This window comes from Emys orbicularis, chromosome 2, assembly GCF_028017835.1.
Source record: "Emys orbicularis isolate rEmyOrb1 chromosome 2, rEmyOrb1.hap1, whole genome shotgun sequence".
NCBI classification, from domain to species: Eukaryota; Metazoa; Chordata; order Testudines; family Emydidae; genus Emys; species Emys orbicularis.
In genome coordinates, this window is record NC_088684.1 from 39,179,831 (window position 1) to 39,324,009 (window position 144,179).

General features: G+C 44.0%; 1 protein-coding gene across 1 annotated transcript; it reads left to right on the plus strand.

Moving 5' to 3' along the window:
- The first annotated feature begins 6,047 nt into the window (after positions 1–6,047).
- RGS22 (regulator of G protein signaling 22) lies at positions 6,048–118,228 on the plus strand. The gene is made up of 27 exons (XM_065398291.1): positions 6,048–6,072; positions 6,823–6,851; positions 14,195–14,257; positions 21,636–21,857; positions 27,062–27,147; positions 28,606–28,771; positions 29,463–29,631; positions 31,726–31,809; positions 34,414–35,113; positions 56,193–56,354; positions 57,620–57,800; positions 59,846–60,009; positions 60,690–60,798; positions 66,989–67,114; positions 68,701–68,802; positions 82,757–82,951; positions 86,825–86,917; positions 87,599–87,765; positions 90,478–90,640; positions 98,177–98,335; positions 100,318–100,386; positions 103,816–103,977; positions 109,357–109,536; positions 111,154–111,315; positions 115,608–115,706; positions 117,199–117,301; positions 118,059–118,228. The coding sequence occupies exons 1-27, from the start codon at positions 6,048–6,050 to the stop codon at positions 118,226–118,228; spliced, it is 4,110 nt and encodes a 1,369-aa protein (XP_065254363.1).
- The last annotated feature ends 25,951 nt before the right edge of the window (positions 118,229–144,179 follow it).

Here is a 144,179-nt window from a genome sequence, read left to right on the forward strand (position 1 = left end):
ATAACAATGTTTAAAAGGGGACTGGATAAATTCATGGTGGCTAAGTCCATAAATGGCTATTAGCCAGGATGGGTAAGAATGGTGTCCCTAGCCTCTGTTCGTCAGAGGATGGAGATGGATGGCAGGAGAGAGATCACTTGATCATTGCCTGTTAGGTTCACTCCCTCTGGGGCACCTGGCATTGGCCACTGTCGGTAGACAGATACTGGGCTAGATGGACCTTTGGTCTGACCCAGTATGGCCTTTCTTATGTTCTTATGTTCTTATGGACCTTTGATCTGACCCATTATGGCTGTTCTTATGTTCTTAACAGAGGAACAGTTGGGCCTGCTGTGCCTTTTATGCCCTGGGATGGGAGGGAGATCTGATGACATTTAGAGTGTAGGTGTAGCCCCAGTGGACACTGTTGGCCAAAAAAATCCAATCTCATAGGTATGGGGCACATGGAATCCATATGGACAATACAGCTCAAAGAACAACAGTTTCTGTAAGGTAAGTGTTCTTTACCTGTATAATATCATACATAAATATTCACTTGTTTCAATGGGACTTGTGTTCCTCAGTCACTTAGTGCTTTTGAAAATCCTCTCCTACAGGTATTATGAATTTTGGCAGCCTACATATGGACACCATGATCTCCAGCAGGATCAAACTTGCTTTAACACCAAAAGTACAACCAGATTTCATTTGAGCTAACAGAATAACCCAAGAACCAGCTCTTATCTTCACTGAGGCTAGCCACTAGAGGGAGACATGCTCACCCATCAAGTCAGTGTATTCTGTAGACCTGTTTCTATGTGCAATGAACTACTTTTACAGTTCTAATCTGATCTGGATAAGAGTGGGGTATTTTGAATCACCTTTTCCTGTAGCTGTCCAGATACCAATTTTTTTTTAAACTTCTGGAAGAAGAAGAAGAAGATAAGAGGAAGGATAGAAAACAAAGACAAGGGGGTGGGAGGTTATTACAAATCCACCACTCAAGAATAGCTCTTCCTAGGGCAACAGTGGTGGAGGGGGATGTCGGAAGGGATGATGATGGGGAGAGGAGGTGTTACCTCAACCTACTCACCTTTGAAGCAGTTTAATCACACCTCCACCTACATTTTTATTACACATCCTCCTACTCCCCCTGACTCAAGTTCTATGTTCCTCCCAAGTCCTCTTGCTTTACTCCTCCCTTTGTCTCTTGGATTTGTGCCTTATATCAAGCTGCCCCTCTGGCTGGAGCAGCCTCCTATCACTTGTCTGCTGGGCATCCTGTCTTTCCCCCTTCAAACCCCTTCTTAAGACCTACTTCCTCCAATTATTCCTCCTATCACCTTCTCCCCAATAACCTCTCCACTACCTTCCCTTCCTGTTCTATATCTCTTATTGTGCTTATCTTGTTTAACAGGTGTCAGACCATATCTAACCTATGCTTATCAAACACTCTTTAGATTTACGCTCTATCTAAATATTTAATCATCATAACACTCAAAATGACAATTAATACTGGGGGAGGGAGAGAGATAGGGAAGGAGAAAAGAAGTGGGAAAAAGAGTAGGAGCTACTTCTTATGTCATAGTTCCACCCTCCGATGGTCTTTCCACAGGCAATAGAAAAGGAGAAGGCGTGAGAAAGGAGATGGGGAGGAAGGAAGTGTTAAGTTTCTCCATACACAAACCCCAAAAAGATACATTCCATCAGAATGATCTTTAGTACATTCCTAGATTAAGAGAGCAAGAGGAAATAAAAGCAAATTCTCCATGAGAGAGCACACTGTGTGTCTTCCGATGACCTGTATTCAACTGCAACTGAAATATGAGACAAAAGAGTCCTTAGAGCTTTAAAGGTGCAGTACAAGGGAAAGGCTTATAAACTTATAGACTTAAGGCTTATATAGCAAAATATACCACAGAACAAAGGGGAAAGGAGTAGAGAGAAAGTGGAAGAAAAAAGGGAAGAGAAGAGGGAATATTGATTATGTTTGTGCTGGGATAGGCAGCTAGACAGTATTTTAAAGTATATTACCTATAGATTTATGGCAGAAAAAGGAAATCAAGCAAACACTGTATTTAATGGAATAATCCAGATGCCACAAATGGCAAAAGTCACCAAAATTGTATATTTTTTTTCCAAATCAAAATAGATATAAATATAACGGTGACAATCTAGGCGCTTAGCAACAAAGAAAGCATTGGATGCTATAGTGATGGGAAGACAGTAGTATGTGATGACTTCAGAATGCATGGAATTGGTGGCATCAGAATTACAGTTCTATTGGACAGGAAGGATTCTTTTGTTTTGGTTTTCATTGATTGAGCTAGTTGTTTTTTTATTGGGATTTGTTTCTGACCTTTGGCATATTTAACCTACATACATTTTTGTTCTGTAAATAAAGACTGTATACAGTAGGATAAGTGACTTCATAAATTCTTCTTTGTAACATTCCATCAACCAATGAGATGCTATAAACACTAAATTAACTAGGGTCCTTTGTGGGCTTTTGCATTTCATATAAGTGTGGATGTCTAGTCCCAGGTTAGGGAGAATGGTGGTGGCAACAAATTCAGAGGAGCCCATGACAAACTGATAGTGAGTGGTAGGACACAAACATTACTAAGAGAGTTCAAAATCCTGACAGTCTAAACTCAAGGTGCACAGGAAAGGTTTTTTTTTTCTTGCAACTTTTATTTTGTGTGTGAAAGTTGACTCCAATCCCAGTGGAGAAATTGACCATCTGTGGGATGTGATTGAGAGATATGATACCAGTTTCTGAAGAAAAAGCAACTTATTTAGGCCTTGCAAATTAAGAAACAGGAGGAGCAGTTGGAAATTAGGCCACAGATAATAGTCAAGACTGAGCTTTTGCAAATAGAACTATTTAGCAGTGAGATGAGATCATGAAGGAACAAACCAGACAAGCAGCTGAAATTGAGTTTCAGAATGGATGATCTTTAGGGCAGGGTCTGTGTCTTCTTATGTGTTTTTTTTTAGTGATGAATACAATGAGGTCCTGATCTTGATTAGGGCTTTCAAACATTACTAAAATCCCAAATAGTAATAATTAATAATTATTATTATTCCTAATAATACACACAAGCTTATTCAGAGTTGGCCTTGAGTCCCCTTCCATGATATGCAGAAAATGGAAAGTCCCCTGCAACTCTACTTCCTAGTCCCATTGTGGGACTTCAATGTTCTGGAGGGCTTTGAGGTGCCTTACGCCAGAATGAATTTCATGCATTGAGAATATGAGAAATAAGTTATTTTCTGTTGAGTGAGCTTATTAGAGGATCCAAGTGATCAGAATGGAATCACATGGCTGCATTTTTAAAGGTACTTCACTCACAATGGAGTTGATTTGTAGCTTTCACTTTTTATTTTCAAAAAGGGTACATTAACCAGTTTCCATTTATTATTATTATTATTATTTAATTAAAAATAAACAACTGGCTGCAGATAAGGGGCTATCAGAAGCCTAGAGAAACCTAGAGAGCAGGAAAGAGAGACTGGTATACAATTTTAATAATTGATTTAACATATTTAAAATTATTTTATTAGTTGTCATTACAATGCTTATTCAATGCAGTGTAATGCTGTCAGTTAGAAAGAATTAAAATTATATTATTTAAAATATAAAAGTATTTAAATTTATATTATGTTAAAATATTGCTGCTATTTTCTCTCTTCCAAAGAACTGTGTGGGAGAATTAAAAAAAATACTTTAAATATTTAAAATGTTTTTTTTTTAAGTTATTTTATAATTACAATAAAAATGCCAAATTGTGTAGCAGTGGTGAATGATGCATTTAGATGTGCATTTTTCAGCATTAACCTTTGGTCTGCATTCCTTATAAACTACCTACATGGAACTCCACTTGCAAGTAATTAAACACTTTTTAATCAGTTGCTAGAATACTGACTATACCAATACTGTAATTATCTATAAACCACTTAATTTGAGAGGATTGAAATTATTTACATTTTGTGTTACACTTGTTTTAAATAATACAGTTCTCCAGTGTATGAGAAGCACTTGGCTTTACCTTTGTTTTCACTGTACACCTCAGCTATATTATTCAGCACTGCTGTACAGTCTATGCCTTATTGCTTAAATAGAGGGTAGTACTTTAAATGAACACCAGTTACAGCTAACAGTTTCTCATCTAGACAGTTGGATGTATTAGTATTTTAATTACCTGGCTGGCTGTAATTTCCACTTAATTTGGAGAATTTCTAACATTTTCCTTCCAGCACTAAACCAATCTCATTTATAATGCTTTATTATCACAGTTGAGATTCCACCAGCATTCTCACTCAACAGCAGTCATACCAGCAGGATTTCTCTGGCTAGTTTTCAGAACATTACTTACTCTGGGAAGGAACTTCCAGTTGGAGAGTAATAATATCCAATAAACGTATTTTATATTTGGAAAAAAACACCCAGTTCAGCTTGAGAAATAATGTCTTTGAAAACAACTGTGTTATAAAATAAATAAATAAATTAATGGAGATATTCTATCTCCTAGAACTGGAAGGGACCTTGAAAGGTCATCAAGTCCAGCCCCCTGCCTTCACTAGCAGGACCAAGTACTGATTTTGCCCCAGATCCCTAAGTGGCCCCCTCAAGGATTGAACTCACAATGCTGGGTTTAGCAGGCCAATGCTCTAACCACTGAGCTATCCCTTCCTCCCTTCTACCTTATAAAAAAGCTAAGGCTGACTTGGTACCCCACCTAAGGTAAATGTACCTACACAAAGGATCTTTGAACTGAGGAGAGAACACCAAATAGCCTTAAATGTGATTTGTTTGATTTAAAATTTCCAGGCTGAGATTTTAAAAGGAGCCAAAGGGAGTTGGGTGGCCCAAATTCCACTGATTTCACTGGGAACTGGGTGCCTAACTCCCTTAGGCCCCTTTGAAAATCTCAGCCTAGCTGGATATTTCTTTACTAATAACACATCTTAGGCTAAATTGGCTGTTTTGTACATGTAAAGCTTTTTTGATTAGTTGGATTATAACAACAGTTCTCTGTTTCTACCAGGCTTCAAGTCACCACCATGTCAATAATTTCAGGCACAAGAAAAAGATAACCAATTATTCACTTTAATGATATAGTCTATAGGGATTGGCTACTTATTTTGTTGTAGGTATAAGAAAAGATCTCTGGTATCTATTTCAAAAGGAAGGCTGTTTCCTTTCTTTTCCCAGAGTGCTCTCCTCAGGGAAGGAAAAAACTAACATCCTTAGACCAGGATCACCCCCTCTTCTGCCTCCCTTAGTCTCTTCCCTGCCCACCCAGGTTATTTATAGTGCCTCCCTTCATATGGGAAAATGCAGCTATCTTTGTGTTCCTGCTGAGTCAGGGCCCTGTGAGCATCAGCAGCTACAAGGCTCACAGGGGAAGGCTGTCACAAGGGCAGCAGCTAAAACATCACAATGGAGTCTGCTGTACTTGTTAGAGAAACACCCTGGATGTCACCTCAAACTCAGTGACACAACCCCTCCCCGCTTCCCCTTTCTGCTTTTGTGTGTTGGGAATTGCAGACACTGCCTGGGATTTCCAGTGGCTCTGTGGATATAATACTCAGCCCCTTGAATCAAGACGAGAGAGAGAGCGTGGTACCTCCAGGGAAAAACAGAATCCTCTTGGGAAGAGAGCTGTTTAGGTTTGGTTTAGGGAAGTTTGTTTGGTCTAATCTTTTTTCCTGCCCGTGCCCACCTCATATCAGTAAATAATATCTCCCCTGGAGATGAACAGTGATAATCTCACCAGCCTGTCCAATTGGTGAGTTTGTTTCAATGAGTCACGCTCAGAGAGGAGGAAAAGTATTTGCTAATGGCTCATGTTCTTTCCATGCATTGTCTGTAATTCCATAGCAACCCAGACTTGCTGTGAACCACACAAGAAAGCCAGGCCAGGTTGCTGCAGCCTGTGTGCCCTGAGCCAAGGTTCTGCTGCGCCTCTTTCCAGGTCCCCAAGCACGGATTTCCTGGCTGTCCCAGGGACAATGCAGCATTAACACAACGGGGGATCAGTCTCTGCACAAAAAGTTCCAACATGAGGGAGAAGAGGCTGACCACTGGTATGTAAAGCTCTCCCAACAGGACAAAGGGGCAGTAACCACTTAGGGCTATGTCTCAGGCTATGGGGATGACAACTCCCAGGAAGGAGATTTAAATTATATCCTTGAAATTCATACAGCAAAATTCTTTAGTCCTAAGAATGAAAGATCATAAACACTTCCCTCATATGCATCCCAAAGAAGGGAAGCTGTTTCTCAAGTGGCTGAGACTTGGAGCATATCTGTTTCACCTGGGAACATTTCCTGTGTTGCCTGTTCCCATGATTTTATCATGAGTTTCACAATATCTAGTGTGTTTAGCCCCAGCTTCTTGAGTCATGGAATTACATGGGAATCTCAGCTTTCTTTATAAAAAGAGCAAGTTTTTAGTCTTCATGATTTCAGAGTAAAGCTGGAAAATGTGACCTAAGTGCACCATAAAGGCTCAAAAGCAGAAGACAAATACCCCCAATATATGATTTTTCAAAAAAGATCTCATGATATTTAAGATAATCCCACAATTTTTTTGAGATCTGATTCATGATTTTTAAATGCTTGGGGTTGGCAATACAGCATTTCCTTAGAGTTTGTTTTATTTCCTCAGATCAGGTTATTTTATTTCAGAAAACCAAGGGAATTAGTAGAGTCCCATCACTTATTTAATTTTTCAGAGTAATCTCTAAATTATGTGTGCAGTCAAATTGACCTCAACAAACATAAATGGAAATGTGTTGGATGAATAACAAGTAGTATTTTATATCTGTGTTTCAGAGCCTCCAGATATAACAGAAGATGCATTTGTAAGTAAACTTTAAAAGGACCAATAATTATTTTCTGTTTTGGGACTACAGAGAAAATAGCAGGTCTACTACTATATGGTTTCTTATTTCTTCCATTGTAGTAGCTGAGCATTGACATGTTTTTCCCAGCAGGAATACTGCTACTTCTGACAATGTTTCTTTAAAAAAAAATGTTTCTCATTGTTTCATTTGATTAAGAAAAAAATGCTGCAGTGTTAGAAAAAGTGAAACAGAAATTTAAAGGGAATAAGATTGCAAAGATAAAGAAAAGCACAATGGTAGAGGAAGGAAGGAAGAAAATAGTTAGTTGGAAGGTCCAATTGATATGTTCTACAGATGCATTTTTCTTACCATTTTGAGAGCTGATTCATCTGTTCTCTGCTTATTGCTTCATACCAAATGACATCCCTTTCCCTGTTTGAATGCCTATGCAGTATGCATGTTTTTAAAACATATTTAGTTCTATCTCTGATGGAGACCCCCTAGGTGCTACTCTAATATAAATAATATATATTGAAATCCAGGTTAATTTCATTTAGGAATAAACAAAAATATGTATAATAACATATTAATAACCTAGCTGAACCAAAAGTTTACATTGGGTTAGGCTCTGATTCTACAATCTACTCCATGTGGGCAGACCCCTTGACTTCAGTGGAACTCAAGTAGGTGCATGGATCCACTATACAGAATTCAGCGCAGGATCAGGGTTTCTATAATCACTTTAAGGCTTTGACATTTAAAGTGAGCACTGGATTTTTATCTATGAGCACTTTTTATTTCAGTAGAAGCTGCATTAAATGTACTGTTCTATTGTCTTACCAAGTCTATCTGTGTTCAGATCCTCCTTGGGTATCTTATAACATCACTCTGTATCTGTGTTAGAACACTCACGGCAGTGATATGGCGAAAGCTAGTATATAGAATAGAGACAGTGTCATGGGATATGTTTCCCTAGAAAATGTAAACAGCATTTTTACAGGATACTACTGACAAAATGATCATGCCTTCACTGCTTTAAGACTGACAGTAATAGGACCCTTGATACCTGTATACTGTATGCAGGCAAAATTCCCAATTACTTCAATAAGTTTTGCCTGCATAAGCACTGGAAATTCAAGCCATTTGTAGTTCATCCAGACTGCCTATTGGAATCATGAGATGCTTTTAATAATTATAACTTGGATTGTACACCGTAGAACACATCAGGGAAAGAATTAAAAGAAAATGCCTATTGCCACAAACATCTAAAATGCTTTTTTGTATATAAAATTATATGGACTTTAATGGGCAAATAGTAAGTGTGTAAACATTATTTTGAAATGAGAATAAGACTGGTTGCTGAAATAAAAGTCCCATAGGAAAGTTTTATTGTTTTTTCATATTCTTTAAAAAACTTGCAGATAAGTGCAATAAGTAGCAAAGCTTGCGTTAACAGTGTAGTATGGATTAATGACCCACTTTGTTTATATTTCTTGCTGCTATATAAGACTTTAAAGAACATATTCCTGGCAAATAAAAAACACGTGTACCTGTATATTTTCATAGGACTTCTAAATCAGTGAGTAATAAATACTTTGTTTCAAATAATTCACTTAGATGAGAGAAGTATTTACACTATATATTATTGTATCTAATCATCATCAAACTAGTCTTTACCCATTTCAAATCTAATGATGTATTACTTATGCACAGCAAATGTGAAATATAGATACTTTTTATACATGCACAACCTGTTTCTAACAAAACTTTTCACATAAATAAGAAAGTCCTTATGCACTTAGGGCTCAATCCAATGTCCACTGAAGTAAATGGGCGTCTTTCACTAATTTCATTGGGCACTAGATCAGGCCCTCATGCCTTGATTCAGGAGAGATCTTAAGCATATGTTTATTTAAAGCATGTGCTTTTCATTGTCTTCAAGTTAAGCACATGCTTAAGTGCTTTGCCAAACTGGGGCCTAAGAACCTGGTTCAAAGCTTATTGAAGTCAATGGGAGTCTTTCCACTGACTTCACTGTGCTTTGGATCAAACCCTTTGATCCAAATTCTCCTGTTTAATGCTTAGTTCAAATACAGTGAAACCCCGCTATAACGCGATAATTGGGGTCCAAAAAATTCGATCGCGATAAATGCGGGGTCACTTTATAGCGGGGTTACGAAAATTTACCATTTCAAGCCGGTCAGTTTAAGTCTTGTAAAAAAAAACAACGGTTATCCCAGCGTGTTTTAAACACAAAAGTAGTAATTTAATTACATGTACATGAAAGAAACATGTTAAATCGACTATACTAATCATTGCGCAGAGTGCAAAGTCAATCTGGTTGCATGACTCCATAATTTTAAATTTCATCACTTCTTAAAAAAGCTATCTAGTGTGGTCTGTTTATTTGCCGCAAACTGTTGGCTTCTAGCAAAGTCAAGTATGCTTCTGAGTTGGAGGATTTTGACGCTGTCCACGTCTTGAGTTTCCAGCCACCTCAAACTGGCTTCTAGGTGCTTTACTGCCTCAGACACTTTTGGTGGGGGAGTTGAGGTGCCATCATCGTCGTCATCATCATTATCGCCACTGGTTTTGGGCTCTGGTGGTGCAGCTTCATTCTTCCCGCTGACATTTGCAACAATTTCATCATCTGAGATGTGTTCATATATGGGGCAGATGTCATCTGCTGAAAACCAGTTGAGGATATCATGATGACTGTTAGCTTCTTTGGCTAAACATACGTCATCTTCAATGAATCTTGTAAATTCAGGCTCGTCGTCATTACCATCATCGTGTGTAGATGATGGAAAAGCTGGACCAAGACCCTTTATCCAGCATCGTTCAATGCAACATGCAGAGATAGCATCCCAGGCTTTCCCGCTGAGGTGACAGACTTCTTTCAAGTTGAGTGATGCCAGTGATGTGTCGACGGAGGAGTTGTTATCCGCTACCATCCGCTTGATCATTTTGCGACGATAGTTTTGCTTAAATACCGATATGATGCCTTGGTCCAGTGGCTGGATTTCTGATGTAGTGTTCTTCAGGAGATAAGAGACTTTAATCTTGCCATCACGACTGACAAGATTTTCCGCTGGGGGGTGGGCAGGGCAATTATCCAGCAGGAGGAGAGCTTTTTCCTCCTGCTTGAGTTTTTGCAAATGAGCCCGAACGGCTGGCACGAAAGTTTTATGGAACCAGTCTTTAAATATGGAGCTATTCATCCATGCATTCTTGCTGTTGGTGTATTCAAAGGGAAGGGCCTTCATATTAACATGATGAAAACATCTGGGAGACCTTGCTTTTCCGATCATCAGAGGTCTGACTTTGTGGCTGCCAGACTTGTTGACGCAAAACAAGAGAGTGACTCAGTCCTTCCTCTGCTTAAAGCCTTCTCGTTTGTGACTATCAGTCTTGGTTGCGAGGGTGCGATCTGGTAACATTTTAAAGCATAAACCAGTCTCGTCGCAGTTGTAAACTTGATCGGCTGTGTAGCAACCTTCCTCCAGCAACTTTTTAAGCTCAATTGGGTAGGAATCGACAGCCTCTTTATCAGCTGAGCAGATTTCCCCAGACACAAGAACTTGGCTTATAGTGTGCCTTTTCTTGAATCTGTCCAGCCAGCCGTTACTCGCCTTAAATTTGGATTCATTTCCATTGATAAGGTGATCAAATTTCTCTGCTTGAGCTTTCAGAATAGGGCCAGAAATGGGAACTCCTTCTGAGCGAGCCTGGACAAACCATTGATACAAGGCTGAATCTAGGCTTTCGTCATTAGCAAACTTGACCTTTTTACAGGGTAGGCTATGGAGCTTTTCTTCTTCTTTTTTCCACCCTTGCAGAGTGGACTCGCTAATTCCTAGATCTCTAGCAAGCTGAGTTTGTTGTTTGCCCTTCTTTAGTTGATCCAGGGCGTACAACTTCTCTTGGGCAGAAAACGACTTGTGTTTGCGAACTGGTGTATCCATAACGGTAAAATATTTTTAAAAATATAGGAAATTAATAACAAGTTCATAGGCAAACACCATACACGTGTACAACCCGAGAACTAAGTGCAATGGGCCTGCAATGGCCACAAGTCACTTTATCCTATAAGAATGGATAGAACGCGGTTTATTTATAAATGTAGTTAAAAAAGTACAGTATTCCAGCAAAACGCAAACAGTACAGTATTATGGCCTTAAAGGGGCGCCAACTTATGATCGCGTTATATGCAATTTTGCATTATCGCGGGGCGCGTTATTGCGAGGTTTCACTGTATCTTTGCCCTTCCCCTTCCATGCCTCTCCCAGGTCCTAAGTGCTGGTACACAGGAAGCCACTGTGGAGCTGAGCTTGACACAGTAGTTCTAGGAATGTTCATGCCCTATATGCCCCATCAAATACTGTCCCCCATGTGCATAGTTGCACTTAATCACCATGGAGGAAGCGTCAGGATTTGCCTTCTTAAGAACTTTAACAGTGCCAATAGTTAGATTTAGACTACAGACAGTTTTTATGCTCAGAAATAATAAAGTGTTTGAGAAATTGTATGCAGTGTTGTTGAAGCTGTGTCAACCCCAGGATATTAGAGAGACAAGGTGCGTGAGGTAATATCTTTTATTGGACTGACTTCTTTTGGTGAGAGAGGCAAAGCTTTTGAGCTACACAGAGCTCTTCTTCAGGTCTGGGAAAGGTACTCAGAGTATCACAGCTGAATACAAGATTGAATGGATAGTTTAACATAAATAGCACATATTGTAAGGGACCATTCAAGGTGAAGTGGCCCATTAACACCCCTGCAGTCCTAAGACAAAAAGTGAGTTACAGATTGTTGTAATAAACCATAAATCTAGTGTCTTCATTAAGATCATGATTTTTGGTCTAACAAAGTTATGAATTTAAGCTCCCAGGCTTGTCTTTTGAAAGTGTTGTGCAGGTTTCCTTTGAGGATGAGGACTAATAGATCAGCTATAGAGCCATCACTTTGTCAGAAGTGTTCACCCACAGGTGATATGTTCTTTTTCATTTTCCTGTGTGAGTTCATTCGTGAGCACAGTGAGAGTGTCTGGTTTCATCCACATAGTTGCTATTGGGGCATTTAGTGCACTGGATGAGGTACAACACATGTTGTAATAGGCATGGGTAGGACCCAGGGATCTTGAGAGGTGTGTTGGAGGCGTGTTGAGCATTGTAGCAGTGGAGTTTTGTCTGCAAGTTTTGCATCTGTTGTTTTGGTAGGGTCTGGTGCCGCTTTGAATTGGTGTCCTGGTCTGTGGGGAGCTTGCTTCTGATGATGAGCCTGGAGAGGTTGGGGGGTTGCTTGAAGGCCAGAAGAGGGGGTTCAGGAACAATTTCTTTCAGGATGGGGTACCCATTGACTATGGGTTGTAGTTGTTCGAGGATATACCCCATATGAGTTCCAGTATGTGGTATAGTTGACAAGTAGGGGTGTGTGGTTGGAGGGGGCTTATTTCTGTATTGTCGCAGGTTGTCTCAAGGTATTTGACCCATTAATAATTGACATTATTAAAAACTAGACAGGATTCTCTATCATGAAGCTGACATATTTTTAAAAAGCCAACAGAGAATATATTCTATGCTGGTTTGTTCCTTCTCCCATTGACATGAGTGGGAGTTTTGCCATTGATTTCAGCAGTTAAGATGGGGGAAATTCCCAGTTTGGGCCGGCCCCAACTATGGCATACTACTGCTTGATATGGCGGGCCAAATTCAGATCTGGTTAGCACCCTCTTATTCACCTTTGGTGGCTACCCCATTGTGGGTATCAGTTTGGGGATGGAAGCAGCTACATTCCTCTTTCTCAGGTGCAGATGGGTGGGAGGGTGTGGAATAAGTCAGGAATATATAGGCTACTTGCAGATCAATTTTTTTCAGAAGTAAATTTGCAAATTTCCCACTTTTACTAGCTTTTAGGTTTACAAGTGTTTTATCTATACGTTCTTTGGCACATGAACTGTCTTTGTATGTTTTGTATAGTATTGAGCACATCACTGGTTGACAGCAACAAGGGCCGGGTTCAGTATCTAGGGGTTCTGTTTCAATAACACAATGGAAAACCGGCTCAAGCCCCCACCCAGTGACCTGGGACAATTACATACCACCCCCCCAGGTGCCTCTAATAGGCAATACTTCCTCTCTTGCAAGCACAGAGTCTGAGTGTAGCAAAAGCCTTTTAGTAAAGGAGGGAAACAATGCAGCATTATGTTGGGGAAACACCACAAACAGGATTCATAACACAAACCATGAGCAAAAGACTCACCATCAAGTAAGTTTGGCAGTGTCCTTTTCCCCTCAGGGTCTTAAGTCCAGAAACCCAAAAGTCACCCCTCCCACAGTTTCTGTCCTTAGTCAGTGCAGCCCCCAGAGTTCAGAAGTTCATCTGCAGAGTTTACCTCCCAGCCTGGCTGGAAGTGGGGGGAGGTATGGGGGCATCTTACATGCTCCACTGCTTGGGTCGACGGCCGATTGCCATGCCTTTCCACAGGGTTTTGCTGCAGTCTTCACTGCCAGCTGTCCTGCTAGCCGCTCCTCTCTACTAGCCGTCCTGCTAGCCGTGCCTCTCCCCTCCTCTCCACTAGCCATCCTGCTAGCCACTCAACAATATGTCTTCAGCCCCCCCCCCACACACACACTTAGCACAGCTCTCAGTGATTTCAGCTGTTACTAGGGGGGCCTCAGTGCTGGCGCACTCAGAACCACTCGCCCAAAGTAGGTCTAATGCTTAGACCTAAGAATCAGCATGTAATAAGACTACTAATGGAGTCAAAATTAGCTCTATTACACAGCAGAGACAGGAGGGGTCAAAATGGTGTTTAAGGCCCTCAGAAGAGGGGGCCCACACTACTAGGTACACATACCTGTTCCCAGCCTCTCTTAGTTCACTGGGCTTTGGAACCCATGTCCCTTGCCTAGCGAGTGCTACTTAGTTGAGGGCAAGTCCCTCCATCATAAAATGCCAAGTACAGTTCTACTGTCCTTGATTCACATAACCAGGATAACAACACTTTATTACTCCTGCCACGATAACAAAGAGACTGGGGGTCCCACAGCAGCCAAAGTGACCATTTGGGCAAGCAGTCCCTTCATGCTAGGTGGGGTGGGTGTGCCCATGCAAATGAGATCAGCCCCTGAAATCCTTTTTCACAACTTACCACCAGATGTCAGAGTAGAGCTCAGTCTGACTCTGCTTACATGTACAATCAATATTAAATAACAATACAATGACACAGTGAAAAGTCTACTTTTGTGCAAAAATTCTGTTCTGCTTTAAGGCAAATCATAGTATAACAGACTATAATATATACAAATACACATCAACATAGATTACTTTAAACATTGTCTTGTGTTTTCATGTTCCCATAGGAAGATTATTTAGCGACAGATGATATGCTTGTGAACTACTTTAATGAATTCTTGAATCTTCCAGTAAGTATGTTATATTAATTTCTTCCTAAACCCAAGAAAAAACTTTATTGTGATTAGTACTAAAGCAAACTGGCTTGGAAACGCGTATTGTGTTTTTTAAATTAAAGTGTTCTGTTGGCTTTCCAATTCTTTTGAAGGGCTTCTATATTTTAATGGTAGCATCTAATGTCTTAAGATGTTATCACCAGTAAAGCTTTGCCAATATCTATAAAATACAACATAGTATCTGGACTTCTTGGGATATAATTTCTCTTGCTTCAGGTCAATCTATATATGTAACTTGCAGTTCATCAAAATATTATAGATTAGAAGTGAAGAAGACATATTTAGTGCTTATGTTAAAATACCTTTGAAAATCAGGCCACTTTTATTTAGGTGCCTAATTTAAGGCATTCAGGTTTGCAAATATTAGTCCTAGTTCATCTCTTGGTCATTGAGACTAAGGACCAAATTCAGCAGTGGTGCATCTCCACTGATTTAATTTAGAGGTGCACCTCCCCCCCCACATACACCATTATTGATTCTGTCTGAAAGTAAATTTCCCTGATTTCAGTGGGAATTTTGCCTGGGTGAAGATGGTAGAATTGGATTCTAAAAGCCAGTTTTTGATTTTTAAATAAAATTTGTGAGCATGTAAAGGAATATACCGGAGTGTGGGTATGGCCCACAGTGATGATACTGTCTTCTCACAGAAGCTCTCTCCCTATATACTGTATAGTACCTCTCACTGCAAGTTTCCTGGGAAACTCTCTCAACTAAACAACGAAGGCACTGTAAGAAGAACGTGGGAGTTCTCTCTCCAGCTGCTTTAGTATGTGTGAATCCAAACCTAAACCTGATGTTCTTTAAGCCTAGGCCATCTATTGAGAAAGCTGGACTGTTCTGTGATGTAGCAATTTTACATCTTAAATGGGTCAGATTTTCCTCATCACAAGAATGCCCCCTCCACCCCATGTTTGTTTGGAAACTGAGTTTCCATTTGAATTTCCTCCAGATCATTCCATCACAAAGGGTACGTCTATACTTACTTCCTGGTCCGGATGTAAGCGATCGATCTTCTGGGATCGATTTATCGCGTCTTGTCTAGACGCGATAAATCGATCCCGGATCAATCCTGGCAGTGCTTGCCGTCGACACCGGTACTCCAGCTCAGCGAGAGGAGTACGCGGCATCGACGGGGGAGCCTGCCTGCAGCGTCTGGACCCGCGGTAAGTTCGGACTAAGGTATTTCGAATTCAGCTACGTTATTAACGTAGCTGAATTTGCGTACCTTAGTCCGAAGTGGGGGGTTAGTGTGGACCAGGCCAAAGGATGGTGGGGATGGAGTCTGCTTCCCTAAACCCATGGATGTCCTTGGACCTACCCTGCACAAATCTCAAGACACCTAGTTCAGGGCCGGGCTGTCTGTCAGAAGTCCCTATGTTTCCACAGTGCTTAGTCCACCATCTTGCCTCCATGGCAGCACAGACCCTGAGCCATGCTTCCATGGTCTGAGCACTTGCAGCAGTCCCTGAAATCTACAGAAGACAACTCACATTGGCAATGCTGACTGAGCAAGTATTGTTTTACACAGGTAACCCCTGAGGGTTTCTGGGGGAACAATGCCACAGAGTCTCTCTTATACATTTATCCGAAGTATTTTAATGGAAACTAATATTTATTAGACCTTTTTATTAATAGTGGTCTCATCACCTTTATTTTCTCTTTGATTTCTGCTGAGGGGGTTCTCGCTTCAGGATTAAGTTCCTTTATTATCTGGAATACTGTAGCCTGAATATTTTATATTCCCAACTTCCCTCCTCTTCCAGAAGATAGTGCAACATTCCTGTTCAAAGCACTGTCTTTTTGACTTTGTTATGCTGATATAGCTGTTGCCTAGAAACATAATTACCCAGGTCTGTTAGTATTTAGGCAACTAGTTAAACTGAAGAAATATCATGTGACTTGATGCAACAAATCAGAGGCAGCATATATTTCCTTTGAGACACTCTCTCTTTTGATTTAGAATATACCATCAGTGTATGGAAAAAATATAGCACTAGTGACTCTGTATAGCGCAGAGCAATACTCTGTTGTAGTTTACAGTACATTCTTTAAACAATTTGGTTATCATACTATTATTCAGTACATTCTGACACCAAATGATGTATACTTTAATGAAGTTGTCAGAAAAAAACTTTTTGAAAGATAAAATTATACAGAATAACCAAAAGGACACTTTTCTTTTGGTCTGAGGTGCAGTGATTTGAGAAAGTGACTAATTTAAGAGCAATGGTCCTTTATAAAATACTTAAAACAGAAATATTGTAATAAGCATATTTCCATCTCCAGTTGGCCAGGTAGCTACACCTTCTTTGTTGGATATGGACCTGGGCACTGTGAACTATACATTCGTCACCTCCAGGAATATAGTTTACCAAAGCATGACAGTTAAGGACACAAGATAGATACATCTGCTTCAGTGTATACAGGCCCATCTACACAGTAATACAGCTGAATGGAAACACATTTCTCCTGCACGCTGCAAGCCACACTGGCTTCCCATTGCATTCCAGATCCCTTTTAAAGTCCTTTTCAAAGCATTCAGTGGGCTGGGTTCTGGTTATCTAAGGGACTGTCCTTTTCTTTGTGACTTACCACAATATCTGCATTAATCAGGGATGCTGGAGCTGACAATACCCAGCTTGAAACTCACAGGGAGTGGGCATTCTTGGTGGCATGCCCTTGGCTGTGGAATTCCCTTACAGCAGAAATCAGGATGATCATGGATTTTACCAACTTCAGATTTTAAGACCTGCTTCTTTTCAAAAGCCTTTCCACTATAAGTGCCTTAAAGAATGGACAATGTTACTTCTCTGGAGATAAAAACATTTCAACACTTCTATGGTATTAAAAATAGATATATTTTCCTCTCTCTTCAGTGCACACAAACACACAGAGACATATTAATGGTGTAATGTGGAGTGGAAGATGAATATAGTCCTGCAGATTGATTATTACTTTGTTACATGGTTTTATTGGCACCCAGGTACGATGGTGATGGCTGCAGAAGAAATTCCTAGACACACAGTCTAGGTAGGGATCTGGAATCTTTATGCAGGCAAAACTTCCATGGGAGTTTTGCCTGAGTAAAGAAGGACTCTAGGATTTGGCCCATTGAAATTATCCTGAAAATAAATTAAACAAAAGAAATAAAATAATGTTTAGGCTAACTGCACTTTCAGAAAATAGACACTATGGGTCTGATTGCCCTCTTACTTATACCAGTTTAAATCAGGAGTAAAGTGATTTAAAACTGATGTTACTGGAGCAAAATCAGAGCGTGGATGTGTGGGAGAGAGCAAGTCAGATGGCTGACAAAAGTTAAAGTATTCCCCATTTTTAAGACTCTAAACCCCTTTGGAAGCACCATATCATGGTCAGTAGATCCCCATAATTTCCAGGCTGCACAGAGGAAATTTGCATGTGCCTTGGCACCACTACAACCTGTCTCCAAGTGGATTTTTCACCACTGAGTACCTGCACCCTAGGTTATGTTGCCAGAAACTGCCCTAACCTAGGACTAAATCTAAATGAAAGCCTTCAAGAAGTAATTTAGACCACTGTTTCTCAAACTGGGTTCCACGGACCCCTGGGGGGTCCATGAGGGTACTCTAGGGGGGTCCACGGGCCCCACTGATCAACTCCTCCCCTTACCGCCCAGCGCCTCCTACATGCCAGGGAACAGCTGTTCCCTGGCATGTAGGAGGTGCTGGGAGGGAGGAGGAGGAGTGGGGACAGGGCACGCTTGGGGCAGGGGGCAGAAAGACCTGGGGAAGAGGAAAGGGGAGGAGTGGAGAGGGGGCAGGAAGAGGTGGGGTGGGGCCTTGGAGGAAGGGGTGGAGTGGGGGCGGAGCCTGGGGCTGAGTGGGGAGTCTTGGGGGGGCTGTGAAAATTTTTTAAATCAAAATGGAGGTCCTCGGGTTGCTAAAGTTTGAGAACAACTGATCTAGATCATCAGAAGAAGTTGTCCTTATTTCTCTCCTTACTGACACAGATTGACTGATTGACAAAAAGCTAATTTCTTCTCCATTAATTAGATCTTTACCAATTGCCCATGATTTGCTCCTTATTCAGCATTGGGAGTAAAATCCTGGCCCCACTGAAGTTAGTGGGAGTTTTGCCATTGACTTATCTTCACCTAGGATTTCATCCTGGACTCCTAAAGCTGCTTAATCACTTGTAATGGTTTGGACTTTCATTGACATTTATGTAGAGTACACATCTTAAGGGAGTTTTGGCAAAGTCAAAAAGATATTGTATGATTTATTAGGACTTACTCTGTTCATTTTCTCCCTGTTCAGATTCTGATCCTAAGAGATGCTGAGCGGTTGTCATTCATTTTCTCTTGGGTTTAGGCTATGAGACTGTGGGTGGGGTTTGGTGAACATAGTTACACATTAGGAACCTCAGCTGAAGTTAAATATTTTTGACAGCTGTAAAAGCTGAGGCATAGAGATGGATACATCTGATGTCCTGGGCGTACAGTGGTGGTTGCTGTTTTGGGAGGAATAAAGGACAGTTGCCATCAGTACAATTAATTATAAGGCTTTACAACTCAGAACTGTGCATTCAGTTTGTTCTTCAGCCAAGAACATATTCAGCTATTGTGTTTGCATTTGATATCTGAGAGGTTTATTTGCTTTCGACTGTTTGTGTATGATTGTTTGTTTATTAAAATTATCCTAAACAGCAATATGAAAACAGCTGTTTTTGGTTTTTTTGGCTTAGTGACTTTTGTGAAACTGAGTTGATGTCCCACATAGTGGATGTTTAGGATACGGCTGGCACTTATGGCTTTCAAAAGCAGGAGGGGGTGTTTTGCCACCAGGCCAAACTAAGTTGATTTTTGCCTTTCAAATTTTATCATAACATTTTTGAGGGTCCTGGATTTACTGCATATTTTATCACAGATATAAAATTATCATCATAATAATAACAAGAAATGTTTATTGTTTTTTTCTTAAGCAGTGACGTAAATGCTTCCTTCCCCATAAAGGTTTTAACAGTTCTAAGGGTGTTTCTATTTGAGGCGCTGATAATATTCTCTATCTGGTAGAGTTTTAGCTTGTGTGTGTGTGTGCACATACTAAGCCTGGTGAAAGAAAACTACATCTTTGATGCTGATTTGGTCTCATACACATTATTTGAAGTCTTACTTTTTTCATTCCATTAGTGTATATGTCTTATAAATGATTTGTTGTCAAACATCCAAAATGACAACACAATTTATATTTAAAAAGTTGTCATTGGCATCTGTTTCACTACATTAACGTTGCCAGATGTTTTCTGTTCAGTTAATTAGAATGCACAATGAAAAATCCAGCCTACGAATCAAGTACTAGAGATTGAGTAAAAGTAGATATGAGTGATAAATTAATGTTGTCCTTGGTTAGTTTTCAATTTAAATACCATAGAACTAAAATAATCCGGTGATGTCTACTCAAATAGTTCCAGATTATGGAATTTCTATGCCTCGTTTTCATTTTTCTGCAAGGGAGAACACATCAAAGCTTGGGAAATTTTGTTTTTTTTTCTCCCCCTGACCCTCTTTTTAAAAATAATAGGAAATGAAATAATAAAAAATATGTTCAGTCAGTATTAAGGTTGCACAATAACTCAAAAATCAGAAAATGCCCAAATTAAGGTTAAATATATAAGAAATTTGCAGATATTAGGTTGGGGGGAGTTCTGGACACAAACAAACAGAGACAATACAAAACAACAACAGAACCACTTTAAAATGCAGGCTAATAAATCTGGAGAAAAAGAATCGAAGCCACAAAGAAACCTGGAAAATAACAATGTCAAAAGAGATTCACGGGTGAACAGAACATTAGATGTGCCTTTGTAGAGTGATATGGCTGTGAAACGTACCACTACAGTTGTGGACAGTATGGTCCTGACCCAATAAAGCCTTTAAGCATATGCTTAACTTTAAGCATGTGAATGGTCCTACTGACATTATGGAAACTACTCACATGCTTGAAGTTAGGCATGTGTTTAAATGCTTTGCTGAATCAGGGCCTATAGGTAGAGGAATTACATGATGTGAAAGGAACGTAACAGACCATTTCTATGGTTCTGCTGTAGCCTAAGATATTGTGTTCAGATCTGGGCACCTCATTACCAGAAAGATATTGACAAATTGGAAGGAGTTCAACATGGTTACTTTGGATTTAAAACGGTGCAACAGAGAACAGAATCTGGCCTATGGTATGCATTCTCATAAAAAAACAAGAAGCTAAATGAAATGAAAAATATGCCAAGTGAAAGAAAATAATCTTATTCTCCAATATAGGTAAAACACCAATTTTACAAACTCTGTGTGAAATCCTGACCCTACTGTATGAAGCCAAAGGGAGTTTTGCCAATGAGTGGAATATGACCAGGATTTCACCTTCTAATTTTTATGAAATTCTTCTTAATGTAAAATGTTTGTTGTCCTACAATTTGATTGTGGGCTATTTGTATGTTCTGCTTTTACAGAACCTCAATTTCACAATGTTTTTGGGCATCATCCAAGATTTTTGATCGGCTCTATCTGTAATTTCCCCCAACATTTCTGCTGAATGTAAAAATTGAAAGGTAGGATTAGTTTGGGTTTATAGGAAAAATGGCAGTGGAAAATCTGGTATCCACAACACTCAGCAAACTAATGATGACCATACTCTGCTTTTGGGTATTGCTCAGACAGCCCTTGGAGTTGGCAAAAGTTGCATATGCATAGCTAAAGGTGGGATTTGGCCCATCCTATATACTACACAGTACCTGATTGAATTGGCAGTATATGGTAAGTTTCTTGGATTTGACTTTTGGTAGGCTGTTGACCTACTATATCTAAATACGAGGCATAAGCCTTTACTATATATGCCAAACACTCAGAATGATCCACCCACCAAAATAGTAGAGCAAGAAGCTTCACTGGATATGGGATTCAATAATTTATGGTATAAACAGAGAAGTGGGGACCTGATCCTGTAAGTGAGCTGCTTGCAGAACTGTTAATAAAGACAATGGGAGTTACGTGTGTGAGCAAGCACTTGCTGTATTGGGGCATATATTTGCATGGGAAGAAGGTAAATTAGGGTCTGAAATGAGTGACATAGTTTGTAATTAGATATAGTTGAGAGCTGTGGTAATAATTTATTGGAAAACCTTACAATGAGCAGGAAAAGTGGCAAGCATGCAGATTTACTATTGCAGTCCCTAGCAAAAGCCATGGAACGAAGAAGGAAAATGTTTAATGATACTATCTTGCATTCTGTAAGGTGCTTCCCTACTGCAGAAACAGGAATTTTTATATGAAAGGTTTCTCTTATTACAACTTCTTTTGCAGACCTTTGCAGAGCCAGTTAAGTTTAATCCTGATTTTGGCGTTTTTGAAGTAGTTAATGATACCCCACAATGTCTGGAAAACCAGCTGAAAAAAATTCTACATAATCAGAAACCTCCCAGTCCCATTTATGATGTTACAAGGAAGGCAAAGAATGATGGGCAGCTTTCCAAAAAGAGCAGCATTTTTCCAGACTTCAGTGTTGACCCAAATTACAGTATTATGGTAAGCACGTTATGTCCAGTGACTTTATATTTAAATCCAATTATATTGATACTGACAGCAGTTACTGTTGTGTTTGGCTTGTTATCTTGGGAAAAATGTTAGTTTGTGTGTTAGGAAAACAGTATGATGGGCCAAATTATGTCTTGAGATGCACATAGGTCTTCCGTTCAAGTGAATTGAACTACACACGTGCATCCTGTAAAGTAGAATTTGTTTCGGTGGTCTGAATGCTCACTAATATTAAGACAAAAGTTAGGCCATGTCTACAGTGGGAGCACTTTACCAGTATAAGAATACCACAGTACTCTACTGACAAGGCATTCCTGGTATAGATGCAGCTGTACTGCCAAAGCAGTATAGAAAGAAAATAACATTCAGTATACTGGGAAACTTGGTTTATTCCCATTGTTGCTTATATTGTATTGGAGTAAATTATGTGACTCTAGTTTCTTTCATTCAAGGCTGTTCTAATTAGGGCTGTTGATTAATTGCAGTTAACTCACGTGATTAATTCAAAAAAATTAACTGGGATTAAAAAATTTAATCATGATTAATCACACCATTAAACAATGGAATACCAATTTACATTTATTAAATATTTGTGGATGTTTTTCTACATTTTCAAATATATTGATTTCTATTACAACACAGAATACAAAGTGTGCAGTGCTCACTTATTTTTTATTACAAATATTTGCACTGTAAAAATGAATAAACAAAAGAAATAGTATTTTTCAATTCACCTCATACAAGTACTGTAGTGCAATCTCTTTATCGTGAAAGTGTAACTTACAAATGTAGATTTTTTTTGTTACATAACTGCACTCAAAAACAAAACAATGTAAAACTTTAGAGCCTACAAGTCCACTCAGTCCTACTTCTTGTTCTGCCAATTGCTAAGACAAGCAAGTTTGTTTACATTTACGGGAGATACCGCTGACTGCTTCTTATTTACAATGTCACCTGAAAGTGAGAACAGGCGTTCACATGGCACTTTTGTAGCTGGCGTTGCAAAGTATTTACATGCCAGATATGCTAAACATTCATATGCCTCTTCATGCTTTGGCCAGCATTCCAGAGGACATGCTTCCATGCTGATGAGGCTCTTTAAAAAAATAATGCGTTAATTAAATTTGTGACTGATCTCCTTGGGGGAGACTTGTATGTCTCCTGTTCTGTTTTACCCGAATTCTGCCATATATTTCATGTTATAGCAGTCTCGGATGATGACCCAGCACATGTTGGTTTTAAGAACACTTTCACAGCACATTTGACAAAACGCAAAGAAGGTACCAATGTGAGATTTCTAAGGATAGCTACAGCACTCGACCCAAGGTTTAAGAATCTGAAGTGCCTTCCAAAATCTGAGAGGGATGAGGTGTGGAGCATGCTTTCAGATGTCTTAAAAGAGCAACACTCGGATGCGGAAACTACGGAACCCGAACCACCAAAAAAGAAAATCAACCTTCTGCTGGTGGCATCTGACTCAGATGATGAAAATGAACATGCATCGGTCCGCTCTGCTTTGGATCGTTATCGAGCAGAACCCATCATAAGCGTTGACACATGTCTTCTGGAATGGTGGTTGAAACATGAAGGGACATATGAATCTTTAGCGCATCTGGCACGTAAATATCTTGTGATGCCGGTTACAACAGTGCCATGCGAATGCCTATTCTCACTTTCAGATTACATTGTAAACAAGACGTGGGCAGCATTATGTCCTGCAAATTATAACTAAACTTATTTGTCTGAGTGATTGGCTGAAGTAGGACTGAGTGGACTTGTAGGCTCTAAAGTTTTACATTGTTTTCTTTTTGAATGCAGTTATTTTTTGTACATAATTCTACATTTGTAAGTTCAACTTTCATTATAAAGAGATTGCACTACAGTACTTGTATCAGGTGAATTGAAAAATACTATTTTTTGTTTTTTACAGTGCAAATATTTGTAATAAAAATAAATATAAAGTGAACACTGTACACTTTGTATTCTGTGTTGTAATTGAAATCAATATATTTGAAAATGTAGAAAACATCCAAAATATTTAAATAAATGGTATTCTATTATTGTTTAACAGCGCGATTAATCGCGATCAATTTTTTAAATTGCGATTAATTTTGACAGCCCTCGTTCTAATGCCCTGTCAAAATTAGGAATGAGGCTGCTCTATCTTATGCCAGGGCTGGAGGCCAGTTAGAGAATCAGAGAGCTCTAACCGGCTGCCTCTCTGCTTTGCTGAGCATAAACTTGGTGAAGCAGAGATTCTGGCTCACAACAGAATGAGAAAAATATCTGCAGTACTGCAATATTTGGTGGCAAACTAAACAGGAAAGACAGACTAGGCTGAAGAGATGGGGCAGTAGCACTATATCGGCCTCCAGATAAGAAAACAAAATTGAATGCACAATGTTAAGAGAGGTCAAAGAGGCAGCAAAATCTAACAAAAGTATAGTACTGACCGCCTTTATCTGCTCACATATACACAAGTCCAATGGCACAATGGGACAAAGTTTGAGAAACAATTTCTTGACATTGTAAGTGACTGCTTCTTGGAACAGCAAGTTATAGTGCATACGAGAACTGAAGCTGTTCTTGACTTAGTCTTAAGTAACCCACAGGAGCAAATTCAAGAAGTGACGGTATCGGAGTCACTAAGTAATAGTGACCACAGTATAAGCAGGTTCGACATCCAAGGTCCAGATAAGGTACCAAAAATGGTTATGAACCTCTGCTCTAGGTCAAATTCAGCCTTGAAATAATCAAGTACATTGATTTCAGTGGTGTTGCATAGCGGGCATATGTTTCTTCCTAAGATCAGCAGGGTTTTTGCTGGGTTTCTCTGAATATCCTGCCTCTTCTTCACCACCACTAATGCCTCTCACATAGGTTGGGAGAGGGGGACAGTGTTGCATTGTCTCTAAGAATAATTGACCCTCCATGGGATTTTTCACATAAGGGAAATATTGTGACCTTTATAAAGAAAAATATTCTTCAGAGCATTCCTGACACTTTTTTTGGGAGGGGGGGGCATGTTGCACCTCTGTTCTTCCTTCTGGCATCCTGGATGGGTGATTTGTATGCCCCCTCAGCTTTTGTGTGGTACCTATGATTAACAGGCATGAATTCAGAAGCTGCTGGGGCATACCAGCATGCCAAAAATCAGTACAGCAGCTACACAAAGTAGAAGAAATCAGCCACAGCTGTTGTATCCTGCCAACAGCGATAATACATCTTGTGTTCTCTTTCTCAGTCCTCGTCTCCCTCTCAGCCTGTTTAGACTCATGAACAGGAAAAGGGTACATGTGTTGGTTTATTACAGATGTGGGGTATGTATGCATTGATCTGAGGTCAGTCAAGAATCAATCGGGGGTGAAATATATGAAGGAAAGGCATATGCAGTAATGGGAAGAACTAATAACAAGTAGAGAAGGAAACTGGTAGAGATTCTGCATATCTTACTTCACATAGGTTCCAGCAAAGCACTTAAATAAGACCTGAGCAGTCTATGAGACCATCCACATGCCTAAAGTTAAACACATGCTTCAAAACTATGCTGGATTGGGTCCCACAATGCCTAAAGCTGGCCCTACTTACAAAATCTACTGTATTCAATTTAGAACTCTTTTTCTTAGAACGCTTTCCTTCAGATGATAAATATAATTTTGCATATCATCCACTCACAGGAGAATTAAATATGTTATAAATAACTCAAATAAAACACCAGGATTTGATTCAACTGGTACATAAATGTTACAAATATTTTTCTTACATCCAGGGAGACTGACCAAAATAAAGAGACAACCTTCTGTATTTCCAAAAACCTTATCAGTTACCAAAAAGAGGCATACACTATAGGGATGAAAATAATTATTCTTCATCTCCACAAAGGATATGACCCACAGCCAACATAAGCCTTCCACGTTTTGATATATTTTCTTTTATTTAAAAGAAACCACCTACTTTTCAAAGTAATTTAGATATTTTAACTCCCCTGGGGATATTTATGGAGCAGAAATAACCCTTGTCCCTTATGAAATATTAGCTCACAGAAAGATAATTCAGGACCTAGCCCAGTACTGATTAATTGAGGTAGCAAACTGCTAAATATCCATCATTTTGTCCCTGCCTATACTACACCTGTGGACAAGTTGAGGATTTCATTCTTCCAGGCCATCAATTTCACCAGCAATCAAGTCACTAAAATAAAATCTAGGAACAGAGAAATACACCTGAGAGAAGTGAAAAAGCTAAACTCTTCAGGATTTATAAAGTTGTCAAAGGTGCCAGATTTTAGGTTTATTTCTTATTAGCCAATAGAGAGATACTATGAGACTGCTTCTCCAGCATGTATGCTGGTGTAAATCAGTAATAATTCCACTGATGTCAGAATTAACCCAGTATATAACTGCTTATTATGTTCATGGCATACACACAGAAAAATTAGATAAAAACATAAATACTCTTGCTGGAAGGTTGCAATGTACCAGTACTTTATTTCTTAGAATTCAAAACTATAACACCCAAGAACCTACAGGCTGCTCCCTAAGGCAGAGAGGCACAATTCATCCCACTTTGCTTTAAGATGGCTCTTTCCAGACAGATGTGGATTGCATGCTTTGCTACAGCACTCCCTAGCCTGCAAGCAGGACCAGGAAACAGCCCCTACCCCTCACACACACTTAAAATGATACCTTGCAATTCTAACACTGTCCTCAATACATCATATCAGTGTAGGTGAAAACTGTGGGTTTTTTAAAAATATCCACAGTTCTCCTGCTTTGGGGCTCTTGTTAAGACCATTTGAAAGTTTCCTCAGCCCTCAAAATATTGATGAAAACACTAACTGTGGTTATTTTTAAAATAAGTATAGTCAGCAAAGTTACCTGTTTCATATTGCAGTTGATTTGTGGGCAGCTGGTACTCTGATTTGCATTCCTCTGTCACTTGCACTAGTTTTGAACAGGGAAATTCCAATGGCTTAAGTTTCCATGTATGCAGTTTTAAGAAAGATCAAAATCAGACCCTCATATGGGTTATAGGAAGGTAAATTAATTCACTTGTCTGGTTAGACTATGTTTGAGGGGGAAAGTTGTTTACTTTGCTGGAATTACTACAAGGTAACCTATCAATTAACCATGTGGCAAATAAAACTTGATGAAGTGAAGCATTAATAGATATTTGATGTTTTTTTGTTTTAATAGCGTCTTGAGCGAGAACAGGGAATTCAGTGGATTAAGAAAGAAAGATTCCCAGCCTTTCTAAAAAGTGATTGTTACTTTGAATACAGGTATTGCCCACTCTAATGTCATATCAAGTTTTAAATTTGTTAATTTATCTCCTCTATTTAGTTTGTCTTGACATAACTCTTACAACATTTTCTCAGATCTTTTGCCCCATGTAACCCACATAATTTCAGTGATGTGGATAAATTAAAATGAGGCTGATGCTTTTTCTCCACTTCCTCTTGACTCTAATTTCCCTTGCCCATAAAATGACAAGATTGAAATAAAAGCTATTCTAGAATTAGGATAAAGCTGCTATGTCTGCTTGTGTTATGCATGAGGTCAGACTAGATAATCACAATGGTTCGTTCTGGCCTTCGAATCTATGGATCTATCTAGCCATATCTAGGTACTGTAAATGAATTATAAAAAGTAGTGGAATCTGTGTGGAAGGGACAGCCAATTCTCCATTATCCTCTTTGTTTTAATCACTGGTTTCTACCTTTGCGAATGTAGCTAGATTTTCCTCTGCCCAGGTTCTTTGAGGAATGCTATGGCAAAATGGTGAGTCTTGCAGCATGACCTGATGTACTTGTTGTACTCTTCCTGACCTCCTTTGAGAGGTTGTCCCAGAGCCTTGGACCTACTGGGGAAGGCCCTTCCTCCAGATCCCTAAAGTTCATGTCTGGGTTCTGTTGATTGTAGTATGCAGGATGATCACAGCTGTGCTGGTGAGTCCCTGAGTGGCTGCCTGGTAGCCTGGCTTACCAAGTCCCTTTTTTATTGTAGAAATTGACCAGTTCTTTGGGCACTGAGTGCTGCATAAAAATATTTTAAAATGTTTGCAGTAATTGTAACAATATTCAATATACTGAAGACTATGCTTACATTGGAGAGAAAATTGTACAAAGGATAACAAATTCTAGAGAAATGCTGTATTTTCCCTTTAGGCAATAAATGGACATGCCCAAGCCTTTTCTGTTGTGTCAAACCATTTTCTTCATTAAACAAAATAAAATTATATAAAATGAACTCTAATCATGTGCTTAATTCCCACTGAAGTTAGTATTTAAAACTAAACACATGCTTAAGGACCTTCCTGAATCAGGGCCAAAGTGAGCACAGATGGGAGGGAAAAAGAGACTGAATCTGACCCAGAACACCAGATCAGAACACTCCATTCCCCCCTCCTCCCCTCCCCCCCCCCATAACTCTGGTGAAGTTTGGATTTGGATCTGGATTCACATATAAACTCCAGGCTCAAGCCTAATGTATACCATGCCTAGCTTTTGGGGGAATTCTTCTCTGTCTCTATGAGCTGTAGAATGGCTGTCATTCTTCACATATGTAAATATGGTCAAGGGGGTAAAATAGAAGATAATTAGAACAGGAAGATCCCCTTTAGAATTTATTTTGAGAATGCTAACGTTTCTTACTGTCAGTTGTAAAGATAAATCAGATAAATGTCTTGATGAATGCTTAAACTGAACTACTCATTTGTCTCCTAATATATTTAACTGTAGGTTAGCTAAACTGCTTTCGCAGGTAGAATGGAGCAGAACTGGTATTAACTTCATTATAGATACAACGTATTATCCCTGGATTATGAAAAGAGAGCTGACACCTCCTTTTCCTGAGGAGGATGAAGAGGAATTAATTATGAGAAAGTTCTATGTTTCACTTGGCCAGGTAAAATCAGCACAACATATAGGCAATGGCAGCAGTTTTGTGCTGGACTGAGAACAATGGGCTAAGACCCTTTGTACTAATTTAGTCTGTCTGTCTTCCTCTTCATCTTTTCCCATTAACATTTGGTGTTATATGTTATTATGATATTTTACAAACTTTCACTCACTTTTCAGTTAAGTTCACAATCAGGGTAAATTGTAGGCCTATTTATCACAACACTTCCAGTTTCCTCTAAGTGCAGGGGGAGCTCTGCTGTTCCCACTCCAGCCCCTGGCCTCTCTGGAGAGTCTTTTCCTTCAGATTTCTGCCTAGCCCTGAATTCTGGGCTCCAACTTATTCTCCCTTGGGATAGAATACCCACAAGCAGCCCTCCTTCCATAAAGCTGTGTTTCACTCCTGGCTGCCTTCCCAGCTTCCAGATTCACACCACTATGGCCTCTCTGGAGAGACCTCTCCCCACGTCTCTTCCTGGCCCTGGTCTCAAACTCCTCCCCTTAGTTCAGGGGCCATACTTTAATCCTGGCAGGTTTCCCTCAATATTTCTACATCCATGATAACAAAACCTATGTGGTGAGAGAGCACAGAATAACCACAGACAATAAGATCTCTTTCTGCGAAGCCCTGCAACAAATAGATAAAATTGAATTATTGCATAAGCTATGTTGAACTTGTTTAATGTTGCTTTTCATAGGCTACAGTTACTCAGACAAAGGATTGGTTTACACTAGCCAAAAAAAGTCAGCAAACAACAACTACAGATACAGTTACTCATCCTTTAGTTTCCACTCAAATTCAAGGCGCACAGTATTGGTCTACAGGCCCTCAGAGAACTGTTGCATACAACCACAATGTCAGCCCAGGTAAGTAGTAATGGTGCAGCCATGTTATTTAGATAACAAATATGACAAGATTGAAATCAAAGCTATTCTAGAGTTTGGGCAATGCTGCTATATCTGCTTGTCATTGTTCTGTGGACTACAGTACAATACCTAGGAACTTGGATGGGGGAAGAGAATAGGTGTATTTCCTCTCTACTCCCACAATGTTAAATGCTGCTTACTATAAGTGGCCCATAATCTCTCCTCTGCTATGCAGAGTGGAGGGAAGCAAAATAGATCAGAAAAGCCCAAACACATGGGGAAGTGTAGGAACTACGTCTCTCCCCAGTCCTGTGAGAACACAGAAGCTGTTGTATTTGAGAATTGCCTCATCAGGGCCGTGTGGATCCAAAGCATGGATGGGGTGGTATGATAACTCCGCAGCACATTATTGCTATGGAACCCTACCTGTATAAAATATGCTGACTCATTCATTAATCATTAATGTACGCAGGTTGCACTAATATGTAAGTCATGACTTAATCATTACTTTAGGCAGAGCTGCAAGCAGCCAGGTCAAGATTGTACAGCACTTGCAGGATCTGTATTGCATTGGGCTGGGACTGGGATAGGAATGGGAACCAGCGGGAGGTCCACTTTGCTGTTACTTTTTTCTGCTCAGACTATAGTGGCTTCAAATGCTGGGGGAGCCACAAAGTGTTTTAGCATAATCTAAATTTGCAAGAACTTTTAACCACAACACTTCAGTGAGTCCCTTAGCAATGCACCCCCGTATTCCAACACATTCACTTTCTCCTTAGTGAGGGTTGCTAGTAGCCATGTGGATAGTCTTTCTTCTTGCTCCTCCCCTCTGTTGTCCAATAATTATAATCAGTGAGTTTTCACCTTATGGATCTATTAGCTCTCCTGCCTGAGAGCGTTATCTTCTAGTGTGGAGCTGTTTTTCATCTGCGTCTGGATATTACTCTGTCATGCAAAATCTGCTGCTCCTTCAATCTAAAAGGCATTATGCATGCACAGTACTTCCCTTCCTTAACCTCCATGCACTCGGGTCAGAGTCAAAGAATGGGCACGGGGTGAGGTATGGTTGCAGCATAGTTATCTCATGGGAACATCCCTGGAATATGAGGTGCAGGACATGGTCAGATAGCAGTGTCAGCCAACCAGGATGAGGGCAGTCTAGCCTAGTGGCCAGAATCAGAGCTGTAGTCAGTCATTGGGAGCCAAAGCCAAGGGTAAAACTGGAAGGCAAAAACTTGGTACCAGAGCCTAGGATCAAGCTGGAGTCCATAGTCAGGAGCCAGAGCTGAGGGTCAAACCAGAGGGCAGGACCTGCAAGCAGGGTGGCAGACAAGGATGGGTTCAAAGCAGGAGCAGGCACAGTGATGAGCATGAGCATTGAAAAGCCAGTGAGCTGCTGCTGGCTTAAGAGCCAATCTGCTGGTATCTGCGGGCAATCAGTTGCTTGGCTAATCAGACAGCCTGCTGCAGACCAACTGTACTGATGAGGCTGCCTAGAGACTAGCTCTGCTGCAGGCCGGGATTCCTGACACACACCTCTAGTTGGAATTTATGCCACTGGGGGATCAGGGCCAGGGGTTAGCCCGACGTTTTTTGCCACTTGTGATATTTTTAATTTGTTATGTAATAAAATAATATTTGAATTATTCCTTCATCAATGTAGATTAAGAATTAGAGTAAAGTAGATTAGATTCAGTATTATGAAAATTGGTGGATTTTAAAAATTTTAAAATATTTGTAAAATATGGAACAGTGTGAGTATGGAACATAGGAATTTCTATACCAGATCTGACCAGGGATCCATTCCGTTCAGTATTCTGCCTGTGACATTGGCCACCACTACATAATTCACAGAGAGTTACAAGAAATACTATAATGGAAAATTATGGAATAATCTGCCCATCCTAAACTCTGATTAGTAATGGATGTCTTATGCACTGAAACATGGACGCTTATATCTCTTGTTGTGCTGAATGGTTACTGGAATATGGACGGGATTCGGTTAACCCTCAAATTTAAAAAAACAAATTGAAACCAAGATGCTGTATAGCAATGGTAGAATTATGACTTTGTTTTTTCTTGCTTTTCGTTTAGATTCCGTTCCTTCTCAAGGCACATGTCGTTTTTCTGCTCAGTCTTACACAGCTGATTTATACAGCAGTAGCAGCAGTAATCTAGGTAAGCAATATTTATAGATAAATGATCACTTGTGCCAACTACCATCTGGACTGGAAAAATCCTATTGCCCAGAAGCCTGGGATATGCAGAAGGAATCTGGGCAAGTAAAAGTGTCAGGTTTCCTGCTCAGCAGCTAAGAACAACAGGGGAGGCTGGAGGCCATTTTAATAACATGAGAACATCTGCACTGAGCTGCCAATCAAAGGGAGGATGGCTAAAGGGGATGAGTGGGAGTGGAGCAAAAAGAAATGAGCTGCCTCAATGGTACGGGGAGAGAGAGGGGAGCTGGTTATTTATCTAAACACATTATTAATGAAACTCTTGTGAACAGAACTGATTCCTTTTTGGGTAAAAGATTTGATCTGTAGGAACTCAAATGTGAAATTGTAGAACTACTAACTGTGGTTTGTAACCTATCATTTAAATAAGCTTCTGTACCAGATGACTGGAGGATAGTTAATATGACACCAATTTTTAAAAAGGGTTCCAGAGGTGATCCTGGCAATTACAGGCCGATAAGCCTGACTTCAGTACCAGGCAAACTGGTTGAAACTATAGTAAACAGAATTGTCACACATATAGATGAATATAATTTATTGGGGGAAGAGTCAATATGTTTTTTGTAAAGGGAAATCATGCCTCACCAATCTACAGTAATTCTTTGAGGGGGGTCAACAAGCATGTGGACAAGGGGGATCCAGTGGATATAGAGTACTTAGATTTTCAGAAAGCCTTTGACAAGGTCCCTCATCAAAGGCTCTTAGGCAAAGTGAGCTGTCATGGGATAAGAGGGAAGGTCCTCTTATGGATCAGTAACTGGTTAAAAGATAGGAAACAAAGGGTAGAAATAAATGGTCCATTTTCAAAATGGAGAGAGGTAAATAGTAGTGTTCCCCAGGGGTCTGTACTGGGACCAGTCCTATTCAACATATTCATAAATGATCTGGAAAAAGGGGTAAACAGTCAGGTAGCAAAATTTGCAGATGATACAAAACTACTCGAGATAGTGAAGTTCAAAGCAGACTACGAAGGGATCTCACAAAACTGGGTGACTGGGCAACAAAATGGCAGATGAAATTCAGTGTTGATAAATGCAAACTAATGCACATTGGAAAACATAATCCCAACTGTACATATAAAATGGTGGGAGCTAAATTAGCTGTTCCCACTCAAGAAAGAGATCTTGGAGTATTTGTAGATAGTTCTCTGAAAACATCCACTCAACGTGCAGCGGCAGTCAAAAAAGCAAACAGAATGTTGGGAATCATTAAGAAAGGGATAGATAATAAGACAGAAAATATCATGTTGCCTCTATATAAATCCATGGTTCACCCACGTCTTGAATACTGCATGCAGATGTGGTCACCCCATCTCAAAAAAGATATATTGGAATTGGAAAAGGTTCAGAAAAGGGCAACAAAAAATATTAAGGGTATGGAACAGCTTCCATACGAGGAGAGATTAATAAGACTGGAACTTTTCAACTTGGAAAAGAGATGACTAAGAGGGGATATGATAGAGGTCTATAAAATCATGACTGTGGTGGAGAAAGTAAATAGGGAAATGAAATTGTCACCAAATGAAATTAATAGGCAGCAGATTTAAAACAAACAAAAGGAAGTATTTCTTCCCACAAAGCTCAAGACTATAACAGGGTTCAAAAAAGAATTAGATAAATTCATGGAGGATAGGTTCATCGATGGCTATTAGCCAGGATAGGTAGGGATAGTGTCCCTATCCTCTGTTTGCCAGAAGTTGGGAATGGGCGACGAGGGACGGATGACTTGATGAATACCTGTTCTGTTCATTCCCTCTGGGGCACGTGACATTGGCCACTGTCAGAGGACAGGATACGGGGCTGGATGGACCTTTGGTCTGACCCAGTATGGCCGCTCTTATGATCACAGGGTCCTAGGATGCAAGGTCCCAGAACTATTCTTGTATATTTACTCTTTCCATGTATAAAAAGATGTTATTCCATTGACAGGCGCCTGTCCAGTGCTCTGAGCACCCTGACAACAATTAAAATCAATAAGCTCATGCCATTTTCCAATATGACAAGTAATACACTTTCCATTCTGTCATAGGTAGATAAACAGCTACCATTTATTATTCCCTGTTGATCCTAAATAAAAAACGCCTCCCACCTCAAACCACCACCTCGCCACAGGCATGGGAGAAAAGATGGGCCTAGCAGCATGACCAGACATTTAATAGGTGCTCTGGGGGCGGAAATGCCTATGGGTTGGGATGCCAGTTGGTGGGGTGCTGCCTGCTGGCAAGGTAGGTTGCCTTGGAATGTGTTGGGGTCGGATGGTTGAGAATGCAGAGATCTGGTGGACCAGGGTGGGGAGTGAGTTTCACAGACTCAAGGGGCTCTCGCAGAGAACGTTATGGCAGAAGACCCCTCCTGTTTATAGCAAAATAGCTGCAGCTCAAGCACATTTGCTGATCCCAACTGTGGCAGTATGGCACTTTCCATTGCTGTCAACAATAAAATGCAAATATGTTCCAATTTTTGTAACTTGAAAACTTTTTCTGTTCGCCAGGAGAACAGTTTTGAATCTGAGAGCGTTTTCAATGATCTCTTTTGATTTAATGCAGGAGTGGATTCCCTGGCTATGGAATACAGTCAAAGGAGTCTCCCCCTACCCCAGAGGACAGGAACTGCAAAAACTAGCAATGTTAGTGGGAGATCCAAAAGTACAGAGGTTGACACTTCTGTATCCATTGCTGACACTCCTTCCCACACTATGTTAAGAGTATACCTAGACCAGAAATGGGAGAATGGTGCTGAGGAGAAAGAAAATCTGGAATACGATGGTAGACAGGAAATGTCAGCTTTTCAAACATTAGAAGAGTTTACATCAGTTTATATTCAGTATATAGTGAATGAATCAGTCTCAAAACTGACAGGACAACTGGCTGTTAAGAGCAAGACTGATATGAACTTCAGTAAACTGTCCAAAGTATTTATACATGAGTTATCAAATAATCAACTTTCTGCTACTGCTGCAGAGCCACTTACTTCTCAAAGTATCTCTCCATCCAACAAGTTAGACTCCAAAGGACATTGCATAAAACAGGAAACTGAAGAAGTGAGTTCAAGTTCAAGGTCTGAAAGTGATGTCACAGACAGTCGGGCTGCCTGGTGTACCAGTCACAGAACTTATAATATTGGCAACAGAAATGAGTTTGAAAGATTCAAGAAGTTCATAAAAGGAACTTTGGGTGAAAGGTACTGGTGGCTCTGGATGGACATTGAAAGACTAAAGGTCCTTAAGGACACTAGAAGGCAGCAAAGGTATTTCCCATTGTTTTTAATGCTTATAAAGAAGGCTAGATAAATGTTGTTTATAAGCATTTAGAATTACATGCATAATGGATATGAGTGAATAATGCAGACACAATAGTTCTAATTCTGATTATTTCACTAATACAAGGGTAATTCAGGAATAACCACTGAAGTTGGCTGAGTTATATGTTTGCAAAACTAGTGTGAGGTCAGAATCAGGGTGAAAATTAAGGCTTTATACAAAAGGTTTTTTTTTATAAAACTGAATATGAATAAATGTCTTAATGAAAACAGAATGAAAGATGCTCTATAAATGTAAGATTTTAAAGTCACAAGCAGGGCATACAGTATGACACACTTCCCTAACAATATGCTTTATTAAATTTAGGTCACCCTGTCCTAAACTAGTAGGGACATTTATTCTGTACAAAACTTGGGTTTAATTTGGTAATAGAAATGTTTTGGCTTCTGCTATTTAGAAATGTTTGAAAACGTATTTCTAAAATGACAGCTATTTGCTCAATGGGATGAATCATGCCTATTATGATTGAATGTTAATATCAATAGTTATAGCTTATTTAGGAAAGACTGAGTGGGCAAAAGGGAAAGGGGAGTGGCACTTTATGTAAAAAATAGTAGTACGTATTTCCGAGTCACTGATAACTTGAAAGAACATGATCTTGAATGCTTATAGATCAGTGTCCTAACTGATAAAGCACAAGATATGGTATTAGTTGGTATCTGCTACAGATCTCCAAATCTTACTAGGGAATGGGATAATCAGCTCATAAACTTTAAGGTCAGAAGGGACCATTGTGATCATCTAGTCCAGGGGTGGGCAAACTTTTTGGCCCGAGGGCCACATCTGGGTGCGGAAATTGTATGCAGGGCCATGAATGTAGGGCTGGGGCAGGGGGCTGGAGTGCGGGAGGGGTGCGGCAGGGGGCTCAGGGCAGGGAGTTGGGGTGCAGGAGGGGTGTGGCAGGGGGCTCAAGGCAGGGGGTTAGGGGGCTCAGGGCCAGGGCTGACTCCAGGCTCCAGCCCAGCAAGCAGGTGCTTGGGGCGGCCAAGGGGAAGGGGCGGCACGTCCAGCTCTTCGGCGGCAATTCAGCAGCGGGTCCCTCTCGGAGGGAAGCACCTGCCCCTAATTCCCGCCGAAGAAGAAAGCAGCGCGGTGGAGCTGCCACCGATCGCAATTGCGATCACGGCTCCCCCCCCCCCCCCCCCCGCTGCTTGGGGCGGCAAAAACCTGGAGCCAGTCCTGCTCAGGGAAGGCGGTTGGGGTGCAGGAGGGGTGTGGGGTGCAGGAGGGGGCTCAGGGCAGGGGATTGGGGTGCAGGAGGGGTGTGGCAGGGGGCTCAGGGCAGGAGGTTGGGGTGCAAGAGGGGGTGCAGAGTGTGGGAGGGGGCTCAGGGCAGGGGGTTGGGGGCAGGAGGGGTGCGGGGTGCAGGAGGGGCTCAGGGCAGGGGTGCAGTATGGGTGTGGGGTGCAGCAGGGGGCTCAGGGCAGGGGGTTGGGGTGCAGGAGGGGGCTCAGGGCAGGGAGTTGGGGTGCAGCACGGGGCTCAGGGCAGGAGATTGGGGGCAGGAGGCGTGCGGCAGGGGGTTCAGGGCAGGGGGTTGGGGTGCGGCAGGGGGCTCAGGGCAGGGGGTTAGGGGGCTCAGGGCAAGGGCTTGGGGTGCAGGAGGGGTGCGGCAGTGGGCTCAGGGCAGGGGGTTAGGGGGCTCAGGGCAGGGGCTTGGGGTCCAGGAGGGGGCTCAGAGCAGGGGGTTGGGGTGTGGGGCATGGCAGGGGTGCGGGGCATGGCAGGGGGCTCAGGGCAGGGGGTTGGGGTGCAGGAGGGGTGTTGTTTCAGCAATTATTTGATGAAGAAATCTGTCAGCTATTACACCCAGGAAAATCTGGGCCCTACTGTTATTAGTAGCACTTGTCCTCCAATCTACACGTGGGAAGTTAAAGTCTCCCAGAATCAGACAATTCCCAGTAGTGTTTATTTAGTTAAAAACATTAAATAGACTCATAGACTCATAGACTTTAAGGTCAGAAGGGACCATTATGATCATCTAGTCTGACCTCCCGCATGATGCAGGCCACAAAAGCTGACCCACCCACTCCTGGAATAATTCTCTCCCTTGACTCAGCAGTTGAAGTCCCCAAATCATGATTTAAAGACCTCCAGCAAGCGACCCCTGCCCCATGCTGCGGAGAAAGGCGAAAAACCTCCAGGGCCTCTGACAATCTACCCTGGAGGAAAATTCCTTCCCAACCCCAAATATGGCGATCAGCAGAACCCCGAGCATGCGGGCAAGATTCTCCAGCCAGACCCACATTGACCATTGATACTAATTACCAGCGATGGCACGTTATTGACCTATTGACTAACATCATGTTATCCCATCAAACCATCCCCTCCATAAACTTATCAAGCTTAATCTTAAAGCCAGAGAGGTCTTTCGCCCCCACTGTTTCCCTCGGAAGGCTGTTCCAGAACTTCACCTCTCTGACTGTTAGAAACCGTCGTCTAATTTCAAGCCTAAACTTCCCGACGGCCAGTTTATATCCATTTGTTCTAGTGTCCACATTAGTACTGAGCTGAAATAATTCCTCTCCCTCCCTGGTATTTATCCCTCTGATATATTTAAAGAGAGCAATCATATCCCCCCCTCAGCCTCCTTTTGGTTAGGGTAAACAAACCGAGCTCCTCGAGTCTCCTTTCATACGACAGGTTTTCCATTCCTCGGATCATCCTAGTGGCCCTTCTCTGTACCCGTTCCAGTTTGAGTTCATCCTTTTTAAACATGGGAGACCAGAACTGCACACCGTACTCCAAATGAGGTCTCACCAGTGCCTTGTATAGCGGAAGCAGCACCTCCTTATCCCTACTAGAAATACCTCGCCTAATGCGCCTAATGCGCCAAGACCGCATTAGCTTTTTTCACGGCCACGTCACATTGCCGACTCATAGTCATCCTGCGATCAACCAGGACTCTGAGGTCCTTCTCCTCCTCTGTTACTTTCAACCGATGCGTCCCCAGCATATAACTAAAATTCTTGTTAGTCATCCCTAAATGCATCACCTTACACTTCTCACTATTAAATTTCATCCTATTACTATTACTCCAGTTTACAAGGTCATCCAAGTCTCCCTGCAGGATATCCCGATCCTTCTCCGAATTGGCAATACCTCCCAATTTTGTGTCATCCGCAAACTTTATGAGCCCACTTCTACATTCGGTTCCGAGGTCAGTAATAAATAGATTAAATAAAATCGGACCTAAAACCGAACCTTGAGGAACTCCACTGGTAACCTCCCTCCAACCTGACAGTTCTCCTTTCAGTACGACCCGCTGCAGTCTCCCCTTTAACCAGTTCTTTAACCACCTCTGGATTTTCATATCGATCCCCATCTTTTCCAATTTAACCAATAATTCCTCATGCGGTACCGTATCTAACGCTTTACTGAAATCGAGGTATATTAGATCCACCGCATTTCCTTTATCTAAAAAATCTGTTACCTTCTCAAAGAAGGAGATCAGGTTGGTTTGGCACGATCTGCCTTTCGTAAAACCATGTTGTAATTTGTCCCAATTGCCATTGACCTCAAGGTCCTTAACTACTTTCTCCTTCAAAATTTTTTCCAAGACCTTGCATATTACAGATGTTAAACTAACAGGCCTGTAGTTACCCGGGTCACTTTTTTTCCCCTTCTTGAAAATAGGAACCACATTAGCTATTCTCCAGTCCAACGGTACCACCCCCGAGTTTACAGATTCATTAAAAATTATCGCTAACGGACTTGCAATTTCTCGCGCCAGTTCCTTTAATATTCTCGGATGAAGATCATCCGGTCCGCCCGATTTAGTCCCGTTAAGCTGTTCGAGTTTGGCTTCTACCTCGGATACGGTAATGTCAACCCCCCCTCCTTTATTCCCCTCTGTCACACTGCCTCTATTCCTAAACCCTTCATTAGCCTTATTAAAGACCGATGCAAAATATTCGTTTAGACATTGTGCCATGCCTAGATTATCTTTAATCTCCACTCCTTCTACACTCTTCAGTGGTCCTACTTCTTCTTTCTTTGTTTTCTTCCTATTTATATGGCTATAAAACCTCTTACTATTTGTTTTAATTCCCCTCGCAAGGTCCAACTCTACACGGCTTTTGGCCTTTCTCACTCCATCTCTACATGCTCTGACCTCGATAAGGTAGGTTCCTTTGCTGATCCCTCCCCTCTTCCACTCTTTGTATGCTTTTTGTTTTTTCTTAATCACCCCTCTGAGACGCTCGTTCATCCAGCTCGGTCTAAATCTCCTGCCTACGAACCATTTTCCCTTTCTCGGGATACAGGCCTCCGACAGCTCCTGCAACTTCAACTTGAAAAAATCCCAGGCGCGTTCCGCCTTTAGATCCATAAATATGTTAGTCCAATCCACTTCCCTAATTAGTCGCCTTAATTTATTAAAGTTAGCCCTTTTGAAATCGTAAACCCTAGTCTCTGATTTAATTCTGTTAATCCTTCCATTTAGTTTAAACCGAATTAGCTCATGATCACTCGAGCCAAGGTTGTCCCCTACAACCATTTCCTCAACGAGGTCCTCACTACTCACCAAAACCAAATCTAAAATGGCATCCCCCCTCGTCGGTTCAGCAACTACTTGATGAAGGAATTCATCAGCTATCACGTCTAGGAAAGTCTGAGCCCTATTATTGTTACTAGCATTTGTTCCCCAATCTATATCCGGGAAGTTAAAGTCTCCCATGATTACACAGTTCCTATTATTTCTAGGACCTATCCTATTCAATTTATTCATAAATGATCTGGAGAAAGGGGTAAACAGTGAGGTGGCAAAGTTTGCAGATGATACTAAACTACTCAAGATAGTTAAGACCAAAGCAGATTGTGAAGAACTTCAAAAAGATCTCACACAACTAAGTGATTGGGCAACAAAATGGCAAATGAAATTTAATGTGGATAAATGTAAAGTAATGCACATTGGAAAAAATAACCCCAACTATACATACAACATGATGGGGGCTAATTTAGCTACAACGAGTCAGGAAAAAGATCTTGGCATCATCGTGGATAGTTCTCTAAAGATGTCCACGCAGTGTGCAGAGGCGGTCAAAAAAGCAAACAGGATGTTAGGAATCATTAAAAAGGGGATAGAGAATAAGACTGAGAATATATTATTGCCCTTATATAAATCCATGGTTCGCCCACATCTCGAATACTGTGTACAGATGTGGTCTCCTCACCTCAAAAAAGATATTCTAGCACTAGAAAAGGTTCAGAAAAGAGCAACTAAAATGATTAAGGGTTTAGAGAGGGTCCCATATGAGGAAAGATTAAAGAGGCTAGGACTCTTCAGTTTGGAAAAGAGAAGACTAAGGGGGGACATGATAGAGGTATATAAAATCATGAGTGATGTTGAGAAAGTGGATAAGGAAAAGTTATTTACTTATTCCCATAATACAAGAACTAGGGGTCACCAAAAGAAATTAATAGGCAGCAGGTTTAAAACAAATAAAAGGAAGTTCTTCTTCACGCAGTGCACAGTCAACTTGTGGAACTCCTTACCTGAGGAGGTTGTGAAGGCTAGGACTATAACAATGTTTAAAAGGGGACTGGATAAATTCATGGTGGCTAAGTCCATAAATGGCTATTAGCCAGGATGGGTAAGAATGGTGTCCCTAGCCTCTGTTCGTCAGAGGATGGAGATGGATGGCAGGAGAGAGATCACTTGATCATTGCCTGTTAGGTTCACTCCCTCTGGGGCACCTGGCATTGGCCACTGTCGGTAGACAGATACTGGGCTAGATGGACCTTTGGTCTGACCCAGTACGGCCTTTCTTATGTTCTTATGTTCTTATGTTATTAGTATTTACTTCCCTAAAAACATTAAAGAGTTCTCTGTCCATATCCAGGGTAGATCCCGGCGGTCTATAACACACCCCAAGCACTATCCCAGGGGAGGCTCTAGTAGTTTTTTTACCCAATGTGAGTATTGCCCAGACAGACTCCGTCTTATCCATTCCATCACTTATTATTTCTTTACAGTTTACCTCATTATTGACATACAATGCTACTCCCCCACCTTTGCCCTTGTTCCGGTCGTTCCTAAACAGCACATACCCTTCCATACCTGTACTCCAGTCATGACTACCGTTCCACCATGTTTCGGTTATTCCTACGATATCCGGTTTCATTTCTCGGACCAGGAGCTCCAATTCCTCCATTTTGTTACCTAGGCTTCTCGCATTGGTGTATAAACATCTTAATTTATGCCGTTTAGCCTCTCTCACATTAGTTATCCAATTTGGTACGGACACCGTACCGCCAGTATGACCTATTAGTCTAGTATCCATCCCCCCCGTCTTCCTTATGTCCAATCTCTTCCCCCTGGCTATATCAGTTCTTGTCTCGTCACCCTCCTTCTCAATGTTGTAATCTGGCGTGGAGATTAACTGGACATCTCCCAACCGTCTCCCCCGAATTCCTAGTTTAAAGCTCTTTTGATGAGATGAGCCAGCCTCCCTCCCAGAAGTCTATTTCCTTCCCTACTTAGGTGAAGTCCATCCCGTGAGAACAGTTGTCTGTCCCTGAAAGCCTCCCAGTGGCCATACATCCCAAAGTCCTCCTTATAGCACCACTCCCTTAGCCAACTATTTATCATCACAATCCTGTCAGCCCTTTGCTGCCCTTCTCTAGGAACAGGCAGAATCCCACTGAAGATGATCTGAGCCTCGATTTCCTTAAGCGTCTTCCCCAGCCTGGCATAATCTCCCTTGATTCTCTCTAGCGAGAACCTAGCCGTGTCATTCGTTCCTACGTGAAGGATGATCAAGGGGTTCTTACCTGCTCCTTTTAGGATCCTTTTCAACCGCAGGTCCACATCCCGTATCTTAGCACCCGGTAGACAGCACACCCTTCTGTTCTCTGGGTCCGCCCTGGTCACAGGCCTGTCTAACCTCCTCAGTAAGGAGTCCCCAATCACATAAACCTGCCTTTGCCTGGTGACAGTGCGATCTACTAATCTATCCCCTGTTCCCTCTAGTCGCAACCCCTGTCCGTTCCTATTTTCCCTTATAGTCCCCCTTATTCCATCCTGTACCCTCCCGGGGCCCAGATTTGGTGCTGTCTCCATCAACTCCTCCCCTCTTTCTATGGGACTAGCCGCTCTTCTCTTCTTCCTCACCCTTCCCCCTTCAGTTACCACCTGCTGCACCCCTTCCTCCTTATCCAAACACCCAAACCTGTTCCTGAGCTCTATTTCTCCGTCACTGACCCTCCTTTTCCTTGGCCTGCTTCTCACGGTCACATGCTTCCACTGCCCTTGTTCTCCCCCTTACATTCCCCCCTCACAGACCTTAGCCCCTGCTTCCACCTGTACCCCTGAGCATTCCCCTTCAGCCCCTCCGTGCCTTTGCTCCATTAGCTGCTCGAACCCCCTTCTAAACTCTACCAGGGTATCTACCTGCATCTCCAAACCTCGGATCTTTTCTTCCAGCAGCTCTATTAGGCGGCACTTCATGCAGACATACCTCTGGTCAGGCACCCCCGCTAGGACCATGTACATACCGCAGCTGCCACATGCAATCATCTGCATTGTGTCCCCTGCTGCTTGGCTCATGGCTGCTGTTGTCCGGGCCCGCCCGCTCACCTGTGCCCTCCGCACCTGGGGGAACAGAGCACACGGGACACCGCGCCCTCCTGCCTCCCCTTCCACCTCCCACTCAAACTCCCCTATTAGCAGCCCTGTTTGCCGGCTCCTGTGCCGCTGCTCGCAGCTGTGCCGCTGCCTGGCTGGGCGGCCGCTTTTATAGGCCCCCTAATCAGCCAAGCTCCGCCCCCTGCTCAGGGCTCAGCTGCCCTCCCAGCACACTGCCCCTACAGGCCTCTACACACACAAGCACTACAAAGACAGATGCAAATACAGATACCTTCTCCTCCAATGAGACTCACTCCCACTCAAACTCCCCTGTTAGCAGCCCTGTTTGCCAGCTCCTGTGCCGCTGCTCGCACATAGGTCCATATCCAAATTGGATCCTGGTGGTCTGTAGCACATCCCAAGCACTATATTAGGGGAACCTCTAGTAGCTTTCTTCCTCAAAGTGATTTTGGCCCAAACAGACTGTCTTATCCTTTCCATCACTTCTAATTTCTTTACAGTCTACCTTATCATTAATATACAATGCTACTCCAACACCTTTGCCTTTATTTCTGTCTTTCCTGAACAGAAAAGACCCTTCAATACCAGTACTCCAGTCATAACTACTATTCCACCATGTTTCTGTTATCCCTATAATATCTGGTTTCACTTCCTGCACCAGTAGTTCTAGTTCCTCCATTTTGTTACCCAGGCTCCTTGCATTGGTGTACAAACATCTTAACTATTGCAGCTTGGCTTCGCCCACATTCCTCACCCAATTGGGTACAGTCATTTTACTGCCAATATCACCTACCTGACTGTTATCAGCACTATCTTTCCTCTTAATGCCCATGCTCCTACCCACTGCTGTGCCTTTCTCCATTGCTATATCCTTTCTTACTTGATTTTCCTCCCTCTGAATCTTAAAATCAGGCATGGAGATTACATGAGCATCTCCCATCGGTCTCCCCTGAATTCCTAGTTTAAAGCTCTTGTAATGAGTTGTGCCAACCTCCATCCATGAAGTCTGTTTCCCTCCCTACTCAGGATGAGTCCATCCCATGAGAACAGTCCCCTGTCCATGAATGCCTCCCAGTGATCAAACATCCAAAGCCCTCCTTGTAGCACCACTGCCTGAGCCATCTGTTTATCATCATAATCTTGTCTCGCCTTCATTCTCCTCCTCTAGGGACAGGCAAAATCCCACTGAAGATCACCCGAGCCTTCATTTCCTGAAGTGTGTTCCCCAACCTGGCATAGTCTCCATGGATACGTTCCAGCAAGAATCTAGCTGTGTCATTTGTTCCCACATGAAGGATAATCAGTGGATTCTTTCCTGCTCACATTAGGACCCTCTTCAGCCTCAGGTCCACATCCCGTATCTTAGCTCCCGGCAGACAGCACACCCTTCTGTTCTCCGAATCAGCTCTGATGACAGGCCTGTCTGTTCTTAGTAGGAGTCACCAGTCATGTAAACCTGCCTTTTCCTGGTGATGGTGTGATTCTCCAGCCTTCCTCCTGTTCTTTCTGTCTGCAAGTCCTTTTGTCTTTTATTCTCCCTTGCAATCTTCTGCAAGTCATCCTGTATCCTCCTGGGGCTCTGAACTCTGGGTATCTCTATTGACTCTTCCCCTCTTCTTATAGGACTAGCCACACTTCTATTCTTCCTTGCCCTCCCACCTTCAGTTACTGCCTGCCATGCCCTTCTTCATTTTCCAACTCAGCAAACCTGTTCCTGAACTCTATTTCTCCTTCACTAGCTGGTATTTTCCTCTCATAGTCACATGCTTCCTCTGGCCACTTTCCTCACTCAGCAGTCTCCCCTCAGAGTTCTTCAGTCCAGCTTGCATTTTCAAGTCTTGACTTTTCCCTTCAGCCTCCTCTTGCCTTTGCTCCATCATCTGCTTGAATCCCCTTCAAAACTCAACCATAGTTTCCACCTGCATCTCCAAGCCTCGGCTCTTCTCTTCCATCAGCTCTATCAGGTGGCATTTCATACAAATGAAGTTCTTTTCAGGTACCCGCTCTAGCATCATGTACATCCTGCAGCTTCCACATCTGGTCATCTTCATTGGACTATAAGGTGGATAGAAAGCTGGCTAGATCATTGGGCTCAACGGGTAGTGATCAATGGCTCCATGTCTAGTTGGCCGCCGGTATCAAGCGGAGTGCCCCGAGGGTCAGTCCTGGGGCTGGTTTTGTTCAATATCTTCATTAATGATCTGGAGAATGCCGTGGATTGCACCCTCAGAAAGTTTTCAGATGACACTAAACTGGGAGGAGCGATAGATACTCTGGAGGGTAGGGATAGGATACAGAGGGACCTAGACAAATTAGAGGATTGGGCCAAAAGAAATCTGATGAGGTTCAACAAGGACAAGTGCAGAGTCCTTGCTGAAGTTCTTTAGGATGGAAGAATCCCATGCACTGCTATAGACTAGGGACTGAGTGGCTAGGCAGCAGTTCTGCAGAAAAGGACCTAGGGGTTACAGTGGACGAGAAGCTGGATATGAGTCAACAGTGTGCCCTTGTTGCCACGAAGGCTAATGGCATTTTGGGCTGTATAAGTAGGAACATTGCCAGCAGATCGAGGGACGTGATCATTCCCCTCTATTCGACATTGATGAAGCCTCATCTGGAGTACTGTGTCCAGTTTTGAGCCCCATACCACAAGAAAGATGTGGAAAAATTGGAAAGAGGCCAGCGGAGGGCAACAAAAATGATTAGGGGGCTGGAGCACATGACTTATGAGGAGAGGCTGAGGGAACTGGAATTATTTAGTATGCAGAAGAGAAGAATGAGGGGGGATTTGATAGCTGCTTTCAACTACCTGAAAGGGGGTTCCAAAGAGGATGGATCTAGACTGTTCTCAGTGGTAACAGATGACAGGACAAGCAGTAATGGTCTCAAGTTGCAGTGGGAGAGGTTTAGGTTGGATATTAGGAAAAACTTTTTCACTAGGCGGGTGGTGAAGCACTGGAATGGGTTACCTAGGGAGGTGGTGGAATCTCCTTCCTTTGAGGTTTTTAAGGTCAGGCTTGACAAAGTCCTGGCTGGGATGATTTAGTTGGGGATTAGGTCCTGCTTTGAGCAGGGGGTTGGACTAGATGACCTCCTGAGTTCTCTTCCAACCCTGATATTCTATGATTCTATGATTCTTCCATGGCTTTGGTCATTACCACTGCTGCCGCTGTACCTTTCCCACCTAAATTCCTGTCAAGGGGAAAAACAAAAAACCAACAACACCAAAACAAAACCAGAACACTGCACCCCCATCCCAAACTCCCCTGTTTACAGCTCTGTTTGCTGCACTTGTGCCACAGCTCCTATGCCACTGGCTGACTGCTTGGTTGCTTTTATAGGCCTATTTAAGACAGAGAAGGAAACAGGAAGTTGTCTGTGGGCTGCTGGTCTGGTGTTTAGCTGCTCCAGCCCTCTGATAATGACCTCCTGAAATTCTGATTTAGCCTGACTCTTAGTAACTGCCTCCTGGTTCCTGCCTTCCGGTTTCATCGTCTGATCCTGACCTCCTGGTATCCTGACTCAGCCTGACTCTTGGTAACTGACTCTTAATCCCCGCTTTCTGGTTTCTCTCACAATTCTGATCTCCTGGCATTCCAACCTGGCCTGATTCCTGGTAACTGGCTCCTGGCCCTTGGCCCGCACTCAGCTCTAACCCCTAGGCCAGAATGCCCATGCTGCAGCCCTGACTGCTTTTACAGACCACTATAACCCACAGGAGTGGGCCCAGTGTGAGAGGAATGGATCCAGCAGCCTAGTCCCTGCCTCTGGAAGCACTGGACTCACCTGAGTGAGCCATGCACCTTCAGGTGGCTAATCAAGCCCTGCAGGATCAGGTCACAGAGCTGACACGGTGAACCAGCTACTCCAGGTACAAGTAGACCAGTTGTGTGCAGAAAATGCCACACCTCTGCACTCCTTGAAGATCCCTGCCCTTAACAGGGTCCTAAGATTCCCCTTCCAGAATGTTTTGATGGGTCCTGCCAGCAGTTCTGGAGCTTCATTAACCAATGTCGCCACTTGTTTTTGACATGTCCCCAGACCTACAACTCTGATTTGTCCAATGTGAGCCTGCCTATTAGCCTTCTAATGAGAGAAGCACTAGACTGGGCCTCCCCACTGCTGGAGAATGATAGCCTGGTTCTTTTGAATAGAAATGCTTTCCTCCAGTCCATGTCAGTAATATTGGATGATCTGCACCAAGCTTGAACAGCCAAGACTGCTCTGAGGAAATTCTGGCAGGGGAAGGATACAGCGGCTACCTACACAGTGCACTTCCACGGCAGATACTGAATAGAATGAGGCAGTGCAACTGTATCAGTTTTGGTGGGGTCTGTGGAAAGAAATAAACGATGAGATTGCCCGTGTAGAGATGCCCATGAGTTTAAATGCCTTCATGGATCTCACCATTCAGATAGATAACCAGCTGTGTGAAAGAAGGGAAGAAAAAAGGGGCTCCCTGCAACATCCCTCTCTGCGTGTTGTTCCCTTGATGTCTGCACTTTGCACCAAACAGATGCAGGTGGATATTGCCCATCGGTGGCTCACCCACGAGGACAGAATATGTCGCTGTTGGCACCACGTATGCTTCTATTGTGGAGAATCGGGCCACTCTATTTTTAACTGTCTCACGCAAGCACTGAAGGGTCTGGGAAACGAAGTGGCCCAGGCCTGCTAAGGGGGTGGGCCTGGGCACTAAAGGAAAGAAGTTCCCCCACACCTCAGTCCTGACTGGGACACATCGTGCACCATGTCAGGATGTCCCTCGCTTTCAGGTACCTGTTCAGCTGCACATTCCCAAGGTGGACCAATGGATTCCAGTCCAATGGGCTCTTGTCAATTCAGGGGCTGCTGACAACTTCATAGATGCCACAACTGCCTGGTTTCTGCAAATCGCTTTGCAATACAAGTTAGTTGCAAACCTCATAGAAACTACTGATGGGTTGCCTCTTTCTTCAGTCCCTCTGACTGAGGAAACAGTCCTTCTGAAAACAGGCATTAAGGGGTACCATAACACAATGCAATTAATTCTCCACACTTCCCCCTGATCCTTGGAATTCCCTGTCTGACCCATCATAATCCCCTAATTCACTGGCAAAAACAAGAAATCAGCTTCCCTTCTGCATTTTGTTAACAGCACTGTCAGCGGCAGGTAAATTCAGTCCCAGCATTTGGACCTGCCGGGGGAGTGGAGGCAAAGGTGATGGCCCAGGCAGGGGCACCCCCTTGAGCTACATCGGAACTTCCCCATAAATACTAGAATTATGAAAAATATGTTTGAAAAGAGGAATGTGAAAAACTTTCCCCCACATCAGGCCTACAACTGCCCCCATAGAATTACAGGTGGGGGCAAAATTGCCATTCAGGCGGATTTACACCACGCCCAAACCTGAATTGGCCACACTCCGGGAATACCTTCAGAAGAGTCTGGCCCAAGGGTTTATTGACAAATCAACATCACCAGCTGGTGCCCCAGTCCTCTTAGACAGAAAAGAAGACAGCAGTCTCCAATTCTGTGTTGACTGTCACATCGTGAATCAAATAATGACAAGGAACCAGTACCCTCTGCTCCTGATTCTTGAGTTACTGGATCGCATGTGGGCTGCCCCTATATTTACTAAGTTGGGCCTCCGGGGAGCCTATAACCTCATACGTGTTAAGGAAGGTGATAAATGGAAGACTGCCTTCCAAATGTGCTATGATCAGTTTGAATATCTGGTGATGCGGTTCAGCCTAATACCCTGGCTACCTTCCAGCACTTTATCAGGAATGTGCTGGACCAATATGTAGTGGTTTATCTAGGCAATATCCTGGTCTTCTCAGACAGCCCTGAGCAGCACACTTGTCACATTTGTGTGGTCCTGGAGCATTTACAGTAGTACAGACTCTAGACTAAGCTTCAGAAGTATGCGTTTGACCAGATTTCCACAGAATTTCTGGGATACCACAGAATATCCTGATCCTCCACAGGAATCAATATGGACCCACACAAGGTCCAGGCTGTTCATGACTGGATCACCCCCACATGACCTGTGACTTGCAGTGCTTAGGGTTTGTGAATTTTTGTCAGCTGTTCATCTCACATTTCTCAGAATAAATTGGGCCCCTCATTGCTCTGCTCTGAAAGAATGCCCAGTTCCAGTGGTTCCCCTGAAACCCAGCATGCATTCGATCAGCTGAAACTTGCCTTTACCACTGCACCCATACTGGCCCACCTGGATACAACATGAGCTTTCTAGTAGAAGCCGATGCCTCTAGTATGGCAATCAGGGCCGTACTCTCCCAAAGACACTGTGACGGGGTGTACCTACCCCACCATGGCCCAGCAAGGGTTAATTGTGCATTGCAGGCTGAGGAAGCCACACCCCTTCGCCTCTGCTGGGCATGCTCAGCCTGGAGGCAAGATATAAAAGGAAGCAGCCCAGTTCAGTCTGGGCAGGCTGCTGAAGGGAAAGGATGCAACCTGCAGGCTCTCTCCTGGGAGCTGCTACAGGTCCTGACCCCAAAGCCAAGGCACACAGAGCCCCAGACAGATTCCAGGCTGCTTGATGAACCCACAGAGGAGGCTGTGTCATCAGGAGCTACACCACCTGAGGACCCCAGAGATCCATAGGAACCATGGACCATTGCATTGGAAGGACCATCCCCAGGATAGGAAACATCCCAGGGGACTTAGACTTTGCTTCGGTGGGTGAACCGGGGAACTAGTCAGCATGTTTTGGGAGGATCCCTGCTGTCTTGGTGGTGAGTAACCCTGCCACTGCCAGGGCCCTGGGCTGGGGATTGAAGGAGCAGGGAGGGCCCGAGTCCCCCTACCCTGGGCGCCACACACCCCTGAGTGGTGCCCCACTTCCCCAATGGGCCGAACAAATACTACACCCATAAGAACATAAGAACAGCCATGCAGTGTCAGACAAAGGTCCATCTAGCCCAGTATCTTGTCTTCCGACAGTGGCCAATGCCATGTGCCCCAGAGGGAATGAACAGAACAGGTAATCATCAAGTGATCCATTCCCTGTCTCTCATTCCCAGCTTCTGGCAAACAGAGGTTAGGGACACCATCCCTGCCCATCCTGGCTAATAGCCATTGATGGACTTATCCTCCATGAATTTATCTATGAATTTAAACCCTGCTATTGTGTACCAAAGTACCTATTATTTGTGGAAGCTTACCCCCACTGAACAGAACTATTAGATCCTGGATAAGGAGCTCCTAGCCATTAAGGTGGTCTTTGAAGAGGGGCAACATTATTTGGAAGAGGCTCACCATCCACTCCGACTATACACTGACCACAAAAATCTGGAATATCTGTGCAGGGCAAAGGCATTAAACCGATGACAGCTCCGGTTTACTCAAGTGGGCTCTTTTCTTTTCATGGTTCATCTTCACCATCACGTATTGCCCCAGAACAAGAAATGGCAAGTCCGATGCCTTGTCCCAGAGCTTTGATTCTGAACCACATGGACCTAGCCAGGAACTGGCCCACATCCTCAAGCCCCACAACTTTTTGCCAGGATCTTGTCACACTGATTCATTCTGCCTCAAAAATTCCACCTCACAAGCTAGCTGCCATTGACAGGGAATCACATGACATTCCAGAGGGGGTTATGTTTATGAATAAATGCATTTACGTTCCCCCAGGTCAGATGAGAGTGGAAGCCTTACAGCTATGCCATGACTTCCCCCAGACGGGACACCTGGGTCACTTTAAAACTCAGCAACTGTTGACCCATCTTTTCTGGTGGCCCCAAATGCACCCCATACTACAGGCCTTCATAGTATCCTGCAATGTGTGTACTCAAGCCAAGATGCCGTTCCACAAACCCTGCAGTCCACTCCAACCTCTAGACTCTCCATCTGGACCCTGGGCCACTATTACATTGGATTTTGTGGTGGAGCTACCGGAGTCTAACAGGTTCATAATGATCTCTATGGTATAGACCTCTTCACCAAAATGCCCTGTATTGGGCTACCTTCTACTGAAGAGACAGGCAAACTATGGATTAGTCATGGTGTGACAGGGTGCACCTACCTCGCCCTAGCTCTTCAGGGGTTAATTGTGCATTGCAGGCTGAGGAAGCCATGCCCCTTCGCGTCTGCTGGGTGAACCAGGAACCCAGTCAGCGTGTTTCGGGAGGATCCCTGCTGACTCGGTGGTGAGTAACCAGGGCCCTGGGCTGGGGCTCAGAGCAGCAGGGAGGGCCCAAGTCCCCCTACCCAGGATGCCACACATCCCCGAGTGGTGACCCACATCCCCAGTGGGCCAATAGGCCACACAACCCCATGGAGGGGTGCGACTTTACTGACTCTGACCATTAGGCCACACTGCCCTGGCTAGAAGAGTTGCTTTATGGGCTCCAGCCATCAGGCCACGCTGCCCTGAACAGAAGGGCTGCATTATTGACGCCGACCATTAGGCCGCACTGCCCTGAGTGGAAGGGCCGCGTTATTGACTCTGGCCATTAGGCTGCATTGCCCTGAGCAGAAGGGCCATTTTATTGACACTGGCCATTAGGCCACGCTGCCCTGAGCGGAAGGGCCACTTTAGTGACTCGAGCCATTGGGCCATGCAGCCCTGTGTAGAAGGGCAACTTTATTGACGCCGGCCACTAGGCCGTATTACCCTGTTTCCTAGGAAGAGTCACTAGCACTGCACCTAATCAGCTGCAGTACAGCCCCTTTCCTTGCTGGTGACTACATGTGGCCTACTGGATCACATCACCTCTGACTGAGGATAACAATTTACAGCCCAATTCTGGTGTGAAGCCTATGTCTTCTGGAGATCCAGCCACACCTTTCTTCCCCCACCACCCTCAATCCACTGACCAGACAGAAAGAGTCAATCAGATTTTAGAGCAATAGCTATGATGTTATATTAACCGCCATCAAGATTACTGGTCCTCACTATTACCTTATGTGGAGTTTGCATACAATAACACGCTTCCACAGTAAAAAGTCCCTTTTTTGCCATCTATGAGTACCACTTCTGAGTCCACCTACAGTTACCTATGACTTCTCCTAACCCAATCACATTGGACTTGGTGCAGGAAGAAGTAAGGGGTCACCTGGAAAAGTGAAAGCTGACTAGAAGCGACATGCAGACAAACATCATCAATCAGGCCCCACTTATTCAGTGGGACAAATAGTGTGGATCTCAAGGAAGCACCTCTGCACAAATAGACTCTTATGTAAATTGGACTTTCAGTTCCTTGGCCTTGACTGAATCCATCGCCAACTTAACCTGGTCACCATTGAACTACACCTACCCCAGTCTCTCAAGGTCCACCTCGTATTTCACATATCCCTCCCGAAACCCTGTACCAAGAATTCTTTTCCACACAGGACCCAGTAGCATCCCCAACCAGTGCGCATACAAGGCCAAAAGGACTGTGTCGTGCACAAGATCTTAGTATCCTGACTTAGTCTGACTCTTGGTAACTGGTTCTGCCCTCTGGTTCCATTCACTGAGCCTGATCTCCGGGTGGCCTGACTCTTAGTAACTGATTCTTGGTCTCTGCCCTCTGGTTTGTCTCTTGATTCTGATCTCCTGACGTTCCAAACTGGTTTGATTTCTAGTAACTGGACCCTCGGCCTGCATCTTATGTGAACCCCTACACCAGGCCACCCATACTGTGGTCCTGACACTGTACAGTTAAAAACTGATCTGGTTTAGAGGGGACATGAAGAAAACTTTAAAAAATAATATATAATAAAGGGGAAGATGATAGTAATGAATATAAATCAGAATACAGGAATTGTAGAAAACTGATAAGCAAAGTGACAATAGGAGAAATCATGGCCTGCAGAGTTAAGGTCAATAAGAATGACATTTTAAAATTTTGTAGGAACAAAAAGAATCCTGATAATGATCTTGGTCCATTACTAGATGGAAATGGTGGAATTATCAATAATAATAATGTGGAAAAGGCAGAAGTGTGCAATAAATATTTCTGTATTTGGGGAAAACCAGATGATGTAGTCTCATCATATAATGATGATAACATTCTTTCTATTGCACTAGTATCTCAGGAGGATGTTAAACAGAAGTTTTTAAAGTTAGAGATTTTTAAATCAGCAGGTCTAGACAACTTGCATCCAAGGGTTTTAAAAGAGCTGGCTAAGATGTTCACTGGACCGTTAGTGTTGACTTTCAATATGTCTTGAAACATTGGGGGAGTTTCAGAAGACTGAAAGAAAGCTAGTATTGTGCCAGTATTTACAAAGAGTAAATGGGATGACCTGGGTAATTATAGGGCTGTCAGTCTGACATCAATCCCAGGCAAGATAATGGCGTGGCTGCTTTGGGTCTCAATTAATAAAGAATTAAAGGAGGGTTATTAATTAATGCCAATCAACATAGGCTTATGGAAAATAGATTCTGGCAAACTAACTTGATTTTTTTGATGAGATTATGAGTTTGGTTGATAAAGGTAATAATGTTGATGTAATATAGACTTCTGTGTGGCATTGGACTTGGTACCACATGATATTTTGATTAAAAAAATAGAAAGATATAAAATTAGTATGATACACATTAAATGGATTTAAACTGGGCAACTGAGTCAAAATTTAACTGATAATGGAAAATCATCATACAAGCTGGTGTGTTTCTAGTGGCATCCTATAGGGATTGGTTCTTGGTCCTATGCTATTTAACATTTTTATCAATGACCTGGAAGAAAACATAAAATCATCACTGATAAAGTTTGCAGATGACCCAAAAATTGGGGGAGTGGTAAATAATGAAGGGGACAGGTCACTAATACAGAGTAATCTGGATCGCTTGGTAAGCAGGCTGCAAGTAAACAATGATTTGGGGGTCGTGATGGATAATCAGCTGAACATGAGCTCCCAGTACGATGCTGTGGCCAATATGGCTAATGTACTTCTTGGTGGGGTAAACAGGAGAATCTTGAGTAAGTGTATGTGACATTACCTTGGGCTGTTGAACAGTTGTGCCCCATTAATTCTCTAGCTTGGCATCCCTTTTACACTGCTTTGGTGTCAGAACATCCACTCCTGGGCTGTTCACACAGCCTTCAGCATGCAAATTCACCCCCAGCTAAATACATGAGCATTCAGACCTGCCACTCATGAATTACATACAGGGCAATATCTGCAAATTCCTAGTCCCAGCCCTGTCCCCCCCCAAATGTGTGTCTTATACTGCTCAGCATAGGTGCCGACTCTGTGGGTGCTCCGGGGCTCAAGCATCCACAGAAAAAAGTAGGGGGTGCTCTGCACTTGCAGGACTAGATTAATCTTTTGTGGGCCCTGCTCCCACTTGGCCTCTTCCCCCATGAGGTCCCGCCCACCGTTCACACGAAGGGAAAAAGGTGGAGAGGAGCAAGCACTCACCGGCAAAAACAAAAGTCAGCGCCTGTGCTGCTCAGTACCTTCTGAACAGTACAGGCTCATAGAAAGTCTGCCATTTCATCAAAGGAAAATCATAATGCACCATCCTTGTTATCCCAAATGGAGTTTCCCACACACTTTAATCCAAAAACACTGGTTAAGATAAAACAATAAGATAAATTTATTAACTACAGGAAGATGGATTTTAAGGGATTACAAGTGGTGATGCATTAAATCAGGATTGGTTATAAAAAGAAAATAAAAGAATAAAAGGCAAGCTCATACTTAATTTAACAAGCTAAGTGAATTTAAAAGCAAATGGGTTTTGTCTCACCATATACAGCAGTCTGTACTGGCTGAAAAGTCTTCCAGCCAGGGCCCCTCTCCCAATTCAAAGATGTTTCCTTTGTCTTTCAAGCATTGTAGCTGCTGGGAGTAGAGATGGGAAGAGAGAGGGGTGATGTGGAGGCCACTGTCTCTCATTCTTATACCACTCTCCCCTCTTTGAGGATTACCCCCAGCTGAGGTGCAGATGACAAACAGTCTCATGTGGACTTGAGGTCTGAACCGTCCCTGTGATGAAATATACATTTCTTATTCACACCTTCCCCCTGCCGGAGGATGGCTGCTTAAGCAGGTGATAGCTCTTTAGCACCTGGCTGGGGTGTTGGTACTGGTTTGGGCCTACTTTTCCTAAACTTGGAGTATGTTACAGCAATGTTATATAGTAGAAACTTATGTATATCAACATTGACTATAATTATATTTTACCGTGTCAATTATGTTCAGCAGGTTATGAGTTTTCAAATGATACCTCACAAGGCATAGTTGTACAAAATTTATCACAGTCTTGTAAAAGTGATGAGTATAATAGTATAGATTGTCACAGAACAGAGAGGTTATTTTACCTCTGTATTTGGCCCTGGTGTGACCACCCCTGGAATAGTGTCCAGTTCTGGTGTCAATAATTCAAGAAGGATGTTGATAAATTGGAAAGGATTCAGAGGAGAGCCAGGAAAATTATTAATGGATTAGAAAACATGCCTTTTATTGTTACACTTGAGGAGATCAATCTATTTAGTTTAACAAAGAGAAGGTTAAGGGGTGACTTGATTATGGCAGCATGCAGAACACAGGTACTACAAGTGTGGCTACATGCCACAGTGAAAGGCAAGCTGCATCCATACTTGTCACTGTGGTGTGTAGCTACACATCCTGGAGAAAGGCTCTGGCATCAGGGAGCTGCCAGAACCTTTCGCCGGTGCTGGAGCCTTTCACGGTGGTGAGGAAAGGCTCCAGCAGCGAGTAGGCAGCAGGACACTACACTGGTAAAAATAGCAGAATAGACATGGGAGGCTCTGCTTGGGCATGTGGAGAGACGAGTAGGGTATATACTCTGGGAGTTCAGACATGTAGGGCACTCTTCTCTACTCTGCTTGCCTAAGCTATGGCTCACTGTCTACACTGCTATTTATACCCATGCAGAGGTGCTGGAACTAGGGGTGATGGGGGTGCGGTAGCACCTCCTGGCTTGAAGTGGTTTCCGTCATATACAGGGTTTACAGTTTGGTTCAATGGCTCCCAGCACCCCACTATAAAAATTGTTCCAGCACCTATGTACCTATGCTATGTGGATGTGCAATGTCTGTACTTACATGCTACTGTAAGTGTAGGTGTACTTTATAAGTACCTACATGGGGAAACAAATTTTTGATAATGGGCTCTTCAATCTAGCAGAGAAAAGTATAACATGATCCAATGGGTGGAAGTTGAAGCTAGACAAATTCAGATTGGAAATAAGGTTTAAATTTTTAACAGTGATGGTAATTAACCATTGGAAAAATTTAACAAGGATTGTGGTAAATTCTCCAATACTGACAATTTTTAAATCAAGATTCGATGTTTTTCTAACAGATGTCCTCAGGGAATCATTGTGGGGAAGTTTTATGGCCTGTCCTATACAGGAGATCAGACTAGATTATCACAATGGTCCCTTCTGGCTTTGGAATCTATTAATATATGTGCAGGATGTAATATATATATCTATTTTCTTTGACTCAAGACAGCTTGATAAAATGAAAAAACTCTATCTAGTGAGCAGTGGGGATTATTTTCTCAACTCAGAAGTCTTATTCAAACTGGACCTGCTACTTGGAGACCAGTGGAATACAAGACACTTAAAATGGATTCAGCCTGAAGTAGTGAAACCTTTACTTCTTTACTGGTAGGGATAACTGAAGATGAACTCTGAAGTCATTATTTTTGTAATGTTTACTCCCTTTACTACTGTTAAAGTTATGAGGGAAATTCTGACCTCGTTTACTCTAGTACAACCCCATGGAGCTGGTGTTAGCATAAGTGATAGCAGATCTTGGCCCTGCAAATTTTTGTTTGAGAGATCTGAGACTCAAGGTCAAACTCCATATTAAACTACATCCTGTACAGCCCATCTAAAGTCGTTGGTGTTGCACATGATATAAATCTATGCAGAGTGTGACCCTGACAATTTACTGTTGGACCTCTGTTATACAGAATATTAATAGCTGTTTTGCTGTAACTTTGAAAGCCTGCTTACTGCACTGCTGCTAAAAATTTAAATGTGGATAATTATATTTGCCTCTATTGTAAAGCACTTTGAGATTTGAGAATTAAAAGTGTTATATAGAGCTGAATACTATTATTCAGGGGCAGTAGAAGCAGGGGAGCCCCGGTCCTTTAAATAGCCCCCGGAGCCCGGGCTGCTGCTGCTATCCCGGTGGGGGAGGGGAGGAGGAGAAACTTGCGGGTTCTGAGGGGGCAGTCGGGGTCGGGAGGGTTGGGGTTGGGTGGGTGGGGGAAACAGGCACGTGGGGCTTGTACTGTACTCACCGGGCAGTTCCCTATCGGGTCTTCGGCGGCACTTCGGCGTCGGGGCCTTCATTCGCTCCGGGTGAAGGAACTGCCCCCGAAATGCCGCCGAAAACCCGGAGCGAGTGAAAACACACACACACACCCCCGCCGCCGAAGTGCCGCCGAGGACCCGGTAGGGAACCGGTTCTTAGGATTTTGGGAGCTCATCACTGTAATCAGCCATATTCTTTTTCATTTCCCCCTCCCTTCACCCCACCCCCAAAGTGAATCTCTGCACTCATGAGCTAAGGCTACCAAATTACTTCATGCTACCACAGTGCCTCTTGGGAGTTGTAGTTTGGGTGTCTCATGGCTCCATTCTCTTTTATAGACTAGGCATAGCATGCTAGATTGAATGTAAATTTCAGTCTCATAAACAAAAGCAGCTGTATTATAGTATGCTATTTAGAACCCTAACATATTTAGGCAATAGGTCACTTTTATATTTAGAGTAGTCTAAGAGGTAAATTTATCTTTTCTGTTGACTGGTCTTTAGCTCTGGTTATTAATAGAACCATACATTGATGTAGTAAATGTCACATTAGTCCAATAGTTTGTGTTTTGAATAAATTCTACTTGTATGTATTTCCCCCCCTGCAGGGGTCCCAGATTTTGTGTCACTCATACAGCTGCAGTACAAACTGCCAGTGCAAAGTTGAAGCAGTGGCACACCTCTCACGAGAGACCAAGGACGGATATTGATCCTTACCCACAAATGGTGACATTGTTACCACTGAGAGCTAAATCTTGCATTCCAAGGATAGCACCTTCCCATCCTCAGGTAGGCATGACAAGGACCCTCAGAAGTTAACGGCAAAAGTTCTATTGAATTAAAAGGGACATGGATTTGGTCCTCATTCCTTGAGTCAGTTTATAGAGTCAGATCTAGTTAATCTAAGCTTGTCTCATCCAAAATCTATGTGTAAAATGCAGTAGAATGCTACTGTGTTTTGTTCAGTAGCTCCAATACAAACTGCAGGCCAATTTCTGTTCACAGTTACACCCTGACAACTCCATTGATGTCAGTGGGCCACATGGATATACCTGAGAGCAGATTTTAGCTGAAAATTTCAAATTTCATTGAGTTACATAATAGCTAGAAGGCAAGATTCTGCCCTCTAGTATCCTGGTATAAATCTGGAGTAATTCCATTGGTTTCAATTAAGTTACTTTGGATACATGCTTACTAGTGTAACGGAGAGCAGAATCTGGGCCACTGTCTCTCAAATCATAATTGTTTAGTCAGAACAGCCAGCTGTGATATTTTTTCTAGAGATGGTCTCAAGCTACAAAACTCAGATCTAGATATGGATTTTTAATATAATAGAATTTGTACATTGCGAGATCAGGGTTCTTGACTCAGCTCATCACAAAGGGCCTGAAGATGAGAGGTCACTTCAATGGAATTTGCACATACTCAGCAACATTCAGGATCAGGTCTCAAAATAGGAGCTATTTACAAATTGTGAATCCAGATAACAGTTCAGATTTCAAATACTCCCAAGGATAAGGGATGTTCTGATTCAGGGGTTGAGTTCAAACCCATCTCTAATATTTTTATTGAAATAATTTTTAGAATGCAGTTTTAATATCTATGTGTATTAAAAGATTAAGTAATTAATGGCAATGGATGGTTCATTATGGTCTAAATTAATCTTGGTGGCCTGATGCTACTGCAAACGGCTTCAGCTGTTTAATTAAAATTTCATGAAACTTCTGGATTTCACTTTATAGGGATTTATGCAAACATTTTTCTGGTTGTTGTGTTTAATGACATGGGCTTGGATCTTTTGAGATACTCGCTGAGACTGGATTTTGAATGAACTCATAGTCTTAATGGAAACGAACACATTTTCACCTGTTTTCATTTCAAACTCATACATAGTGAAGTTTCATTGCATAGCCCTATACTGGCCCAGATTTGCTTGGGAGAGTTTTGCATTTTAGCAAAACTTTCTGTGAACCTGGCTTCAGATAACTGAGTTTATAGGAAAGCCTGAAACTAGGTGAGCTTTGTGTGGTCTCAGGTTTTGTCAGAGTTGTGCAAAACGTTCATAATTCTAAGTTATCCTCTGAACATCTCAACTGATTTGTAAACCAGAGGACATTCATCTGCTGCCATTCATCTTCATCAGTATCCTTAGAGTTCATTAAGGAACAAATCCTGGTCCTGTGAGCAAAGTTTGAGCAAAAGGGTTTTGTCCAGGAAAGTATGCAGGGGCTGATGGAAGTTTAGATGAGCAGGTGCCACCACTGGGAAAAGAAAGGACTAGTAGATTGCATCTGCACTGTGTGTATGAATCCACTGGCCATGCCCCGGGTGTGCACACATTTTCCCCTTATGGTGAATAGTATAATAATGTGCAGCTTCCCCCTACACAAGTTGTCCGCTTCCCTGTGCAAAGTCTATCTGCTATGTTTTGGAGTTTCCATGTCTTCTGGATCAAATCTGGAATCAGGAGCTACAAAGACAAAAAAGGTTACATTAAAATTGAAGGATCTTGATTGTTTAGGTGATTTGTTTCATATGGGTCATGTTAAACAAGATATGCCATATTCTCCTGTACCTTCATTCCATTTGCAGAAATCCCACAGATGTTAATTGGAATTTTATGTAAAGACGGAGGGTGAAATATTGCCCTCTGCTAGCAACTTTTAATGCTTTGTAGTTATTAAAGGATGATGGAAAAAGCTTGAATCTACTTTACATATTGTGATTGGAAAGAAAGTCCCTGATGTCAATAGAAACCTTTAATTGGAGAGCATCAGAAAGAACAAAGGTGGGAAAATTTATTTCTGAGTTGTTCTATTTTTCTATTCCTTTAGAGAAATGAAACCAGCTCACCCACAACCTTATTAAAAACAAATGTGATGAATTTATCTTCTAAGAGAGCTACAAGATTATTGTCAGCTACCCTGCCACCAAGTGGAACCATCACAAAGGATGATTTCTACAGCGTAACCAGTAAACCTGAAGTTAGTAGAAAAAGGTAGGTGCAAAAATCTCTTGTGTATCATTTATAAATCCCATACTTCTCAACTATTTAACATGGTTTTACAAAAGTCTTAAGATACTCATTGTTTTCATGGAATGCAACTTTTCCATTGCCCACTAATTTAATACAATAATCCGCTCACAAGAGCACAGTTTTGATTTAATCTGCCTGTGGTGGAAATTTCTTCCTAACCTCTAGCTGTTAGTGGTTTGCTTATGTCCAGGAGCATGAGGGCTTTGTCCAGGGAAGTATGCAGGGGCTGATAGAAGCCTAGATGAGCAGGTTTATTTAGATGAGCAACATTTATTATCCTTTTTGATGTAACTTTCAATGTTCTGACTGGGCACATACATATCTTTTTTTAAAACTTCTAAGCACTTGGCCTCCATGATAACCTGTGGGAAGGAGTTCCACAGGTTAATTATGTGATATGTAAAAAAATATTTCCTCTAACTTACTTTTAAATCTGTTGCCTTTCAGTTTCATTGAATGTCTATTTGTTCCTTCTATAAGAAGACAAACTCAATAGTAATGCTCAATTTACCTTCTCCATACCATTCACTATTTTGTTACACCTACATCATGTTCCCTCTTATTTGTTTCTTCTCTAAACTAAACATTCCTAATCTTTTCTTAAGCAGTTATCAAACATTTTTGTTTGTTTGTGGGTCCAGGCCAAAATCAGTGGGAAGCAACATGTCTCATCTCTCAGCTGTTACTGATGATACAAAATGCCTGAAGTCCCCGACAGATAGAAAATACACCTATGCTGAGCTGCTCCCAGTAAGTAGCGCTGGAAGAACCTGGCTTCCCTGAATCTATGGTTGAAGACACTTTAATCTACAGTAAAACCAATCAAAGGGGATATACCCAGTGATTTTGGAAAATGTGTCTGATTATACAGATGATATCTTTGCCTTGTGCAGTATTTTAATTAGAAAGTAGGGCTGTCGATTAATCGCAGTTAACTCACACGATTAACTCAAAAAAGTTAATCGTGATTAAAAAAATTAATCACAATTAATCGCAGTTTTAATCGCACTGTTAAACAACACAATACCAATTGAAGTTATTAAATACTTTGGATGTTTTTCTACATTTTCATATATATCTTGTATTCTGTGTTGTAATTGAAATCAAAGTGTATATTTTGATTACAAATATTTGCATTGTAAAAATGATAAACAGAAGATATAGTATTTTTCAATTCACCTCATACAAGTACTGTAGTGCAGTCTCTTTGTCCTGAAAGTGCAACTTACAAATGTAGATTTTTTTTGTTACATAACTGCTCTCAAAAACAAAACCATTTAAAATTTCAGAGCCTACAAGTCCACTCAGTCCTACTTCTTGTTCAGCCAATCGCTTAGACAAACAAGTTTGTTTACATTTACGGGAGATAATGCTGTCCTCTTCTTATTTACAATGTCACCAGAAAGTGAGAACAGGCGTTCGCATGGAACTTTTGTAGCTGGTGTTGCAAAGTATTTACATGCCAGATATGCTAAACCAGGGGTAGGCAACCTATGGCACGGGTGTCGAAGGCGGCACGCGAGCTGGTTTTCAGTGGCACTCACACTGCCCAGGTCCTGGCCACCGGTCCGGGGGGGGCTCTGCATTTTAATTTAATTTTAAATGAAGCTTCTTAAACATTTTAAAAACCTTATTTACTTTACTTACAACAATAGTTTAGTTATATATTATAGACTTATAGAAAGAGACCTTCTAAAAACATTAAAATGTATTACTGGCACGCGAAACCTTAAATTAGAGTGAATAAATGAAGACTTGGCACACCACTTCTGAAAGGTTGCCAACCCCTGTGCTAAACATTTGTATGTCCCTTCATGCTTTAGCCACCATTCCAGAGGACATGCTTCCATGCTGATGATGCTTGTTAAAAAAAGAATGCGTTAATTACATCTGTGACTGATCTCCTTGGGGGGAGAATTGTACATCCCCCTGCTCTGTTTTACGTGCATTCTGCCATATATTTCATGTTATGGCAGTCTCGGATGATTACCCAGCATATGTTGTTGTTCATTTTAAGAACACTTTCACTGCAGATTTAAAAAAATGCAAAGAAGGTACCAATGTGAGATTTGTAAAGATAGCTATAGCACTTGACCCAAGACTTAAGAATCTGAAGTGCCTTCCAAAATCTGAGAGGGACGAGGTAGGGAGCATGCTTTCAGAAGTCTTAAAAGAGCAACACTCTGATGTGGAAACTACAGAACCCGAACCACCAAAAAAGAAAATCAACCTTCTGCTGGTGGCATCTGACTCAGATGATGAAAATGAACATGTGTTGGTCCGCACTGCTTTGGATGGTTTTCAAGCAGAACCCGTCATCAGCATGGACGCATGTCCCCTGGAATGGTGGTTGAAGCATGAAGGGACATATGAATCTTTAGGGCATCTGGCACGTAAATATCTTGCGACACCAGCTACAACAATGCCATGAGAACGCCTGTTCTCACTTTCAGATGACATTGTAAACAAGAAGCGGGCAGCATTATCTTCTGCAAATGTAACCAAACTTGTTTGTCTGAGCGATTGGCTGAACAAGAAGTAGGACTGAGCAGACTTGCAAGCTCTAAAATTTTACATTGTTCTATTTTTGAATGCAGTTTTTTGTACATAATTCTATATTTGCAAGTTCAATTTTCATGATAAAGAGATTGCACTACAGTACTTGTATTAGGTGAATTGAAAAATACTATTTATTTTGTCTTTTTATAGTGCAAACACTTGTAATCAAAAATAAATATAAAGTGAGCACTGTACACTTTGTATTCTGTGTTGTAATTGAAATCAATATATTTGAAAATGTAGAAAACATCCAAAAATATTTAAATAAATGGTATTCTATTGTTTAACAGTGTGATTAATCACACAATTAATTTTTTTAATCTTGAGATTAATCTTGATTAATTTTTTAATCGCTTGACAGCCCTAATAGAAAGCCAACATTCACCCATAATTACCACACTATGGTATCCATTGGTCCATTCTATTTCTTTATTCTTAGAATAGGAAATAATGGTGGTAACTCTCATACTGTGGTATGGTAACTACTAATAAATTATTATGTTTTAATCATAATAATGTTCTTTGTGTGATAGTAAAAAGGATTATTGTGTGAGTTAATGGATAAATGCTTCAATAGAGACATTCCCACACCTTAGTACAGTTTTGGGCAATATTTTAGTGACCAGTGGAAGTGAGAGCTTGAATATGGCCCTAAAATATGTAGTGATGAAAACAGTAAAATATACAGCAGGAACATGTTCCAGTTCTAATTTTTTTCATTACTCCTACACTTTATTGTATGGCTTGTAAAATTACTGCCTCCAAAAGCAACTCCCTGAATCCAATGCACAGAAGAATGTTTCCTTAATTTTTGCTGAAATGATGGAGGCTTTGGGGGCTTCCTGCTTTTTTAAGTCCAAGAATTAAGAATAATGCCACAAGTACAACTATAAATCCCAAACTCTTCATGTTCATTGAACATTCCAAAGGTGTCCTGCTCTTTCATAGAGCTTGTTGGCACTGCTGGCCCAGTTCAGGAAATAAACTGTAATGTGCATTGAGTTCCTTAATCTGTTAATAGACTGGTTTTTTCATTAGGATAGTACTCTTGTTTATTCCTTTGCTGAAGGTATTCTTGTTTAGTTAACAGAAGGGATGGGGGAACAGGCTGATGTTTGTGGTCAAGTGAAATTTATATTGTGGAACCAAATATTCAGGAAATATTCACACCCCTTGAATATCTCTATTTGTACATCCCTGTCTTTTGTCTGGAGGAGTCTATCTCTGGCTGAGGGGAAGAGAGGCCCAGCCATTTATTCTCCACTTGGTTATCCATGGAGGCTATCAAGGGCCCTTATGGTCACTTATGCCACCACAGGACATGACGGTGGAATCTGCTTGGCGTAACGAGTGGTCTGTGATAACAGTCATTAATCACTCTCTCATCACCAACCCCACCATCTGCCCACCAGGTTTTGACCTGCCAAGGCACCTGTGGCCATCCCTGAACCAGTTTTGAACAGGACAGGGCAATTGTGTGGCCAGTCACTCTTCAAATGGGATTTCTCTAATGACCCATGATGTAGATATAGTCAACTTCAGACTAGGTTGCATATTCTTGACGAGTGCCCAATGACTTACTTCAATGATGGGTGAACTCCAGTATGCAGATGATTGTGCTGTAGTTGTACACTAAAAGTAGGATCTATAAACAGCCCTTACCTGCTTCTCTGAAGCTTACAAAAGACTAAGACTAACCCTGAACATTGGCAAAACAAAGTTCTCCACCAGCCAGCTCCTGATCAATCATCAAACCCAGCAAGGAAGTTCTAGATTGACAGAGAAGAACTGGAAAATTTAGAACACCTTGCCTACCTTGGCCACCATCTCTCACAGAGGGCAGACAGAGATGTCAAGATTCAGCACAGAATCCGCTGTGCCAGCCTTGTCTTTGGCAGACTGTCTCAACGGGTATTCAACAACCACGACATCAGAACACACACTAGACTTTTGGTTTATAAAGCGGTAGTAATCACAACTCTCCTCTATTTCGGCAAGACTTGGGTGACCTACAGAAAACACCTGGAAAGCCAGCACTAGCACGAGCACTAGCACTAGCACTAGCACTTTCTCCAGAAGATCCTCAACATAAAGTGGAAGGATCACCACACTAACGTCAGTGTCCTCACGAAGGCCAACACCTTCAGTACTGAGGCCGTGATTATCCAGCACCAGCTGAGGTGGAGCGTGCACTTTACGCGCATGCCTGACGCACGCCTACCAAAACAACTGCTGTATGCCCAACTCACCAAAAGAGAGAGGAAATGGGGAGGCCAAAAAAAATACTTCAAAGACACCCTCAAGACAAAGATTAAGAGATGTGGCATCAATACCACACACTGGTAGACAGTGGCCCAGGACAGGGCTAACTGGTGAAGACTTGTCAGAGAAGGAATGATCACTTTTGAGGAAAATTGCCTTGCCCTGGTTGCAGAAAAATGCCAGAAAAGAAAGGATAGACGACTGTCATACAGAAATCATGGCCCAACCCTGCCTTCCAGCATCACCTGCAATGTCTGCCAACAAGTTTGTGGCTCAAGGATTCAGTCACCAAAGGACCCATAAAAATTAAAATCTGTGGAAGAGATCATCCTCGACCTCAAGGGATCACTGCTGCCACCACCCGGCTCTTCACCCAGCTGATGATGATGCCATCAAATGGCTGGGCACACTGCGCATATGCTGAGTATCAAGGATTCTAACTATCCCATACCCTCAGGCTTTTCATTGTGACAGCTTTCTCACAAGACCCTCTCTCAAAAGGCCCCGCTCTTTCTTTCCTATCTGCTCTTGAGCAATCTTTGGAGAGAAACCTATTGTCCTCCCATCCCCACTCCTTCATCCACTCCCAGTGTCCTCACAGGATGTGACCAGTGTGCCACATATCTCCTCAGCTCTTCAGGGGTCAGCTCACTGGCCTGCATTTTCCTTGGGATTCTTTGCAGGAGGTGGGGCGGGAGGTGTCAAAATAGACCCCCTTAAATCTCTCCTGTCCTACTCAATACTCCTGGATACTTTGATACCTGGAAAGTTACTGGAACAAGTTAATAAAGAATCAATTTGTAAGCACCTGGAATGCCAAACCAACCTAATTTCCTTCTTTGACAGGGTTACTGGCCTGCCTAGTGGATAGGGGGAAGCAAGTGATTTTCCTTAATTTTTAGTAGGGCTTTTGACACAATCCCACATGACATTTTCATAAAGAAACTAGGGAAATGCTGTCTAGATGAAATTACTATAAGGTGGATGCACAACTTGTTGAAAGACTGTACTGAAAGTTGTTATCAATGGTTTGCTGTCAAATGGAGCAAATGGGACCCACGGGGGGTCTGTCCTCAGTCTGGAATGCTTCAACATTTTCATTAATTACTTGGATAATGGAGTGGAGAATATGCTTATAAAATTTGTGGATGTCACTAAATTGGGAGGGGTTGCAAGCAGTTTGGAGGATAGGATTAGAATTTAAAACAACCTTGATGAATTGGTCTGAAATCAACACAATGAAATTCAATAAAGACAAGTGCACAGTGCTACATTTAGGAAAGAAAAATCAAATGCACAACTACAAAATGGGGAATAACTAGCTAGATGATAGTACTGCCGAAAAACGAGATGGGGGTTGTAGTAGCTCACAAACTGAATGAGTCAAAACTGTGACGCAGTTGCAAAAAAAAAAAAAAAAAGCTAATATCATTCCGGGATGTATTAACAGGAGTGTTGTATGTAAGACAGAGGAGGTAATTGTCCCACTCTACTTGGCACTGAGGCCTCAACTGGAGTATTGTGTCCAGTTTTGGGTACTATGCTTTAAGAAAGATGAGACAAATTGGGAAGAGAGTTCAGAGGAGAGCAATAAAAATGATAAAAGATTTAGAAAACCTGACCTATGAGGAAAAATTTTAAAAACTGGGCATGTTTAGTCTTGAGAAAAGAACATGGAGGGGGATCCGATAAGACTTCAAATCTATTAAGGGCTGTTATAAAGAGGATGATCAATTGTTCTCCACATCCTTGAAGGAAGAACAAGAAGTAATCAGCTTAATCTTCAGCAAGGGAGAATTAGTTCAGATATTAGGAAATACGTTTTAACTTTAAGGATATTTAAGTACCAAGGAAGGTTGTGGACCGCCCTCATTGGAGGTTTTTAAGAACTTGTTAGACAAACACCAATCAGTGATGGCCTAGGTTTTGTGGGTCCTGCCTCAACACAGGGGGATGGACTAGATGACCTCTATGCACCAATTGTATGTATAATATAATGTAAAATCTGGTTGACTGGAGTGAAGATGTCAGCTGAACAGTCTGCGTGACACCCCATTTCAACTCACTGATATCTAAGAAAAATTAATCGCCTTTATTTCTTGCTGTTCTGTTAACCTAGGGTAAAAGTCCTACAGAAAGTGTTGTCCTAGGGGGTTCTAAAATGGAATGCATGCTGCAGTCTCTTTATGTGGAGAACAGAGCAGGCTACTTCTTCACACGCTTCTGTGAGAAGTCAGGGAATGAGGTATGAGGTATTTTCTTACCCTGTGATAATTTATTCCACAACTGACTGAACACAAAGCTACAAAGGGCAGCCAGGCTGAAAAAATAACTGGAGAAAGAAAGGGGTGGTGTTCATGCATATTTTGAAACTAAAGATGGGCCTTAACCTGACTATCCCAAACCTATATGAAGTCTGAGTGTTCCATCAGGGATGAAAGGGACTATTCATTGTGAATAACTGCCTTTTCCATCTGGCAGAAAAACAATATGAGATCCTGGCCTGCAGAAAAATTTTAAAAAGGGGAAAAAGAAGAATATCTACTAGAATATAATCTCTTTCACATGCGAGTCTTCCGCCTCCTTCCCTGTGGTGTCAGTAATGTCCAGAAGTATCCCCCAGCATTTGCATAAAGTTCTTTAGTGTTCACTGAAGCTCCATGAACTTCTGGGAAACATAATTATATTTCTTCTCTGCTGTCTGCAAAGCCACTACTTGCTGCAGCATGTAGAGGGAGAATGGGTTGGAGCTAGTCAGCCTGTGGGCTTTGTAGAAGCAGTGAATCTTCAGGAAGGATTTGAAAAAGATGAGGATGTAGGCCGTGGTCATTCCATCCATTGGCAGGGTTATAGATTTCTCACAGATGTCTAGAATGCAGCAGCAGTGGCCAGAAATGCTTTCTTCTGCCTTTGGCTCTCCAGGAGACAACAACCACAATTTTTCAAACCTGGGTGCCTTAAGTTAGAATCCTAAATTTACATTTAGCCACCTACACAAAATTGGCATGATTTTTCAAAGAGGATGAGCATCCATAAATCCCACAGAAGTAAATGGGATCTTTGGTGATCACTCCCTTCCAAAAATCAAGCCATTTGTATCAAGTGTCTTCCGCTGTGGAACTTATGTTCAGCCTGACCTCTGACTGAAACAAGTCTTGTAACCAACAGGCTATGGAGCAAAACTCCCCTCTTTGGAAGATATTCCTTTAACTGTCAATCTCATAAAGCAGCTAGCCCCAGATGTGCTTTTGGGATACTCACCAAGACCCAACCCCCATAAGTGAAGGGCTAGAACAGAGAGGTCGGGGGAGGAGGGGAAGAGCTAGCCCCTTCTTCTGAAAGATGTTTGATATTTTTGTTTGACTCAATGAAACGGAGGCCAAGATATGGTACCTTAGAAACAAATATAATAACAATGTAATATAGTCACAATAACATATGCCCAGTATAAAACATTTAATTGTCTGGGTTATTGCTGCAAAATGCTATCCCACCATGGCACAAGTTCTGCACGTACATTATCAACATTTCTTAAGTGCTGGCTTCACGCCATCAAAATGTGGTTACTCTTCAAATGTTAACTGTAACGTTAACAATTTTAATGGCCAATTATATGCAAAGGATACAATAAAAGATATAATATCGCAGTGACAATGCCATTAAACATGTTGTCCTGTTGCCAGTATGCAACAGAAGATTAAAACCATCTTAAATTGAGCTTGATTTATGATGACCCCAAGGAGCTAAACAATTACTTGGATTGGAAACCCAAGCTTTTATAAAGCCCTGATAATTGGGTAGTAATAACTTATATTCTTTTTCCATCTGTAGCTGTGGAAGAACAGTGCGTACTTTTGGTTTGACCTACAGGCTTATCATCAACTTTTCTACCAAGAAACCCTTCAGCCTTTTAAACTATGCAAGCAAGCTCAAGTAAGTTATAAATGTGTTTTCCCTTCAGTAATATCTTTGTTGTAAGACTGTTTAAAAAAGACAGAAGAACTGAAAGGGTTTCCAAGTCTCTCCAACCCCAAGCAAAGGAAATTTGAGGTTGTGGTCAATAAATCCAGCTTTAAATTGTTACCATGGAATTGCTTGACTTAAATGTTAGCCATGCATAGTTTGTTTCCTAGGATCAATTCCATTCCCAGTTTTATCTATTAATATTCAGTTTGCATAGTCTCCCCTTTGCTACTCACTGCCAGTGTTACCTCTTATTTGGAAATAGCTACTGTTAATGCTGATCATTCTTTTTGTGTGTGTATGTGTAAATCAGTTGTTACCCTCTCTCATGAGGGTTAGAATTTCAAATCCTGAAGCCTAAGCTTAGGATATTGACTTTAGTCATAGAAGTGGATCTTCCAGTTGTCAGTCTTATAGCTTTTTCTTTTCTTAATTTCAGTCCATTATTACTCCTGATTATACAATTACTCTCCCTTCTTGGTGTTAAGCTACTTCATAGATTTTTAGAGTGCTAATGAGATTGCTTACCTGTGAGAGTTCTTCACTGGCTTTACACTGTAAGTTCAGGTGCAGTGAAAAAGTTAATTATTTTCCCACTGACCAGTAGTGTCGATAACTCAGACCCATGTCGTATAAGACTGTTGGATGCTGATGGGGGAGAAAGGTACAGCCATCTTAAGTATGCCATGCAGTTTTTACTGCCATTTTGAGAAACTTGGGTCTCCTTTTCCTTTCTAAATTATCCTGTGCCTTTAAATATGTGTCTGTTGCTCCAAAGAGAGCAGACCCAAGTATCGCTTAGGGAGCACCACTTCCCATGTCCATAAAGCATATGTCTGTAGAGAGAGGAATGGAATTTTACACAACCAGGATAATTTAAATTTCAATGTAATTTGCATTTTAAGTTATTGCTGTACTGAGCAGTTGTAACTCTCCCTCCATGGCTTTTCCATAGCACTGAGTGTGCATGGGTCAGTGGCTGGTTGTGGGCATTGATTGAACTGGAAGGAAGATGGCTACTCCTTGGGATCCTTGTCAGGGGGAGGAGGAGGAGGAGGCACCTCCTACTCCATGCTCTCACACCTGCCCAGAAACACGTGGAGTCCATGTGTGGGCATGGGGAGCTGGGGAGTCTCAACCTACTTCGGTCTCCCATTGGTGGGTTCACTGGAGACAGGGACCCTCTCCTCCACCATCGCTTATGGCCCTCTTGGAGCCATCTTAGACCCACAGGTGCTGCGTTGGCTACTCCTACCCTTTGTTTGCAGTTGTCACAGCTGGGTTTCTGGGCTTGCTTTGGGGGGCTATGGAGAATTTTTTCCTGTACTTGCAGAATCCTAGAGGCCTGGTAATGTAGGAAATTAAGGAAAAGAGATCACAATTAAAACAAACAATAGAAATTAGTAAGGGGTAATAAAACAGAGTAATTATTGTCAATACTTGTGTCCAGTACACATGAGAGGCTTTAGAGGCCAGCTTCTGGGCTAAACCAAAGCCTAGGACCCAGGAGTGCTGTGGTGGAGTCCCCCTGCTGCCACCACGGCCTTGTCTGGGGAGGAGGATGCAGAAGCTATAACTGGCTGAGTCACTCCCTCAATGTCCAAAGAGGCCTGAGGGACTTCGTCCTGGGCCACAATAGCCTGTTGGGCATAGGGATGTTTTAAGGTGCATGAAGAATAAGACGCCCTTTGTCTGTACCCTCACTCTCCTTCAGAGTGGGAGAGTAGCAAGACTGAATCCTGTCTTCAGTTAGGGAGGGCTAGACTAAAGGAGTCAACCCTCACTCATTGGGATGTTAATGCTTAAGGCTGATTAATCTCATACTAGAGCCAATTAATGCCCGGTAGTCTGAAGGGGTGAGAGTGGGGTGTGGGCAGCATGTTAAAAGTTAATAAAGTTGCAGCCTGCTTCTTTAATTCCACCTCCAGTTCTGTGTCTTCATTCTTTTGTGTGTCCTGATCTAAACGTTCTTGCTCCTGGGCAATAAGGGAAACACCACAATAACTCAGGGATAACAAACACTTGAAGCAGTCACAATGTTGAGTTTTTCTCTTTTTCCTAAAATTCAGGAGGACACATTATAAATTCTTTGTGTCAGTCTCAGCCTTAAAACAAAAATGTCCAACCTGGGTGCCTAAAGTTTGACATCTAAATTCATATTTAGGCACCTAAATATGTAAGTGGCCTGACTTGAGTGCCCGCAGAACACATATATATTAAAGGGAGCTGCAGGTACATAGGATCTTTGAAAAATCAGGCAATTTTTATTTAGGTGTCTTAATATGGATTTAGGAGCCAAATTTACGTTTGAAAATTTTAGCCTTTGGGCCCAAGTCTCCATTGCGTTGCACCTGGTGCAGTAATTTGCACCGATGCAAAGTGGATATGAAATATTGCCATTTTGATTTGGTCATGTTTTATACTTACTTTGCCCTGGAGTAAAAGGCTACGTGACTGAAAAGCAAGCCTTTAGTCTTGTCTTATCTTATTTCCAGCCCCGGCCTGGTGGTGACAGCAAAACATCATACAATCAGAGTTACTAGGCAATCACAGAAAGCTACATACACATGACCATTAAAGTAAATACATCAGAACGAAATATGTGAAACTGTTCCATTAGCATCACAGCTGAAATGAAACATAACAAATCAACACATGTGCTGAAACATTTGGTATCATTCTCAAGTTTGCCTTTTAAGGCTGCACACAAATTATTCTTGTTTTCATTGGAACACAGATGAGAGTCAAGCTGTATCCAATCAAAAGGGCCTGCTTCTGGAAAAGATGCCTTCCCGAATTCTGCACTCACCTTTGAAACAATGAGATAGTTATTCCGCTACTCCTAATGTCAATCAGATTTCTAATAGCACATTGTCATATATTTTACTATTTACGACTCAGAGAGATCGAGTGTTTCATACAATTTTCTGTACATAACACAGTTAGCAGTAAGAAGAAACTTTCTTTGATCATTGTATTTTTCTGGTCAGTGTTTTATCTAAGCTTTATGATATACCCTGGCATGTGTTTCCTTAATATATCAGTGTGTATAGTAAAAGAAACTCAAGTGAGAATGAAATGTGATGCACTAGAAAAAAGATGAGTGACAGTAATAATCCAGGAATGTATGGGTTATTTCACTATGAACACACATGCTGGAGTGTAAAACGAATTGGAAAAGAAAAATAATAAAGAAACACAAGTTGCAATCTGCTATGAAAAATAGTATTTAGGGTTAGACAAATGTAATACAATTATTGGAAATATAATATTTTAATACTAGAGCCAATTTAGATGAAGAGTTATTATTATCATGGACTTGTTGGGGAACAATACTAAGCATTTTTTTTGTTTTTGCATAAACCTAAGCATTCTGAGATTACATACTGAAAATCTTTACATTTAGGGATGAGCTTAACCAAAACCCCAGATCTGAACATTCCCAAATTTGGGAGTTCATAATCCAGACCTGAATCATAATCTGATTTTCCCAGATGTTTGGTATATTTGCATTTGGTCCATTATAAATAATTTCAAGATGCAAACTCTGATCAGACTCCAGATCACAGTTTTGGTTTGGACCCATCACTAACTTTAATACTTTTATAGAAAAATATATAGCTGGAAGGTAGGAAAAATCTTTGTATGTTTTACTGAAGTTGCAAAACATTGAATAAATTAAGTCTGATGAGCCTGAGATTTTACATGCACAAAGGTCTTTATTTGAATTTTACAGCCCTATATTCATTTAATTTAAACTGAGTTTCTTGTAATACACAATATAATGCTCTATGAATTCCTTAGTGCACAGGCTCGCATAGGGGCCATTCAGTAGTTTCACAGCCCCAGTGAAAATCTGAAAGCACAGTACTTCTTATAGTTCTCTGGCATGGAGCGGAAGCAGGGCCACTGATACACCAGGGTAGTTGAGCAGGGCAGTCACCCTGGACACCAGCTTCCAGGAGGAGCCAAACTGCTGAGCAGCTCGTTTTTTTGGTCTCAGCTGCTCAAAGAATGGAGATGAGCACCGAAAATGTTTTCCACCCTGGGAGCGCTCCTGGATACACCCTTTAAGACAGGGATGGGCAAACTTTTTGGACCGAGGGCCACATCTGGGTGGGGAAATTGTATGCAGGGCCGGGGTAGGGGGTTGGGGTGCGGGAGGGAGTGCAGGGTGTGGGAGGGGGTGCGGTGTGCACAGGGCCGGCTCCAGCGTTTTTGCCACCCAAAGCGGCGGAAAAAAATAAAAAGCTGTGATCGACGGCACTTCGGCGGCAGCTCTACCCCGCCGCTTCATTCTTCAGTGGCAATTCGGCGGCAGGTCCTTTCCTCTGAGAGGGACCTAGGGACCCGCCGCCAAATTGCCGCCAAAGAGCCAGACGTGCCGCCCCTGTCCATTGGCCGTCCCAAGCACCTGCTCGCTGCGCTGGTGCCTGGAGCCGGTCCTGGGTGTGCAGGAAGGGGCTCAGGGCAAGGGATTGGGGCGGAGGAGGGGTGCAGGGCGTATGAGGGGGCTCAGGGAAGGGGTTTGGGGTGCAGGAGGGGTGGGGAGTGCAGGAGGGAGCTCAGGACAGGGGTGCAGGAGGGGTGCAGACTGCAGGAGGGGGCTCTGGGCAGGGGGTTGGGGTGCAGGAGGGGTGCGGGGTGCAGGCAGGGGGCTTAGGGCAGGGAGTTGGAGGGCGGGTGCAGGCGGGGTTCGGGCTCCGGCCTGGCGCCACTTACCTAAAGTGGCTCCGGGGTGGCAGCGGCGCATACCGGTGCCAGGGCAGGCTCTCTGCATGCCTGCCCTGGCCCCATGCTGCTCCAAGAAACTCTGCAGCCCCTGGGGGATGGGGGGCGGAGGGCACCACGTGCGCTGTCCTTGCCGCGCCTCCAGGTACCTCCTCCGAAGCTCCCATTGGAGCCCGTTCCCCGTTCGCGGCCAATGGGAGCTGCAGGGAGCGGTGCCTGGAGGCAAGGGCAACACATGGAGCCATTTGCCCACCCGCCTGGGGGCCGCAGGGAAGTGGTGCCGGCCACTTCTGAGAGTGGCGCGGGGCCCATGGCGCCACGGGGGGCAATCCCACGGGCCGGATCCAAAGCCCTGAGGGGCCGGATCCAGCCCGCGGGCCGTAGTTTGCCCACCCCTGCTTTAAGAGCATGTAATGTGTTCTTCCCTCTGAAACTGACTGGCTCCATTCGACAATTCAGAAGGAGAAAGCCATAGGCACCACTTCTCCACTTGTTTGTGATGACCAGCAAAATTTGCAGTAATATCCCATTCACTCCTTACATTCAGGCCAGGGCAAGCTGTGCAGTTGTGACTGACCCCTGTGCCGGGAACACAAGGTGGTGGAAGGTTCCTTGTCACCTCTCCCATCATGCATCAGCACAAGCACTTAGTCACAATCTGGCCCTATATTTCTACTTGGGGGCTCAGATATTACAATGATGGGCATAGTATAAAAATCTTGATAGAAAGGTAGGTTGTGGGCCAGCTCCTCAGATGTCATAAATCTGTGCATCTCCCTTGAAGTCAACAGAATTACGTCAGTTTAGAGCAGCTGAGGATCTGGCCCTTAGGGTATATGTCTATGCTGCACTGTAAACCTGAGTGTCCACACTGAATTGTAAATCTGGGTTTACAATTGCTGGACCCTGGTCTCACAGCCATGCTAACGCATCCATACTGCACTACGCAGACCTTCTGACTCAGTTCTGCGAGTTGAAGTGCATCCACATTGCAAAATGACAGGGCTTGGACCCAAGTCACAGTGGTATTCAGGCTCTGACATACCCTGTAGCAGGGTCCCAGGATCCAGGTCCTGAGTGCTTGCTGACCTGACTCAGACTGATCCGTGTGCAGATGGAAGTAACTATATATAGCCTAATGGATATAATGTCTGCCTTTATGTAGGAGCTCATTCTGTAGCATCTCCACATGTGAAATGGAAGTGGTGTCACTAGCAGTTCCACATGTGGAGCAGCTGCCGCATTAAGCCCTGATGTTGCAAAGGTAGTGAGTTCAAAGCCTGTTAATAATTTATGACATTGTCTATCAAGGTAATTATAGATTCGTTTTTCCAACTTTTCCAATTTCTAACCAAAACAAACAGCCATTTGAATGAAAACATTTTGTATATAAAAAATTCTATTTAGAGAGAGAACAGTTCCATCAAAGAAAGATGTGTTTTGTGTTTTAAAAAGCCACATTACAGTAGGGTTAGCCATTTAAATGACCAGGTTAAATCTAATACACTGGGGTCTTTGCTAATTCAGAGCTCCCACGTGTGGTTTTATGAGTGGACCAACTTAATCCTATTGCTGTCTAATTTGACTTGAATAAAATGTCTAACCCCTTTATGAGATGGTTATTTTTATAGATATCACATCTTTATATGACTGGACTGTTCTTTTTATAACTTGGCTTTTTTACATGTGAAATGTGTTGGATCAGATTAAAATATGATGTAATTGTAACTTTATTAGTTTTAAGTAACTTCCAAGGTTTGACATCACTGTGAGTCTAATTAGTGCTGTATCTGCAAAATTTCAGTTTATTTTATAATTAGCCAGGGGTGTACATTGATCTGATAAATTTGGTTGAGTTTTTCAGCTTAGCTTTACCTATGGATTTGTTAGTTTCTTAGTCTCACCCCTACACATGGGAATCTTTATCTGGGCTAACAATGTATAGACCGTGCTAAAAACAAACCCATCTTGCTTTTTAGGTGCCTACATCTATGTAGAAAATGGGTGGAATCTTGCATGGTTGTTAAAGATGCTAGTCATTAAAAATTCTAAGGATGACAGTTGCAAAGGATCCATGTGCTTTGGTGACTTGGCTTTTGCAGAGTTTAAAGAGCCACTGTCAAGTGTTTAGGCCCAAAGTGTTGGTTCTTCTTGGAGTGCTTGCACATGTCTATTCCAGTGTAAGGATGTGTGTGCAAAGTTGCTGGAATTTTCCCCCCTAGTGCAGGGGTTCTCAACTACTGCAGGAGTTCTTCCCCCTACTGCAGGGGTTGTGACCCCCTCAGGAGGTCTCAAGGTTATTACATGGGGGGGGAGTGTCATAGAATCATAGAAGATTAGGGTTGGAAGAGACCTCAGGAAGTCATCTAGTCCAACCCCCTGCTCAAAGCAGGACCAACACCAACTAAATCATCTCAGCCAGGGCTTTGTCAAGCTGGGCCTTAAAAACCTCTAAGGATGGAGATTCCACCACCTCCCTAGGTAACCCATTCCAGTGCTTCACCACCCTCCTAGTGAAACAGTGTTTCCTAATATCCATCCTAGACTTCCCCCACTGCAACCTGAGACCATCGCTCCTTGTTCTGTCATCTGCCGCCACTGAGAACAGCCTAGCTCCATCCTCTTTGGAACCCCCCTTCAGGTAGTTGAAGGCCGCTATCAAATCCCCCTGCATTCTTCTCTTCTGCAGACTAAACAAGCCCAGTTCCCTTGAACCTGGAGGTTCAAGACTTGGCACCACTGGTGCCACTGAGCAGCAGAGAGCTGTTGCTCGGACTTCGCCCAGTACCGTGTCTGCCCCTTAAAGGGAAAACTTCCTTTGGCAGCCTCCACGTGATCTTTGCTGTGACACTGATCATTGGCACTGAAGGGAATGGCATTGCCTTGTTCTCCACGCTGCAGTTCGTCGTCAGAGTCTGAAGTGGGGTCCTAGCTCCCTCCATTGACACAGCCACCTGCACTGCTCTCCAGGCCATTCCTTTTTTATTGTTGCCCCAAGTACAGGGGTGCCACCGAACACTTAGGCGCCAGTCCCCATGGACCTGGCAGCTATGCAATGACTGCTTAGGAACCGATGGGACATGCCCCCTCAGGACAGCTTCTCAAGGCAATCATACTCAGTGGCCTCGGAAAGTATGACACCCCTGGTACTGGACCGAGAGCCCTCTCACTCAGACTCCGGTACAGAACCCAACACCGAGCCTCAGGAGGAAGTCCTGCAGGCCTCTGTGGAGATTGAGGAAGTGACGGAGGCTCCTCGGCTGGTTATAGCCTCCTCATCCTTCTCTCCAGACGAGGCAGTGGTGGCAGCAGGAGTGTCTCCGCTGCAAGATGACCACAAGGAATGCCAGGACTTGTTAAAGAGGGTAACCTCAAACTTACAGGAGAGGTGGTTAAGGAGACAACACGTAGTCTCTTAGACATTTTGTCAGCAGTGAGCCCTTTTAGAGTGGCTCTACCACTCAATGAGGCCATTATGGACCCAGTCAAGGCACTGTGGCAAACTCCTGCCTCCTTCCCTCCTACAGTGAAGTGCACAGAATGCAAATACTTTGTATCAGCTAAAGGATATTCTCACACTCTCCCCCAGGGGTCCCTGGTTGTGGCGGCTGCCAATGAAAGGGATCATCAAGGTCAAGTGGGATCCATATCCAAGGGGAAAGATTCAAAGAAATTGGACCTGTTTGGCTGGTTAGTGCATAGTGAACCAGCAAGCCTTGCTAGGCTGCTATGATTTTAATATGTGGGAGTTCATGCTAAAATTTAAGGAATTGCTCCTCCAGGACTCTAGACAAGAGATCTCATCCTTAGTTGAGGAAGGGAAGACAGTGGCAAGGGCCTCCCTTTAAGTAGCTCTGGATGCTGCTGATTCCATGGCCAGATCAATGGCCGCAGCTGTAACCATGCGCAGGAGCTCGTGGCTTCAGTCCTCAGAGTTTCCACATGAGGTGCACCAAACTCTCCTTTTGAAGGGTCATCGCTCTTTTAGGAGCAAACGGACACTAGACTACATGGCCTCAAGGACTCTAAAGAGACCTTGAAATCTCTGGGTCTGTATATCCTGGCAGTATCCAGAGGGCACTACAGGTCCCAACAGACTGGCCACTACTTTGCCCAATCAGTCAGGCAAGATCAACAGAGGAGGAAGAGCAGGGGGTTCAGACATAAGCCCCCTTTGCAATCCTCCTTAGCAGGCCCTGCGCAGACTGGGCCCAGACACTCGGGGATCTCGAAGCACTCGTTTTGATGAGATGCTCGAGGTCAACATTACAATCCTCTCAACACCGGATCCAGCTACCCCTTCTTTTTCCAACCAGCTCCTCCAGTTCCTCAGTGCCTGGCTCCACATTACCTCAGATCTCTGGGTTCTAAGCATGGTAGAAGTGTATTACACCATCCAATTTTTGTCTACCCCACCTTCCTATCCCTCCCCAACCTGTCCCTCTTCAGGGACCCTTCTCATGAGCAACTGTTGGAAGAAGAAGTCCAATCCCTCCTTCAGAAGAGGCCACAGACGATTCCTAAGATTTGTTATGAACAAGTTCATTACCAGTTTGTGGTCCTTCCATTTGGCCTGTCAGCTGCTCAATAGATCTTCACCAAATGCATGGCAGTGGTGGCAGCCTTTCTCAGAAAAAAGGGAGTTCATGTATTCCCGTCCCTCGATGACTGGCTGGTAAGAGACTGGTCCAGAGCTCAAGAGGAATCTGACATCCATCTTATCCAATCGACCTTCAGGGCGCTAGGTCTACTGATAAACATCCAGAAATCCACTCTTATCCCTGCTCATCGGTGCGGTTCTCAACTCCGTGCAAGCGATAGACCTACTTCCGGACAATCGTTTTCATTCAATTACAACCCTAATAAGGTCCCTCCAGTCTCATCTGACCAAGACTGCATGAAAGTGTCTAAGCCTTCTGGGCCACATGGCTTCATGCACGTATGTAGTGCAACACACAAGGCTACATCTCAGACCTCTCCAAGCCTTGTTGGCCATGGTATACTCTCCTTTACATCATCATCTGGACTCAGTGGTCACTGTTCCCGCTCAGGTCCTCGATTCACTGACATGGTGGTTGAACCACCGCATGGAATGTGCAGGGGTATCCTTTTCAAGGCCTCAACTGTCTGTGTCTCTAGTATCTGATGCATCAGCCCTCAGCTGGGGAGCCCACCTAGGATCTCTCAGAACTCAGGGCCTCTGGTCTCAAGAAGTAGGGTTGCCAACTTTCTAATCACACACAAAACCAAACACTCCTGCCCCACCCCCTGCTTGGCTCCTTCTCCGAGGCCCACCCCCTGGCCCCTGCCCTGCTCGCTTGATCCTCCCTTCCTCTGTTGCTCACTCTTCCCCACCCTCACTCACTTTCACAGGGCTGGGGCAGGGGGTTGGGGTACAGGAGGGGGTGAGGGCTCTGGGCTGGGGGTGCAGGTTCTGGGGTGGGACTGGGGATGAGGGCTTTGGGGTGCAGGAGGGGGCTCTAGGCTGGGGCAGAGGGCTGGGGTGCAGGGGAGTGAGGGTTCTGGCTGGGGGTGTGGGCTCTGGGGTGGGGCCAGGGATGAGGGGTTTGGGGTGTGGGAGGGGGCTCCGGGCTGGGCCAGAGGGTTGGGGTACAGGAGGATGTGTGGGGTCCCAGCAGCACTTACTACGGCTCCAAGGAAGTAGCCACCAGGTCCCTGTGGCCTCTAGGTGCATGAGTGGCCAGGCGGCTCTGCGCGGTGTGTGCTGTCTTCGTGCCCGCAGGCATTGCTCCCCGCAGCTCCCACTGGTCATGGTTCCTGGCCAATGGGAGCTATGGAGCCGCCACTCGGGACGGGGTTAGTACGCTGAGCCTCCCTGGCTACCCATGTGCCTAGGGGCCACAGGGACCTGGCAGCTGCTTCCGGTAGCCGCCCAGAGCCAGGGCAGGTAGGAAGCTTGCCTTAGCCCTGGGCTCCTGCTGTGCCACCAATCAGACTTTTAATGGCCCAGTCAGTGGTGCCGACTGGAGCCGCCAGGGTCCCTTTTCGACCGGGTGTTCTGGTGGAAAACTGGACGCCTGGTAACCCTGTCAAGAAGAGCTTTCCCTTCATATCAATGTCAGGAAGCTTGGGGGGGGGCAGGGGGTGCCTAGCCCACCAGGTGTTCCTACCCCACATTACAAACAAGACTATTTCGGTTCTCACAGACAACACAATGGCCATGTTCTACATAAACAGACAGGGAAGGGCGCAATCTTCCCCCCGTGTCAGGAAGCAACCCAGCTGTAGGAGCTCTGCATTGCTCACTCAATCAGTCTAGAAGTGTCCTATCTTCTGGGAACACAGAACCAGCTGGCCGATCACCTCAGCAGGTCTTTCTCCTCTAACCATGAATGATCCCTCTGACTGGACATCATGAGGGACATCTTCCAATGGTGGGGGACTCCCCTTATAGACCTGTTTGCTACCTGCAACAACAGGAAATGCCATCAATTCTATTCCCTGTGAGGCCACTGCCCAGGGTCTCTCACAGACACATTCCTGTTGTCATGGACAAAACATCTGTATTATACATTTCCGCCTACCCCACTGAGTCACAAGGTTCTGACGAAGATCAAGCAGGACTGAGCATGGGTCATTCTCATAGCCCCGGCGTGGCCCAGGCAACATTGGTTCACCACCCTCTTAGGCCTTTCGGTGGAGATTCCATTACTGCTTCTGCTACACCCAGACCTGATCTCTTGAGACCACAGTTGGCTGCTCCACCCAAACCTCAGTTCCCTTCATCTAACAGCCTGGAAGCTCCATGGCTGACCCCTGAGGAGCAGGCTTGCTCGGAGCAGGTCAGTAGAGTCCTACTGGACAACAGAAGGCCACCTACCTTGCAAAATGGAAGCGGTTCTCCATCTAGTCCTCCCAATGGGGAATTCCACCTATGCAGTCCACTCTGCAGCTCATTTTGGAGTACCTTCTGCTGCGGAAACAACAAGGTCTGGCCCTCTCTTCAGTCAAGATCCACCTAGTGGCCATCTCAGCCTTCTATCCCAAGGTTGACAACCAAACTGTTTATTCACACAAGATCATGATCCGTTTTTTCCAAGACTTGGAGAGGGTATACCCCCAGGTTAGAGAACCCATTCCTCCCTGGGATCTAAACCTTGTCTTGTCAAAGCTCATGGGCCCACCATTTGAGCGGCTAGCAACATGCTCATTGTTATACTTTTCCTGGAAAGTGGCCTCCTAAATGGCCATGACTTCAGCCAGAAGGGTATCAGAGATCCAGGCCCTTACATCGGAGCCCCCATATACAAACTTCTTCAGCATAAGGTTCAGCTGCATCCACACCTGTCGTTCCTCCTAAAGGTGGTGTCACAATTCCACTCAATCAAGCAATCTTCCTGCTGGTATTCTACCCTAAACCCTATGCGAACAGAGAGGAGCAGCACTTGCACTCTTTAGATCTTAGACAGGATCTGGCTCTCCATATACAAAGGACCAAACCGTTCCGCAGATCAACTCAGCTGTTCATCGCAATAGCAGAGAAGAAAGTGCCTCCCCATCTCTGCCCAGAGAATTTCATCCTGGATTACTTTATGCATCCGGACGTGCTACGAACTCGTGGGCATTTTACCTCCAGCTAATCTGACTGCTCAATCCACACCTCCTCAGCCGCCTTCCTAGCGCAAGTCCCTATTCAGGACATCTGCAGAGCAACAACCTGGTCGTCAGTGCACACATTCTCAACACACTATTCCATCACCCAGCAGACTAGAGACCATGCCAACTTCGGCCATGCAGTCTTGCAGTCAGCCTGTCCTTGAACTCCGAGCCCACCTCCTGCACGACTGCTTGTGAGTCACCTACATTGGAATGGACATGTGCAAGCACTCGAAACGGTACTAATCTTTCTGTAAATGTTGTTCTTCAAGATCTCTTGCACATGTCCATTCCAAAACCCACCCTCCATCTCTTATTGGAGTCACTCAGTAAAAATAAACTGAGGGAGGCGGGGCTGGCAGGCATCAGAGGGCACTGGAACTGACCCAAGGGATACCACGAGGGGAAAAAATTCAAGCAACTGTGCTTGGGGTGCACACACACCTACATTGGAATGGACATGTGCAACACATCTCGAAGAACAACAGTTATAGAAAGGTTAGTAACCATTTTGGGTTTGTTTTTTTTATGGTTGAAGTTTGACATAACTTGATATGCTAAATAAAGAAAAGAGAAGTTATTTTTTAACTATTCAAACATTCCTCTGCTGTGCTAGACACTGAAACACAATAGTATTTTATTAGTGCATGAGAACCAGAAAGTAAAACTGACCAGCCTCACTTCACTGTCTAAGCTGAGTGAGACAAAACAAGGAAGGCTATTTTCTCAGCTGGTGTACATTAGTGTAGCTCCATTCAAGTCAGTGAGCCATGCTGATTTACCCCAGCTTAGAATCTGTCCCAAAAGTTGCATTATATCTTTCAATATTCTTACAACTTTAATGATATAAGGTGCTGATAACAACAAAAGTAAAGAATGTTTAAAACTATGTGAATTTTATCATGGACTCATAGATGTTTGCTTCGGTGAGGTTTTAGGCCCCAGCTCTCCATTGGGATATGCTGAAGTGGGCTCCTGTGCTGTGGCAGAGTCCCAGTGAAATCAATGAGGGTCTGCATAAGCACAGAAGTCCATGCTAGTGGATCCCGAAGCAGGACTGCAGTCTTCTTGGTATTTAGAATTTTCAATTTTAGGTTAAAATTCCAAAATCTTGCTTGGTTTGGTTTCTAAAAAGCAAGAAGTAACCATCTTTCACAAAATGGTTTATTGTGTTATAGAACAGTGCATCCTGTTACAGTTAAATGTTTAGAGTAATAACAGTGTGTAACTCAAAGATGAAGATTCACATTTGTTATTGTGATTGCAACTAAGGATCAGCAAAATGTCTCTGTGTAAGCATTACCATCACCATTATGCATGATTTTGGCATCAAAGAAGCTTTTAATAAGCAGAAAATGTAGGAGTAAGGAAGTCAGGGAGCTGTGGCAGAAACTGTATTTTGAAAACTTAGTAGCATCAAGGGAATAGAGGAAGGGGGGGAAAGATGATGTGACTGAGAGAGTAACTAGGATAATAAAAAACAGTTTGCTACCACACTCATCTTTAACTAACTTATTTACTGTGGCCACTAGAATGGGTGGTGGTTAAAAAACTGTTCTCTTCTCTTTTATTGTAGTTCCTTTATGCCACTTACATTGCTCCTTCTGCCAGCATGGATATTGGACTGCAACAGGATAAGAAAAATGAGATTTATCAGAAAATTGAGCCACCTTATGAGGATCTTTTTGACCCAGCAGAAGAATATATCCTCACCCTTCTGCTGGTACCATGGATGAAAATGGTGGAAGTAGACAAATCCATTTATGGAAAGGTAACTTATATAGGGCCAGCTAGTGAGGGGCCCTTACTCTGTCCCTTGATCATCCCCATTCAAGTCACTGGGCTTGAGTGAGTGCAGGTACTGCTCCCTCAGTGTTCCTCATAAGGGAAAAAATGGGGCCATAGCCGCAGTTCCCCTCTGCACTGACCCATGGGATGAGTAGGACACATTGTGGGCAGGCTACACCATTCTGAAGATGCAACCTGCACTGTTCTCTAATGAACTGGATCACTCTGCTCTGGGAGGGAATGTAACTTCCTGAGGGACAGGCTTTCACTATGGGATGGTGTGCTCTGTGCTACCTCATAATCACACCATTGACTAAAAGCCACACCTATGATTTTACTTAGCATGAGTGGCCAAGGAGTCATTTTTTTACCATAAAGAGATAATAAGCAGTGTTGTCAGAGTGTCATTATAATGACCCTAAGTCAAGACTAACTGCATCAAACATGTCTTAGTGCTTAGAATTAAGTTGTGGCTAATGCTTAGAATAAGAGGAAATATTGTACAACAGACAAGCAGTGTTTGCCTGAAACACCCTACCATGTAAGCAGGTGGTGAGCCTGCTGTGAAAGAATTAAGTGTATTCTGCAGGCTTACTGAGGCAGGTTGCCCAGTGTCCCATCCAGATATGAGGTGGGAGTGGCTCTCTAGACAGAGGATCTAAAGTAAGGGCTGAGCAATCCTGAGGGAGAAACTATAAGAGCAGCAAAGCCAGAAGAGAAAGTTGGAAATTCCAATTTTGCTTCTTACAAAAAAATCAGAACAAGAAGTAATTAGGCAAGGCTGTGTGTTCTGACTGTATTCTGTATGTGGACTTTGTTTAATAGTATGTTGGGAAATGCAACTGCTCACAAGCGGTTACAAAAATTAGGACAAAGTTCTGCTCTCAGATTCATAAAGTATATCTGTGGATTAGGTGAGGTGGGACAGAGATACGTTTAACGGGAATGGGAATCTGGAAACCTGGGTTCTGATCTTAGTAGTTTCACTATGACCTTGGGTTAAGTGGCTTTCTTTTCTTATATGTAAAGAAAAGAGAATTACATAATAACACCTCCATCGATGAGGGTATATTTGTTAATATTTGTAAAGCACTTTGAGATCTTTTATTGGAAATCACTATAGCAGTGCAAAGTATTATTAATTATTATTATTATTATATTCTCTCTACATCGGGGTGGGCAAACTTTTTGGCCTGAGGGCCACATCGGGGTTCCGAAACTGTATGGAGGGCCAGGTAGGGAAGGCTGTGCCTCCCCAAACAGCCTGGCCCCCGCCCCCTATGCGCCCCCTGACTCCCCCCCTCAGAACTCCCACCCCCATCCAACCCCGCCTGCTCCCTGTTCCCTGACTGCCCCGATCCCTATCCAGACCCCCACTCCCTGACAGGCCCCCCGGGACTCCCAAGCCTATCCAACCGCCCCCTGCTCCCTGTCCCCTGACTGCCCCCCGGAAACCCCTGCCCCTTATCCAACCCCCCCTCCCCCGCTCCCCGCCCCCTTACCATATCGCTCAGAGCACCAGGACTGACAGCCGCGCCACCCAGCCGGAGCCAGCCCCACAGCTGCGCTGCCCAGAAGGAGCTCACAGCCCCGCCACCCAGAGCGCTGGTGGCACGGCAAGCTGAGGCTGCGGGGGAGTGGGGTCAGCAGGGGAGGGGCCGGGGGCTAGCCTCCCCAGACAGGAGCTCAAGGACTGGGCAGGACGGTCCCGCGGGCCACACGGTAGTTTGCCCACCTCTGCTCTACATGCATGAACAGCTATGAGCATGCCACACATATCGGGAGACCAGGATATCAAGGTTGAGGACTGACAGGCCTGAGAACAGAATTTTGCCGTGACGTACATTTTATGCCATAATCTCTTCTCTTTCCAAGCTTTGTCACAAGAAAGATATTTCAACTACATTCTTAGTGATCTACAGAATATGCTGTCAAGTACACCTCTACCCCGATATAACGCTGTCCTCGGGAGCCAAAAAATCTTACCGTGTTGTAGGTGAAGCCGCGTTATATCAAACTTGCTTTGATCCGCCGGAGTGCGCAGCCCCGCCCCCCCGGAGCACTGCTTTACCGCGTTATATCCGAATTCGTGTTATATCGGGTCACGTTATATCGGGGTAGAGGTGTATCATAAGGGTAGCCGTGTTAGTCTGTATCCACAAAAACAACGCTGTAATGGCCAACCCATTCATTAGTATGAAATTCCATTTAGACTTTGCCAGACTAATGTTATACTAAGCATTACACCTTTTGCAAACATTAGTAACACTTCACATATACTGAGAATAGCAGCTCCTCTGACCAAGTGGTTTCACTGTAAAGCATAATTCTTAATATGTTTTATTATTAGAGGGATGACATTTTCTGAACATTCTTTTAACATATCGTTTTAATCTTGTCTAGTGACAAATCTAAAACCTTCTATGATTGCTTTATATTAATTTCATGCATGTAGCCTACAATGTCTCTGTTAGTGATATAATGAGAAACTTTTATCACCCTTTCAGCACAGGTGGTACTTTGCTTTGCTCTTGTATGGTTGTGCATAAACTTTTCAACTGACAATACTCTAATAACAGAAGAGACCTGGGCAGATGCGTAAAAAAATATAGGGCCTGAGCCTGTTGGGTCCCGCAAAAATGAGAAGACATATTCCTTAGGGTGGACAGAACAGCACATGCTCTGGAAAGCCCTGTGCTGCTCCTCTCGGACTATGCCCTCTTAATGCAATGCACTGTTCAGTAACTTAGTTCTCCTTCTAGGAAAGATCCAGCTTTGCTACTTGTTTAGGGAGAGGAGACTCCCTGTGTCCTCTTTCCCCACTTGCTTGGCAACCCAGAACAGGTACATTTATTCCATAGAAAACAAGATATTTCAACCAGCAATAAAGGAGAGGCTTAAATCATACATTTGAGGCATGGTCAAAATATCTTTTATAAAAACCCAAACACCAAATCAAACCTTTTTCATTGTGGCGTCTCATCCCACTTCTATCAATTCTCTGATTTAATCTTTGTACAAAATGGTCTGAAATTATTTTCCTGCTTGTTTTAAAAATACATATTATTTCTCAAAAAAAACCCAACAACAACGAAGAAACAAAAAAGGGTTGTGCAGCAGTAGAACAGAGTTAGATTATGGCCTGTGGACATTCAGATATACGATGCTGAGTATGATATTAGTGTCTAGATAGATGTTAATTTGGAAATATTGTCTTTTCTTTTTCATATAAGCTCTTGCATAATTAAGACCATGGTGAGGGAAGTCTGTCTGTGATGGATTACTGCACCACTACAACATGTAGGTCCAAGTTTGATAAATGTCCAATTGCCACATTTGAATATTCCAACTAATACATAGGTGCACAAAACAGTTACTTATGCACCTAATTGCTGATCTGAGCATACAAATGCAAGATTACTGTTGTTGTTAAGCACCATATATGTGCATGATGTTACACAGATTAAAAAATACCACTCAAGTCCTTGCCCTGAACAATTTACAGTCTAAAGCCACCAACTGACACAATATGGAACAAAACAGAAAGAGCACAGAATAGTTGTCTTATAGCTTTCATATTTATTAGTTGGATTCTCTATTGAGGTGCTCATGTTTCAAAATTGGTGGTGAGCATCATTTCCTAGTGAGTGCTATAGTTCTAAGAACTGGATTGCTGCTTCTCAGTGGCTCTCATAGGGATGCAACTTGCAGTGATTTTTTCTTCTTCTAAACATCTGTCTCGTTATTGGCAAGGGTGTTTCTTTTCTACCCACTGTCATTGGCAAGTTGCCTGCTCAGCTCTCCATCTTTCTATAATATGTACTGTGGGGATGACATAAGATATTATTTTTATTAGGTGGAGCTGGTGGAAGAAAGTCGACAGCTGGACTCGGTGTACTTTAGAAAGCTACAGGCTTTGCATCAAGAGAGTGTTTCCAAGAAGGATGAGGTAAGACAAGCACCTACTAACAAAAACAAACTTGATTTCTATCTGAGAGGCTTAACACTTTATGTATCAGCAATGAAAGGAGACTGTGAGCAGGTTTGATGGACTAACAGTGCTGTTGACTAGTATTAATTTTCAAATGAATGCTTGACAGCCATCATTGTTTTAATTATGGTTCCAATTCTGCTCTCAGTTACATTAGTATTTGGGCCTGATCCAACCTCCATTGAAGTCAATGGTCTGACTTCGACTGACTTCAGTGGGAGGTGGATTGGACCCTAAATATTGAGGAAATCCCTTGATTTCAGTTAAGTGACTGGTTTATTTAAGGATAGAATCTGGCCCAATATGTTTAAAATAAAGCCGATAACATACCTTAGTGATATATGCAGCTTATTTCCTTAGGAATCGGGAAAGTTTTTATATCAAGACAGATTCTGCTCCACTTCAGCAATGGTAATAATTTCTGTGTAGCAGCATCATTTCTTGTCTGCTTGGTCATGACAGAGCATTGTTTCCTGTAACAGGAGAAAAAGTGACTGCATGGCAGCAATTAGCAACAACAGAAGAGAAGGAATTAAAAACAATAAAGAGGGATTAATGAATTAATGGAGGATTACTAGATTGTCCAGGTTATAGATGCAGAAGATTTCTTTATATAATTGAAATTGTTTCTTCTGTTAGAGTGTTGCTCCTGAAGTCAGTCCCCTACCTCAGCCTGATGTTCTCAGAGAAGCACAGCTCTTAACTGAAGTCCCTGAGGAATACAGAGGTTGTAGCCTTCATGACCTGATCCGCAATGGACTGGAGTTAGAACAGTTCCGACTCTTTCTTGAAGAGCATTCTGCAGTGTATGTTCGTTGTTCTTCAGTCATTTCTGCACTCAAAATGCCCATTGTCTTTTATGGGAGTTTTGGCTATGTAAGGGTTACAGGATTGCAATCTATCCATTTTTTTGAGAATGATATGTATGCACTAAAATGAGAATTTTGTTCAGACATCAGAATGGCAGTCTCAGCTGTTTGTTAGGAATAAATCTCCTGTTATGAAATCATTTGTGGTCAAATTCTGCCTGCATGTGTCCCACGGCCATTTCAAGGCATGCACCAACACAGAATTTGATCTATAATGAATAAAACTTGCTTTTGGTAGCACAATTTGAACCTATTTTTTTTTCAAATTGAAGGCTCAGAATTACAAATATGTACACACAGAATTTGGGCACACAGCTATCACAAGTGTGTAAGCAACTGCAGTTTTGGTTCATGTAGTTAACATAGTTAAGTACATCATCACAGTAACTGCATGTGTAATTTATGCACACACACAATTTTCAAAATTTGAGCCTACATATGTAAAATAAAGATTTAAGCAGAAGTTTCAACAGAAGTAAATGTGAGTTTTGTCCCTAACTTCCCTATATCTTCCCACATTAGTCCCCATATTTTTAACATTCCAGAAAATTGCAGAAGTACTCAGTTCTTAAGTAACTGCTCAAAATAGTTAAAAATATTTCCTTTTTCAGCCTTCCAATCCCTTTTTACACTCATCTGTTTCTTTAAATTAGGTTCCCCTAAACCAGGGGTGGGCAAATTTTTTGGCCCAAGGGACACATCTGGGTATGGAAATTGTATGGCGGGCCATGAATGCTCACAAAATTGGGGGTTGGGGTGCAGGAGGGGTTGAGGGCTCTGGGGTGGGGCCAGAAATGAGTTCAAGGTGTGGGAGGGGGCTCTGGACTGGGGCAGGGGTGTGTGTGGGGGGGTGAGGGCTCCAGCTGGTGGTGCGGGCTCTGGGGTGGGGCTGGGGATGCGGGGTTGGGGGTGTAGGAGGGTGCTCTGGGCTGGGACTGAGAGGCTCAGAGGGCAGGAGGGGGATCAGGGCTAGGGCAGGGTGTTGGGGTGCAGGAGGGGGTCAGGGGTGTAGGCTCCAGGCAGCGCTTACCTCAAGCAGCCGCATGTCCCCCCTCCGGCTCCTACATGGAGGTGTGGCCAGGCCGCTCTGTGCACTGCCCTGTCTGCAGGCACTGCCCCGGTAGCTCCCACTGGCCGCAGTTCCTGTCCAATGGGAGCTGCGTGGGCGGTGCTTGGGGTGGGGACAGTGTGCAGAGCCCCCTGGCTGCCGCTACACATAGGAGCTGGAGGGGGGACATGCCGCTGCTTCCAGGAGCCACGCAGAGCAGGGCAAGCTCCGGACCCCACTCCCCAGCGGGAACTTGAGGGCCAGATTAAAACATCTGAAGGGCTGGATGTGGCCCCCGGGCCGTAGTTTGCCCACCCCAGCCCTAAACTAATGCTGATGGTGTTGTCTACTGGTCCAGGGTAAACAGTAATATAATTATAGACTAGCATGGAGCAAAAGAGTCAAAAGTGCCTAAGTGACAGGAGTAGAGCTTTGTGGAGAAAAGACATTCCGTTTCATGGAGGATTTTGAGATTTTAAATTATGGTTTTGTTCTGGAAGCTTTAGGGCCCCTGGCTCTGAGGAAGTCTACCTAGCAAGCTGCCCCATAGCCGCAGACCCTGGAAGCTCTGTGATCCCCAACTCTGAGGCAGTCTGTATAGTGGGCTGCCAAGGAACTGGGTGGGTGAACTGCTAGAAAACGAGGCAGTGTTCCAGCTGAACTTTTTGGAAACTGAACTGTCTCCGTTATACATTCCAATTTGGACAAATCGGCAAATTCCAATGAAACGTTGTTAGAATTTTTCCAACTAGCTCTACTTAGGAGAGTAAGTCCTAGTAGGACTTAAACTCCAAAGTACCCAAGAGACTTGAAAATGGGACTTCAGTTTTTAAATCAATTAGATACTTTTGTAAATTTTACCCATGAGCTAATACCTCAAAAAGTGAAATAAAAGTCTGCAAATATTTATTAGAACAAGAAATTGAAGTGGTTTGGCTGGATCTGCCTCTGCATGTTTCACTTTCTGCAAATATTCTAGCAAACAAGTTTACTGTCAGGAATGTTCACAGAAACACCAAATTTTAATAGAGAATAATCATAGAAAGTGAACTTGGAAATGTGAGTATTCTAAATATTTCTCTTCTCCAATTAAGGAACAAAACCAGTATCATCGTAACCTATGTGTCCAATCAAGATTATCCCATTAAAAAGCTGGAATTTTTAATATCAAATACTCATATTGAACTGATTACGAGCAATTTACAGACCAGGAATTTTATGTAGAAATTATTCATCTTTTAATGTGGATAATAAAATATTTGAGGAAATAGGAATTTATTAACAGATGATTCAAAAAGAGCACAAGAGACAAATTCATCAAATAAATTATTTGGTCTGGTCTACTGTAGACTGAAATTTAAAGGCATTCCCCTTCTACATCTGAGTGTTGAACAAGTGGCATACTCATTCTCATGTTAGCTTATTTCTCATCTAGTAGGGAACAACTGAGGCAAAAAGTATATCCCCCGATATAGCATGCAAGATCTGGACACTTGATTCCACTTCTGTTAATTGTAATTAAAATAATAACTTGTTAGAATTCTGATGAAAATGACATCAACATGGAATAATGAAGAATATTCTCGTTGATTTGTTTGTAGCATGGATCTCATGTGCTGGATAGACATTGAACAATTCAGAAGGATGCTCCACAAGGAAAAAGAAAAAAGAGAGGAAAAATCTAAAGATATTAAAAACAAGTACCTAAATAAAAAATACTTCTTTGGACCCAATAGTCCAGCTACAAAAGAACAACAAGACCAGGTATCAGTATATAAAACAATATTTATACATAGCTGTCACAGTTCTGGCAGAGCTCCCCCTGCTGGACATGCTCCAAGCTGCTGTGGTTGGGTCCCACATACTGGGCATAAAGGCTTTAAGTTTCCTGAGTCTGAATAGGCTCCTCCACCATCTCTTTGAGCCTCTCTGGCACATTTTCTGGGCAAGCTCTCTGTCTGTTACCCCTTTGCATAAATAGGACTTCAGGGTCCAGCTGCCCGAGGTCCCCAGGACCAGTGCTGAGCCCCCATAGACACCCCAGTTGCTTACACACACCCTTGCCCAGAGATCCACTTTGTGGGCCCTCAAGTTTACAGTTCACCTCCTTAGGGACTCGTGATGGTGGAAGCAGACAGACACACCGACCTTGAAAAAACAACGAGGAGTCCTTGTGATACCTTAGGGTATGTCTACACTACGAGAGTAGTTCGATTTTAGTTAAATCGAATATGTGGAATCGATATTACAAAGTCGAACGTGTGTGTCCACACTAAGGACAGTAATTCGACTTTGTCAGTCCACACTAACGGGGCAAGCGTCGACATTGGAAGCGGTGCACTGTGGGCAGCTATCCCACAGTTCCCGCAGTCCCCGCTGCCCATTGGAATTCTGGGTCGAGCCGCCATTGCCTTCTGGGTAAAAAAATGTGTCGAGGGTGCTTTTGGGTAACTGTCGTCATCCAACCGTCACTCCCGCCCTCCCTCCCTGAAAGCGCCGGCGGGAAATCAGTTCGCGCACTTTTCTGGTCAGTGACAGCGCGGACGCCACAGCACTGCGAGCATGGATCCCGCTGTGACCATCGCTGCAGTTGTGGCCGTTGTCAACGCATCGCAGCTCATCATCGACCTTTCACTGAGGCAGATAGAGAGAAATCAGGCGAGGAGGCTACGGCACCGGGGTCAGGACCTGAACTCCGAGAGTAGCACACGCCTGTCTGAAACCACGACACCCAGTGCCGAGGACATCACGGTGGCAATGGGTCTTGTGGATACTGTGGAACGGCGATTCTGGGCCCGTGAAACAAGCACGGACTGGTGGGACCGCATAGTGCTTCAGGTCTGGGATGAATCCCAGTGGCTGCGAAACTTTCGCATGCGGAAGGGGACTTTCCTCGAACTTTGTGAGTTGCTGTCCCCTGCCCTGAAGCGCAAGGACACCCGGATGCGAGCAGCCCTGACTGTCCAGAAGCGAGTGGCCATAGCCCTCTGGAAGCTTGCAACGCCGGACAGCTACCGGTCAGTCGCGAACCAGTTTGGCGTGGGCAAGTCTACCGTGGGGGTTGTTGTGATGCAAGTAGCCAAGGCAATCGTGAAGGTACTGCTGTCAAAGGTAGTGACCCTGGGAAACGCGCAGGCCATCATAGATGGCTTCGCCGCGATGGGATTCCCAAACTGCGGTGGGGCTATAGATGGGACTCACATCCCTATCCTGGGACCGGACCACCAGGCCAGCCAGTACATCAACCGAAAGGGCTACTTTTCAATGGTGCTGCAAGCACTGGTGGACCATAAGGGACGTTTTACTAACATCAACGTTGGATGGCCGGGCAAGGTTCATGACGCTCGCGTGTTCAGGAACTCTGGTCTGTTTAGAAGGCTGCAGGAAGGTATTTACTTCCCGGACCACAAAATAACTCTTGGGGATGTGGAGATGCCTACAGTGATCCTCGGGGACCCAGCATACCCGCTAATGCCCTGGCTCATGAAGCCCTATACTGGCGCCCTGGACACAGAAAAAGAACTGTTCAACTACCGGCTCAGCAAGTGCAGAATGGTGGTGGAGTGTGCTTTTGGCCGTCTCAAGGGGAGATGGAGAAGCTTACTGACTCGCTGTGATCTCAGCGAAACCAATATCCCCATTGTTATTGCAGCTTGCTGTGTGCTCCACAATCTCTGTGAGAGCAAGGGGGAGACCTTTATGGTGGGGTGGGAGGTTGAGGCAAATCGCCTGGCTGCTGATTACTCCCAGCCAGACAGCCGGGAGATTAGAAGAGCCCAGCGGGACGCACTGTGCATCCGGGAGGCTTTGAAAGACAGTTTCCAGACTGAGCAGGGTCACCAGTGAATTTTAAGTTTGTGGACTCAGAACCTGAACTTGCCACCGTTTCTTTACCCAGTTACCGTTGACTATCCTCTCCAGTTACATACCCCCTTCACCCCCTTCCCAAAAAATAAAATCTGTTCTGTTTTGTTAATGAACACCGTTGTCTTTATTACTGTTTTCGCGGGAATGTTTTAAACCTGGGACGCAGACTGTGGCGGGGTGCGGGTTTACTGTTGTGATGCAAATGATGCTTCTAAACTCCAGGAATGACGGGTTCCGCAGTGGTGGACTGGTTGTTTCAACAGAGCCTGCCAGCCCTCCTGGGCGGGACAGCGTGTATGTGTCGGCTATGTGACTGTCTGGCAGGGGGAGGAGGGTTACAGCTCCCCTGCTGCGGGGCTCTGTGATGCATTAGATCTGTAACTGCCCTCCCCCGCCACAAAGTCACAGAGCAACCCCCCCCCCCCCCCAGAACACGAAAACCACCTCCCAGATTGAACAGGGTCACTAGTCACTGCACTGGGTATGTGTCCTGATCCTGGACCTGACCCCGCCTCTGTACCCTGGTAAAGGTGACTGTCCTGTCCAATTACCATGCCCCTTCCCCTCGTTCAGACAGACTCTCCTCCAAAATAAAATCATGGAAACAGTAATTAACAGAAACGAATATTTTATTATGAACCAGACATGAAACGTGGGGGTTGAAACTTGCACGGGGGCTTCTGTGAGGTGTGTAGGAAAGGACTTTTAAAATTTTGGGGAATGAGAGCCTTCTAGTGCTAGAGCAGTCTGCAGGGGTTGACTGAAAGTTTTAACGGCCCTTGCCGCCCCTCCTTCTTTGTACTTTGGGTGAGGGGGGTGTGGGACTTGGTGGCGGGGGAGGGCGGTTAGAGATAGACCGCAGCGGGGCTCTGTCCTCCTGCCTCCGGTCTTGCAGAACATCCACAAGGCGCCGGAGCGTGTCCGTTTGCTCCCTCAGAAGTCCAAGCAGCTTTTCAGTAGCCTGCTGGTCCTCCTGACGCCACCTCTCCTCCCGTTCCATGACTGCTCGGTGCATTTGTGACAAGTTCTCCCTCCACTGTGTCTGCTGGGCTGCCTGGGCTCGGGAGCAGCTCATTAGTTCTGAGAACATGTCCTCCCGCGTCTTCTTCTTCCTCCTCCTAATCTGCGCTAGCCTCTGGGAGTGTGCTGACAGGCTGGGTTGGGAGACAGTCGCAGATGTGTCTGTGTGAATGGGAAAAATGGAGTGAATTCCTGAGACAGATAAATGAAGTTGTGTACAAAGAACCTAGTCTTTCTCTGTGAACAAGACCATGCACTGCACCTCTCACATGCGCACTCAGGACAAGGTCGAATTTTCGGCCATCGCCTTCAGTGCCTGGGGTCCTGCAGTGGTCTTGCAGTTATCTGAGAAGCGTGGCAGGACACCTGAACTTCTGTAGCGTGCAATCATGGTAAGCCGTAGACTTCTGGCTGCTTAAAACTGTACTAGTAGCACTGGCCTCCTTTCACATTGAAAGCAATGCCAGTCTCTGCTGCCAGCAATCAGGACAGCATGAACTATGCCCCTGTCCCACCCCCTCGCGGCTGTTCCAGGGAAAGATCCCTGTATGCTGCCCCTCTCCCTCCACCGCGTGGCTGTAAAGCAGTCCCAATACTAACATTCCCCTCCCTAATTCAAAGCAGGGCGTAATGAGCGACATCACCCTGCTGAGGATCTCGGAGTCCCAGAGGGAAAGGATGTTTCGAGAAAGCCTTCAGAAACCAGGGCCGTTTGCCGCTATGCTCTGCAGGGCGATGATACCAGACTATCTGATGGTGTTGTGGCGCGGTAACGTGTCCTACCACGGAGGGCCCACTAAGATCGCCCTACCCAGGAACCTGATGAACAGGCTGGAAATGTACCTTCATGAGACCTACGAGGAGTTCTCCTATGAGGATTTCGCCTCCATCCCCGGCCATATTGACCGGATTTTCGCGTAGGTGCACTGGGACTAAAGAGTGGAGCGTCTTGGGCAGCATAATCATGACTTACCGGACATTGTAAAAAAAATTTTAAATACTTGGGACTAAATTGTGAAGAGCCTAAGGCAGACAAATCATGAAAAACCCTTTGTTACGATTGTAAATATTCCAGTTTTTTTGCAGATAATTGTTTACATGTTTAAGCACTTTAATAAACAGCCATTGTTAATATTATAAATATTCCAGTTCTTGTAAAAATAAATGTTTAGATATTTAAAGCACTCACTGCTTGATCCTTCCCCTGATTCTGTCTCCGGGGTAAGGGATGGGGACGGTTGGTAGGGGATCTCGGTAAGGGTGATGAAGAGCTCCTGGCTGTCGGGGAAATCAGCGGTGCCAGCGCTGTCGACTGCCTCGTCCTCCTCATCTCCTTCTTCATCTTCCCCGTCCGCTAACATGTCCGACGAGGAACCTGCCGCGGACAATATCCCATCCTCAGAGTCCACGGTCAGTGGTGGGGTAGTGGTGGCGGCCGCACCTAGGATGGAATGCAGTGCCTCGTAGAAACGGGATGTGTGGGGATGGGATCCGGAGCGTCCGTTTGCCTCTTTGGTTTTTTGGTAGCCTTGTCTCAGCTCCTTGATTTTCACGCGGCACTGCGTTGCATCCCGGCTGTATCCTCTCTCTGCCATGGCTTTAGAGATCTTCTCGTAGATCTTTGCATTCCGTCTTTTGGAGCGCAGCTCTGAAAGCACGGACTCATCGCCCCACACAGCGATGAGATCCAAGACTTCCCGATCAGTCCATGCTGGGGCCCTCCTTCTATTAGATTGCATGGCCATCTCTGCTGGAGAGCTCTGCATCGTTGCCAGTGCTGCTGAGCTCGCCACGCTGTCCAAACAGGGAATGAGATTCAAAGTGCTCAGACAGGAAAAGGAATTCAAATTTTCCCGGGGCTTTTCCTGTGTGGCTGATCAGAGCATCCGAGCTCGGACTGCTGTCCAGAGCGTCAACAGAGTGGTGCACTGTGGGATAGCTCCCGGAGCTATTACCGTCGATTTCCATCCACACCTAGCCTAATTCGATATGGCCATTTCGAATTTAGCGCTACTCCTCTCGTTTTGGAGGAGTACAGAAGTCGAATTTAAGAGAGCTCTATGTCGAACTAAATAGCTTCGTGGTGTGGACGGGTGCAGGGTTAATTCGATGTAACGGCGCTAAATTCGACATAAAAGCCTAGTGTAGACCAGGCCTTAGAGACTAACACATTTATTTGGGCATAAGCTTTCGTGGGCTAGAACCCACTTCATCAGATGCATGTATTTTCCACTCCATGCATCTGATGAAGTGGGTTCTAGCCCACGAAAGCTTATGCCCAAATAAATTTGTTAGTCTCTAAGGTGTCACAAGGACTCCTTGTTGTTTTTGCTGATACAGACTAACACGGCTACCACTCTGAAACAGACCTTGAAAGGTTCCAAAAGTAATCACTCTTTACTATAGATAGCTAAAGAATTATACAGTTCTAGACAAATCAATAAAATGCCTTTACACATTTCCCTGCCTCAGTTTACTCACCAATCTTGAATGTTCTTTGGGCTTAAGTCAGAGTCATCTTGGGTGTCCAGGATTCTTCTTCTGCATATGGCTTCTCCTCTGAAAACTGAGTCTCTCTCTGACCCCTTCAGACAAAGCCCTTTTGCTCTCTACAGTGGCTGTTGAGAGACCTGTCTGCTTCCACAGACCTTTTATATTATAATTTCCAGTCCTCTTTGTCAGGTAATCAAAGTCCCTCACCAGGTGAGCTGTTGACTGTTTACTCCCTCCCCCCACCAGGAGCTCAGACATGGAAAAACTGGTTTGCCCTGGGCAGTAGCCATCTTTGTCCACAGGTACGCCATTTAAATGGATGATCACCAGAGTTCAACAACCCTCTATTGTTAGCCCAGTGCCAGGTGCAAGAATGTCTCCTGCCACCTCTTGTGGGTGTTAATTCAATATGAGGCAAAAGACAGAAGATAAGGCAAATAAGCCCCACATTCAAAATGGAGTTTGCAGTCTGACCCAGATACACATAGAGACTCCAGCTTCAAATAGAATTCATCAGCTGTCTGCAGATTCCCAAAATCGCCACAATAACAATTATGCAAATACATGTATGTATTCCAGCAGAACTTTGTGTTGACTGAGAGGCGTCCATTTTAATTAGTTGCCACTTGATACATACCCAGTTTATTTTTCTAACAGATTATTTAATTTCAATTTACTTTTGTATTTTTGGTATCCCTAGCAGATACCTGTGTCTAACCTAAGTGCTCCTCAGCACTCATCAGCTTTTCCTCAGTTCTGCATTTAAACAAACCTCCTAAAATCTTGTCAATTCCCACTCCAGCAGTCTGGTTCCATTTTGGATAAGGTGTACTCCATCCCTTTGGTATAAGCTCTCTCATCCTCAAAAGTTCCCCAGTGCCTAATTAATTTACACCCCTTGGCTCAGATCTCACTAGGCTTCAGCCCAGTAATGCACAGTATAGCTCAGAAAGAAGCATTCAAAAAGTGGCTTTAAGCCAAAGTGGTCTGTTCTGGCTCTCATCTTTAGTATGGAGGTAAAGCCAACTGTAGGTAACAGCATGTCTAAAGCATGTAGTGTTGTGTTCTAGCTTGATGCTTGTGACATTTGCTTAGATCAGGATGGAGGACTTTATGCTGCAACCTGTAGTCTCTGTGGACCATACCTCTCTGTGATAGGACCAACTGCAATCTGCTCCATTTTATGAAAATTACATGTGATCCTTGGTTAAGCATGCTTTGGTTAAAGATATGCTTGTGTTTAAGTGCATTGCTCCTGCAATTCACTCTGATTGCCTCAGCAGATCTGACTTCACATCAGCACCTGCAGTTTATACTTTCTCTGGGGCAATGACAGTGTTATTCAGTGACAAAAGAATTTCAGAGAAAACACATCTTAAAAAATATTAAACAGCTTATACGTATGCCTACCTTACCAGGTGGGTCTTCCATCTCCCACTTGCAGACTCAGATAGGTCTAACACATTCTTGCAGGGCCTGATTCTGCTGGACACGGCATCCTGCCTGTCAGTTTTTGGGGGATGTGTGTGAGACCCTCCTCAACTCAGGGAAGGTATTTTATACAGTTTCAAATCATTTGTGCGCCAAGGCCTTTGAACCAGGTCAGGCCAGTCTAGGCTATTCCTCAGGGGTTGAAACTTGAAAAAGACTTGCTACCTGCATTGTTTCGTTATTGGGAATTTGCATTAATTTCTCCCATTAACTTTAGTTCCTGCAGGAACCATTCCTTATCTGACCCATTTAGCCAGGAATGCAGTCACACGCCAGCCCATAAAGATACACTTAATATTTATGAAGCTAACACAATAGTCTTTGAATATTCCATGGTTCCATAGCATTGCATCTGTCACAAGGAATAAGTGACTTTTGCCCATACACAAAAGAGCTTCTCTAACCTGTTGTTGTATTTGGATTGTTTAGCTAATGCAGTCAGGTGGAGGCTGGGGACACATACTTCATGATCGACTTTCCTCAGCAGTTCTGCTAGAAATTCAAAAATACGTCCAGATGAGGCTAGAAAAAAAGTGGCTGCCATTGTTCCTGGCAAAAGAACAATCTGGGGCACGTAGAAAAACAAAGGTAATGTTTCAAATATGGCCCATCCCAGTACTGTTTTCATGCTGAGATGTAGCTTACTGTTAGAGTAAGATGATGCAGAAAAATGACAGTCAATCATAGCTCATGTTGAATTTAAACTGAAGGGAAGTGACTTGTGCATACAGCTTGCAGTGTTAAGCTGATGCCTGTGGATGAGGTTTTTTCCTCTAATAGCCCAATCCTGCTGATGGCCTCGTTAGCCACTGAAGCTGAAGAAGGCAGTTGATGCTGCCTTCACAGACAGCCAATGTGGGGAAAAGTTGGATCTTTGCAGCAGAGTTCACCCTCTATACCCCGCACATAGTCACACCCAGAAGAAATCCAGCTCCACAGAAAAGAATTGCAGAGATGCTCAGGGAGACAAGAGCACAAGCAAATGAGCTGGCTTCCCACACTCTGCTACTCCTGTTTCTCACGCTGCCCATGTCCTCCCACCTGAAGCTGTATCGCCTACAGGAGTTACTCCAGGCCTCCTACAGAGCTGCCAAGTGGGAAGACTGGCTGGCTACAGGCCTGGCTTCTGACTGGTTACATTAAAGAATGATCAGTTAAATTACACATGAGTGTTCAGAGTAGGGAGAGCTTTGCTCCTGCTGGCACATCATACATTAGCTTTTTTGCTATGGGCATAGCTTCCACCTCACTGACTTTTATGGCAGTGTAGCTAAGATGGGATCTATGTGGGGGTAGGAGGAATTACACTGCTGCTGAGACTAGCAAAAAATCCTGTTTTTAGCAAACACACACACAAACTGAACGGAGAGTTTGTATTGTACTGATTGAGGAAAAACCTGCCATTTCCAACCAGGCATTGAATTCATTCAAATCAGACATGTAACTTAGATTTAATTCTTTTTTAACATAAAGAGGGTTCAAAGGGCTTACAAAAATGTGGGCAGATTGGATCGTCCATCTCTCTATTTGTTGATTTAGAGCACTGGACACTTTTCACAAATCTGTATTTTGTAGGTTTTTAAGTAAGCCAAATTATTTTATTTGCAAGACTGATTTGTAACAATCATAGGGGCTTTTGGTCTTTTTTTTTAATCTCCATTTATGTTTCCTTACTATGTCCCCTATCTTACCACAAAGTGAGGGGATGAGAAGGCCCTTTAAAGCAGGGATTCTCAACCTGTTTCTTTCTGAGCCCTCCGCCCCCCAACATACTATAAAAACTCCAGGGCCCAGTGGGGGGCGGGGGTTTCAGGTCTCCTGGCTTCAGCCATCAGGTGTGGGGAGCCTCAGAGCTTTAGCCCTGAGGGGCTCAGGGCTTCAGCCATGGTGGGGAGGGGGCTCTGGTCTCGGGACTTCAGCCCCGGGTTGGGGGGGGGGGGGGCTGGGGTTTCAGCCGTGGGAGGGGGGACAGCTTGGGGCTTTTGCCTCATAGCTCTGCACCCGGTTTCAGGTGCTGAGGCTCTGGGCTTCAGCCCCGTGGCTCTGCTCCTGGCTTCAGACCCACAGGGGGTGCTGGGGCTCAGGACTACCTGTGGCTCCACTCCTGGTTTCAGCCCTGTGGGGGCGCCAGGGCTTGCTTTCAGTCCCGCAATTCTGTTCCTGACTTCAGCCCCATGGAGGGCGCCAGGGTTAGGGCTTTAGCCCCAGGCTCCACTCCCAGCTTCAGCCCCACAGGAGACGCTGGGCTCGGGGCTTTAGAATCTGGTTGAGAACAGCTGCTTTAGAGTTTATTTAGTGGAAGTGAAACCAGATGACATTCTCCATCCATCTTCATAATTCAGGGTGACCAAACATGCTGGGTTTGACCATGCAGCTCTTATTCAGACAATCTTCCCTGGATTTAGGTGGGTGTTTTGGCTGCAAAGGGGCTGCCTGATCAAGTCTACTTTTTCCGAAGCAGATGACTTAAAAACTGGGAGCATTTTATATCCAAACCCATTATAGCCTGCACATTAAACAAGAAGAGTTTAGTACTTGGCATATGAACATACTGATAATCTTGTGTTCAGCCACAGATAAGGGACATAGCTGAAGATCTCCTAATCCAGAGAAATGAGAAGAAGATTGGGTCCTGGAAGGCAAGTAAAGTATGTTATGTCTCTTTTCCCTGTTGAAGCCTGGAGATTTCTTCATTGTTTCCCTGCTTTACATATCTAGGCCCAAGTTCACTGCTGGCATCAGTGGGTGTAATTACATTGACTTCAATGGAGTTGTACTTGCTGACATTAGTGGTTAATTTGGCCGCCAACTGGATGGGACTTCCAACAATACTTGCACTGGCCAGAGGGGTCGCTCTGGAGCAATTCAAGTCTCTCCCCAGGGATTGTGCAGCAGTCTGAACTCCTCTGAGACTCATAATTGGTATTGGATCTTTAATGCACATTCATCTGTATTTCCCATGCAGTGGACTTATTGGGACAAGCTGTTCATTCCAGCATCTGGTAGTTTATTTATTATTGAGAGTGGATTACATGCAGACACAAAAGAGAATGTGAAGTATGCAGCAGAATGGGCAAGTTTAATCATATCACACAGTATCTGTTTCATTTAGAATTGTATTTTAACCTTACAGCGCTAAGATAATATCGATTTTAAACATCTTAAACCTCAGTCATATGACATTTCAGGAGACATTTGCCAGTTTTTTCCCCCTTGAAGAGCAGTGAACTCTTTGTGGTTGCCAACATGCAAGTTGTATACATTTATTCAGTCTAAATTTTATTGTCTGTTGAATTCAGACTAGAGACCAGGTCACCATTACTGCTGCAAACCACTAGATAGAAAGAAATCCAAAGTGCAGGTGGGTTCTGTTAACTGGGTTTTCACTGGTACCTGTGTTTAGGGAAATAATTATTTGCAGCATCTCACTTAGGGCTGTGCTTTTGTCACATCTCATCATATAAGCAGGATGCATTTGATTATTTTTTCACTCCCATCTCCCGACACTTAACCAATTCCTGATCACAGTGATCACACCACTCTGAATGGAAGCAGCTTTAGCATTTGAGGGAGGACTATAGTAAGACGATTCTTTTGAGTCAAATTTAACTCATTTTCTCTTGAAGCAAGTTGATTTTTGGGTTGCCACTACCCATCTCCACTGCAAGAGAAGTATAGCCCAGCTGCTTGTGCTGTGGATTGTGTATAGCTACTGCATGAGGAATGCAATATGGTATCTCAGCCCTTAGGTGACAACAGCATGGAGGGTGGTCACAAAGTCGGCATCCAGAAGAGATGGTTGCAACCTCCTTCTGAGCTGAGGATGAGAAAAAGCCAGTTTAGCTACTGCTGTCCTAAATATTCTAGTAGCAGTTGAGGGGCAAACCAGAAGTCCAGACTGTGAATCCAGTCAGCCAGAGATGAGCACATCATCTCAGTCTGAGGGGTTGATATTACTCCTGCCATATTTTCCAGTTCCTTCCCCCAACCAACATCATTTGGTCTGTGTTATATAGGAGATCAGGCTAAGTGATCGTAATAGTCCTCTCTGGCCTTAAAAATCTATGTATCCCCTCAGTCTTATCTGGACTAAGACTCACCCAGATTGCCCTCAGCCATGGCCCGTCTCCCCAGACACTGAGGGCTTGTTTTCACAGCGGGTGTCGATTTAGCAGGTCTGGTGAAAACCTGATAAATCGACAGCAGAGCACTCTCCAGTCGACTCCGGTACTCCAGCTCCCTGAGAAGAGTAAGATAAGTCAACCGGAAAGTGTCTCCCATCGACTCAGCACAGTGAAGACACTGCAGTAAGTTGACCTAAGTTACGTTGACTCCAGCTACATTATTGACGTAGCTGGAGTAGCGTAACTTAGGTCGATGTAGCAGTTTTGGACAGGTCAGAAGGCATGGAGAAATACAGAGGGGTATCATCAGTGCATGTAAAGCACCACAGTCCTTGCTTCCTTACTAACCCTCCTAGAACCTCATACACAGGTTAAACGAGGGGTGACAAGCTGGAATCTTGCAGAACTTCAGGGTGGAGGAGCAATTGCCCCACTAACTCTGAGTGCTCATCAGTGTTACGATGAAGCCAGTCCCAGGAGCAGCCCCAACCATCCTTGTTATGGCTGCAGTTAAGCTAACAAAACCTCATGAGCAGAGGTGTCAAAAGAGTTGAAGCTACTCATCATCCTGATGAGTTGGGGTTATTTTTTTTTCTCCTGTTTGCTCTGGGGTTTTTATACAGTTATTTAACTAGAAAATCAAGCACAGCCCATAATAGTAACATCAACAGTCTACAGATGGGAAAACTTAGGCAGAAAGTCAGAGTCTGTATCAGATACAATATTAGCAAGTGAAAGTCCCTTGCTCTCAGTGCTGTCCTTAGTTCACTAAACTGTGCTCCCTCTGATTCTATTGAACTGCCCTCTTGGTGGCCAGAAGACACGCTGGCTGCTCAGCAGAGGAACCAACTCAACGGCACCCAGATGGCTGGCAGCCAGGAGGGAGCTTGCAATTGCACTAACATCACCAGTCGCAGCCTAGGCAGCATTCCCAGCCCTGATTCTGTCTGTGGCTTTCCGAAACATTGAGGGGCTTGTCATAGTTCCCACAGTGCCCAAAAGTTAGGCTAGGTGACTGTAGCATGGGACTATGTATAACCTGTGATTTTATTTTACTGTTAGGAGAAACCATTGACAGACTTTCAGCTCTAGCTCTCATGTTACATTTCCAAGGCTATCTGCAACAACAAATATTCCTGTACCCCTTGCTTGCTAGCCATTGGACATGACTCCCTCCCTTTAGGTCCTCATGGATTGTATACTGATGTTATAGGGTAGTTTTCAGTCATTCATCTGATAACAGCGAGGAATTGCTTGGCTTACTGTTCAAGGAATAATAGCAAAGCATGAGAATTGTGAGCTCAGTAAAGAAGGACTGAGGGTTGATTTCCATTCTAAACTTCATGTCAAATGAACTTCTGTATAAATTGTCTTTCTTTCTCTACCCCCTCTGGCTTTACTTTTCACTCACTCTTTCATGCGTTCTGTTTCACTGTCTATTTTGAAGCATGAAGATTCCCAAAATGTCTTGATGACTTTAAATCACATTTTACTATTTGTAGAATTCATTCCAGAAACAGCAAACTCTCCAGCTTCTGTTGGTGATCATGGCAACACTTTTCAAAACTGGTTTTGTTAGTGAGGTCCATGTCAAAAGCATTTTGGAGTTTTTAGCAATGTGGTTTGTCTGTTCCTTTCTCTTTGTTGCTGTTGTTTGTTTGTACAAAACTCAAACTGTTCCCTAAAACATAGCTTGTTGCCATAATTAATAGCAATGGCTGTTTCCATTTCCTCTCTCATCCATCCTTTCCAAAAAATGTTGTACCAACCAACCACACAAAGAAAGAAAGAAAGAAAGATTGCCAAGTTCTATTGTATCCCTGTCATAAACTACTGAAAGTTAGGGTCAGTGCAAAGATAAGAATCAGACAGTTTACCCTAACTAATGTTTTTGTTATTGCTTTTTGAAACAGTTTATTCAGTGCATTTTTTCCCTTTTGACAGCATGTGGACAATAAGTGGGTTTCTTCATCTAGAGAAATAATCATGTTCCGTAAAGGGCTGCTGAATCCAGTAACAGCATTACAGTTTCAGCGCTTTGTGTCTTTGAAAGGAGATTTACTGGAGAACGGAGTGCTCTTCTGGCAAGAGGTTCAGAAATATAAGGTATGGTGCTATAATGTGAGCAGGGGAGTATCATGCAGATTTAAAAGTATATATCAATTAACATACTTCATGAGACTTTTAACTATAGTGCCTTGATGCAATTTACTGTCAAGATCAATGCCACCCACTTCACTGCTTTATTGTTCTTTCCTCCATGCAGATCCTCCTCCATTCCTTAGAGAAAATATTTTAAATTAATTGAGAATTTCATACCCACATTCCTTTGTGCTTATATACACTATAGAATGATATTGACCTTTACAGGGATATTGTCAATTAACTCATGTCCAAAATATTTATTATGTTGAGCACTGATGTGCACTGTGCTTTACAAAACACAGTGGGCATTCTTAAAATGTTTATTCAGGTTATAGAGGCATTCCAGTAGTATTACCCATTGTAAATAAAGAAAATACTATTTTATATACAATATGTACACAAGTTTACAAAGGGTAAGTGTTCAGAAAAGATGCAATCTGAGTTGTCATCATCCTCTGGTTCTCCCAAACTAGTCATGTCTCCTTTAGGCCAGATCCTCTGCTGCAGTAGATCAGCATAGCTCTATTGACTTTAATGGAGCTACACCAAAGTACTAGAAGTAAGTAAGTCATGCCTGCGTTCAGGAGAGCACAAGGACTAATTTGTTAGGGAAGAGTCAACATGGTTTTTGTAAAGGAAAATCATGCCTCACCAATCTACTAGAATTCTTTGTGGGGGGTCAACAAGCATGTGAACAAGGGGGACACAGTGGATATAGTGTACTTAGATTTTCAGAAAGCCTTTGACAAGCCTTTGACCCTCACCAAAGGCTCTTAGGTAAAGTGAGTTGTCATGGGATAAGAGGGAAAGTCCTCTCATGGATCGGTAACTGGTTAAAACATAGGAAACAAAGGGTAGGAATAAATGGTCAGTTTTCAGAATGGAGAGAGGTAAATAGTGGTGTCCCCCAGAGGTCTGTAACGGGACCAGTCGTATTCAACATATTCATAAGTGATCTGGAAAAAGGGGTAAACAGTGAGGCAGCAAAATTTGCAGATGATACAAAACTACTCAAGACAGTGAAGTCCAAAGCAGACTGTGGAGAGCTACAAAGGGATCTCACAAAACTGGGTGACTGGGCAACAAAATGGCAGATGAAATTCAATGTTGATAAATGCAAAGTAATGCACATTGGAAAACATAATCCCAACTATACATATAAAATGATGGGGGCTAAATTAGCTGTTCCCACTCAAGAAAGAGATCTTGGAGTCATTGTGGATAGTTCTCTGAAAACATCCACTCAGTGTGCAACTGCAGTCAAAAAAGCGAACAGAATGTTGGGAATCATAAAGAAAGGGATAGATAATAAGGCAGAAAATATCATGTTGCCTCTATATAAATCCATGGTTCACTCACATCTTGCATGCAGATGTGGTCACCCCATCTCAAAAAAGATATATTGGAATTGGAAAAGGTTCAGAAAAGGGCAACAAAAATGATTAGGGGTATAGAACAGCTTCTGTATGAGGAAAGATTAATAAGACCGGGACTTTTCAGCTTGGAAAAGAGACGATTAAGGGGGGATATGATAGAGGTCTATAAAATCATGAATGGTGTGGAAAGAGAAAATAGGGAAGTGTTATTTACTCCTCATAACACAAGAACTAGGGGTCACCAAATAAAATTAATAGGCAGCAGGTTTAAAACAAACAAAAAGGAAGTATTTCTTCACACAAAGTACAGTCAATCTGTGGAACTGTTTGCTAGAGGATGTTGTGAAGGCCAAGACTATAACAGGGTTCAAAAAAGAACTAGATAAATTCATGGAGGATAGGTCCATCAGTGACTATTAGCCAGGATGGGCAGGGATGGTATCCCTAGCCTCTGTTTACCAGAAGCTGGGAATGGGCAACAGGGGATGGATCACTTGGTGATTACTGTTCTGTTCATTCCCTCTGGGGCATCTGGCATTAGCCACTGGTCAGAAGACAGGATGCTGGGCTAGATGGACCTTTGGTCTGACCCAATATGGCCTTTCTTATGATAATGACAATGCCTGGCCCCTACATACAGGCTGCAGAGAGGGGGGAAGGCTGCTGTGATCAGTTAATATGATCAATGATTATTATTATTTATCATTCATACCATATTGCAGTAACCACTGGAGACCTCAGTCAGGATTGGGGCCCAATTGTGCCAGGCACTGTATGAACACACACACTAAAGACAGTCCCAAGTAGGAGTAACAAACAGAAGGGCTGGCAGGAGGGAGGATGAGGATAATAGTATAAGAATATGTGGTTGCTTGGGCAAGCTATGAGCTTAATTTGCATGTTTCAAGTTTTTATTTAAAAAATAAATAATAGCTATAAATAAATGAAATACTAATGATACCAGTAATCACTGCTGGCCACCTGCTTAGCCATCATAAATACAAGTTAGCACATGAATAATGCTGCCACCACAGAAAAGCAGAGCTGGCTCATCAGGCTTTGAAATTACTGAACCCTAAGTGCTTCCCAAGGCCAGCCGGTTCAGAAGGCACAGCAGAACTGAGACTCTAGCCAAGGCTATGAGATGGTGATTCATTTGTTACTCCAGAACTGGGAGTAGCTGGGAGGCCAAAACCCACACACAAATGTCTGAGGTTTCTGTTGGTTTGTGGTTCTCCCAAGCTACATTATGGAGAAAAGTGGGCTCCAATTTGAAGTGTTTTCTTTGTGGACATATTCTATGACGAAAGCCATTGTTTTACCCTCAATTTATGTTAATTTTATTTGTTTTCCTATCTAACAAAGAAAAGTACAATCTGACCATAATTATACATGCACACAATTTGGCAGGGTTGGCAGCTGCTGCTCTTCATAGATGCCAAGGACTAGACGAGCAGGCGTGTTGCAGGTCAGGATGTACCATAGGACCATTGCCAAAAAGCTGTGTGCAGAACTTTGCATAGTGCCTGCCTGCAGTGTCTGAATCATATTGTGCCATTGGTTTTCAAACAGAACTCCCTGTGAGAGTTGACGTCTGCAGTGCTCCTTACCACCTGGCAGATTGGTAGGACATTTTTGGGCAACTGAAAGATAATAAATAAGAAGAAATGACTTTTAAAACAAATATGGATAAATATTAGATTGTAGGATTTTTTTTCTGTCTGCTATACTATGTTCTGGCTCTCATCTTTCCTCTTATATCCTATGGCTTGTTCCTCTTTCCTCTATGATTTATTTGAATTTTTTTACATCCTAAATTAATAAGAAAAGGCATAATATTATTTTATGATATGCTGAATATGGTTTTCTATTGTCCTTTCAAACATGTGTTTATCTTTTCTCGTTTTAATTTTTATCATTTTTTCCCCTTCACACCATTAAAAAAGTATTAATAATAAAAACAAAACAGTTCTCTAAATTACGAAATATCTTTTAAAATCCATGGGGTTTAATTTCCTTTCAGATTAAAGATCAAGTTGCAACACAATTTCTTGTATCAAAAGTTAACCCAAATTCTTGAGCTCAATCAGATCTGCTCCCACAGGTTCTCTAGAGTGCTCACTGTATCATAATAGAGATATTTAAGGAACTGTGATAAACTTATAATACGATGGAAAGTTAGGATTTCTGCATAGAAGGAAACTGCATATCAAAGGATTTGAAGACAGTTCTTCACAACATTTTCTCATAGGTTAATGCTGCCACTGCACTTCATCGGAGCTTGACTACACAGCACTTGCTTTCAGTCACGGGTTTTATCAGAATTATAGGATCATAGGAAGGGGATCCTTGCAAGTGAATTCCTGTTGTCCATGTTTTAGTGCTGTGTCCACTCTACTTTTAATAATCCCAAGCCATGGGGCTTTGGGAAACTATAACACAATCCAATAGATCTCAATATCAGGAAGGTTTCACTGGTAGCCTAAATTGTTCCCTTTCTTAATTTCATGCCATTACTCCTGGTTATAGCTCCTTATACCATCCTGAATCATTCTTATCTCACTGTTTGTAGGGAGTCTCCTTGTCCCCTTTAGTTATGACTCACCATGCTATCCATAGTTAGCTCAGTCTTTTTTGGAAATCAGTCCTTCTCACACCTTCATTTGTGTTTGGAACGACCTTACTTTTGTCAATAACATGCTCACATTGAACCTAGAATATCAAGTGCACAGCCTCACCAGAAGCACATACAGGGACTATCACGTCTGCTCCATGACTATGAATGCAACCCAGTATGTCATTGGCCTTTTTTGGTGCCATTTGTTGTTAAGAAAGTCAATGCAAGAATTCTGTTGTTAGTTAAGGAGGGGTGTGTGTGTGTGTGTGTGTGTGTGTGTGTGTGTGTGTGTGTGTGTGAGATCAGTGGTGCAAGTAAGCCGGTATGGTCAGGTACACTGTACCATTAAGACATTTATTGCCGATACACCATACCGGAAAGACACATTTGGTATCTGCTGAACACTGCAGGGCTCTCCCAGGAACCACAGTGGCGAAAGGAGCAGAACCGTCCCCAGCCCCACTCCCAGGTCTTGCATGCAGCTGCATCTCCTTTCTGGGATCTGTACAGCGCTGCTGGAGGACAGGGATGGGGGCGATACAGCTGCGCTGTAGGAGCTGCCGGCATGTGGCCATCCGGTGGCCCCACGTTCTGCTCCTTTTGCCACTGCGGTTCCCGGGAGAGTCGCGCAGTTCAGCAGATACCAATTTCTATCCACAGATATCCGCATCCGCGTGTATGAATTTGTATCCATGCAGGGCTCTAGTCATAGAACATTTTTTGTGAGGTGCAGGCGACTGGTGGGAGGGGCACAAAGGGTCAAGTGACCCTCCCCAGGCTCAAGTACCCCCGCTGGCCCGGGGCGGGAGAGAGGAAGGGGCAGGGCCAGAGCCAGAAGGCCAGCGCCTTTCCTCTTCCAGCCACGCTGCCTGGGACACTGCCCAGTGCAGCGCAACAGCCGCCTGGGAGAGCCAGGCACTCTCCCAGGCTGTTGCTGTGCTGCATCGGGCATAGCATCCGGGAGTGGCTCCGGGGCCTGGCTGCCAGGAAGAGCAGCCGAATGACGGGGGAGCCGGTGCAGTGGGAGGACAGAGCCCTCCTCCCAGGTAATGTGGGATGGGGAGGGGACGGGGACAGTGTGGGGGCTGGGAGCAGGGAGGGGTCACATGGAGGGTCGTGGGGGGGTCACGTGGGAGGTTGCGTGCCCCCCTTTAGCTGGTGCCCCACTTTGTGTCCCTCCCATGAGTCGCCATACTGGTAAGAGTTAAAATCTACTTGCAGCACTGTGTGTCATAATTATTTGCATATAACGGATGTTATTCAGATTGCTTAGCTTTTGTAAAAGACTGAATGGCTAGTTATTGATGAGTAATATATTCACTGTATGCTGCATTTTCCACTGTTCAGGATTTGTGCCATTCTCACTGTGATGATGCCACTATCCAGAATAAGATCACAGCTATCATCAACTGCTTTATTAATTCCACCATCCCACCAGCTCTGCAAATTGACATCCCACCAGAGCAAGCTCAGAAGATTATAGAGCACAGGAGAGAACTAGGGCCATATGTATTTAGAGAGGCACAGGTAAGATGATGGGGATGGGTGGGGAGAAAAGTATCAGATTTGGTTAAAGATATTGTGCCTGATTTTTAGAGATGGTCTCTGTTATTATGGGCACAATTTTGGTCCCATAAATCATTGTGGGCACAAAGTTGCACCTATTATTATCTAATAATTATCCTGAATAACTGATAACTAATTATTATCCTGAAAATTAAGGGGTCAAGATGTGGGAGAGACCTCTGAATATTGTTAATCACCAATACACTGTATGATCTTTTTCAGCTGGTTTTACCATGGGAAGGGGTGATCAGCCCTGCATTAGGAGTTCTTCCTTTAAACCTACTACTCCATTTTCCTGAATTGCTTGATGTAAATAGTTAAACTGTAGCGACCAAATTTTGTGGTTTGAGGAACCACTTAAGTAGATATAAAAATATTGTAGACATTAGCAAAACACAAAAGCAGCTTATAACTTACTGAAAATACTGCCTTTTCTTTTTCCTTTTCTTCAGAAGGTCTGTGTAATAGGATCAGGCTGTGAACAGGTTTTTTCTCTCTCTGCTCATTCTGCTGCACAGACCAAATAAGGTCATTTGTAAACCCACACTTTTTACCTTCTATGGTCATTACCTTTTATACTTCTGTTCCTCAAAAACATGTAGCTGTGTCTTCCCCCTTTCCCCACCAAATTGTCCCACCCCTTTTTTGAAGATCTATTAATGCAAATCCACAAAACATTCAGATCATGAGGTGAATGATTTGGAAGACAGGAGGATTCATACAGATCATAAGATAAGGGAAGATGCTGATTTAAGGGCCCAACTTGTATAGAATACAGCAAACTCCAGAAATACAGCGTGGGACTAATGGAAGAATTTGGCACAACGATAAGACTGACATTCTTATCAAATATCACTATTAAGCACATTGGCCCCAATTTTGTGAAGTGGTGAGCGCCCTCAACTCCCACTGAAGTCAAGTGACAATACAGGACTTTCAACAACATCATGCCTTAGTACAATGTGTTAGTAGAATGCATTGCTTTCTGATTGCTTTTTTTTATTGTTTTTCTTATTCCAGTTCAAAAAAGACCCCAAGAGAGATTATATCATTTAAAAATTATCCAAGATTTGCTCATAGATCTCTAATGTGGTTTAAGAGCTTTTCCAGAGGCAAAAAAAAAAAAAGAAAGAAAGAAAGAAAGAAAGAAAGAAAAAAAGTCCTTTCTCTTAAGGAGGGGAAAAAAACAAAGCTGTCTCCCTGATGAACAGAATATTTGGAATACTTAAGCAGAAGAGTGGTATAAAAAGCAATCCAAGTGGTGAATACTTTATAAAGAATACTTGTAAAAAATGATGGATGTTTTCATTAATGCAAACAATTGTTTAGGGAAATATAAAAAAGAGTGCCTTTTAACTGTGTTTTAGGAATACTTCTCACCAGTAACAAACATACTGATGAGAAGCATGTGCAGAGCAAAGCTGGACTGAAATGTCAGGAGACAATACGTGGGAGGAAACGTGCTGTGTACTAAAAAGGAATAGTTATTGCATTGTTATGGTAAACTACATTTACTTTTTACAGTACACTCTGTTTTCTTAACATAGTCATGTTACACTTCCTTTTCTTTCTGCTCAGATGACTATTTTTGCTCTTCTGTTTAAATTTTGGCCAAAATTTTGTGAATTTCGAAGCAATTTGGCAGATGAGAAAATTTTGCCTACTTTGGAGAGAAAAAAGGAAAAGAAGAGACAAAAAGTTAAAAGAAAAACAACAGAGGAAAGACTCACACTCATAAAGGTGAGAAGCTGAAATACCATAAACACATTTTTCAGCAAACAAGAGTAAAACATTCAAATATTCCCCCTATGGGCCATGAGAAGACTCCCATTGACTTCAGTTGGCTTTGGATCAGGCCCTAAATGTCTTTTGTTAGAATACAGGCTTCAGGTACAATTCAGTCCTTGGAGAATTAGGCTCCAATCCTGCAAATACTCACGCATATGCTTAAATTGTGTGCTTAAAGATAAGCCCCATGGGTAAGTGTTTGCAGGATTGGGGCATTTGTCCTCCCTCTCATTTTAAATAGGGTGGAAATATATTTCTGTTCATCTCTTGTGGTGAGGGAGAAAGTAAAAACATGAAGGGCTTAAATTTTCAAACAGATCTGCATGTGCTACATGTGTAAAACTGTCAATTGCACATGGAATTGCACTAGAACACGCTGTCATTGTCAGTAGACCATGCTTAGCTGTTTACTATCAGGCCACAAATTATATTTAAAATCAACATGTTTCCTTGCATATGTAATAAAAAGCACTTTAGATTATTTAAACAAAGATTTTGAAATGCCGGTGCAGGATTCACTCTTTATCCTCTTTGTTTATTTTTTGCATTTCCCTCAGCACTGACAATGAACTTATTAGACCACTCACTTTCACTTTTGTTAGTGAGCAGTTTCTAATCTGTCTGAATTGTTAGTTTCTAATGCACTAGTAGAAGTAGGCTGTGTTTGGGATGCAGCTACTACAGGGGAATGTTTGTGAAGCTGTTTCTCTTGAAATTTTGTTTTTAAAATATGGAAAAGTTTCTGTTGATATTTTGTTTGATGAAAGGTTGCATTTACAAAATCTAAATGTTGGGCCAAATGTGATGTGTGTGTGTCCCTTTAAGAGCAAATAAGCTATTACACCTGCAAGCCTTCTAATTAGCATTTCTATAGCACTGCACATATTCAAAGTACCGTACCAACAGATGCTCAGATACTGTAGTGATGTGAACTATGAGTATCTAGATAGGTAGAGACATTAACTAATAAATCCTCACAACAACCTGGGAGATCATGTAACTATTATTATCCCCTTTATAGAGGGGGAAACAAAGACACAGAAAGATGCTGTGACTTTTCCAAGGCCACACAGCTATCAGTGTCAAGCCAAGACTGAAACCCCCAACTCAGGCTCATTCCTCCAGAGAACATTGCCTCCCTACTGAAATGCCTGAGCATGGGCATGGATAAAGAGTGCAACATTTATGGGTAGTGCATGTTTGTGTCTTCACCTCCGTAAAAACAGACTTTTCCTTCTCTCTAGTTTCTTCCCCTTTTTTTTTTTTTTTAGACTATTGTTTGAATGGAGTTTGGAGCAACAAAGCTGAAACTCCCTAGCCCTTATATAGCACAAAGAAAGTCCCATGTAGAAGAGGAGATTGTTATGGAGCAAGGAAAAGTTGATGCCTGTGCAAATTCTTTTCTTTACATTATTTGAATATTTTAATATTCTGTGTATGTGCCACTCAGCATTAGGGGCAAATCCAGCTCCTTCATCTGTGGCTGTTGATGGCCCTGTGGCAGTGAATCCAGTGGAGAAGGGCTGGACACAGGGGAGCTATACTTGGGTTGCATTATCTGTGTCCAGCTCTATGCACAGTCCCTGGGTGCCGATGTGCAGGGTTGTGTGGGCATGGGGTGAAGGCAGGCCAGAGCAGGGTCACTCACATGCCAATATTTCAGCTATTGGGCTGAAGTAGTTGTTGTGAAGGTTGCAAGCTTGAGGGAGGCTGCTTTACCTCCTCCCTTTCTGCACATCTGCCCATGGCCAAAGCCAGCAATTCATCCTGGGCTTTGAGCTATGGATTTGCTCCTGGGTAAGGCATTAGGCTGTACATGCTACGTTTCTTATTCCTATTTGCATTAGTCACTCTATAAATTGCTCTTATGCCAATATTTCTGCATAAGCAGTTGCACTTCACTTACAAAAAGAGTTTTTGAAATCTTAACAGGAAAAACACCCAAAGCCTGATTGAAAAGTTGCAATTAGTTTTAGTTTTAAATCTGTGCTCATCCTTCTCTCCCCCTCCACCAAGAGAGGACAATCCCCCATGCCTGGGTTTGACTTTTCCTTCTTCTCTTTAGCCTCATGGCACAAATGTAGGTTACTAAACAATTTGGGCTAGATCCTGCTAAGTGCTAAGCTTCTCTTATCCATGGAAGTTGAGGGTGCTCAGTGTCTAGCAGAAATAGGATCTTTAAATTTTAGACCATAAAGCTTTAACTATTTTTTAAAAGCAGTTTCTTGGAAGATGTATGTTAGTCAGCCACCATTTTATAAAACCTTGCAGTTCTTTGGTGGATAGGAAAATTACTTAACTTTGATTTCCAGGATTTTATGGTATATTAGGACAATTAGGGGAGGAAGATAAATAAAATATTATGAAAATTCCAAGAAATTTAGGAAACAGAAACTCCAAGGTTAGAGGCAGAGAAGATCTATTACATGAATGAATTGCTGATGTTTAACCAATTTCTGCTTTAAAATCCTACAGTGGGTTGACTTGTTGACCAAGTGGTACTGCTTTGTCCCAGGGCAACATACAGTCATTAGTGGGTTAGACTAGCATGGTGCAGAGTCTGAAAATGAGTCCTGAATTTCCTCCAACACTGCCAACAATTAGTAGGGCCTTGAGGGGCTTCTGCTATTGAACCAGTGTCCTCTGCTGGCTAAGTAATGTCTGTATTTGCCAAACTCCTGCTTCAGCTGCGAGGCTTATGATTTTTCTCCCAAGCTCTTGTCTCTCCTGCCTGATCAGGCTTCTCTATTGACTTACATTTTCCTGCATTAAAGATAAACTATGAAAGCAAAAGTACTTTTAAAATTTTCTTCAAGCTTTTATTCAGTTGACATCACCAAGCATATTTGTTGGGGGCGATGTGATGCTATAATACATGATATTGTGTCATGATCTAGCATAGCATGAGATGACATTATCCAAAAACTCACACAAATCCCCCATTCCCAGTTTAAAGAATAGTAAGTATAAAATTTGTACTCAAGGGTATACTGTGTCTCTGTCCAATCAATGGAGAGTTTGAGGGGTCAGAGGGCCTGCTTTGGGATGGAAGATTAAATTCAAGCTGGAGGAGCAGCTCAGGACCCTGTTGGACAGTGTTTCAGTTCTGGTCAGTCGGAGGGTGAGGAGAATGAGGGAAGTATAGAAGAAAGATGCTTTTCTGTGGCAGGGAATTGGAAGATCTTGGTTCTTTTGCCAGCTCTATCATCTCCGTTGTGTGACCATGGGCAAGCCATTTAACCTCTCCTGCTCAGTTGTGCCATCTGCAAAATGGGGGTAACACCTGCTTCAAAGGGTTGTTGTGAGAGTTAATTAATCAATGTTGGTAAAGGACTTTGAGTTCCTCAGATGGAAGGTTCAAACACAAAGCATTATTATGACATCAAAATAACATTCACAGTGAGAGCAATTAACCACTAGAAGAATTTACCAAGGGTTGTGGTAGATTCTCCATCACTGAAAATGTTTAAATTGAGATTGGATGTTTTTCTAAAGAATCTGCTCTAGTTCACCCAGAGCTATTGGACTTAAAGCAGGAATTATTCAGGGAAGTCCTGTGACCTGTTTATGCACATGGTCAGACTAGATCATCACAACAGTCCCGTCTGGCCTTAAAAAACTAGATTATATGAGTTTGTCTACACAAACATTTAGTTTGTGGCAAGTTGGGGTGAAAATCTACTCTGCTCTATCCTGCTGTGAACTAACTGTCCACTGAACTCTGCTGACATACATTAACCATTTGTTAATGAGCTTTGATCTACTCCTATTTCAAAGAGGACTAGATCAAAGTGCATTAACAAACTGTTAATGTGCATTAGCAGGGTCCACACAGACAGTTAGTCCTCAGCAGGGTAGTTTCACATCCCAGCGGGCTGCAAATTAAATGATTGTGTAGACAAGCCTGATGGAAATGTGTTCCATTGCTGGTTCATTGTGCCATTTAGGGTCCAAGAGAGTGGATGGGAACTGTTCACAATGAAAATGGTTGGCAGAAATTTAGAGCGGTGGAAACATTGAGTTGGGCAAAGAAACACCTATAAAACCCCAAATCTTATTAGTATGCAAGAATGATAAACTACAAAACTGGGCATTAGAAAGCTCAGTACAAAATATGCTTGGAGTGCTATGTGATATTGCATGTGGGTCAGCTGAAATGCAACAATACCATCTTCTCTGACCTTATTCTTCACCCCAGCTCAATTATTTGCAACTAATCAAAGAATTGTTTCTATTGGTAACAGCAAGTGAAAAAAGTTGTCAGCTTATCAGACAGTATTTCTGTAGATGAGACCAGTATGGGTAGAGGAACACCTTCATCTGTAACTGGATATGGACGACAGGTGAGTAATAAAATATCTTGCTACAGATATCCACACCCCCACCTACATCAATGAAGAGAAATAAGGCAAGGTGCTGATGTAAAGTGAAGGTGGAGGATTGGCTACTAATGCTGCTGTTGCAGGGTTCTTAAAGAACTGCTCATTCTTGACACAGTAACTTTTCAGGTTAAAAGCCTGCTCTGCCTCTTCTGAGGTTCTTTCATTTTTAGATGCTGGGGAGTATTTCTAACAACTTGAGGCCTTTTGAATTTATAAGTGAGGGTAGCACTGATTTACACTTGAGATAAGCCCAAAGCAATGGAGTTTCAGATTCATATCAGAACTTTCCTGAAGATTGGCAGTCTATAATGCCAGGGGAATAGTAATTTTTTTTCTTTAAAATAACAGAAGGAATGAGCACAGCAACTTCTGAACACTAAGCGATGGTTTATAGTGTAAAATGGATGGGTGGAATATAGTTTGGAATATAGACCAGCTTGAATGTCATCCAAAATCTCAAACCAACCAAAATCCAAACCATGTTTTTAGGTTCAGTGAAGTTTGGATAAGCACACTCTCCCCCACACAGTCCTCTCACTCAAACAGGCCTTTTACCTTTGCTTTACTTCTGGAAAAGGCTCGATTGGCTGATTCTGAAGCCAGGATGCTATCCTACACAGACAGGCCAGGGTGGAGCGGCTTCAGAATTTGTAGGAGTCTGGTAATCTCTGCTGAACCAGCTTCTGTCTTCAAATCCTGTGCTACTGTAGGAAATGAATTAAAGTTCCTCAGACTGAACCACCAAATCTAAAATTGGCCTCAGACTTTCAACATTTCAGGAAAAAAGGCTGATACAGAACATTCCTGACTAGGGCTATGCCTTAAACCAAACAGAGGTACAGTCTCATAATGTTTGGGTGAGCAGCCTAAAGCTTACTTTGAACCTGACTGGGTACATTAAAATTTAAAGAACAGCATTTTTTCCTTATTGCAGGAGAGAAGGTTCCATGTCGTAGAAAGGTGCTGCCAAGTGTGGGCAGAAAGAATCGGGAGATTTCATATGACCTGCTGGGATCTGGGTGGGGTAGCTAGCAGGTAGAGAGGCTCACGGTGGGTCAGAGGGAGTGGGCACTTTTGGGTGCTCAAAAGAACAAAAAGAATGAAATTTTGGCAGGGGTAAGATTCTGTTATGTTTTAGGAAGAGGAAAGAAAGAAAAATGTGACATGGAGAAGGGAAGAGTAAAAGAAAATGGAGAGCTGAATAAATTAGGATAAGCATCCAATCTGTCAGACTTTTCTGTATTGCACCTCCTAATGCTTTGTGATTCACTTCTTGCTAGTGAATTGTTTCACAATTTCAGTATTTAATGGCACAACTCCCCTTTTGCTAACTTCTTCAGCTTCGAGAAAGCTGGTATTGTATTAACATAAACAAGCCGTCCTGCTGCTGAAATAGACCATCAACTACCAGTCACAGGGTACAGAGGCTGATGTTTGAAAATGGTTCTTGCAGGTTTCCTGGTCTTACTCCAAGTACATAGAAGCCCTCGAACAGGAGAGAATACTCCTTAAAATACAAGAAGATCTGGAGAAAAGGACATCATTATTTTCTACAGGTTATTAATCATGTTCTGTGGCTTAGGAGGACAGTGTTCTGACTACTAAACGTTATATGGTGAAAGTCACACAGCATGAGGCCCTCCTCATTTGCTCTGCTTTAGGGCTGTGTGGGTGGTCCTCGCCTCCACCACCCTGTCTGCTGTGGAGTGGCTGTTCACACCCATATAGCTCAGTGACGAGGGTGGTGTTGGGAGCGGCCATGGGATCCAGTGTTACCACTGCAGCGCACATGTAGTGTGACCAGATAGCAAATGTGAAAAATCGTGATAGGGGTGAGTGGTAATAGGAGCCATATTAAAAAAAAAAGCCCCAAATATCAGGACTGTCCCTATAAAATCGGGACATCTGGTCACCCTATGCACATGTAGCACAGAGGAGAATGCACACTGTTTCAGCCCGTGCACTGACACAGCAGACAAGGGGGAGTACTCTGCAGCCGTGCATTTCAGCTCTGTGCTGTAGGCTGCATTTTACCTCCCCAGTTCCTTGCACTACAGCCACTTGAACTTTATGTGGACAAAATAAGTATAAACATTCTATTACACTGTCAGTGTTTTCTCCATGAAGGTACTGGGAGTTGCAGCAGCTCATGTCTGCATTTAATTTAATGTCCTCATAGTCCATGCCCCAAAACTATACAATCAACTGTGGTGTTCCATTAATTTTTTGGAGATTGTATCTGACCATAAAATAGGCACTTCTCCTAAGCAAAAGCACAGTTTCCCTTAATTTCAAATTGCTTTCTTTATACAGGTGTCTCATCTACGACCTGTTTGAAGCCTGACTTCACTGCAAATCCAGAGAAATCCATCACTTCATCAAATACTAGTCTGATTTGGGAGAAACAGTCCAATCTTCCCAAAGATGTGGGAAGTGAGTCCCAAAGAGTTAATAATTTGCTTCTGTTTGGTATCCATAGTTGAATTACATCCTTGGATTCTGAAATTCTCAGATTATGACTCAGAGCTAGCTAGAGACTAACTCTGGGTATGTCTGCACTACCTGCCGGATCGGCAGGCAGCAATCGAGCCAGTGGGGGTCGATTTATCGCGATCCACGAGTGCTCTCCCGTCAACTCCTGTACTCCACCGCCGCGAGAGGCGCAGGGGAGCGGCAGCAGTGAAGACACCACGGTAAGTCAATCTAAGTACGTCGACTTCAGCTACGTTATTCACGTAGCTGAAGTTGCATAACTTAGATCGACCCTCTCTCGCCCCCAGTGTAGACCATGCCTCTGCCACAGCAGCTGAAACAGAATAAAAAAGGGTAGAGGAGAGAGAATGAAAGAGATGTCAAAGGAAAAAAACAGATTTTGCTACAATTTGAATCCCCAGGTTAAGAGTCCCCTGGGTTCCTTCATGCTAGGCTGAACCTACAGTGCCTCTCTTGATTTTTTTTTAAATTGATGCAGTTGAGAATTACTATAATGTCTATGGAAACATGCCTCCATTCCCTCTCAGGCCTTGTCTACACTACAGGGGGAGATTGATCTAAGTTATGCAACTTCAGCTACGTGACTAACGTAGCTGAAGTCGACATACTTAGATCTACTTATCGAAGGGTCCACACTACGCTATGTCAACGGGAAACGCTCTCCCGTCGACTCCCCTTGCGCTTCCCATTTAGGTGAAGTACAGGAGTTGACAGGAGAGTGATCTGCAGTCGATTTAGCGGGTCTTCATTAGACTTGCTAAATCGACTGCCAATGCATCGATCACCACGCGTCAATCCCCCGGTAAGTGTAAACAAGCCCTCAGTTTTCCCTTAATCTTTTATTGCTTTATTTTAATTTTCCTACTTTAGGCAAGGTGGACTCGACCCTTCCCTATTGCTACTGCACTTTGCAGTGCCTGGATGGGCCCTTCTTGAGGCAATACCTTTTGTCTGTGACCAGCAGAAGGAGCAATATGCAACAGGCTAGATTTTCTTCATCTCTGTTTCAAATTCTTTCTTGCTTTCCCATGGTTTTTCGGCCTGTTCAACCCCTCCTTTCACGACTGTCCTCCTTTATGCTCTCTAAATGACTCCCACACCTTCAGTCCCTCATTATCAGTCCCCTTTCCTCTCTTCCTCTCATCCCATCCCATTTCCTTGCTAACTTCCGTTGCCCCACCAACTTCCTTAGTACTCCATCTCCTTTTCCGTCCCTTCCTTTTCCCCACAAGCAACCCAGGGTTTTGGCTGCCTTAGGATGGCCGTGAGACTCTGATTGTGATGTGATTGCCTGCTCTTGTGACTCTGCCTGTGACATAGGAACGCAGCTCACTCTTAGCACTGCTCCTCTCCTTTTTGTATTACCAAAGAGCAGCACATCTCATTACTGCCTAGATATGAACTAAAGCCTCTTGATACCTTGGTGATTGCAAGTTCCATCCCTTCCCCATGGCTGCCGCCTTGCTAATGGTATTCTGTTACCCTTTGCAGGAGGATTTAAAACCTAAATGAAGAACAGAACGCAGAGATAATGAATTATGGCGGCCTTGGGACGAGCTAGCAGTCAAAATAAATAATGTGTGGTTTGTTTTGCACTCATGTTTTCAGAGCACAGATAATCAGTTGGGATATTTAAGAGCCAACAGATGCTAGAATCATACTCAATGGCAATATAATGTTGTTCTTATTTACGCTGGGTGGTGCCTAGAGGCTGCCATCAGGATTAGGTACAATCACACATATAAACACACAGGTAGATGTGGTTTCTGCCCCAAAGATCTTACAATTGGATTCAGCTTCTTCAGTGCCTGAGCTAGTGAATAAGTGCTACACCATCTTAAATACAGCACAATGCATTTGCTAAAGCAGAGATGGGCAAACTACGGCCCGCGGGCCACATCCGGCCCATGGGACTGTCCTGCCCAGCCCTTGAGCTCCCCCGCAGCCACACCGCCACACGGGCAGCGCTCTGGGCGGCGGGGTTGCACGCTCCTGCCAAGCAGCGCGGCAGCGTGTCTGGCTCCAGCTGGGCAGCGCGGCTGCCAAACATGCTGCTCTGAGCGGCATGGTAAGGGGGCCTGGGCCAGGGGGTTGGATGGGGCGGAGGTTCGGGGGGGCGGTCAGGAGATGGGAGATGGGGGGGTTGGATAAGCGTGGGAGTCCCGGGGGGCCTGTCAGGGGGTGTGGGTGTGGATAGGGGTCAGGGGATGGGAAACAGAGGGGGGTTGGATAGGCGTGGGGTCCCGGGGGGCCTGTCAAGGGGCGGGGGTGTGGATAGGGGTCAGAGCAGTCAGAGCAGTCAGGGGACTGGGAGCAGGGGAGGTTGGATAGGGGGTGGGGTCCCGGGGCGGTTAGGGGAGGGGGGTCCCAGGAGGGGGTGGTTGGGGACAAGGAGCAGGGGGGGTTGGATGGGTCGGGAGTTCTGAGGGGGGCAGTCAGGGGGTGGAAAGTGGGAGGGGGTGGATAGGGGACAGGGGACAGACTGTTTGGGGAGGCACAGCCCGGCCCGGCCTGGCCCTCCATACAGTTTTGCAACCCCAATGTGGCCCTCGGGCCAAAAAGTTTGCCCACCCCTGTGCTAAAGGATCCCCCGTCTTTGATTCTATAATTGTCAAGCAGCGTGGCTTTGTGTACTATGACCCCGATTCTGCCTTTATATACTCGCATGCAACTTCCATTGACTGACAATGATTCATGAGTTTTCAGAGCTGTCAAAACCAAACCCTAGCCCTGTTGTTCAGTCAATATGATTCCAAGCCACAAAGTTAGTGGCTTCTGCTGTACATGGGCATAACCCAGGTCTGGGAAAAGAAATTCACTGAGTTCCAGTTTGTGGCGATTCCTAGGAATTATTCCAATTATAGGATGGGGTTTTTCTCTCCCCACGCCCAGTGGAAGAAGGCAAAGATCCATGTGAATCTCAGGGATCTGCCAGAGACCGGACTATCCACTGTACTCCCATGTAGCCAGCCTACCAAGAACATCCTTGCCCTCTGCTGTTCCTAGAGCCCCTCCCTATAAAGGATTCATTCCACAGCACGGAGTGATAGGCTGTGGGAAATTAATGCAGTATGTGGGCCGCGGGGGGGGAATCTGGAGCCTCTTTTTCTTTCTTAAGCTCAGAGAGCTGGAACCATATGGAGCTCCTATGGAAGGGCTTCTTCAGGGTTGAGGGCAAAGAGAGAATAACCTCACTTTCGTGGGTTCAGGCCCAGCCATCACATATACACAGAACTTCCTAAAGTTCAGATAGACTTTTGGTTCTATTATTTCTGCATTTGTATGCCTGAACAGCACACCTTGCAACAGTTTGCAGCTAGCAGAGCACATGCAGGGGCATGTGGCCTACCTCTCATTAAAGTGAAAGGTAAAGGAGAGTTGTGCCATGCCGCCAAGGCAGTGGCATGTCTTAGTCTAAAAGTCAGTGAGTGACGCTACCTGTATTCTGGGAAGTGTGTGGCATGCTATGAAATGTTGCAGACTGATGGTCTGTTTCTCATTTGTTGTATTCTCGCCTACATGGTATTTTGAAACAGTTAAATAGCATGAAGACAATGTTTATCTTTCATTAGTAGCTTTTTACTTGAGTCATACTTGGATTACTTATTAAATGAAGCCTATTATCCAGATATATGTCACAGATGATAAAACTCCACATGAATGTATTCCAGCCTTGCAATATTGTCACGAACATTTACCAGCCCACGCACAAAAACTACTCTCCCACCCATTACCATGACAATGATGATGATGAAAAAAATTACCTTACTTGCCTATTTAAAAAAAAATACTTCTCTCAGTGAGTGATTAGAATTTTGCAAGGCTGGTACAATCCATTCATTGCTTTATGAACTCAAAGTTCCCCCAGAGAGCGTCACACAGCAATCACTCTATATCTGACCTATCAGTCATCCTCAAAAGTAACCTGCACGACACTTTCAAATGATGAGCCTGGGAGCTTAAATTCATAATTCTGCTAGACACTAAAATCATGGCCGGAACAGAGACACTGAATTTATGGCTTATTACAACAATCTGTAACCACTAACCCCCTCTTTTTGTCCTATGACTCAGAGAAGTTAATGGGTCACTCTACCTTGAATGGTCACTTACAATATGTACTAAATACTTATGCTAAACAATCTATTCCACCTTGCATTTAGCTGGGACACTTGGAGTACCTTTCCCAGACCTGAAGAAGAGCTCTGTGTGGCTCAAAAGCGTGTCTCTCTCACCAACAGAAGTTGGTCCTATAAAAGGTGTTACCTCGCCCACCTTGTCTCTCTGATGTTCCTCAGTCCATTTCACATTTGAATTTCTATGTTATATAAAAAAATATCACATGTAGCCAGTTTCCTGTTGAGTACACATCTGATGAGGCTCATGTGTTATTAAAACCACCAAATATAGGGAATATATCATCATTTTTATACATTTGTTTTAGACAGAAGGAGGCTGGGTTGGGTGTAAATTTGGGGGAAATGGGTGCCTGAGGGGATAGAGCTCCTTTCAGCTCCAGGTTACTGGCTCTAATCTTATCCAATAGTGACTGAAATTTACCACCTAATGGCTGTTTGGTGATGTATCTGAAAAGCATTGGTAGCTTTAGTCCATCATCCGGTGTCAGGTAATGGCAATTACCAGTCTCAGCAGAGAGGCTGAGGATTAAATAGGTATGGAGATTAAATTAACTTTTTACCCAAGAGATGGGATTACTCTAGATCAGTGGTTCTCAAATTAGGGCCGCCGCTTGTTCAGGGAAAGCCCCTGGCGGCCGGGCTGGTTTGTTTACCTGCCACGCCCACAGGTTCGGCCGATCGCGGCTCCCACTGGCCGCGGTTCGCCGCTCCAGGCCAATGGGGGCTGCAGGAAGCAGCGCGGGCCGAGGGACGTGCTGGCCGCCCTTCCTGCAGCCCCCATTGGCCTGGAGCGGCGAACTGCGGCCAGTGGGAGCCGCGATCGGCCGAACCTGCGGATGCAGCAGGTAAACAAACCGGCCCGGCCCGCCAGGGGCTTTCCCTGAACAAGAGGCGGCCCTAGTTTGAGAACCACTGCTCTAGATCACTCTACAAATAGGAATGTCAGCACTGCCTTTGGCTTTCCCTGTTCTATGCATAAATCAGCGCTAGGGCTGCCGATCCAGCACTTTTCTTCAGCACTAAATGCAGTCAATATTTTTTTAAAGAAGTAAAAAAGTTGCATTATGTATGTCTAAGATCTCTCCTTTTTGTCAAAACACACTTCATTTCCATTAGCTTCAACCATAGGTACCTTGGCTTTGATCAAATGTGCCTTTTAGGGTACGTCTTCGCTACCCGCCGTATCGGCGGGTAGCAATCGATTTATCCGGGATCGATATATCGCGTCTCGTTAAGACGCGATATATCGATCCCCGAACGCGCTCACCGTCGACTCCGGAACTCCACCAGAGCGAGCGGCGGTAGCGCAGTCGACGGGGGAGCCGCGGCCGTCGATCCCGCGCCGTGTGGACCCCAGGTAATTCGATCTAAGATACTTCGACTTCAGCTACGCTATTCGCATAGCTGAAGTTGCGTATCTTAGATCGATCCCCCCTCCTAGTGTAGACCAGCCCTTAGATGTAGGGTTCTATCAGAACAAGAGTTTTGTATGGAGTTTGTTGCTACAGCTTGAGGGAAAAACTCCTGTTATTTGGCAAGATGCAATATCAGAAACCATTCCAACCTGATTGGTGATTATTCTGTTCTAGCGGTGGTCAAAACACAGAGTCTAATTACACTTATTTGAACATATACTTTTCTTGTTTAGTGCCATGGGATACACTATATTTAGGCTTAGCAGAATTTGATTTTTATTTTTTTATCATTTTGAAGGATAATATCAATAAGCATTTTTTCCAATGTTTATCAACTGAAATTTTCACAGCTGTGGGAAATTTTGGGGTGAGTGGGTCAGGCAATTATTATTTAATGTCAGTAGACACAGATTCAAAAACTTTAAGCTTCAGAGCTGTTAAAAGACAAATTGTAAACATCACATGTCAAAATATTCAAAGTAAATATCCTTAAATCAAACTCTAATAAGTTCTCAAGCAGCATTTTTCTGTGTCTCTCTGTAAATTTCAATTATTATTGATGGAAATATGTTTTCATACATTTGTGGGTGTAATCGATGTTCACTGACATTTACCAATAAAAAATTAATCCTTCCAAGCCTAAATATATTGAAACTGTTTGGAATTTTCTTAATTGACGTTTTGAATATATAGGTATTTATACTAAGTACCTTTACCATATTACTTCACATTTCTCTCATCAAAACTGGCATTTTTTATGAAAATCATTTGTATTCTTTGCCTAGAGTGGACAGTTTATTTTTAAAAGCCCAGCCATGAAATTATTCATTCAAAACTCCCCTTGAGTTCAAAAGAAGTTTTGCCTGAACAAGGACTTCAGGAGAGCGGCATCAGAATGGAGTGGGGGCAAGGCCCTCCCACTTTTGCAAGTGGATGTGCCTGGCCTGTCCACTTTTCGCCAGCCCCTCCTCCTCCCCTTGAGACTCTCCTCTTCCCCTTGAAACCCTGCTTCCTGGCCAGGCCAGAAGCTGAAGCCCAGCGTGGGGAGCCTGGGCTGCTGTGGGGAGCTGTGGACCCTCCACCTGTCCGGGGTGGGGTGAGCCCAAGAGCAGCCCCTGGCCCGCATCCACGTCTCCTGGGCCTCCCACCCAGTGCAGATAGAGGGCCCACGGCTCCCCACAGCTGCCCGGGCGGCTCTTAACATGGCCTGGCTGTGTCTCTTTGGCCCCCGAGGCCCCACCAACAGGCCAGGCAGGAAGCTGGAGCTGGAGCCGGGTCAGAGTAACAGCCGCGCAGGCAGCTATGGGTAGCTGCAGACCCTTCACCTGCCCGGGGTCCCAGGCCTAACTCCGACTTCTGGCTTGGCCGGGGGGCGGAGGGTCGGGGGGAAGAGGACATGGGGGCAGGGCCACAGAGGGGGTGGGGCCTCATCCTCCCCCACACTTTTAGGAAGAATCCGCTGCCCCTGCTTCTGGATCAGGCCCTATACATATCTCTCAGCCTGCAAACCTGCCAATGTATGACACAAGCTATAAAACTGTGTGATGAATGGCTGATGTTTCATATACCATATGCTGATTAATAACAGGAGACAACTCTGTGTTTCTAAAGCTAAACTGACTTTATTAAAAGGATTATTTACAGAATTTACAGAGATGTCATAACTGCAGCTAGCATTCCAGCCATGTGCACCCAGACTGACTTCCTGTTGCTTCACCTAAACTCTTCCCTCCTGCAACCCATGCTCCTCACAACAAGTTACATGCAAGTTGCTACAGCTGAAATACATAGGCCTCGATTGTGATGGTAAGGCATAGATCCATATTAGCTCCCTGATATGCAGGCAGGATTGGCCGCTGCACTACCCTTTAAAGGGGAGCAGAATGATCTTCCTAGTGTATCCAGCCAGTGCTGCTGGCCATTGCCTTTTCTACATTCTGATCCCTTTGGGGGTGGCTGTCATTCATAGATGATACATGCCTGCTGACAATGGGGGGGGGGCACAACCCCAGGGGTGGGCAAAGTATGGCCCGGGGGCCGCATCCGACCCTCCAGTCATTTTAATCTGGCCCTCGAGCTCCCGCCGGGCAGCGGGATCCAGGGCGTGCCCCACTCTGGGACTCCAGCCAAGGAGCGGGGTTGGGGGCTTGCCCCGCTCTGTGCAGCTCCCAGAAGCAGCGGCATGTCCCCCTTCCGGCTCCTACATGTAGGGGCAGCCAGGGGGCTCCACACACTGCCCCCGCCCCAAGCGCTGCCCCCGCAGCTCCCATTGGCAGGGAACTGCGGCCAATGGGAGCTGCAGGGGCAGCGCCTGTGGACAGGGCAGCGCGCAGAGTCGCCTGGCTGCGGCTCTGCATAGGAGCTGGAGAAGGGACATGCCGCTGCTTCTGGGAGCTGCTTGAGGTAAGCACCACCCGGAGCCTGTACCCCGGCCCCCTCCCGCACCCCAACCCCCTTCCCCAGCCCTGATCCCCCTCCTGCCCTCCAAACCCCTCTGTCTCAGCCCGGAGCACCCTCCTGCACCCCCAACCCCAGCCCCATCCCCAGAGCCCTCTCCCCTCCTCCCCACACTCTACTCCCCTGCCCCAGCCCAGAGCCCCCTCCCACACCCTGAAATCCTCATTTCTGGCCCCAACTCAGAGCCTGCACCCCCAGCCATAGTTCTCACCCCCTCCTGCACCCCAACCCCCAATTTTGTGAGCATTCATGGTTCGCCATACAATTTCCATACCCAGATGTGGCCCTCGGGCCAAAAGGTTTGCCCACCCCGAACTAGAGTCATATACCCCACCCTCCCAGCAGCCCTTCCCACCCCGGGCCAGGAAAGCAGCTACCCCTTTGTGCGGCTCCCACCTGTTCCTCTGCCTCTCCCAGCATAGTTAAAGCAGCAGCACCTCTGAGCAGCTCCCAGCTATTCCTCTCCCTGCCCTGCCAGCTCAGCTGCTCCACAGGGAGGGGGGCCCATCTGCACCATGTGACCAAGCAATCTGGGGGGGCATGTGACCCCACATGCCCCCTCCCCTCGCATCACCTCTAGTAGCCATGCTTGAGAGGCTACTAGCTGGGAGTAGTCTCATAGTCCCTGTGCTGGGGGTTGTGTTGTTCTTATTAAGGCATGGAGAACTTGTATTTAACTATCAAAGTTTGAAACCAGAAGCTAGTGTTGACTGCAGCCCTCAGCTTCCTGCAGTCCAGAACTCTGCCTGCCAAAATGGAGGATATCAGCTACAAACCCTCATCCTTATACAACCATAAAAGCTAGTGCACACAGGGGTGCAAGGCAAGAGAAAGGCTCTTGGTGCCCTCCTCACTTGCAACCTTTAGAAGGACAGACACAATCGAGTCCTTTGTTTTTATTCAAACTATTGATTGCAATGGATGTTTTGCTTGGGTAAAAATTGTTTGAAACCAGAGTAAGTGCTTCAAGATTTCACCCCATAATTAATAAAACTCCTGAAATAATTTTTATATCCAATTTTAAATAATGTGACATAATTCAGCCCTGCTGTAAATATATGGAAGCCAGTGGAGTTACACGAAGATGAACTTGACCAAGGGGTTTAAAATTGCTCTGTTATATAGTTCATTGGTTAATTTTTTTTTCACCTTTTGATTACAGTGCGCTCAGTTAACAACTGTAAATCATTTCAGACTATAGCTAAGAAAGGTTAGTTAGAGCTTTTAAACTTTGTGATCAAAGTGTCTGCAGACTATTGGTGGTTCTGGTAGGTTCTGTAAATATATTTAGAGATGGGTCTGCACCAAAATTCCAGATCTGTGTCTGGGTTTGGATCTGAGCTCACCATCCACACCTATCTCTAATGACCTGATTCAGAACACTCCCAGGATCAGGGAAATTCACTATTCAGCTCTGTATTTTGAACCCCTATGTACAAGGCTGTTTGAATGTGCAGTATTGGAACAGACCCATATCTAATATTTTAAGTTTGTAGTCCCCAAACTAGAAACCAGACAGAATTGATATTTCCTTTAATATGAAAACAAATCTTGCAACAAAATTCCATCACTGAATTGGACTGATATGAAACATAAAAATATACATTTTTCCACCTTCAAACAAATGTACTCATACTCCGCAATTTGCACTGGCAATATAATAATGTAACTAGAAAATGAATACACAATACACTGAATTGCTTTAGTGCCAAATAATAATTTTCCACACTGCCCAGATACTAGAGAAGGATAGGGATATGCAGAGGTTTATTGGACTTGCCAAAACATGATATGGATATTCTAGGTATAAATCTGAGGTCTTGTTTCTATTTTAAATAATCAGTTAGCCAAGGTTTTTAACCTCTCTAATGCACACGCTTTTATGTTGGATTTGCTACTATTTTTCTACTATTGAATAAAAAATGTTTATTTTTTTAAAGAAATTAAAATGTTGATGCTGTTGCTTGTTCCAAGTGTTAATTAAATATTTGTTTAGAACATGTAGTTATTTAGTATTCTGATGAACTGTGTGTACTCATTTTAACTTTTCATTTCTGAAACGTCAAAAGAAAACAGGAATGCACTAACAGTGTCACTTTTTAAATTTGGGATTTTTCTTTTCTCTCTTAAAACTATTTTGTGCAATATCTGTTTGAAGATCTTTTGTTAACAAGATTTTTTTAAACGAATTATCACTTCTCAGAAAAGGATTCTTGAACAAAGAAAAGTGCTTCTTGTCCTCAGCAAGGAAGTTCAATGAAACAAACAATAGCACAATCAAGTTAAAAAAAAACCCACCTTTGTCAGTCTTCAGGAATGCACCAGCATACAATGGCTTATACATAACACAGGAGCTGTCAAGGCAAGCAAATAAAGAGATTTAATTTTAGCTATACAAACAACTCTAGTCTGAAATACAGAAAGCTAAGTAAATGAATCTATTAAACAATTAGCTTTCTAACCAATGTTCAGTCTTCATTAGTACTCTTTACCCGTATGCATTCCCCCCGCCCCCCTATGGTGGTCAAGTATTAAGGCATCAGTGTTGTAAACAAAAGATCCTGAGCTTGAATACCATTCATGCGTGAACCAAGTAGATTGTGAAACAACCTGGCACATTTCTATGAGAATTTAGAACTTTGCTGCTTGGAAATATATTCAAATTTAAAAATCTATGAAACATTAAATTGTCTTGTTCTGTGAACTATTTCAATGTTGCAATCAATAGGGGTTTAAGTTCAGTATACATCACCTTCCCTAATAATTTTCCAGCCATTTTCTTCCATATCATTGTTTAAACTATGGTATCTGGTTAAAGCAGAGGTCCCCAAACTGTGAAATGTGCCCCTCTTCGGGGGGGGGGGGCGGAGGAATGTTGAAGGGGGCATGGTGGGATCTGGGCCAGCCCCTATAGAGGGCAGGGAGGGAGTGCCACCCAGCCCTGTTCCGGCCCCGCCCCCAGCCAGGGCCATGGCTCCCAACCTTGCCCACCCCCAGCCACGGCCCCCAGCTACTGCTCCACTCCCGCCCCCAGCCATGGCTCCCAGCCGCAGCTCTATTCCCTGACCTGGCCCCAGACCCACCCCATACTGCAGCCTCAGCCTTGGCCCTCTTACTCCTGTCCACGCTTCCCTCCCAGCCGGGGCCCCACTCCTGGCCCCAGCTCCCAGGCGGGTGGGCATGGACAGGTGTAAGGGGGGGCATGACCGTGAAAAGTTTGGAGACCACTGGGTTAAAGTGTTTGGTTCTTGACCCATTTGCATCTCAGAGGATGCAGATATAATACTACCTTGGTCCAGAGTTATTCCTCCTTAACTGCTCTGTACTCATGTATCACCATCTCGGGAAAGAAAATGCACCCCTGCTTTAAGTGAAACAGCTACAAGAGAAGAGTAACTCTCTCTTTATTCTTTCCTCCCAAAATAGGCACATAGGTTTTACTGAGTAGCAATTAACAGCAAATGGCTAACTGCTGGCCACAGACTTTCAGACTAATGAGTTACTGTTTTCGAGCTGGAGAAATAATAACTAATGTTTGACATAAAAAATAAGTGTGTGTGTGTATCTCCCAGTAATGGTATTTGTGTTTAGGCCATTCCTGGGCCCTCTTAATGTCTGGCTGCCTGATCTGGCAAGTTCTGAGCAACCTCAGTTCCCACTGACTTCATTGGTATCTTTGTTGATGCTCAGCATCTGGCAGTAGTAGGCCCTAAGAAAGCTATCCATAGGGCCAGAGCAATATAACCCAGCTAGTCCTTCCATTCTTTACCCTCCATCCAGGTATTGAAATGCCAGGACAGCACTAGATTCTGTGCCACCTCAGCTCTACAGCTTAGGCCAACAGGAAAAAAGCAAAGGAAAACCACCAATACAGAGATATAAAGAAGTATCTGGGTTTCCACGTTACTGAGATATACAGCTTCCTCTGAATTCAAATGCTCATCCTCTATTAAAGTATGATTTGGGGCATGACACTGCACTCCCTCTGCGCCCAAAACTTCCACTGAAGCCAATTATTCAAATCTAACTTAATGAAGACCACAGCTTTGTTGGCTGCGCAATCACTGGTAACCATCAACAAACTGATTCATCTACAAGTGGGCCAAAAGTTACAAAAGCTGTTTCTGAGTTCTTGTTTGTACCCTTCATCACAAGATTACACCAAAATTAAAGCATGCAGTACTTGAACTGACTTCAAAGGCTGAGCTTGCACTTCTAGCTAGCTAAGCCTTTTACTGGTTTATGTTTTCCATTTGGCTTCATCACCCTGTTCTTTGCTGATGCCTTTCTAGAATTTCATTTACAAATATTACAGCTCTGGTTGGTGAGACACGCTAATTAATACCATGGTGGAGGCTATGGCTTGTAGCAATCTCATGCCTCCTGCTTGGAAAAATGCTGCAATTTTTCCACCCATATACATCTAGTACCAGACAGAACATGGCCAAATGTGTCTTAAGAAAATGTACTCTAAACTTATTTAATCAAAATACATTTAGCCAGGATTGTTTACACTGTTATCTATTGCCAGTTCTGTTAATCACAAAGCTCAAACATTTCAATGCGGTCGAAACATGAGATCTACAATTTCCTAATTAGATTCTTTTCAAACACAACAATAAAGTAAAACCAGGCCATTTTATGATTTAAAAAAAAAAAGGTTGAATGCCATCAATAGTTTAGCTAAAAAATAAAAATAGATAATTCTGTGATTTTCTGAAAGCCCCGTCTTATTATCTTGTCTAATCTTTCAAACTTGGGACCAAATCCTGACATTGATTTTAGCTTCATTAAGAATCTTGTGTGCAGAATGATGGCAGCAAATAACTTGACTCACTAACTAGTAGGATGACAAACCTTGTTAACGTCATGATCATAAATAAAATCAGTTTTATTTATAAAATCCTGAACATCAAATGACATTACCGGCATAGGTATACAGCTTAGCAGTCGAGCATGGTGCTCTTTTTAGTTGATGGTCTCTCACACATTATAAATGAATCCAAATGAATAAAAGAGTCCTTATTTTTGTTATTATTTGTACTGCAGTAGTGCCAGAGGTCCCTGCATTGGGCACCTGATTGTGTGGTGCTGTACCAGGAAGAGGCAGAAATGGTCCCTGTCTCGAAGAACTGACATTCTAAGATGACAAGCAGTGTACACAGTGTAAGGAAGAGGGACACAATCAAATTTGCAACATTTATATGCAAATATGTACTTTAACATTTTTTAAATAATGAACATAAACACCTCAGCTATACCCATCTGTTCCTCAACCTATACCTTTTTGTAGGTATCATGGGAAAAGCAGGTCTTGGGGCAAGAGAAATGGCCTTCCAGCTCAGTTTGAGACCAGGACCATGGAAGAATGCTTTCTTTAGAAAAGAGTTGCCCTTGCAAGCGGCAAGGGTTACAGACCCATGAAGAAATGCAAAGTGGTTCAAATGAGCTAATAATACTTTAACTGTGCTGTCATTCTTATACTACAAACAATATCCCAGACAGAATATTTTAATTAGTCTGATATGTGCTGTGTGGTGTACTCTAGTGGAGAGAGCAGAGGCTGTGAGACAGGAAAGTTGGATTCTGTTTCAGACTGCCACTGGCTGTCTATGGGCCAGATTGTGACCTCCTTATTCCCGTTGTGAGCAGCTTCTCCCAGGAGTAGTCCCACTGGGTATGTCTGCATTGCTGAGTTAACCCAGGCTTTTACTTGGGTGTTTCCCCTAAGCCCCCTCCTGTCCACACAGAAAAACCTCTTAGGCTGCTAACCTGCCTATTTTGTAGTAAAGAGGCAGGCTGAACCACCTGCATGCTGATAGCCCTCCAGTGCCTTCCCACACTTCTGCCTGTGTGCCCAGAAGGAGAAACAAGTTTGCCCACAATTTCCAGCTCAGCTTAATGCTTCACAAAGAACTACGGAATAGGCCTCCAGAAATCCTAGTGACACATACACACGGATGAGCGCAGCACCAGTGAGGACAGAGTAACTCGAGTGTGGCTTTGCAGTGTGGCTGCTCATACCTAGGTTAACCTGGGTGCTCAGACCTGGATGCTGATCATCTGCATTAACTCTGCAGTGAAGACATATCTATTGACAAAGAGGTTCACAATCTTGCTGTGTGTGTGTGAGAGAGACTTTGGATAAATCAATTCCATTCCTGGTGCCTCAGTTTCCCCACCTTTAAAGTGGGGATAATACTTATCCTTCTCTTTGAGAGCCTCACTGGGAAAGGGCGATGGAAATGTTAAGTATTATTTGATATTATTTTTACAGTTAGTAATCTGTAGTGTTTTGTTTCTGCCTAAGGTTTTTTAAATTATTATTATTATTTGTTTGGTCTGATGAGAGAACATGCCTGTTGCAGGAGAAAAAACAAAGCCTTAAACTATAAAGTTTTCCCAGTGTTCTTTCAGATGCACGAGACGATACTAATAGCAAAATCAGACTGCTTAAAAACATGGGGGTATCCACAGTGCTGTCTGATCATGAGAGGATGATTGGTTTAGAATGCAGGTAATTTGTTTGTTGAATGGCAACATGTTTTCCTAATTGTGTCCCTTTCATATCATCTGTCTGGCCTGCCTAATACATACATAGATCATAATAAACACCTATCATTTTTCATCTTCGAACAGCTTTACTGACATTAGCTAATTAAGCCTCACCACAGAGCTATGAGGTAGTTAAGCTGTTATTATCCCCGTTTTATCGATAGAGAAACAGACACAGAGAGATTAAGCATCTTTCCCATAGCCATGAGGGAGTCAGTGTCAGAGCTGAGATTGTAGAGGTGGATACATTATGGCCAATGCCTGTCATAACCCATCCAAAAAATTACAGAGGATGATACATATTTTGACAGTATCTCGAAATCAGGGAGGAGTGGTTCTGGCTCAAACATTGTGCTAGCTGAGGGAGAATTTGTTCCAGTGGACTTGTTTGTCAAGTCTGCGGTGGTCCTGTTCACCTCCTCTTCCAAAGATGGCTGTTGCTGGATAGCCATCAAAAAAGAAAATGACTCACCTGCTGCCGGTCAATTTGCTCTTGGAGACCCAGTGTCTTATATCCATTATGGGTGTCGTTCTACATTGTACTGGAAAGCAGTAGTCATGACTGTTCAGGAACTCTTATTTCACAAATGGTGGACATCATTTATCTGACATGTCACTACAATAAAGTAATGTGGGACATTTAGCTCCATCAAAACTGCACCTTCTCCATTAAAAATAAACTTTGCATATGTGTAAGCTGCCAGGCATCAAAATTATTCTGAAGTTACTTGCAATGATCTTATAAGACTTGTCATATCAGCATCTCAACAGGAATTAAAATCCACTAAAACAGGAGGGCTAAGAAAGTTTTGTGTAAAAGGTTGCAGTTGCAAGTAATTTCAGAATAATTTTGATGCCTGGCAGCTTACGCATATGCAAAGTTTTCATACTTGAACAAGCTATGCATACTAAGGGTATGTCTACACCCAGCCGCTAGTTCGGCGGCTGGGAATCGAAGTTCTGGGTTCGACTTATCGCGTCTTGTCTGGACGCGATAAGTCGAACCAGGAAGTGATCGCCGTCGACTGCGGTACTCCAGCTAGACGAGAGGAGTACCGCGGCGTCGACGGGGGAGCCTGCCTGCCGCGTGTGGACCGAGGTAAGTTCGAACTGAGGTACTTCGAACTTCAGCTACGTTATTCACGTAGCTGAAGTTGCGTACCTTAGTTCGAATTGGGGGGTAAGTGTAGACCAAGCCTAAGACTTCTTTATTAAAAAGAAGTGCAGGGGAGCCTCAAGAATATACTGTAAGCCAGCAACCGTCTTACTGTCCATGTCAAATATACGCCTCAGAAGGAAAAAGTGAGGCTTTCCTGTGTGGAAAATAGGTGTTACCTGACACCAGGAAGCTGATATTTAAAGCCAGCTTCCAAATTTGCACTCAGAATTTTGTGCCTGCAATTAATTGCAGATGCAATTTTGCAGGCAGAATTAATTCCTTGAAGAAATGTTGGCAGTTAGACATGTCCTAATTTTCAGGTGAAATTAGGATTTATGAATACTTTATGTTGGCCTAGTTATTGGGGTGTTTCCTGTATGACTATATTGATTTAACTCAACAGGAGTCTGTCTAGAAAAACAGGTAGCAAGGAAAAAATAGCTCTAGATAAGCAAACATTTAAGAGTTGAGGCCAGAACTATTAGCTTTTATGATTTTGCCTATTCTCCAGCAAACCTACAAAACTGGTTTGGACCAGAACAGGAAAAGGCACCCTAACACAGAAGGACAAAAGAACTTTGACAGGGTTAAAAAGACCTTCTCTCAAGAGAGAGGCAGTGATCATTCAGGGGAGATAGTCTGAGAAACAGGACCCCACTGGGGGTGTCTGAAGAAGTTAGCCCTGCCTAAGTTAGCATCAGGGGATGGTAAATCTTTAGGTAAGATAGACGTATGTATGATGTTGATTTAAAATCCTATTTATCTAAAAGCTTTGTTCTTACGGCTAAAGTAAACAATACTTTTGTTTTAAGAAGGCAGTCTGATCACTGTATTCCATGGTCACAGACTCTCGAAGGGAAGAACTGGAGGTGCCTGAACTCAGTTGGACTATCAGGGTGAGAACGGTTGATATACAGGGCTCAGTCTAGGAGTGGGAGAATTGCAAAATTCCAGCCTCAGACAAGTAAAGGCATAAGGCCTAACACCTGAAGATGTGCCCTCAGAGGTACCAGAAAGGGGCCCCAGGTGCAGTTAACCCTGTAGTTATGACGTATCTATTTTGAGACATAGTTGAGTCTCCTGTTTGATAATATGATTCATCATGGCACCATGTGCTGGACAATCAGTGGGGGTCATTCATGGAATAAGATACTGTTCCACATGAGCACAGGTATCAGAATCTGGCCCTTTAAAAAGTTCAACAAAGTTAAAAAAATTGTAATGGGAGATTTTAAAACGATAAAAACAGTTTATGAAATCAACAAAAGGCTCATGAAATCCCCATCCACTGAGTTTATTTGGATTTTAATGTTTGCTTTTTTCCCCTCCATTGTTTGGGATACCCTTTTAGAAGTTTGAAAATGATTATTTTCCCCTACCAATTTTGTATTCTTTCCATTTAGGAATCATTGATTTGCCCCATCCCTGATGCTCTGAATACAGCTGAGATTAATACAGCTGTTTTGTTTAACTGCCATTTCAATGTTATAAAATGCCTTATCAGACCATAGCATCTGTGTTTGTGCCCCAGCACCTCTGATTGATGCCAACACATTTCTGAGAAAATAAGTCTTTAATTAGTTAATTTCTGGCTCAGAGACAGCATGAGGAGCACAAGTGTTTTTGTTTGTGGCACAAAGCTAGCAGCTAGTGTTGTTTTTATTTAAAAAAAAAAAGCTTTCTTGGTGATAGAGTAGTAGATTTTATAACAAACAAATTAGGAATGTGGCAGGCTTGGAGGATTACTATTGTGACACACAGCCTTTTTCCACTAGAGTATTCGTTCTAATTTGATCCAGGTTGGCTGACAATCATTGCCATCAAATGACTGTTTCGTAGCCTGTGTGAAAATAATTGCTTATTACAGTGTTGTTCCTAGTGGACCATTGTCCATGTCACAAAAACCACTATGATAATGGGTATCTTTTCTGGCAGTCTCAGTAGCAAAGCCAAGGATTCAGGGCCCTATCCTGTTCCCATGGAAGTCAGTGGAAAACTTACACTGACTTCTGTAGGAGCAGGAACAGGCAATAAATGAGCCTTAACTACCTCCTTCCTGCCTGTAGAAGTGATCTCTTTATGCCAAAGGGCATTAGGGTGCTTCAGTTCCTGCCAGTTCTACACCATCCTGGGGATAAACAGAGACTTGTCTCCAGGGTTGTAAATCTGGCAACTTTTCTTTACAAATAAAAAATTAAAAACTCAAGCAAACAAACTAGATATTTAAGGCCAGATTTTTAAAGGGATTTAGACACCTAAACAGGCAGATAGGCACCTAAGACCACCAGGAGGTGCCACTGCCATTTTCACAGCCACAGCTCAGGCACTGTGTAACCCTCCTAGGTGCCTAAGTCCCCTGGGCACCTAAGTTTCCACCAGTCAACATTGTCAAAGCTGCCTTAGCTCTGACACTGCCCCACAGATAACAAGCTGCTCGGAACTTTAGCTCAAGCCAAGGCCCTGAAGTGGGATTTTTAAACTAAGTAGGGAAACACGTATCTCGCCAGAGGGGCCCAGTCCTTATGCATGATCTGAGTATGCCTAACATCTGATACGTTAGACTCTTCAGCAGCAGCCGCCACCAACAATAGGTGAAGGGACAGCACAAACAATTATTAAGGCCCTAAAATATAGGCTCCCCTCAAAATGCAACATAGGGAAAATTACTAACAAAGCTTTTTGTAATGATTTGCAACCATAAGTGTGGACTTTGCTTGAAAACGAGTTCCTGAACACCCATGCTAAAAGAAGATAAAGAAACTATTGACAATATTTTAGAGTCAAAGTGCTCTTTAATCCTCTGCCCCCAAATAGATTAAGGGGGTATGATAATACACACAAACTGAATTATGATATTGAAATATAAAGAATTGCTAAATGGTTAAGATTAAGAGCTTTGTTAGTTACACTTTAATTTACAATTATGGTTAGTGAATGAATTTAGATGAGGTAACGTTCAGGCCAACATGAGCGTAATTTAACTGAGGCTTTGTCTTCACTACCCGCCGATCCGGCGGGTAGCAATCGGTTTATCGGGGATCGACTTACCGCGTCTAGTGAAGACGCGGTAAAATCGATCCCTGATCGCTCTGCCGTCGACTCCGGAAATCCACCTCGGCAGGAGGCGGCAGCGGAGTCGGCGGCAGCGCGGCAGCGGTCGACTTTCCCGCGTCCTCACCGCTAGGTAAGCCGACCTAAAATACGCAACTTCAGCTACGGTATTCACGTAGCTGAAGTTGCGTATCTTAGGTCGGACCCCCGCTGCAGTGTAGACCTAGCCTAATTCTCCTTTTACATAGAATTGCTGATTTTCTTAAAAATGATGTTATTGCTGACAGGACCAAGGTAACATGTTGTGCTGGAAGTTTTTAGGTAAAAAATACACAAACCTGTAATGACAAGAAATCCCCTTTACTTAGGGTGACCATAAAAGAAGACTAAGGTAGTAGTTAGAAGGGAAACATGGGCAAATCATGACCTTATTTTAAAGTGAGGTACAAAAATCTTCTGATTAGTTGCTAAAGGTCAACAAAATGCTTGTTTTATTTACAGACTGGACCATTCATGCTTATCAGTGAACTAAATCATGTCATTTTATCTATCATCTGCTCTTGCACCAATTCTGAAGATGTGTGAGAGTCACCATTGGGTGTAGGATAGAAAGTGGAGCAGGGGGCATTGGGTTGTTGGCTAAACAGCGAGGAGACTATTTATTTCTGACAAGGATGACTAAATGGATGGAGCCCTGTGCAACTGCATATGTGCACAGACCTACTAAGATCAGTTCTGTAATCACTGTTCAAAGTGGAAGAAGAACGCCTGCACTCCTGAAATGCTGGCCTCAACCAGGTGGTACAGAGGTCTAACTTGGACTTTGTTGCAGTGTCACAACAATGTTGCTTGCCTCCTGGGTGTGATTCTATGACTTTTTTGGGTTGGACATGATGGCCTTTTACTTATGGAGGGGGCTGTTGTTGGTCTGGAGGTCGGGATGGATCTGTCAGTCATGTGGGGTGGGGCGGGCTGTCGTCGGTTGGGAGGGGTGGTACAGGGCTGTGGTCAGTCAGACGAGCAGGGGCTGTTGTTGGTCAGTCCGGATGGGGCTGTTGTCAGTTGGACAGGCAGAGGCTGTTGTCGGTCAGTTGGTTGGGGCTGTTGTCAGTCAGTTGGGGTGGGCAGCGCTGTCATTGAGTGTGGTGGGGTTGTCATTGGTTGGGGCAGAGTGGGGCTGCTGTCATTCAGGGCAGGGCAGGGCTGTTGTTGGTTGTTTGGGGCGGGATGGAGCTGTCGTAGGCCGGGGCAAGGCTGTCATCAGTTGGTCACAGCGGGGTTGTCATCAATTAAGGTGAGGCAGAGCTGTTGTTGGTTGGCTGTCATCAGTTCATTGTGATGAGACTGTCATTGGTCAGGACGGAGCTGTCATTAGTTAGTCGGAGCAGGGCGATGTGGGGTTGTTGTTGGTTGGTTGGAGAGATCATTGATCAATTGGGGCATGGCGGGGCTGTCGTCGGCCAAGGTGGGATGGGGCTGTTGTCAGCCGGGGTGGGGCAGAGCTATCATCAGTTGAGGCAAGGTGGCGCTGTCATCAGTCGGGGTAAGATGGGGCTGTCATAGGTTGCAGCACGGCTGTCATTGGTCAGGGCGGGGCTGTCGTCGGTCAAGGCAGGGTAGGGCTGTCATCAATTGGAGCAGGACTGACACTTGTCAGGATGGGGCTGTTGTCGGTTGGTCAAGGCAGGGCTGCTGTCTGTCAGGGTGGAGTAGGGTGGGGCTATCGATGGTGAGGGCGCCTACTGAAGTCCGGGAAGTGGATGGGTGCAAGCCCACCCACACCTGAAGGCCCCTCCCTCAGCCTAAGGGGGGAGGCCAGGGCTGTCGTCAGTCAGATGGGACAGGGCTGTCATCAGTTGGGACAAGGCAAGGCCATCATTGGTTGGTAGCAACAGGGGCTGTCATCAGTCAGTTGGAGCAGGGCTGTTATCGGTCGGTCGGTTGGGATGGGGCTGTCATCGATTGGGATGGGCCTGTAATTATAATTATAATCGGTCAGGGTGGAGCTGTTGTCAGTTGGGGCAGGGTGGGGCTGTCGTTGGTTGGGATGAGGTGTCATTGGTTGGTCGGGGTGGGGCTGTCGTGGGTTGGGACAGGGCTGTCATCGGTCACTCGGGATGGGGCTGTCGTCAGTCAGTTGGGATGGGGTGTCGTGGGTCGGAGAAGGGCTATTGTTGGTCAGGGTGGGGTGAGACTATCATGGATCAGTTGGGATGGGACTGTTGTTGGTCTGAAAAGGGCTCTTTCAGTCAGGGAGGGGATGTCATCAATCAGAAGGGATGGGGCTGATGTCAGTCCGGGCAGGGATGCCATCAGTTGGAAGGGGTGGGGCTGTTGTTGGTCGGGGTGGGGCTGTCATCAGTTGATTGGAGCTGGCCTCTCGTCTTTCAGTTGGAGCAGGTTGGGGAAGGGCTGTCCTTGGTTGGTCGTGGCAGGGCTGTTGTCAGTTGATGGAGCAAGTTGGGGCAGGGCTGTTGTCGGTTAGTTGGAGTAGGGCGGGCCTGTCGTCGGTCAGTCGGAACTGGTCAGGGTGGGGCTGTCCTTGCTTGGTCAGGGTGACGCTGTCCTTGGTTGGTCAGGGTGACGCTGTTGTTGGTGGGTCTGAGCAGGTTGGGGTGGGGGCGCCCTTGGTCAGTCGGGGTGGGGCTGTTGTCGGCCGAATCGTGGAAGTCAACGAATGGCTACGCAGGTGGTGTCAGAGAGAAGGCTTTGGATTCTTTGACCATGGGACGGTGTTCCAAGAAGGAGTGCTAGGCAGAGACGGGCTCCACCTAACAAAGAGAGGGAAGAGCATCTTCTCAAGCAGGCTGGCTAACCTAGTGAGGAGGGCTTTAAACTAGGTTCACCGGGGGAAGGAGACCAAAGCCCTGAGGTAAGTGGGGAAATGGGATACCAGGAGGAAGCACGAGCAGCGCAAGAGGGGAGGGCTCCTGCCTCGTACTGAGAAAGCAGGATAATCAGCGAGTTATCTTAAGTGCCTATACACAAATGCAAGAAGCCTGGGAAACAAGCAGGGAGAACTGGAAGTCCTGGCACAGTCAAGGAACTATGATGTGATTGGAATAACAGAGACTTGGTGGGATAACTCACATAACTGGAGCACTGTCATGGATGGATATAAACTGTTCAGGAAGGACAGGCAGGGCAGAAAAGGTGGGGGAGTTGCATTGTATGTAAGAGAGCAGTATGACTGCTCAGAGCTCCAGTATGAAACTGCAGAAAAACCTGAGAGTCTCTGGATGAAGTTTAGAAGTGTGAGCAACAAGGGTGATGTCGTGGTGGGAATCTTGCTATAGACCACCAGACCAGGGGAATGAGGTGGACAAGGCTTTCTTCTGGCAACTAACAGAAGTTACTAGATCACAGGCCCTGGTTCTCATGGGGGACCTCAATCACCCCGATATCTGCTGGGAGAGCAATACAGCAGTGCACAGACAATCCAGGAAGTTTTTGGAAAGTGTAGGGGACAATTTCCTGGTGCAAGTGCTGGAGGAACCAACTAGGGGCAGAGCTCTTCTTGACCTGCTGCTCACAAACAGGGAAGAATTAGTAGGGGAAGCAAAAGTGGATGGGAACCTGGGAGGCAGTGACCATGAGATGGTCGAGTTCAGGATCCTGACACAAGGAAGAAAGGAGAGCAGCAGAATACAGACCCTGGACTTCAGAAAAGCAGACTTTGACTCCCTCAGGGAACTGATGGGCAGGATCCCCTGGGAGAATAACATGAGGGGGAAAGGAGTCCAGGAGAGCTGGCTGTATTTTAAAGAATCCTTATTGAGGTTGCAGGAACAAATCATCCCGATGTGTAGAAAGAATAGTAAATATGGCAGGCGACCAGTTTGGCTTAACAGTGAAATCCTTGCTGATCTTAAACACAAAAAAGAAGCTTACAAGAAGTGGAAGATTGGAAAAATGACCAGGGAGGGGTATAAAAATATTGCTCAGTCATGCAGGAATGAAATCAGGAAGGCCAAATCACACTTGGAGTTGCAGCTAGCAAGAGATGTTAAGAGTAACAAGAAAGGTTTCTTCAGGTATGTTAGCAACAAGAAGAAAGTCAAGGAAAGTGTGGGCCCCTTACTGAATGAGGGAGGCAACCTAGTGACAGAGGATGTGGAAAAAGCTAATGTACTCAATGCTTTTTTAGCCTCTGTCTTCACGAACAAGGTCAGCTCCCAGACTGCTGCACTGGGCAGCACAGCATTGGGGGGAGGTGACCAGCCCTCTGTGGAGAAAGAAGTGGTTCAGGACTATCTAGAAAAGCTGGATGAGCACAAGTCCATGGGGCCAGATGCACTGCATCCAAGGGTGCTAAAGGAGTTGGCGGATGTGACTGCAGAGCTATTGGCCATTATCTTTGAAAACTCATGGCGATCGCGGGAGGTCCCGGATGACTGGAAAAAGGCTAATGTAGTGCCCATCTTTAAAAAAGGGAAGAAGGAGGATCTGGGGAACTACAGGCCAGTCAGCCTCACCTCAGTCCCTGGAAAAATCAGGGATCAGGTCCTCAAGGAATCAATTCTGAAGCACTTAGAGGAGAGGAAAGTGATCAGGAACAGTCAGCATGGATTCACCAAGGGCAAGTCATGCCTGACTAACCTAATTGCCTTCTATGACGAGATAATTGGCTCTGTGGATGAAGGGAAAGCAGTGGACGTGTTATTCCTTGACTTTAGCAAAGCTTTTGATACGGTCTCCCACAGTATTCTTGCCGGCAAGTTAAAGAAGTATGGGCTGGATGAATGGACTATAAGGTGGATAGAAAGCTGGCTAGATCGTTGAGCTCAACGGATAGTGATCAATGGCTCCATGTCTAGTTGGCAGCCGGTATCAAGCGGAGTGCCCCAAGGGTCGGACCTGGGGCCAGTTTTGTTCAATATCTTCATTAATGATCTGGAGGATGGTGTGGACTGCACCCTCAGCAAGTCTGAAGATGACACTAAACTGGGAGGAGTGGTAGATACACTGGAGGGTAGGGATAGGATACAGCAGGACCTAGACAAATTAGAGGATTGGGCCAAAAGAAATCTGATGGGGTTCAACAAGGACAAGTGCAGAGTCCTGCACTTAGGATGGAAGAATCCCATGCACTACTACAGCGTAGGGACTGAGTGGCTAGGCAGTAGTTCTGCAGAAAAGGACCTAGGGGTTACAGTGGACGAGAAGCTGGATATGAGTCAACAGTGTGCCCTTGTTGCCACGAAGGCTAACGGCATTTTGGGCTGTATAAGTAGGGGCATTACCAGCAGATCGAGGGACGTGATCATTCCCCTCTATTCGGCATTGGTGTGGCCTCATCTGGAGTACTGTGTCCAGTTTGGGGCCCCACACTACAAGAAGGATGTGGAGGGCAACAAAAATGATTAGGGGGCTGGAGCACATGACTTATGAGGAGAGGCTGGAGGAATTGGGATTGTTTAGTCTGCAGAAGAGAAGAATGAGGGGGGATTTGATAGCTGCTTTCAACTACCTGAAAGGGGGTTCCATAGAGGATGGATCTAGACTGTTCTCAGTGGTACCAGATGACAGAACAAGGAGTAATGGTCTCAAGTTGCAGTTCGGGAGGTTTAGGTTGGATATTAGGAAAAACTTTTTCACTAGGAGGGTGGTGAAGCACTGGAATGGGTTACTTACAGTGATGAGCTGCCAAAATCTTAACAACCGGTTCCCTCCTCCAAACCCAACGAGGGGGCCGTGGTCCGCCCCCGTCCCCCAGGACTCCTGCCCCATCCAACCCCCCCGCATTCCATGACACACACACCCTGGACACCTGCCCCATCCACTGCCCCATCCAACCCCTCCTCTCATTCCTGATGCCCGCCCGGGACCCCTGCCCCATCCAACCACCCCTTCTCTCTGTCCCCTGACTGCCCCTGGAACCCCTGCCACTGACTGCCTCCCACTGCCCCATCCAACCCCTGCTCCTTCCTGACTTCCCCCCAGGACCCTTGTCCCCATTCAATCCCCCTGTTCCCTGCCCTCTGACCGCCCCGACCCCTATCCACCCCCCACCACCACCCCCAACTCCCCTGCCCTCTATCCAACACCCTCTCCCTGCTCCCTGCTCCCTTACCACGCTGCCTGGAGGTGGCTGGCGGCGCAACAGCTACGCCGCGGGGCTGGGCCTGGGGCCGGGCCGGAGCCGCTTGGCCGGGGCCGGGGCCGGGGCCGGGGCCGGGGCCGGGACCGGAGCAGGTCGGCCAGGGCCAGGGTAGAGCAGGTCAGCCGGGGCCGGCGCCGCTGGTCCGGGTCCATGCCTGAGCCGCTCAGCCGGGCCGCGCCGCCACGCAGCACCTCCCTGGAACCCTCCTCGTGCCCCCCCTCCGTGCCCCAGCTCACCTGCGCGAAGCCGCCTCTTGCTTCTCAGCCCTCCCAGGCTTCCCACGCAAACAGCTGATTCGCGGGAAGCAGGGGAGGGGGAGGAGAAGAGGGATGGAGCGTTCAGGGGAGGAGGCGGAGGTGAGCTGGGGCTGGGGGCGGGGCAGAGAACTGCCGGAGCTTTACCGGTTGTTAATTTTAAAAGCCCTTTTAGAACCAGTTGTCCCCCACAGTTCTAAAGGGGCTTCTAAATTTAACAACCGGTTCCCGCGAACCGGTGCGAACCAGCTCCAGCTCACCACTGGTTACTTAGGGAGGTGGTGGAATCTCCTTCCTTAGAGATTTTTAAAGTCAGGCTTGACAGAGCCCTGACTGGGATGATTTAGTTGGGGATTGGTCCTGCTTTGAGCAGAGGGTTGGACTAGAAGACCTCCTGAGGTCCCTTCCAACCCTGATATTCTATGAGTCTATGATTCCGGGTGGGACAGGACACTGTTGCTCACTGCAGTGGGCATGCAGCAATGAGGCCAGTACCGGGTTTACCATGGCACCAGTGGCTCCCGCTCTGTTTGGCTGGTTGTGCCGCTTCCGAGGGGTCAGAGGGATCCCTGACCGGCCCCAGCAGTGCTGCAGGCTCAGCCCATGCATGGACATAGTCACTTCCAGCAGACCGGTGAGTGTGGCTGGGGGCAGGAAGAGTGTGGGGGAGTGGGTCTCTGGAGGGTCTGTGGGGGGGCACTGGGCAGTGGGGGTTCTATGTGGGGTACTCCTGGGGGAATGAAAACAGATCCCCTGAAGGTTTCTTTGCTTCCCTTTCAAAAGTGACCGAGAAGCAAAGGGAGGGGGG

Coding starts and splice junctions, on each gene's coding strand:
- RGS22 (XM_065398291.1), top strand. CDS start 6,048: ATGAGGGAGAAGAGGCTGACCACTG. Junction 6,852..14,194: donor ATATAACAGAAGATGCATTT/GTAAGTAAACTT, acceptor ATGTTCCCATAG/GAAGATTATTTAGCGACAGA. Junction 86,918..87,598: donor GTGTTTCCAAGAAGGATGAG/GTAAGACAAGCA, acceptor TTCTTCTGTTAG/AGTGTTGCTCCTGAAGTCAG.